Source organism: Cornus florida, unplaced genomic scaffold, assembly GCF_030987335.1.
Source record: "Cornus florida cultivar Cherokee Brave unplaced genomic scaffold, ASM3098733v1 CherokeeBrave_3.0.0_Hap2_Chr08, whole genome shotgun sequence".
Lineage (NCBI taxonomy): Eukaryota > Viridiplantae > Streptophyta > Magnoliopsida > Cornales > Cornaceae > Cornus > Cornus florida.
The window spans coordinates 90,248,080-90,392,258 of record NW_026775578.1 but is presented as its reverse complement, the minus strand read 5'-3'; positions in this window follow the sequence as shown (position 1 = coordinate 90,392,258).

The following is a 144,179-nucleotide window of genomic DNA, read 5'->3' as shown; positions in this document are numbered from 1 at the left end:
GAAACTCGAATAAGTTTAACTCAAAAACCTCATTTTCTTTCAAAGATTCAATCTTTATACATTGAAAAGGTCTAGTGACATAAAAGGTACCTTTATTAAGGTACTTTAATTTAAAGATTCAATATATACTCATTAAAACACTCTTCGCGACTACTAGGTAACCCGAATAATTCTAAATTAAAACTCTAGTTTTGTTTCAAAGATTCAATCTATATGCATTAAAAAGGTTTAATGTCATAAAAGGTACTTTTATTGAGATATTTTCAATCTATAATTCGATCTTTACTCATTAAAACACTCTTCGCCACTTCATAAGTAACTCGAATAAGTTTAAATCAATACTCTTATTTTCCTTCAAAGATTCAACGTTTATACATTAAAAAGGTCTAGTAACATAATAGGTACCTTTATTGAGGTATTTTCATTCAAAGATTCTATTTTTACTCATTAAAACACTCTTCGGGACGTCAAAATGAACTTGAATAGGGTTCATTAAAAACTCTCATTTTTTTTCAAAGATTCAATCTGTATACATTAAAAAGGTTTAGTCATATAATAGGTTCCTTTATTGAGGTATTTTCATTCAAAGATTTAGTCTTTAGTCATTAAAACATGCTTCGCGACTTCATAGGTAACTCGAATAAGTTAACCTCAAAACTCTCATTTTTTTTCAAAGATTCAATCTTTTTACATTACAAAGGTCAAGTGACATACTAGGTACCTTTACTGAGGTATTTTCATTCAATGATTCAATCTATACTCTGTAAAACACTCTTCGGGACGTCAAAGGGAACTCGAATAAGTTTCACTCAAAACTCTCATTTTCTTTCAAAGATTCAATCTTTATACATTAAAAAGGTCTACTCACATAATAGGTTCCTTTGTTGAGATATTTTCATTCAAAGATTTAATATTTAGTCATTACAACACGATTCGCGACTTCATAGGTAACTCGATAAAGTTAATCTCTAAACAGTCATTTTTTTTTTCAGAGATTCAATCTTTTTACATTAAAAAGGTCTAGTGACATACTTGGTACCTTTATTATGGAATTTTCGTTTAAAGATTTAATCTTTACTCTGTAAAACACACTACGGGACGTCAAAGGGAACTTAAATAAGTTTAACTGAAAAACCTCATTTTCTTTCAAAGATTCAATCTTTATACATTGAAAAGTTCTAGTGACATAAAGGTACCTTTATTGAGGTACTTTAATTTAAAGATTCAACATATACTCATTAAAACACTCTTCGCGACTACTAGGTAAAACGAATAATTTTAAATTAAAATTCTTGTTTTGTTTCAAAGATTCAATCTATATGCATTAAAAAGGTTTAATGACATAAAAGGTACTTTTATTGTGATAATTTCAATCAAAGATTCGATCTTTACCAATTAAAACACTCTTCGCCACTTCATAAGTAACTCGAATAAGTTTAAATCAATACTCTTATTTTCTTTCAGAGATTCAACGTTTATACATTGAAAAGGTCTAGTAACATAATAGGTACCTTTATTGAGGTATTTTCATTCAAAGATTCTATTTTTACTCATTAAAACACTCTTCGGGACGTCAAAAGGAACTCGAATAAGTTTAATTCAAAACACTCATTTTCTTTCAAAAATTCAATCTGTATACATTTAAAAGGTTCAGTCATATAATAGGTTACTTTATTGAGGTATTTTTATTCAAAGATTTAATCTTTAGTCGTTAAAACAAGCTTCCCGACTTTATAGGTAACTGGAATAAGTTAATTTCAAAACTTTCATTTTCTTTCAAAGATTCAATCTTTTTACATTAAAAAGGTCTAGTGACATACTAGATACCTTTACTGAGGTATTTTCATTCAAAGATTCAATCTATACTCTGTAAAACACTTTTCGGGACGTCAAAGGGAACTCGAATAAGTTTCACTCAAAACTCTCATTTTCTTTAAAAGATTCAATCTTTTTACATTAAAAAGGTCTGGTCACATAATAGGTTCCTTTGTTGAGATATTTTCATTCAAAAATTTAATATTTAGTCGTTACAACACGATTCGCGACTTTATATATAACTCGAATAATTTAGTCTCTAAACTATCATTTTTTTTTCAGCGATTCAATCTTTTTACATTAAAAAGTCTAGTGACATACTAGGTACCTTTATTAAGGTATTTTCGTTCTAAGATTCAATCTTTACTCTGTAAAACACTCTACGGGACGTCAAAGGGAACTCGAATAAGTTTAACTCAAAACCTCATTTTCTTTCAAAAATTCAATCTTTATACATTGAAAAGGTCTTGTGGCATAAAAGGTACCTTTGTTGAGGTACTTTACTTTAATGATTCAACAAATACTCATTAAAACACTCTTCGCGACTACTAGGTAACACGAATAATTTTAAATTAAAACTATTGTTTTGTTTCAAAGATTCAATCTATATGCATTAAAAAGGTTCAATGACATAAAATGTACTTTTATTGAGATATTTTCAATCAAAGATTCGATTTTTACTCATTAAAACACTGTTCGCCACTTCATAAGTAACTCGAATAAGTTTAAATCAATACTCTTATTTTCTTTCAAAGATTCAACGCTTATACATTAAAAAGGTCTAGTAACATAATGGGTACCTTTATTGAGGAATTTTCACTCAATGATTCTATTTTTACTCATTAAAACACTCTTCGGGACGTCAAAATGAACTCGAATAAGTTTCATTTAAAACTCTCATTTTCTTTCAAAGATTCAATCTGTATACATTAAAAAGGTTTAGTCATATAATAGGTTCCTTTATTGATGTATTTTCATTCAAAGATTTAGTCTTTAGTCATTAAAATACGCTTCGCGACTTCATAGGTAACTCGAATAAGTTAATCTCAAAACTCTCATTTTCTTTCAAAGATTCAATCTTTTTACATTAAAAAGTTTTTGTGACATACTAGGTATCTTTACTGAGATATTTTCATTCTAAAGATTCAATCTTTACTCTGTAAAACCCTCTTCGGGACGTCAAAGGGAACTCGAACAAATTTCACTCAAAACTCTCATTTTCTTTAAAAGATTCAATCTTTTTAGGTTAAAAAGGTCTAGTCACATAATAGGTTCCTTTGTTGAGATATTTTCATTCAAAGATTTAATATTTAGTCATTACAACACGATTCGCGACTTCATAGGTAACTCGAATAAGTTAATCACTAAACCATCATTTTTTTTCAGAGATTCAATCTTTTTACATTAAAAAGGTCTAGTGACATACTAGGTACCTTTATTAAGGTATTTTCGTTCAAATATTCAATCTTTACTCGGTAAAACACTCTACGGGACATCAAAGGGAACTCGAATAAGCTTAATTCAAAAACCTCATTTTCTTTCAAAGATTCAATCTTTGTACATTAAAAAGGTCTAGTGACATAAAAGGTACCTTTATTGAGGTACTTTAATTTAAAGATTCAACATATACTCATTAAAACACTCTTCGCGACTACTAGGTAACACGAATAATTTTAAATTAAAACTCTTGTTTTGTTTCAAAGATTCAATCTATATGCATTAAAAAGGTTTAATGACATAAAAGGTACTTTTATTGAGATAATTTCAATCAAAGATTCAATCTTTACTCATTAAAACACTCTTCGCCACTTCATAAGTAACTCGAATAAGTTTAAATCAGTACTCTTTTTTTCTTTCAAAGATTCAACGTTTATACATTAAAAAGGTCTAGTAACATAATAGGTACCGTTATTGAGGTATTTTTATTCAAAGATTCTATTTTTACTCATTAAAACACTGTTCGGAACGTCAAAAAGAACTCGAATAAGTTTCATTCTGAACCCTCATTTTCTATCAAAGATTCAATCTGTATACATTTAAAAGGTTTAGTCATATAATAGGTTCCTTTATTGAGGTATTTTCATTCAGATATTTAATCTTTAGTCTTTAAAACACGTTTCGCGACTTCATAGGTAACTCGAATAAGTTAATCTCAAAACTCTCATTTTCTTTCAAAGATTCAATCTTTTTGCTTTAAAAAGGTCCAGTGACATACTAGGTACCTTTACTGAGGTATTTTTATTCAAAGATTCAATCTATACTCTGCAAAACACTTTTCGGGACGTCAAAGGGAACTCGAATAAGTTTCACTGAAAACTCTAATTTTCTTTAAAAGATTCAATCTTTATACATTAAAAAGGTCTAATCACATAATAGGTTCCTTTGTTGAGATATTTTCATAAAAAAATTTAATATTTAGTCATTACAACACGATTCGCGACTTCATAGGTAACTCGAATAAGTAAATCTCTAAACTATCATTTTATTTCAGAGATTCAATCTTTTTACATTAAAAAGGTCTAGTGACATAGTAAGTACCTTTATTAAGGTATTTTCGTTCACAGATTCAATCTTTACTCTGTAAAACACTCTACGGGACGTCAAAAGGAACTTGAATAAGTTTAACTCAAAAACCACATTTTCTTTCAAAGATTCAATCGTTATACATTGAAAAGGTTTAGTGACATAAAAGGTATCTTTATTAAGGTACTTTAAGTTAAAGATTAAACATATGCTCATTAAAACACTCTTCGCGACTACTAGGTAACACGAATAAATTTAAATTAAAACTCTTATTTTGTTTCAAAGATTCAATCTATATGCATTAAAAATGTTTAATGACATAAAAGTTACTTTTATTGAGATATTTTCAATCTAAGATTCGATCTTTACTTATTAAAACACTATTCTCCACATCATAAGTAACTCGAATAAGTTTAAATCAATACTCTTATTTTCTTTTAAAGATTCAACGTTTATACATTAAAAAGATCTAGTAACATAATAGGTACCTTTATTGAGGTATTTTCATTAAAAGATTCTATTTTTACTCATTAAAACACTCTTCGGGACGTCAAAAGGAACTCGAATAGGTTTCATTCAAAACTCTCATTTTCTTTCAATGATTCAATCTGTATACATTAAAAATGTTTAGTCATATAATAGGTTCCTTTATTGAGGTATTTTCATTCAAAGATTTAGTCTTTAGTCATTAAAATACGCTTCGCGACTTCGTAGGTAACTCGAATAAGTTAATCTCAAAACTCTCATTTTCTTTCAAAGATTCAATCTTTTTACATTAAAAAGTTCCAGTGACATACTAGGTATCTTTACTGAGATATTTTCATTCAAAGATTCAATCTATACTCTGTAAAACAATCTTCGGGACGTCAAAGGGAACTCGAATAAGTTTCATTCAAAACTCTCATTTTCTTTAAAAATTCAATCTTTATACATTATAAAGGTCTAGTCACATAATAGGTTCCTTTGATCAGATATTTTCACTCAAATATTTAATATTTAGTCATTACAACACGATTCGCGACTTCATAGGTAACTCGAATAAGTTAATCTCTAAACTATCATTTTTTTTTCAGAGATTCAATCTTTTTACATTAAAAAGGTCTAGTGACATACTAGGTACCTTTATTAAGGTATTTTCGTTCAAAGATTCAATATTTGCTCCGTAAAACACTCTACGAGACGTCAAAGGGAACTCGAATAAGCTTAATTCAAAAACCTCATTTTCTTTCAAAGATTCAATCTTTATATATTGAAAAGGTCTAGTGACATAAAAGGTACCTTTATTGAGGTACTTTAATTTAAAGATTCAACATATACTCATTAAAACACTCTTCGCGACTACTAGGTAACACGAATAATTTTAAATTAAAACTCTTGTTTTGTTTCAATAATTCAATCTATATGCATTAAAAAGGTTTAATAACATTAAAGGTACTTTTATTGAGATAATTTCAATCAAAGATTCGATCTTTATTCATTAAAACACTCTTCGCCACTTCATAAGTAACTCGAATAAGTTTGAATCAATACTCTTATTTTCTTTCAAAGATTCAACGTTTATACATTAAAAAGGTCTAGTAACATAATAGGTACCTTTATTGAGGTATTTTCATTCAAAGATTCTATTTTTACTCATTAAAACACTCTTCGGAACGTCAAAAGGAACTCGAATAAGTTTCATTCAAAACCCTCACTTTCTTTCAAAGATTCAATCTGTATACATTTAAAAGGTTCAGTCATATAATAGGTTCCTTTATTGAGGTATTTTCATTTAAAGATTTAATCTTTAATCATTAAAACACGCTTCGCGACTTCATAGGTAACTCGAATAAGTTAAGCTCAAAACTCTCATTTTCTTTCAAAGATTCAATCTTTTTACATAAAAAAGGTCTAGTGACAGACTAGGTACCTTTATTGAGGTATTTTCACTCAAAGATTCAATTTATACTCTGTAAATACTTTTCGGGACGTCAAAGGGAACTCGAATAAGTTTCTCTCAAAACTCTCATTTTCTTTAAAAGATTCAATTTTTATACATTAAAAAGGTCTAGTTACATAATTGGTTCCTTTGTCGAGATATTTTCATTCAAAGATTTAATATTTAGTCATTATAACACGATTCGCGACTCCATAGGTAACTCGAATAAGTTCATCTCTTAACTATCATTTTTCTTCTGCGATTCAATCTTTTTACATTAAAAAGGTCTAGTGACATACTAGGTACCGTTATTAAGGTCTTCTCGTTCAAAGATTCAATCTTTACTCTGTAAAACACTCTATAGGACATCAAAGGGAACTCGAATAAGTTTAACTCAAAAACATCATTTTCTTTCAAAGATTTAATCTTTATACATCGAAAAGGTTTAGTGACGTAAAAGGTACCTTTGTTGAGGTACCTTAATTTAATGATTCAACATATACTCCTTAAAACACTCTTTGCGACTACAAGGTAACACGAATAATTTTAAATCAAAACTCTTGTTTTGTTTCAAAGATTCAATCTATATGCATTAAAAAGGTTTAATGACATAAAATGTACTTTTATTGAGACATTTTTAATCAAAGATTCGATCTTTACTAGTTAAAACACTGTTCGCAACTTCATAAGTAACTCGAAGAAGTTTAAATCAATACTCTTATTTTCTTTCAAAGATTCAACGTTTATACAATAAAAAGGTCTAGTAACATAATGAGTACCTTTATTGGGGTATTTTCATTCAAATATTCTATTTTTACTCATTAAAACACTCTTCGGGACGTCAAAAGGAACTCGAATAGTTTTCATTCAAAACTCTCATTTTCTTTCAAAGATTCAATCTGTATACATTAAAATGGTTTAGTCATATAATAGGTTCCTTTATTGATGTATTTTCATTCAAAGATTTAGTCTTTAGTCATTAAAATACGCTTCGCGACTTCGTAGGTAACTCGAATAAGTTAATCTCAAAACTCTCATTTTCTTTCAAAGATTCAATCTTTTTACATTAAAAAGTTCCAGTGACATACTAGGTATCTTTACTGAGATATTTTCTTTCAAAGATTCAATCTATACTCTGTAAAACAATCTTCGGGACGTCAAAGGGAACTCGAATAAGTTTCACTCAAAACTCTCATTTTCTTTAAAAGATTCAATCTTTATACATTAAAAAGGTCTAGTCACATAATAGGTTCTTTTGTTGATATATTTTCATTCAAAGATTTAATATTTAGTCATTAAAACACGCTTCGCGACTTCATAGGTAACTCAAATAAGTTAATCACAAAACTCTCATTTTCTTTCAAAGATTCAATCTTTTTACATTAAAAAGGTCTAGTGACATACTAGGTACCTTTACTGAGGTATTTTCACTCAAAGATTCAATCTATACTCTGTAAAAAACTTTTCGAGACGTCAAAGGGAACTCGAATAAGTTTCACTCAAAACTCTCATTTTCTTTAAAAGATTCAATCCTTATACATTAAAAAGGTCTAGTCACACAATTGGTTCCTTTGTTGAGATATTTTCATTCAAAGATTTACTATTTAGTCATTATAACATGATTCGCGACTTCATAGGTAACTCGAATAAGTTCATCTCTTAACTATCATTTTTTTTTCTGCGATTCAATCTTTTTACATTAAAAAGGTCTAGTGACATACTAGGTACCGTTATTAAAGTATTTTCGTTCAAAGATTCAATCTTTACTCTGTAAAACACTCTACCGGACGTCAAAGGGAACTCGAATAAGTTTAACTCAAAAACCTCATTTTCTTTCAAAGATTCAATCTTTAGACATTGAAAAGGTCTAGTGACATAAAAGGTACCTTTGTTGAGGTACTTTCATTTAAAGATTGATCATACACTCATTGAAACACTATTCGCGACTACTTGGTAACACGAATAATTTTAAATTCAAACTCTTGTTTTGTTTCAAAGATTCAATCTATATGCATTAAAAATGTTTAACGACATAAAAGGTACTTTTATTGAGATATTTTCAATCAAAGATTCGATCTTTACTCATTAAAACACTCTTCGCCACTTCATAGGTAACTCGAATAAGTTTAAATCAATACTCTTATTTTCTTTCAAAGATTCAACGTTTATACATTAAAAAGGTCTAGTAACATAATAGATACCTTTATTGAGATATTTTCATTCAAAGATTCTATTTTACTCATTAAAACACTCTTCGAAACGTCAAATGGAACTCGAATAAGTTTCATTCAAAACTCTAATTTTCTTTTAAAGATTCAATCTATATACATTAAAAAGGTTTTGTCATATAACAGGTTCCTTTATTGGCGTATTTTCATTCAAAGATTTAATCTTTAGTCATTATAACACGATTCGCGACTTCATAGGTAACTCGAATAAGTTAATCTTAAAAGTCTCATTTTCTTTCAAAAATTCAATCTTTTTACATTAAAAACGTCTAGTGACATACTAGGTACCTTTACTGAGGTATTTTAATTTAAAGATTCAATCTATACTCTGTAAAACACTCTTCGGGACGTCAAAGTGAACTCGAATATGTTTCACCAAAAACTCTCATTTTCTTTAAATGATTCAATCTTTATACATTAAAAAGGTCAAGTCACGTAATAAGTTTCTTTGTTGAGATATTTTCATTCATAGATTTAATATTTAGTCATTACAACACGATTCTCGACTTCATAGGCAACTCGAATAAGTTAATCTCTAAACTATCATTTTTTTTCAGAGATTCAATCTTTTTACATTTAAAATGTCTAGTGACATACTAGGTACCTTTATTAAGGTATTTTCGTTCAAAGATTCAATCTTTACTCTGTAAAACACTCTACGGGACGTCAAAGGGAACTCGAATAAGTTTAACTCAAAAACCTCATTTTCTTTCAAAGATTCAATCTTTATACATTGAAAAGGTCTAGTGACATAAAAGGTACCTTTATTGAAGTACTTTCATTTAAAGATTGATCATATACTCATTAAAACACTATTCGCGACAACTAAGTAACACGAATAATTTTAAATTGAAACTCTTGTTTTGTTTAAAAGATTCAATCTATATGCATTAAAAAGGTTTAATGACATAAAAGGTACTTTTGTTAAGATATTTTCAATGAAAGATTCGATCTTTACTCATTAAAACACTCTTCGCCAATTCATAGGTAACTCGAATAAGTTTAAATCAATACTCTTATTTTCTTTCAAAGATTCAACGTTTATACACTAAAAAGGTCTAGTAATACAATAGGTACCTTTATTGAGGTATTTTCATTCGAAGATTTTTTTTTTTTACTCATTAAAACACTCTTCGGGACGTCAAAAGGAACTCGAATAAGTTTCCTTCAAAACTCTTATTTTCTTTCAAAGATTCAATCTGTATACATTCAAAAGGTTGAGTCATATAATAGGTTCCATTACTGAGGTATTTTCATTCAAAGATTTAATCTTTAGTCATTAAAATACGCCTCGCGACTTCATTGGTAACTCGAATAAGTCAGTCTCAAAACTCTCATTTTCTTTCAAAGATTCAATCATTTTACATTAAAATGGTCTAATAACATATTAGGTACCTTTACTGAGGTATTTTCATTCAAAGATTTAATATATACTCTGTAAAACACTATTCGGGACGTAAAAAGGATTCAAAACTCTCATTTTCTTTAAAAGATTCAATCTTTATACATTAAAAAGTTCGAGTTTCATAATAGGTTCCTTTGTTGAGATATTTTCATTCGAAGATTTAATATTTAGTCATTACAACACGATTCGCAACTTCATAGGTAACTCGAATAAGTTAATCTCTAAACTATCATTTTTTTTAGAGATTCAATCTTTTTACATTAAAAAGGTCTAGCGACATACTGGGTACCTTTATTAGGGTATTTTCATTAAAAGATTCAATCTTTACTCTCTAAAACATTCGACAGAACGTCAAAGGAAACTCGAATAAGTTTAACTCAAAAACCTCATGTTCTTTCGAAGATTCAATATTTATACATTGAAAAAGTCTAGTGACATAAAAGGAACCTTTATTGAGGTACTTTCATTTAAAGATTCAACATATCCTCATTAAAACACTCTTCGCGACTTCTAGGTAACACAAATAATTTTACATTAAAACTCTTGTTTTGTTTCAAAGATTCAATCTATATGCATTAAAAAGGTTTAGAGACATAAAAGGAACTTTTGTTGAGATATTTTCAATTAAAGATTCGATCTTTACTTATTAAAACATCTTCGCCACTTCAGAAGTAACTCGAATAAGTTTAAATCAATACTCTTATTTTCTTTCAAAGATTCATCGTTTATACATTAAAAAGGTCTAGTAACATAATAGGTACCTTTATTGCGATATTTTCATTCAAAGATTCAATTTTTACTCATTAAAACACTCTTTGGGACGTCAAAAGGAACTCGAATAAGTTACATTCAAAACTCTTATTTTCTTTCAAAGATTCAATCTGTATACATTAAAAATGTTTAGTCATATAATAGGTTCCTTTATTGAGGTATTTTCATTCAAAGATTTAATCTTTAGTCATTAAAACACGCTTCGCGACATCATAGGTAACTCGAATAAGTTAATCACAAAACTCTCATTTTCTTTCGAAGATTCAATCTTTTTGCATTAAAAAGGTCTAGTGACATACTAGGTAACTTTACTGAGGTATTATCATTCAAAGATTCAATCTGTACTCTGTAAAACACTCTTCGGGACGTCAAAGGTAACTCGAACAAGTTTCACTCAAAACACTCATTTTCTTTAAAAGATTCAATCTTTATACATTAAAAAGGTCTAGTCACATAATAGGTTCCTTTATTGAGGTATTTTCATTCAAAGATTCAATCTTTACTCTGTAAAACACGCTACGGGACGTCAAAGGGAACTCGCATAAGTTTAACTCAAAAACCCCAATTTCTTTCAAAGATTCAATCTTCATACATTCAAAAGATCTAGTGACATAATAGGTACCTTTATTGAGGTACTTTCTTTTAAAGATTTAACATATACTCCTTAAAACACTCTTCGCGACTACATGGTAACACAAATAATTTTAAATTAAAACTCTTGTTTTGTTTCAAAGATTCAATCTATATGCATTAAAAAGGTTTAGAGACATAAAAGGTACTTTTGTTGAGATATTTTCAATTAAAGATTCGATCTTTACTCATTAAAACACTCTTCACCACTTCATAGGTAACTCGAATAAGTTTAAATCAATACTCTTATTTTCTTTCAAAGATTCAATGTTTATACATTAAAAAGGTCTAGTAACATAATAGGTACCTTTATTGAGGTATTTTCATTCAAAATTCAATTTTTACTCATCAAAACACTCTGCGGGACGTCAAAAGGAACTCGAATAAGTTTCATTCAAAACTCTCATTTTCTTTCAAAAATTCAATCTGTATACATTAAAAATGTTTATAAATATAATAGGTTCATTTATTGAGGTATTTTCATTCAAAGATTTAATCTTTAGTCATTAAAACACGCCTCGCGACTTCATAGGTAACTCGAATAAGTTAATCTCAAAACTCTCATTTTCTTTCAAAGATTCAATCTTTTTACATTAAAAAGGTCTAGTGACATTCTAGGTAACTTTACTGAGGTATTTTCATTCAAAGATTCAATCTATACTCTGTAAAACACTCTTCGGGACGTCAAAGGGAACTCGAATAAGTTTCACTCAAAACTCGCATTTTCTTTAAAAGATTCAATCTTTATACATTAAAAAGGTCTAGTCACAGAATAGGTTCCTTTGTTGAGATATTTTCATTCAAAGATTTAACATTTAGTTATTACAACACGATTCGCGACTTCATAGATAACTCGAATAAGTTAATCTCTAACCTATCATTTTTTTTCAGAGATTCAATCTTTTTACATTAAAAAGGTCTAGTGACAAACTAGGTACCTTTATTAAGGTATTTTCGTTCAAATATTCAATCTTTACTCTGTAAAACTCTCTACGGGACGTCAAAGGGAAATCGAATAAGCTTAACTCGAAAACCTAATTTTCTCTACGGGACATAAAAGGTACCTCAGATTGAATCTTTGAAACAAAATGAAGGTTTTGAATGAAACTTATTCGAGTTCCTTTTGAATCTTTGAAAGAAAATAAGAGTTTTGATTTAAACTTATTCGAGTTACTTTTGAAGTGGCGAAGAGTGTTTTAATGAGTAAAGATCGAATCTTTGATTGAAATTATCTCAATAAAAGTACCTTTTATGCCATTAAATGCATATAGATTGAATCTTTGAAACAGAACAAGAGTTTTAATTTAAATTTATTCGTGTTACCTAGCAATCGCGAAGAGTGTTTTAATGAGTATATGTTGAATCTTTAAATTAAAGTACCTCAATAAAGGTACATTTTATGTCACTTGACCTTTTCAATATATAAAGATTGAATCTTGGAAAAAAAATGAGGTTTTTGAGTTAAGCTTATTCGAGTTCCCTTTGACGTCCCGTAAAGTGTTTTACAGAGTAAAGATTGAATCTTTGAATGAAAATACCTTAATAAAGGTACCTAGTATGTCACTAGACCTTTTTAATGTAAAAAGATTGAATCTCTGAAAAAAAAATGATAGTTTAGAGATTAACTTATTCGAGTTACCTATGAAGTCGCGAATCGTGTTGTAATGACTAAATATTAAATCTTTGAACTGAAAATATCTCGACAAAGGAACCTATTATGTGACTAGACCTTTTTAATGCATAAAGATTGAATCTTTTAAAGAAAATGAGAGTTTTGAGAGAAACTTATTCGAGTTCCCTTTGACGTCCCGAAGAGTGTTTTACAGAGTATAGATTGAATCTTCGAATGAAAATACCTCAGTAAAGGTACCTAGTATGTCACTAGACCTTTTTAATGTAAAAAGATTGAATCTCTGAAAAAAATGAGAGTTTTGAGATTAACTTATTCGAGTTACCTATGAAGTCGCGAATCGTGTTGTAATGACTAAATATTAAATCTTTGAATGAAAAATATCTCGACAAAGGAACCTATTATGTGACTAAACCTTTTAATGTATAAAGATTAAATCTTTTAAAGAAAATGAGAGTTTTGAGTGAAACTTATTCGAGTTCCTTTTCACGTACCGAAGAGTGTTTTAATGAGTAAAAATAGAATCTTTGAATGAAAATTCCTTAATAAAAGTACCTATTATGTTACTAGACCTTTTTCATGTATAAACGTTGAATCTTTGAAAGAAAATAAGAGTATTGATTTAAACTTATTCAACTTACTTACGAAGTGGCGAAGAGTGTTTTAATGAGTAAAGATCGAATCTTTGATTGAAATTATCTCAATAAAAGTACCTTTTATGCCATTAAACCTTTTTAATGCATATAGATTGAATCTTTGAAACAAAACAAGAGTTTTAATTTAAATTTATTCGTGTTACCTAGTAGTCGCGAAGAGTGTTTTAATGAATATATGTTGAATCTTTAAATTAAAGTACCTCAATAAAGGTACCTTTTATGTCACTAGACCTTTTCAATGCATAAAGATTGAATCTTGGAAAGAAAATGAGATTTTTGAGTTAAGCTTATTCGAGTTCCCTTTGACATCCCGAAGAGTGTTTTACAAAGTAAAGATTGAATCTTTGAACGAAAATACCTTAATAAAGGTACCTAGTATGTCACTAGACCTTTTTAATGTAAAAAGATTGAATCTCTGAAAAAAAATGATAGTTTAGAGATTAACTTATTCGAGTTACCTATGAAGTCGCGAATCGTGTTGTAATGAATAAATATGAATCTTTAAATGAAAAATATCTCGACAAAGGAACCTATTATGTGACTAGACCTTTTTAATGTATAAAGATTGAATCTTTTAAAGAAAATGAGAGTTTTGAGTGAAACTTATTCGAGTTCCCTTTGACGTCCCGAAGCGTGTTTTACAGAGTATAGATTGAATCTTCAAATGAAAATTCCTCAGTAAAGGTACCTAGTACGTCACTAGACCTTTTTAATGTAAAAAGATTGAATCTTTGAAAGAAAATGAGAGTTTTGAGATTAACTTATTCGAGTTACCTATGAAGTCGCGAAGCGTGTTTTAATGACTAAAGATTAAATCTTTGATTGAAAATACCTCAATAAAGGAACCTATTATATGACTAAACCTTTTTAATGTATACAAATTGAATCTTTGAAAGAAAATGAGAGTTTTGAATGAAACCTATTCGAGTTCCTTTTGACGCCCCGAAGAGTGTTTTAATGAGTAAAAATAAAATCTTTGAATGAAAATTCCTCAATAAAAGTACCTATTATGTTACTAGACCTTTTTCATATATAAACGTTGAATGTTTGAAAGAAAATAAGAGTATTTATTTAAACTTATTCGAGTTACTTACGAAGTGGCGAAGAGTGTTTTAATGAGTAAAGATCGAATCTTTGATTGAAAATATCTCAATAAAAGTACCCTTTATGTCATTAAACCTTTTTAATGCATATAGATTGAAACTTTGCAATAAAACAAGAGTTTTAATTTAAAATTATTCATGTTACCTAGTAGTCGCGAAGAGTGTTTTAATGAGTATATGTTGAATCTTTAAATTAAAGTACCTCAATAAAGGTACCTTTTATGTCATTAGATCTTTTCAATGTATAAAGATTGAATCTTTGTAAGAAAATGAGGTTTTTGAGTTAAACTTATTCGAGTTCCCTTTGACGTTCCGTACAGTGTTTTACGGAGTAAAGATTGAATCTTTGAACGAAAATACCTTAATAAAGGTACCTAATACGTCACTAGACCTTTTCAATGAAAAAAGATTGAATCTCTAAAAAAAAATGATAGTTTAGAGATTAACTTATTCGAGTTTCCTATGAAATCGTGAATCGTGTTGTAATGACTAAATATTAAATCTTTGAATGAAAATATCTCGACAAATGAGCCTATTATGTGACTAGACCTTTTTAATGTATAAATATTGAATCGTTTAAAGAAAATGCGAGTTTTGGGTGAAACTTATTCGAGTTCCCTTTGACGTTACAAAAAGTGTTTTACATAGTACAGATTGAATCTTTGAATGAAAATACCTCAGTAAAGGTACCTAGTATGTCACTAAACCTTTTTAATGTAAAAAGATTAAATCTTTGAAAGAAAATGTGAGTTTTGAGATTAACTTATTCGAGTTATCTATGAAGTCGCGAAGCGTGTTTTAATGACTAAAGATTAAATTTTTGAAAGAATATACCTCAATAAAGGAACCTATTATATGACTAAACCTTTTAAATGTATACAGATTGAATCTTTGAAAGAAAATGAGTGTTTTGAATGAAACTTATTCGAGTTCCTTTTGACGCCCCGAAGAGTGTTTTAATGAGTAAAATAGAATCTTGAATGAAAATAACTCAATAAAGGTGCCCATTATGTTACTAGACCTTTTTAATGTATAAACGTTGAATCTTTGAAAGAAAATAAGAATATTGATTTAAACGTATTCGAGTTACTTAGGAAGTGGCGACGAGTTTTTTAATGAGTAAAGATTGAATCTTTGATTGAAATTATCTCAATAAAAGTACCTTTAATGTCATTAAACCTTTTTAATGCATATAGATTGAATCTTTGAAACAAAACACGAGTTTTAATTTAAAATTATTCGTGTAACGTAGTAGTCGCGAAGAGTGTTTTAATGAGTATATGTTGAATCTTTAAATTAAAGTACCTCAATAAAGGTACCTTTTATGTCGCTAGACCTTTTCAATGTATAAAAATTGAATCTTTGAAAGAAAATGAGGTTTTTGAGTTAATCTTATTCGAGTTCACTTTGACGTCCCGTAGAGTTTTTTATAGAGTAAAGATTGAATCTTTGAATAAAAATACCTTAATAAAGGTACCTAGTATGTCACTAGACCTTTTTAATGTAAAAAGATTGAATCTCTGAAAGAAAAAATGACAGTTTAGAGATTAACGTATTAGAGTTGCCTATGAAGTCGCGAATCGTGTTGTAATGACTAAATATTAAATCTTTGAATGAAAATATCTCGACAAAGGAACCTATTATGTGACTAGACATTTTTAATGTATGAATATTGAATCGTTTGAAGAAAATGAGAGTTTTGGGTGAAACTTATTCGAGTTCCCTTTGACGTTTCAAAAAGAGTTTTACAGAGTATAGATTGAATCTTTGAAAGAAAATACCTCAGTAAAGGTACCCAGTATGTCACTAGACCTTTTTAATGTAAAAAGATTGAATCTTTGAAAGAAAATGAGAGTTTTGAGATTAACTTATTCGAGTTACCTATGAAGTCGCGAAGCGTGTTTTAATGACTAAAGATTAAATCTTTGAATGAAAATACCTCAATAAAGGAACCTATTATATGACTAAACCTTTTAAATGTATACAGATTGAATCTTTGAAAGAAAATGAGGGTTTTGAATGAAACTTATTCGAGTTCCTTTTGACGTCCCGAAGAGTGTTTTAATGAGTAAAAATAGAATCTTTGAGTGAAAATACTACAATAAAGGTACCTATTATGTTACTAGACCTTTTTAATGTATAAACCTTGAATCTTTGAAAAAAATAAGAGTATTGATTTAAACTTATTCGAGTTACTTATGAAGTAGCGAAGAGTGTTTTAATGAGTAAAGATCGAATCTTTGATTGAAATTATCTCAATAAAAGTACCTTTTTCTGTCATTAAACCATTTTAATGCATATAGATTGAATCTTTGAAACAAAACAAGAGTTTTAATTGAAAATTATTCGTGTTACCTAGTAGTCGCGAAGAGTGTTTTAATAAGTATATGTTGAATCTTTAAATCAAATTACCTCAATAAAGGTACCTTTTATGACACTAGACCTTTTCAATGTGTAAAGATTGAATCTTTGAAAGAAAATGAGGTTTTTGAGTTAAGCTTATTCGAGTTCCCTTTGACGTCCCGTAGAGTGCTTTACAGAGTAAAGATTGAATCTTTGAACGATAAGGTGCCTAGTATGTCACTAGACCTTTTTAATGTAAAAAGATTCAATCTCTCAAACAAAATGATAGTTTGGTGATTAACTTATTCGAGTTACCTATGAAGTCGCGAATCGTGTTGTAATGACTAAATATTAAATCTTTGAATGAAAATATCTTGACAAAGGAACCTATTATGTGACTAGACCTTTTTCATGTATAAAGATTGAATCTTTTAAAGAAAATGAGAGTTTTGAGATTAACTTATTCGAGTTACCTATAAAGTCGCGAAGCGTGTTTTAATGACTAAAGATTAAATCTTTGAATGAAAATACCTCAATAAAGGAACCAATTATATGACTAAACCTTTTTAATGTATACAGATTCAATCTTTGAAAGAAAAAGAGAGTTTTGAATGAAACCTATTCGAGTTCCTTTTGACGTCCCGAAGAGTGTTTTAATGAGTAAAAATAGAATCTTTGAATGAAAATACCTCAATAAAGGTACCTGTTATGTTACTAGACCTTTTTAATGTATAAACGTTGAATCTTTGAAAGAAAATAAGAGTATTGATTTAAAATTATTCGAGTTACTTATGAAGTGGCGAAAAGTGTTTTAATGAGTAAAGATCGAATCTTTGAATGAAAATATCTCAATAAAAGTACCTTTTATGTCATTAAACCTTTTTAATGCATATAGATTGAATCTTTGAAACAAAACAAGAGTTTTAATGTAAAATTATTCGTGTTACCTAGTAGTCGCGAAGAGTGTTTTAATGACTATATGTTGAATCATCAAATTAAAGTACCTCAATAAAGGTACCTTTTATGTCACTAGACCTTTTCAATGTATAAAGATTGAATCTTTGAAAGAAAATGAGGTTTTTGAGTTAAACTTATTCGAGTTCCCTTTGACGTCTCGTAGAGTGTTTTACAGAGTAAAGATTATATCTTTGAACGAAAATACCTTAATAAAGGTACCTAATATGTCACTAGACCTTCTGAATGTAAAAAGATTGAATCTCTGAAAAAAAAATGATAGTTTAGAGATTAACTTATTCGAGTTACCTATGAAGTCACGAATCGTGTTATAATGACAAAATATTAAATCTTTGACTGAAAATATCTCACCAAAGGAACCTATTATGTAACTAGACTTTTTTAATGTATAAAGATTGAATCTTTTAAAGAAAATGAGAGTTTTAAGTGAAAATTATTCGAGTTCCCTTTGACGTCCCGAAAAGTATTTTACAGAGTAGAGATTGAATCTTTGAATGAAAGTACCTCAGTAAAGGTACTTAGTATGTCACTAGACCTTTTTAATGTAAAAAGATTGAATCTTTGAAAGAAAATGAGAGTTTTGAGATTAACTTATTCGAGTTACCTATGAAGTCGCGAAGTGTGTTTTAATGACTAAAGATTAAATCTTTGAATGAAAATACCTCAATAAAGAAACCTATTATATGACTAAACCTTTTAAATGTATACAGATTGAATCTTTGAAAGAAAACAAGGGTTTTGAATGAAACTTATTCGAGTTTCTTTTGACGTCCCGAAGAGTGTTTTAATGAGTAAAAATAGAATCTTTGAATAAAAATTCCTCAATAAAGGTACCTATTATGTTATTAGACCTTTTTAATGTATAAACGTTAAATCTTTGAAATAAAATAAAAATATTGATTTAAACGTATTTGAGTTACTTAGGAAGTGGCGAAGAGTTTTTTAATGAGTAAAGATCGAATCTTTGATTGAAATTATCTCAACAAAAGTACCTTTTATGTCATTAAACCTTTTTAATGCATATAGATTGAATCGTTGAAACAAAACAAGAGTTTTAATTTAAAATTATTCGGGTAACGTAGTAGTCGCGAAGAGTGTTTTAATGAGTATATGTTGAATCTTTAAATTAAAGTACCTTAATAAAGGTACCTTTTATGTCATTAGATCTTTTCAATGTATAAAGATTGAATCTTTGTAAGAAAATGAGGTTTTTGAGTTAAACTTATTCGAGTTCCCTTTGACGTTCCGTACAGTGTTTTACGGAGTAAAGATTGAATCTTTGAACGAAAATACCTTAATAAAGGTACCTAATACGTCACTAGACCTTTTCAATGAAAAAAGATTGAATCTCTAAAAAAAAATGATAGTTTAGAGATTAACTTATTCGAGTTTCCTATGAAATCGTGAATCGTGTTGTAATGACTAAATATTAAATCTTTGAATGAAAATATCTCGACAAATGAGCCTATTATGTGACTAGACCTTTTTAATGTATAAATATTGAATCGTTTAAAGAAAATGCGAGTTTTGGGTGAAACTTATTCGAGTTCCCTTTGACGTTACAAAAAGTGTTTTACATAGTACAGATTGAATCTTTGAATGAAAATACCTCAGTAAAGGTACCTAGTATGTCACTAAACCTTTTTAATGTAAAAAGATTAAATCTTTGAAAGAAAATGTGAGTTTTGAGATTAACTTATTCGAGTTATCTATGAAGTCGCGAAGCGTGTTTTAATGACTAAAGATTAAATTTTTGAAAGAATATACCTCAATAAAGGAACCTATTATATGACTAAACCTTTTAAATGTATACAGATTGAATCTTTGAAAGAAAATGAGTGTTTTGAATGAAACTTATTCGAGTTCCTTTTGACGCCCCGAAGAGTGTTTTAATGAGTAAAATAGAATCTTGAATGAAAATAACTCAATAAAGGTGCCCATTATGTTACTAGACCTTTTTAATGTATAAACGTTGAATCTTTGAAAGAAAATAAGAATATTGATTTAAACGTATTCGAGTTACTTAGGAAGTGGCGACGAGTTTTTTAATGAGTAAAGATTGAATCTTTGATTGAAATTATCTCAATAAAAGTACCTTTAATGTCATTAAACCTTTTTAATGCATATAGATTGAATCTTTGAAACAAAACACGAGTTTTAATTTAAAATTATTCGTGTAACGTAGTAGTCGCGAAGAGTGTTTTAATGAGTATATGTTGAATCTTTAAATTAAAGTACCTCAATAAAGGTACCTTTTATGTCGCTAGACCTTTTCAATGTATAAAAATTGAATCTTTGAAAGAAAATGAGGTTTTTGAGTTAATCTTATTCGAGTTCACTTTGACGTCCCGTAGAGTTTTTTATAGAGTAAAGATTGAATCTTTGAATAAAAATACCTTAATAAAGGTACCTAGTATGTCACTAGACCTTTTTAATGTAAAAAGATTGAATCTCTGAAAGAAAAAATGACAGTTTAGAGATTAACGTATTAGAGTTGCCTATGAAGTCGCGAATCGTGTTGTAATGACTAAATATTAAATCTTTGAATGAAAATATCTCGACAAAGGAACCTATTATGTGACTAGACATTTTTAATGTATGAATATTGAATCGTTTGAAGAAAATGAGAGTTTTGGGTGAAACTTATTCGAGTTCCCTTTGACGTTTCAAAAAGAGTTTTACAGAGTATAGATTGAATCTTTGAAAGAAAATACCTCAGTAAAGGTACCCAGTATGTCACTAGACCTTTTTAATGTAAAAAGATTGAATCTTTGAAAGAAAATGAGAGTTTTGAGATTAACTTATTCGAGTTACCTATGAAGTCGCGAAGCGTGTTTTAATGACTAAAGATTAAATCTTTGAATGAAAATACCTCAATAAAGGAACCTATTATATGACTAAACCTTTTAAATGTATACAGATTGAATCTTTGAAAGAAAATGAGGGTTTTGAATGAAACTTATTCGAGTTCCTTTTGACGTCCCGAAGAGTGTTTTAATGAGTAAAAATAGAATCTTTGAGTGAAAATACTACAATAAAGGTACCTATTATGTTACTAGACCTTTTTAATGTATAAACCTTGAATCTTTGAAAAAAATAAGAGTATTGATTTAAACTTATTCGAGTTACTTATGAAGTAGCGAAGAGTGTTTTAATGAGTAAAGATCGAATCTTTGATTGAAATTATCTCAATAAAAGTACCTTTTTCTGTCATTAAACCATTTTAATGCATATAGATTGAATCTTTGAAACAAAACAAGAGTTTTAATTGAAAATTATTCGTGTTACCTAGTAGTCGCGAAGAGTGTTTTAATAAGTATATGTTGAATCTTTAAATCAAATTACCTCAATAAAGGTACCTTTTATGACACTAGACCTTTTCAATGTGTAAAGATTGAATCTTTGAAAGAAAATGAGGTTTTTGAGTTAAGCTTATTCGAGTTCCCTTTGACGTCCCGTAGAGTGCTTTACAGAGTAAAGATTGAATCTTTGAACGATAAGGTGCCTAGTATGTCACTAGACCTTTTTAATGTAAAAAGATTCAATCTCTCAAACAAAATGATAGTTTGGTGATTAACTTATTCGAGTTACCTATGAAGTCGCGAATCGTGTTGTAATGACTAAATATTAAATCTTTGAATGAAAATATCTTGACAAAGGAACCTATTATGTGACTAGACCTTTTTCATGTATAAAGATTGAATCTTTTAAAGAAAATGAGAGTTTTGAGATTAACTTATTCGAGTTACCTATAAAGTCGCGAAGCGTGTTTTAATGACTAAAGATTAAATCTTTGAATGAAAATACCTCAATAAAGGAACCAATTATATGACTAAACCTTTTTAATGTATACAGATTCAATCTTTGAAAGAAAAAGAGAGTTTTGAATGAAACCTATTCGAGTTCCTTTTGACGTCCCGAAGAGTGTTTTAATGAGTAAAAATAGAATCTTTGAATGAAAATACCTCAATAAAGGTACCTGTTATGTTACTAGACCTTTTTAATGTATAAACGTTGAATCTTTGAAAGAAAATAAGAGTATTGATTTAAAATTATTCGAGTTACTTATGAAGTGGCGAAAAGTGTTTTAATGAGTAAAGATCGAATCTTTGAATGAAAATATCTCAATAAAAGTACCTTTTATGTCATTAAACCTTTTTAATGCATATAGATTGAATCTTTGAAACAAAACAAGAGTTTTAATGTAAAATTATTCGTGTTACCTAGTAGTCGCGAAGAGTGTTTTAATGACTATATGTTGAATCATCAAATTAAAGTACCTCAATAAAGGTACCTTTTATGTCACTAGACCTTTTCAATGTATAAAGATTGAATCTTTGAAAGAAAATGAGGTTTTTGAGTTAAACTTATTCGAGTTCCCTTTGACGTCTCGTAGAGTGTTTTACAGAGTAAAGATTATATCTTTGAACGAAAATACCTTAATAAAGGTACCTAATATGTCACTAGACCTTCTGAATGTAAAAAGATTGAATCTCTGAAAAAAAAATGATAGTTTAGAGATTAACTTATTCGAGTTACCTATGAAGTCACGAATCGTGTTATAATGACAAAATATTAAATCTTTGACTGAAAATATCTCACCAAAGGAACCTATTATGTAACTAGACTTTTTTAATGTATAAAGATTGAATCTTTTAAAGAAAATGAGAGTTTTAAGTGAAAATTATTCGAGTTCCCTTTGACGTCCCGAAAAGTATTTTACAGAGTAGAGATTGAATCTTTGAATGAAAGTACCTCAGTAAAGGTACTTAGTATGTCACTAGACCTTTTTAATGTAAAAAGATTGAATCTTTGAAAGAAAATGAGAGTTTTGAGATTAACTTATTCGAGTTACCTATGAAGTCGCGAAGCGTGTTTTAATGACTAAAGATTAAATCTTTGAATGAAAATACCTCAATAAAGAAACCTATTATATGACTAAACCTTTTAAATGTATACAGATTGAATCTTTGAAAGAAAACAAGGGTTTTGAATGAAACTTATTCGAGTTTCTTTTGACGTCCCGAAGAGTGTTTTAATGAGTAAAAATAGAATCTTTGAATAAAAATTCCTCAATAAAGGTACCTATTATGTTATTAGACCTTTTTAATGTATAAACGTTAAATCTTTGAAATAAAATAAAAATATTGATTTAAACGTATTTGAGTTACTTAGGAAGTGGCGAAGAGTTTTTTAATGAGTAAAGATCGAATCTTTGATTGAAATTATCTCAACAAAAGTACCTTTTATGTCATTAAACCTTTTTAATGCATATAGATTGAATCGTTGAAACAAAACAAGAGTTTTAATTTAAAATTATTCGGGTAACGTAGTAGTCGCGAAGAGTGTTTTAATGAGTATATGTTGAATCTTTAAATTAAAGTACCTCAATAAAGGTACCTTTTATGTCATTAGATCTTTTCAATGTATAAAGATTGAATCTTTGTAAGAAAATGAGGTTTTTGAGTTAAACTTATTCGAGTTCCCTTTGACGTTCCGTACAGTGTTTTACGGAGTAAAGATTGAATCTTTGAACGAAAATACCTTAATAAAGGTACCTAATACGTCACTAGACCTTTTCAATGAAAAAAGATTGAATCTCTAAAAAAAAATGATAGTTTAGAGATTAACTTATTCGAGTTTCCTATGAAATCGTGAATCGTGTTGTAATGACTAAATATTAAATCTTTGAATGAAAATATCTCGACAAATGAGCCTATTATGTGACTAGACCTTTTTAATGTATAAATATTGAATCGTTTAAAGAAAATGCGAGTTTTGGGTGAAACTTATTCGAGTTCCCTTTGACGTTACAAAAAGTGTTTTACATAGTACAGATTGAATCTTTGAATGAAAATACCTCAGTAAAGGTACCTAGTATGTCACTAAACCTTTTTAATGTAAAAAGATTAAATCTTTGAAAGAAAATGTGAGTTTTGAGATTAACTTATTCGAGTTATCTATGAAGTCGCGAAGCGTGTTTTAATGACTAAAGATTAAATTTTTGAAAGAATATACCTCAATAAAGGAACCTATTATATGACTAAACCTTTTAAATGTATACAGATTGAATCTTTGAAAGAAAATGAGTGTTTTGAATGAAACTTATTCGAGTTCCTTTTGACGCCCCGAAGAGTGTTTTAATGAGTAAAATAGAATCTTGAATGAAAATAACTCAATAAAGGTGCCCATTATGTTACTAGACCTTTTTAATGTATAAACGTTGAATCTTTGAAAGAAAATAAGAATATTGATTTAAACGTATTCGAGTTACTTAGGAAGTGGCGACGAGTTTTTTAATGAGTAAAGATTGAATCTTTGATTGAAATTATCTCAATAAAAGTACCTTTAATGTCATTAAACCTTTTTAATGCATATAGATTGAATCTTTGAAACAAAACACGAGTTTTAATTTAAAATTATTCGTGTAACGTAGTAGTCGCGAAGAGTGTTTTAATGAGTATATGTTGAATCTTTAAATTAAAGTACCTCAATAAAGGTACCTTTTATGTCGCTAGACCTTTTCAATGTATAAAAATTGAATCTTTGAAAGAAAATGAGGTTTTTGAGTTAATCTTATTCGAGTTCACTTTGACGTCCCGTAGAGTTTTTTATAGAGTAAAGATTGAATCTTTGAATAAAAATACCTTAATAAAGGTACCTAGTATGTCACTAGACCTTTTTAATGTAAAAAGATTGAATCTCTGAAATAAAAAATGACAGTTTAGAGATTAACGTATTAGAGTTGCCTATGAAGTCGCGAATCGTGTTGTAATGACTAAATATTAAATCTTTGAATGAAAATATCTCGACAAAGGAACCTATTATGTGACTAGACATTTTTAATGTATGAATATTGAATCGTTTGAAGAAAATGAGAGTTTTGGGTGAAACTTATTCGAGTTCCCTTTGACGTTTCAAAAAGAGTTTTACAGAGTATAGATTGAATCTTTGAAAGAAAATACCTCAGTAAAGGTACCCAGTATGTCACTAGACCTTTTTAATGTAAAAAGATTGAATCTTTGAAAGAAAATGAGAGTTTTGAGATTAACTTATTCGAGTTACCTATGAAGTCGCGAAGCGTGTTTTAATGACTAAAGATTAAATCTTTGAATGAAAATACCTCAATAAAGGAACCTATTATATGACTAAACCTTTTAAATGTATACAGATTGAATCTTTGAAAGAAAATGAGGGTTTTGAATGAAACTTATTCGAGTTCCTTTTGACGTCCCGAAGAGTGTTTTAATGAGTAAAAATAGAATCTTTGAGTGAAAATACTACAATAAAGGTACCTATTATGTTACTAGACCTTTTTAATGTATAAACCTTGAATCTTTGAAAAAAATAAGAGTATTGATTTAAACTTATTCGAGTTACTTATGAAGTAGCGAAGAGTGTTTTAATGAGTAAAGATCGAATCTTTGATTGAAATTATCTCAATAAAAGTACCTTTTTCTGTCATTAAACCATTTTAATGCATATAGATTGAATCTTTGAAACAAAACAAGAGTTTTAATTGAAAATTATTCGTGTTACCTAGTAGTCGCGAAGAGTGTTTTAATAAGTATATGTTGAATCTTTAAATCAAATTACCTCAATAAAGGTACCTTTTATGACACTAGACCTTTTCAATGTGTAAAGATTGAATCTTTGAAAGAAAATGAGGTTTTTGAGTTAAGCTTATTCGAGTTCCCTTTGACGTCCCGTAGAGTGCTTTACAGAGTAAAGATTGAATCTTTGAACGATAAGGTGCCTAGTATGTCACTAGACCTTTTTAATGTAAAAAGATTCAATCTCTCAAACAAAATGATAGTTTGGTGATTAACTTATTCGAGTTACCTATGAAGTCGCGAATCGTGTTGTAATGACTAAATATTAAATCTTTGAATGAAAATATCTTGACAAAGGAACCTATTATGTGACTAGACCTTTTTCATGTATAAAGATTGAATCTTTTAAAGAAAATGAGAGTTTTGAGATTAACTTATTCGAGTTACCTATAAAGTCGCGAAGCGTGTTTTAATGACTAAAGATTAAATCTTTGAATGAAAATACCTCAATAAAGGAACCAATTATATGACTAAACCTTTTTAATGTATACAGATTCAATCTTTGAAAGAAAAAGAGAGTTTTGAATGAAACCTATTCGAGTTCCTTTTGACGTCCCGAAGAGTGTTTTAATGAGTAAAAATAGAATCTTTGAATGAAAATACCTCAATAAAGGTACCTGTTATGTTACTAGACCTTTTTAATGTATAAACGTTGAATCTTTGAAAGAAAATAAGAGTATTGATTTAAAATTATTCGAGTTACTTATGAAGTGGCGAAAAGTGTTTTAATGAGTAAAGATCGAATCTTTGAATGAAAATATCTCAATAAAAGTACCTTTTATGTCATTAAACCTTTTTAATGCATATAGATTGAATCTTTGAAACAAAACAAGAGTTTTAATGTAAAATTATTCGTGTTACCTAGTAGTCGCGAAGAGTGTTTTAATGACTATATGTTGAATCATCAAATTAAAGTACCTCAATAAAGGTACCTTTTATGTCACTAGACCTTTTCAATGTATAAAGATTGAATCTTTGAAAGAAAATGAGGTTTTTGAGTTAAACTTATTCGAGTTCCCTTTGACGTCTCGTAGAGTGTTTTACAGAGTAAAGATTATATCTTTGAACGAAAATACCTTAATAAAGGTACCTAATATGTCACTAGACCTTCTGAATGTAAAAAGATTGAATCTCTGAAAAAAAAATGATAGTTTAGAGATTAACTTATTCGAGTTACCTATGAAGTCACGAATCGTGTTATAATGACAAAATATTAAATCTTTGACTGAAAATATCTCACCAAAGGAACCTATTATGTAACTAGACTTTTTTAATGTATAAAGATTGAATCTTTTAAAGAAAATGAGAGTTTTAAGTGAAAATTATTCGAGTTCCCTTTGACGTCCCGAAAAGTATTTTACAGAGTAGAGATTGAATCTTTGAATGAAAGTACCTCAGTAAAGGTACTTAGTATGTCACTAGACCTTTTTAATGTAAAAAGATTGAATCTTTGAAAGAAAATGAGAGTTTTGAGATTAACTTATTCGAGTTACCTATGAAGTCGCGAAGCGTGTTTTAATGACTAAAGATTAAATCTTTGAATGAAAATACCTCAATAAAGAAACCTATTATATGACTAAACCTTTTAAATGTATACAGATTGAATCTTTGAAAGAAAACAAGGGTTTTGAATGAAACTTATTCGAGTTTCTTTTGACGTCCCGAAGAGTGTTTTAATGAGTAAAAATAGAATCTTTGAATAAAAATTCCTCAATAAAGGTACCTATTATGTTATTAGACCTTTTTAATGTATAAACGTTAAATCTTTGAAATAAAATAAAAATATTGATTTAAACGTATTTGAGTTACTTAGGAAGTGGCGAAGAGTTTTTTAATGAGTAAAGATCGAATCTTTGATTGAAATTATCTCAACAAAAGTACCTTTTATGTCATTAAACCTTTTTAATGCATATAGATTGAATCGTTGAAACAAAACAAGAGTTTTAATTTAAAATTATTCGGGTAACGTAGTAGTCGCGAAGAGTGTTTTAATGAGTATATGTTGAATCTTTAAATTAAAGTACCTCAATAAAGGTACCTTTTATGTCACTAGATCTTTTCAATGTATAAAGACTTAATCTTTGAATGAAAATGAGGTTTTTGAGTTAAGCTTATTCGAGTTCCCTTTGACGTCCCGTAGAGTGTTTTACAGAGTAAAGATTGAATCTTTGAACGAAAATACCTTAATAAAGGTACTTCGTATGTCACTAGACCTTTTTAATGTAAAAAGATTGAATCTCTGAAAAAAAATGATATTTTAGAGATTAACTTATTCGAGTTATCTATGAAGTCGCGAATCGTGTTGTAATGACTAAATATTAAATCTTTGAATGAAAATATCTCAACAAAGGAACCTACTAAGTGACTAGACCTTTTTAATGTATAAAGATTTAATCTTTTAAAGAAAATGAGAGTTTTGAGTGAAACTTATTCGCGTTCCCTTTGACGTCCCGAAAAGTGTTTTACAGAATATAGATTGAATCTTTGAATAAAAATACCTTAGTAAAGGTACCTAGTATGTCACCAGACCTTTTTAATGTAAAAAGATTGAATCTTTGAAAGAAAATGAGAGTTTTGAGATTAACTTAATCGAGTTACCTATGAAGTCGCGAGGCGTGTTTTAATGACTAAAGATTAAATCTTTGAATGAAAATACCTCAATAAATGAACCTACTATATTTATAAACATTTTTAATGTATACAGATTGAATTTTTGAAAGAAAATGAGAGTTTTGAATGAAACTTATTCGAGTTCCTTTTGACGTCCCGCAGAGTGTTTTGATGAGTAAAAATTGAATTTTGAATGAAAATACCTCAATAAAGGTACCTATTATGTTACTAGACCTTTTTAATGTATAAACATTGAATCTTTGAAAGAAAATAAGAGTAGTGATTTAAACTTATTCGAGTTACTTATGAAGTGGCGAAGAGTGTTTTAATGAGTAAAGATCGAATCTTTGATTGAAATTTTCTCTATAAAAGTACCTTTTATGTCATTAAACCTTTTTAATGCATATAGATTGAATCTTTGAAACAAAATAAGAGTTTTAATTTAAATTTATTCGTGTTACCTAGTAGTCGCGAAGAGTGTTTTAATGAGTATATGTTGAATCTTTAAATTAAAGTACCTCAATACAGGTACCTTTTATGTCACTAGACCTTAAAAGAAAATGAGATTTTTTAGTTAAGCTTATTCGAGTTCCCTTTGACGTCCCGTAGAGTGTTTTACTGAGTAAAGATTGAATCTTTGAATGTAAATACCTCAGTAAACGTACCTAGTATGTCACTAGACCTTTTTAATGTAAAAAGATTGAATCTTTGAAAGAAAATGAGAGTTTTGAGATTAACTTATTCGAGTTACCTATGAAGTCGCGAAGCGTGTTTTAATGACTAAAGATTAAATCTTTGAATGAAAATACCTCAATATAGGAACCTGTTATATGACTAAACCTTTTTAATGTATACGGATTGAATCTTTGAAAGAAAAAGAGAGTATTGAATGAAACCTATTCGAGTTTCTTTTGACGTCCCGAAGAGTGTTTTAATGAGTAAAAATAGAATCTTTGAATGAAAATACCTCAATAAAGGTACCTGTTATGTTACCAGACCTTTATAATGTATAAACGTTTAATCTTTGAAGGAAAATAAGAGTATTGATTTAAACTTATTCGAGTTACTTATGAAGTGGTGAAAAGTGTTTTAATGAGTAAAATTGAATCTTTGAATGAAAATATCTCAATAAAAGTACCTTTTATGTCATTAAACCTTCTTAATGCATATAGATTGAATCTTTGAAAAAAACAAGAGTTTTAATGTAAAATTATTCGTGTTGCCTAGTAGTTGCGAAGAGTGTTTTAATGACTATATGTTGAATCATTAAATTAAAGTACCTCAATAAAGGTACCTTTTATGTCACTAGACCTTTTCAATGTATAAAGATTGAATCTTTGAAAGAAAAAGAGGTTTTTGAGTTAAACTTATTCGAGTTCCCTTTGACGTCCCGTAGAGTGTTTTACAAAGTAAAGATTGAATCTTTGAACGAAAATACCTTAATAAAGGTACCTAGTATGTCACTAGAGCTTTTTAATGTAAAAAGACTGAATCTCTGAAAATAAATGATAGTTTAGAGATTAACTTATTCGAGAAACCTATGAAGTCGCGAATCGTGTTGTAATGACTAAATATTAAATCTTTGAATGAAAATATCTTAATAAAGGAACCTATTATGTGACTAGACCTTTTTAATGTATAAAGATTGAATCTTTTAAAGAAAATGAGAGTTTTGAGTGAAACTTATTCGAGTTTCCTTTGACGTCCCGAAAGGTGTTTTACAGAGTCTAGATTGAATCTTTGAATTAAAATACCTCAGTAAAGGTACCTAATATGTCACTAGACCTTTTTAATGTAAAAAGATTGAATCTTTGAAAGAATATGAGAGATTTGAGATTAACTTATTCGAGTAAACTATGAAGTCGCGAAGCGGGTTTTAATGACTAAAGATTAAATTTTTGAATGAAAATACCTCAATAAAGGAACCAATTATATGACTAAACCTTTTAAATGTATACAGATTGAATCTTTGAAAGAAAACGAGGGTTTGAATGACACATATTCGAGTTCCTTTTGACGTCCCGAAGAGAGTTTTAATGAGTAAAAATAGAATCTTTGAATGAAAATACCTCAATAAAGATACCTATTATGTTACTAGACCTTTTTAATGTATAAACGTTGAATCTTTGAAAGAAAATAAGAGTTTTAATTTAAAATTATTCGTGTTACCTAGTAGTCGCGAAGAGTGTTTTAATGAGTATAGGTTGAATCTTTAAATTAAAGTACCTCAATAAAGGTACCTTTAATGTCACTAGACCTTTTCAATGTATAAAGATTGAATCTTTGAAAGAAAATGAGGTTTTTGAGTTAAGCTTATTCGAGCTCCCTTTGTCGTCCCGTAGAGTGTTTTACAGAATAAAGATTGAATATTTGAATGAAAATAACTTAATAAAGGTACCTAGCATGTCACTAGACCTTTTAATGTAAAAAGATTGAATCTCTGAAAAAAAAATGATAGTTTAGAGATTAACTTATTCGAGTTACCTATGAAGTCGCGAATCGTGTTGTAATGACTAAATATTAAATCTTTGAATGAAAATATCTCAACAAAGGAACCTATTTTGTGACTAGACCTTTTTAATGTTTAAAGATTGAATCTTTTAAAGAAAATGAGAGTTTTAAGTGAAACTTATTCGAGTTATCTTTGACGTCCCGAAGAGTGTTTTACAGAGTATAGATTGAATCTTTGAATGAAAATACCTCAGTAAAGCTACCTAGTATGTCACTAGACCTTTTTAATGTAACTTATTCGAGTTACCTATAAAGTCGCGAAGCGTGTTTTAATGACTAAAGATTAAATCTTTGAATGAAAATACCTCAATAAAGGAACCAATTATATGACTAAACCTTTTTAATGTATACAGATTCAATCTTTGAAAGAAAAAGAGAGTTTTGAATGAAACCTATTCGAGTTCCTTTTGACGTCCCGAAGAGTGTTTTAATGAGTAAAAATAGAATCTTTGAATGAAAATACCTCAATAAAGGTACCTGTTATGTTACTAGACCTTTTTAATGTATAAACGTTGAATCTTTGAAAGAAAATAAGAGTATTGATTTAAACTTATTCGAGTTACTTATGAAGTGGCGAAAAGTGTTTTAATGAGTAAAGATCGAATCTTTGAATGAAAATATCTCAATAAAAGTACCTTTTATGTCATTAAACCTTTTTAATGCATATAGATTGAATCTTTGAAACAAAACAAGAGTTTTAATGTAAAATTATTCGTGTTACCTAGTAGTCGCGAAGAGTGTTTTAATGACTATATGTTGAATCATTAAATTAAAGTACCTCAATAAAGGTACCTTTTATGTCACTAGACCTTTTCAATGTATAAAGATTGAATCTTTGAAAGAAAAAGAGGTTTTTGAGTTAAACTTATTCGAGTTCCCTTTGACGTCTCGTAGAGTGTTTTACAAAGTAAAGATTGAATCTTTGAACGAAAATACCTTAATAAATGTACCTAGTATGTCACTAAAGCTTTTTAATGTAAACAGATTGAATCTCTGAAAAAAAAATGATAGTTTAGAGATTAACTTATTCAAGTAACCTATGAAGTCGCGAATCGTGTTGTAATGACTAAATATTAAATCTTTGAATGAAAATATCTTAATAAAGGAACCTATTATGTGACTAGACCTTTTCAATGTATAAAGATTGAATCTTTTAAAGAAAATGAGAGTTTTGAGTGAAACTTATTCGAGTTCCCTTTGACGTCCCGAACGGTGTTTTACAGAGTCTAGATCGAATCTTTGAATGAAAATACCTCAGTAAAGGTACCTAATATGTCACTAGACCTTTTTAATGTAAAAAGATTGAATCTTTGAAAGAATATGAGTGATTTGAGATTAACTTATTCGAGTAAACTATGAAGTGGCGAAGCGGGTTCTAATGACTAAAGATTAAATTTTTGAATGAAAATACCTCAATAAAGGAACCTATTATTTGACTAAACCTTTTAAATGTATACAGATTGAATCTTTGAAAGAAAACGAGGATTTTGAATGAAACATATTCGAGTTCCTTTTGACGTCCCGAAGAGTGTTTTAATGAGTAAAAATAGAATCTTTGAATGAAAATACCTCAATAAAGATACCTATTATGTTACTAGACTTTTTTAATGTATAAACGTTGAATCTTTGGAAGAAAATAAGAGTTTTAATTTAAAATTATTCGTGTTACCTTGTAGTCGCGAAAAGTGTTTTAATGAGTATATGTTGAATCTTTAAATAAAAGTACCTCAATAAAGGCACCTTTTACATCACTAGACCTTTTCAATGTATAAAGATTGAATCTTTGAAAGAAAATGAGATTTTTGAGTTAAGCTTATTCGAGCTCCCTTTGTCGTCCCGTAGAGTGTTTTACCGAATAAAGATTGAATATATGAACGAAAATAACTTAATGAAGGTACCTAGCATGTCACTAGACCTTTTTAATGTAAAAAGATTGAATCTCTGAAAAAAAATGATAGTTTAGAGATTAACTTATTCGAGTTACCTATGAAGTCGCGAATCGTATTGTAATGACTAAATATTAAATCTTTGAATGAAAATATCTCGACAAAGGAACCTATTATGTGACTAAACCTTTTTAATGTATAAAGATTGAATCTTTTAAAGAAAATGAGAGTTTTGAGTGAAACTTATTCGAGTTCCCTTTGACGTCCCGAAGAGTGTTTTACAGAGTATAGATTGAATCTTTGAATTAAAATACCTCAGAAAAGGTACCTAGTATGTCGTTAGACCTTTTTAATGTAAAAAGATTGAATCTTTGAAAAAAAATGAGAGTTTTGAGATTTAACTTATTCGAGTTACCTATGAAGTCGCGAAGCGTGTTTTAATGACTAAAGATTAAATCTTTGAATGAAAATACCTCAATAAAGGAACCTATTGTATGACAAAACCTTTTTAATGTATATAGATTGAATCTTTGAAAGAAAATGAGAGTTTTGAATGAAACCTATTCCAGTTCCTTTTGACATCCAGAAGAGTGTTTTAATGAGTAAAAATATATAATCTTTAAATGAAAATACCTCAATAAAGGTACCTATTATGTTACTAAAATGTATAAACGTTGAATCTTTGAAAGAAAATAGGAGTATTGATTTAAATTTATTCGAGTTACTTATGAAGTGGCGAAGAGTGTTTTAATGAGTAAAGATCGAATCTTTGATTGAAATTATCTCAATAAAAGTACCTTTTGTGTCATTAAACCTTTTTAATGCATATAGATTGAATCTTTGAAACAAAACAAGAGTTTTAATTTAAAATTATTCGTGTTACCTAGTAGTCGCGAAGAGTGTTTTAATGAGTATATGTTGAATCTTTAAATTAAAGTACCTCAATAAAGGTACCTTTTATGTCACTAGACCTTTTCAATGTATAAAGATTGAATCTTTGAAAGAAACTGAGATTTTTGAGTTAAACTTATTCGAGTTCCCTTTGACGTCCCGTAGAGTGTTTTACAGAGTAAAGATTGAATCTTTGAACGAAAATACCTTAATAAAGGTACCTAGTATGTCATTAGACCTTTTAAATGTAAAAAGATTGAATCTCTGAAAAAAAAAATGATAGTTTAGAGATTAACTTATTCGAGTTACCTATGAAATCGCGAATCATGTTGTAATGACTAAATATTAAATCTTTCAATGAAAATATCTCAACAAAGGAACCTATTTTGTGACTAGACCTTTTTAATGTATAAAGATTGAATCCTTTAAAGAAAATGAGAGTTTTAAGTGAAACTTATTCGAGTTCCCTTTGACGTCTTGAAAAGTGTTTTACAGAATATAGATTGAATCTTTGAATGAAAATACCTCAGTAAAGGTACCTAGTATGTCACTAGACCTTTTTAATGTAAAAAGATTGAATCTTTGAAAGAAAATGAGAGTTTTGAGATTAACTTATTCGAGTTACCTACTGTAATACCCCGTAATTTTAAAGAATGTATTTAAATTAATTTTGTGTTAGGTTAATTAATTTTATTTATTTGTGCATACTACATTATTATATTATGTTCATTTAATTGTGCATGTAAAGTGATTGTGTATGTTAAAATAGTAAATTTATTTATGCATGTATTATTAATAATAATTTTATTTGTTGGTTATGCTTATATTAATCATTATTAGTTAATTAAAGTATTATATTTGTGTTATATAGTATTATGATGATATAATGTATTATTTTGTAATAATAATAATTATATTAGTTTAATAATAATAATAATAATAATAATATAATAATAATAATAATTATTATAAAAGTTTATTAATAATAATATTAGTAATAATAATAATAATATTTATAATAATAATAATAGTATTAAACCAAAGTCATGATGAAATTAGAGATTAGGATAGGATTGCATCAATGGTTATGGTTGGAATTAAAGCCATATAGGTAGGAATATGAGAAATGGGTGAGAAGTTATTATAAATTAGATATTTGTAATATTTATATTATATATTTTGTCTATAAATTAACTAGCTTGCCTTAGAAAAAAAAAATAAAGGGAGTTAGAAGCAAAGTATAAATTCTAGAGAGCTATTTTATAAGAGTGAAAGGAAAAGAGAAAGAGAAAGAAGCTTGGACCGGTGTAGGCAATTTTACCCGACTACGCGCAGACCGGCGGATTTATTTTAAATCCAAAAAGGCAAGTTATTATCTACTTTTCCCCTTTGAATTAATAAATTAATTGTTTAGCTTATTTTTATGCATAGAGCCAAGGTTTGGGGGTTAATAAATTATTAATTTTATTTTATTAAATTAATGGAATTTTAATTATATAGGATGGTATATATTTATTTAATGTCCTATGAAATTAATAATGGCTAAAAATAATTAAATAAGACTTTAGGGATTTTTCTAGAATTTTCTAGATTTTTCCGGGCATTTTCTGCAATTTCCGGCGACCTTCCGGCGAGTTTTCCGGTCGCCGGCAGTGGGGGAGACGACCGGAGTGATCCGGTGCGACGCGGCACACCATAGGAGGGTGTACGCGCGCATTCTGGCCATTAGTGGAGTCTGATTGATCCGGTGCATCGCGGTCCATGATACCGCGGTACACCCGGATCTGTGGGCGTTGGATGGAGGGAAGATAGGGTGAGATGATCCGGTGTGACGCGAGTACGGAATCCGGATGCAGCCAACCAACCAGGAAGTGACACGTCAGCAAGGCACCCTTAGTGCGCGCGTGGCAGCGCGTGCGCGCGCGTGGGAGCGCGTGGCTGATGCCAGACGCGCGTGGAGGCGCGTAGGAGAGTGGGGAAGGTTGGGCTGCGCGTGGGGAGGCTCTGGGAGGCGCGTGAGGGCGCGTGTGGGGTCCCTACAGCTGCTGGAAATTACCAGAATACCCCTAGGGCCTGTTTTGTAAATTCCAGAACCTTAAACTTGGATTTTTAGGTACTGTGTTGGTAATTACGGGTTTAACGGGCCACGAAATTATTATTTTAACACCCGTTACTCATTTTTATGGCCGATTAATCTTTTCTAAGCATTTATTGGCTCGTTCGCAGTACGGATACTAATGTGATTTATTTAACGACATTGTTAAATATAAATAGTGTTATTATCGTATTTAATGGTATCAAACATTACTGTTAAATTAAATAAGGCCATGGTTTTAGTCAGATAAATTATCCATGATATCTTATAGGATGTTTATACTGTTAATTGATATATAAACCATGATTATTATGCTGTGTGCATTTCAGGGAATAAATGGACTGTTTATTATGTCGCATTTATATTATATGGATGTGTTGCCATATAGAACCATGTGAGCTGACTAATAAGTTTAGACTCATTTATACCTTATGCATTCGTTGCGATAGACAGATGTGTGGCTGTCGGGGTATGTGGTTTAATATTATTGGCATGTGTTGCCTAATTGACATACTCGGTATATTTATTAATATTATTGGCATGTGTTGCCTAAATTGACATTCTCGGTACATTTATTAATATTGTTGGCATGTGTTGCCTAATTTATATGCTCAGTATATTCATCAGTACTTTGCGAGGTGTTATCACTGTGTAGTTCGTTATAGTCTGTGTTGTCAGTACCGTGCACCATGTATAATAGCTGATTTCCCGGGTAGGGAAAGGCGACACTTGACCACCTAGTGTGAGTCTAAGTGATCTCCGTCTATTCTGGTTGAGGTCATGTTATACATCGGATAGTTCCCGTAGGATGTATACAGATATAGTACTCATCCGATTCATAATGATTAATTTATTTGATTCTCTGATTTGGGTCATAGTAGAGAGGACTTGCTCGTGGGGTTGACCCACCATTGTTGTTATTTCAGGATACGGTCAGTATCCGTTTCAAGGCTGAGGTTAGCAGTGTGGGACCATCATCCGAACTCATCTACTCCTACGATCCAGTGCAGGGTAGAAGTTTTATGTAGTATTTCAGTTTCAGTTTTTATCTACTTTTGACGTTGAACTCTCAGGGTTATATTTAGGGATCCCTGACGTAGGATTTCCAAGTTGTAATGAAGTACTGTATCAAATAAAGGATGGATGGATGTTGTATTATTTAATGTTTCTTTCCTGTCTAAATTCTTTTATTTCCATCATTTTGTATTCCATGCTTGTATATTGCCAATTGTTTTTGATATCCCTCGTTTTTCGTGTATAAGCCTGATCAACTTATGCGTGGGAAATGTGGGGGTGTTACAGTTGGTATCAGAGCATTCCAGGTTCGAGTGTCTTAGGGATCTGTGATTACTATACTTCCGCGTTGTGTATTCTGATAATTAGAGCCTAAGTATTAGGGTTCTTTGTATTCTTTTAGTCGGTCCATGATAATGTACTGACGTTAGATTCTTTCTGAATGTAATAGAAGGATGTCTCGGCGTGGGACAAGGAATGCGAACCGTCATCGCAGTATTTCCCCAACTCAAAATGAGAATCAGGAATTTTCTCCTCAAGTTGCTGATATCATTGCACGAGCGGTGGCAGCAGGAGTAGCATCTGCTCTACGAAACCAGCAACCTCCTCCGATAGTACCTGTTCCTGAACCAGTGGCACAGCCAATGTCATGGGACAAAGTTCGTCACTCATTCATCCGGGGAAATCCACCGACATTTGCGGGGTCCACAGATGTCTTGTTAGCATATCAGTGGAAACAGGAGAGCGAGCGTCATCTTCGGATGGTAATCTGTACCGAAGTGCAGAAACAGATGCTGGCTACGTTTATGCTGATAGGCAATGCATTGCAGTGGTGGGAGTCTATTACTACTGTCGATGAGAGGACCAGATTGACATATGCTGAATTTCAGACTCGCTTTGACGGCAAGTATTTTCCTATGTCAGTAAGATCAGCGATGAAGACCGAATTTCTGGATCTGCAACAGGAAGATCTGACTGTGGCTGAGTATGAACAGAAGTTCATAAATTTGTCATTATTTGCACCAGAGGAGGTCAATACGGAAGAAAAGAAGAGAGACCGCTTTGTGAAGGGGTTGATATGGCCGATTAAAGTGGTGATCTTAGGTAGTCCGGCATATACTACTTATATCCAGGTGGTTAATGCCGCCTTACAGCACTGCCAGATGAGGAGTGATTACCGGAAGTCCAAGGGAGATAAGCGGACTAACCGAGACTACCAGACAGTGGAGAAAGGAAGCGGCAGTGGTGCCAAGTCCAATGATCGGGGCAGATTTCAAGGACATCAACCTTGGAAGAAAAACAAAGGAAACCTAGATGTGCAGAGGGATGGAGTCCCTAATCAGGGTAGACAAGGTGGGATACCTCAGACCGGACAGGAACAGTGGTCGGGAAATCAACAGAGAAGGCAGGCAGGTCCTTTTACGGGACGTTGTTATCACTGTAGAGAGATTGGGCATCCGGCCAAGATGTGTCCCAAAGCTAAGCAGGGACAGTATGGGCAGCCGAGACCTAATCAGCCGTTACCTCTACCGGCCCCACCGATGCCACGTGGGCAAGTTCAGAATTTTCCGGCACTTCCAGCACCACCATTTCCTCCGGGACAACCTCCACAGCAGTTGCACCATGGCAGAGTTTATAACTTCATGCCACATAATACGCAGGCTCCTCAGGCTATTGAGGGTATGTTTTCTATACATGGTAGAACTGCTCGTATACTGTTTGACACTGGTGCATCACATTCTTTTGTGTCTAGATCTTTTGTTATCTTATCTGGTATGACGACTCAGTTATGTGACCAACCTCTTAATATTTATACACCATTGGGAGTTGGCGCAATTTTACGAGAGTATAGCGGTGATATCCTTATAGATATGGGCCGACTTCGATTTCTTGCAAATTTGTTAGTGTTAGATATGCATTCGTATGATGTTATACTTGGGATGGACTGGTTATCTCAGTACCATGCTCAGGTTAACTGTTACGAAAAGTCTATTGGATTTTCTATACCAGGACAGGAGATGTATCTTCTTGTTGTACCACAACCTGATAGAGGGCCTAGCACTTATTTATTCGTTCTTGAGGAGGACTCACAGGAAGCGACTGCGGTATCTCTTGACAGCATCCCGGTAGTACAGGAATTCCAGGATGTATTCCAGGAAATTCCAGGCTTGCCACCGAGTCGAGAGATAGATTTCGTTATTGATTTAGCTCCAGGCACTACGCCTATTGCTAAGGCGCCGTACCGAATGGCACCAGTAGAGATGCGAGAGTTGAAGGATCAAATTCAGCAGCTGCTCAGCCAGGGATTTATTCGTAGGAGTACTTCACCATGGGGAGCACCAGTACTGTTTGTCAAGAAGAAGGATGGATCTCTTCGTCTTTGTATTGATTACAGAGAACTGAACAAGGTCACTATTCGCAACAAGTACCCGTTGCCCAGAATTGATGACCTGTTTGATCAGTTGAAGGGAGCTACTTACTTCTCAAAGATCGATTTGAGGTCTGGTTATCATCAGCTACGAGTCAGAGAACAAGATGTTCCAAAGACAGCATTTCTCACGAGGTACGGATCTTATGAGTTTCGTGTTATGCCTTTCGGTTTAACGAACGCTCCAGCTGTCTTTATGGACTTGATGAATAGAGTATTCAGAGAATACTTAGATCAGTTTGTCATTGTTTTCATTGATGATATTCTGGTTTACTCTAAGTCGGAGAAGGACCATGCCAGACATTTACGCACAGTATTGCAGACACTTCGAGAACATCAGTTGTTTGCGAAGTTTGAGAAGTGTGAATTTTGGCAGAAAGAGGTCAAATTTCTGGGACATGTAGTGTCAGAAGAAGGGTTAGCAGTAGATCCAGCCAAGGTTGCGGCCGTTATGGAGTGGGGACGGCCTACCTCACCGACAGACATTCGCAGTTTTCTGGGATTGGCGGGGTATTATCGCCGGTTCATCCAGGGATTTTCCAAAATTGCGGGTCCACTTACTCATCTGACTAAGAAGAATGTACCATTTGTATGGGATGATTCTTGTCAGGCTGCTTTTGCTGAATTGAAGAGTAAGTTAACTTCTGCACCTGTCTTAGCCACACCTCAGAGTGGAATCGAGTATTTAGTATTTACCGACGCTTCTCTGAAGGGTTTGGGTTGTGTGTTGATGCAAGACGAGCGACCAGTTTCTTATGGGTCTAGGAAGCTTAAGCCTCATGAGCTTAATTACCCGACTCACGACCTAGAGCTCGCCGCAGTGGTTTTTGCCTTGCGTATTTGGAGACATTATCTTTTGGGGGAGACTTTTCGATTGTTTAGCGATCATAAGAGTCTACAGTATTTGTTCACACAGAGGGAACTGAATATGAGACAGCGCAGATGGTTGGAGTTCGTGAAAGACTATCATTTCTCTATTCAGTATCATCCAGGGAAGGCGAATGTTGTAGCAGACGCACTCAGCCGCCGACCCTATGTCAGCCTTTCAGCTTTGTTTACAACAGAGTGGGATGCTTTGAAGACTGTTGATGAGTTAGTAGACGCTTTTATGGCATGTGTGGTAGTAACTCCTTCTATCATTCATCAGGTCATTCAAGCGCAACTCTCAGATCAACAGTGTATTGATCGGGTTTCGGAGTTAGCCTCCGGAGATGTTCCTTTTTATTCTATAGGGACTGATGGAGGATTGAGGTACAAGGGACGTTTAATTGTGCCTTCAGCTGATAATTTGAGAAATGTTGTGATGAGAGAGACACACACTTCTCAGTTCTCTGTACATCCAGGGGGAGACAAGATGTATCAGGACATGAAACGCCAGTTTTGGTGGGCCGGCATGAAAAGAGATATAGCTATCTTTGTCTCTAAATGTAGCACCTGTCAGATGATTAAGATTGATCATCAGAGACCGCCAGGGTCGTTACAGCCACTTCCCATACCAGAGTGGAAATGGGAAAGTATTTCCATGGACTTTATAGAGGGATTACCTACTTCACAGCACAATCACAACTCTATTTGGGTCATTGTTGATAGATTGACCAAGTCCGCTCACTTTCTGCCTGTTCGTTCAAACTTTACGTCAGAACAGTATGATAAGCTGTATATTGCAGAAATGGTGAAACTTCATGGTGTACCATTGTCCATCGTATCAGATAGAGATCCGAAGTTTGTATCAGGATTTTGGAGGAGCTTTCAGCAGGCTTTGGGTACAGAACTATATCTTAGCACTGCTTATCATCCTCAAACAGATGGACAGACTGAGCGAGTTAATCAGATTTTAGAAGACATGTTGCGGGCATGTGTTCTTGATTTTAAGGGCAATTGGGAGGAATATTTGCCGCTTTCAGAGTTTGCTTATAACAATAGTTATCAGAAAACTATTGGTATGGCACCATTTGAGGCTTTGTACGGCAGACCGTGTAGGTCTCCTGTCTGTTGGCTTGGAGTTGGTGAGAACAACTTTCTGGGTCCTGAATTTATTAAGGACACGTCAGAAAAGATCGCTATTATTAGCGATCGGATGCGTACAGCTCAAAGCAGACAGAAAAGTTATGCTAACCGTCGAACTCGTGCTTTGGAGTTTAAGGTTGGTGATCAGGTTTTGCTTAAGGTTTCTCCTATGAAGGGAGTAATGCGGTTTGGGTCAAAGGGTAAGTTATCGCCTCGTTTTGTGGGTCCTTTTATGATTACAGATCGGATTGGGGCAGTAGCTTATCGTCTGGCTCTACCAGATAATCTTCATAGGGTACATAATGTTTTTCATGTATCTATGCTGCGAAAATTTCTACGGGATGAAGATCGATACCAACACATTGATGTGGGTGAGATTGAGTTGCAACCCGATGCAACCTATTTGGAACAACCTTACTGTATTCTCGATCGTAGGAATCAGATACTGCGCACGAAGACTATTCCATTAGTACGTGTACAGTGGAGCCATCATAGTGCTACAGAGTCTACTTGGGAACGGGAAGATATTATCCGGGCCAAGTATCCAGAACTTTTTAAGACAGGTATGTAGTGAATTTCGGGGACGAAATTCCTTTATTAGGGGGGGAGAATGTAATACCCCGTAATTTTAAAGAATGTATTTAAATTAATTTTGTGTTAGGTTAATTAATTTTATTTATTTGTGCATACTACATTATTATATTATGTTCATTTAATTGTGCATGTAAAGTGATTGTGTATGTTAAAATAGTAAATTTATTTATGCATGTATTATTAATAATAATTTTATTTGTTGGTTATGCTTATATTAATCATTATTAGTTAATTAAAGTATTATATTTGTGTTATATAGTATTATGATGATATAATGTATTATTTTGTAATAATAATAATTATATTAGTTTAATAATAATTATATTAGTTTAATAATAATAATAATAATAATAATATAATAATAATAATAATTATTATAAAAGTTTATTAATAATAATATTAGTAATAATAATAATAATATTTATAATAATAATAATAGTATTAAACCAAAGTCATGATGAAATTAGAGATTAGGATAGGATTGCATCAATGGTTATGGTTGGAATTAAAGCCATATAGGTAGGAATATGAGAAATGGGTGAGAAGTTATTATAAATTAGATATTTGTAATATTTATATTATATATTTTGTCTATAAATTAACTAGCTTGCCTTAGAAAAAAAAAATAAAGGGAGTTAGAAGCAAAGTATAAATTCTAGAGAGCTATTTTACAAGAGTGAAAGGAAAAGAGAAAGAGAAAGAAGCTTGGACCAGTGTAGGCAATTTTACCCGACTACGCGCAGACCGGCGGATTTATTTTAAATCCAAAAAGGCAAGTTATTATCTACTTTTCCCCTTTGAATTAATAAATTAATTGTTTAGCTTATTTTTATGCATAGAGCCAAGGTTTGGGGGTTAATAAATTATTAATTTTATTTTATTAAATTAATGGAATTTTAATTATATAGGATGGTATATATTTATTTAATGTCCTATGAAATTAATAATGGCTAAAAATAATTAAATAAGACTTTAGGGATTTTTCTAGAATTTTCTAGATTTTTCCGGGCATTTTCTGCAATTTCCGGCGACCTTCCGGCGAGTTTTCCGGTCGCCGGCAGTGGGGGAGACGACCGGAGTGATCCGGTGCGACGCGGCACACCATAGGAGGGTGTACGCGCGCATTCTGGCCATTAGTGGAGTCTGATTGATCCGGTGCATCGCGGTCCATGATACCGCGGTACACCCGGATCTGTGGGCGTTGGATGGAGGGAAGATAGGGTGAGATGATCCGGTGTGACGCGAGTACGGAATCCGGATGCAGCCAACCAACCAGGAAGTGACACGTCAGCAAGGCACCCTTAGTGCGCGCGTGGCAGCGCGTGCGCGCGCGTGGGAGCGCGTGGCTGATGCCAGACGCGCGTGGAGGCGCGTGGGAGAGTGGGGAAGGTTGGGCTGCGCGTGGGGAGGCTCTGGGAGGCGCGTGAGGGCGCGTGTGGGGTCCCTACAGCTGCTGGAAATTACCAGAATACCCCTAGGGCCTGTTTTGTAAATTCCAGAACCTTAAACTTGGATTTTTAGGTACTGTGTTGGTAATTACGGGTTTAACGGGCCACGAAATTATTATTTTAACACCCGTTACTCATTTTTATGGCCGATTAATCTTTTCTAAGCATTTATTGGCTCGTTCGCAGTACGGATACTAATGTGATTTATTTAACGACATTGTTAAATATAAATAGTGTTATTATCGTATTTAATGGTATCAAACATTACTGTTAAATTAAATAAGGCCATGGTTTTAGTCAGATAAATTATCCATGATATCTTATAGGATGTTTATACTGTTAATTGATATATAAACCATGATTATTATGCTGTGTGCATTTCAGGGAATAAATGGACTGTTTATTATGTCGCATTTATATTATATGGATGTGTTGCCATATAGAACCATGTGAGCTGACTAATAAGTTTAGACTCATTTATACCTTATGCATTCGTTGCGATAGACAGATGTGTGGCTGTCGGGGTATGTGGTTTAATATTATTGGCATGTGTTGCCTAATTGACATACTCGGTATATTTATTAATATTATTGGCATGTGTTGCCTAAATTGACATTCTCGGTACATTTATTAATATTGTTGGCATGTGTTGCCTAATTTATATGCTCAGTATATTCATCAGTACTTTGCGAGGTGTTATCACTGTGTAGTTCGTTATAGTCTGTGTTGTCAGTACCGTGCACCATGTATAATAGCTGATTTCCCGGGTAGGGAAAGGCGACACTTGACCACCTAGTGTGAGTCTAAGTGATCTCCGTCTATTCTGGTTGAGGTCATGTTATACATCGGATAGTTCCCGTAGGATGTATACAGATATAGTACTCATCCGATTCATAATGATTAATTTATTTGATTCTCTGATTTGGGTCATAGTAGAGAGGACTTGCTCGTGGGGTTGACCCACCATTGTTGTTATTTCAGGATACGGTCAGTATCCGTTTCAAGGCTGAGGTTAGCAGTGTGGGACCATCATCCGAACTCATCTACTCCTACGATCCAGTGCAGGGTAGAAGTTTTATGTAGTATTTCAGTTTCAGTTTTTATCTACTTTTGACGTTGAACTCTCAGGGTTATATTTAGGGATCCCTGACGTAGGATTTCCAAGTTGTAATGAAGTACTGTATCAAATAAAGGATGGATGGATGTTGTATTATTTAATGTTTCTTTCCTGTCTAAATTCTTTTATTTCCATCATTTTGTATTCCATGCTTGTATATTGCCAATTGTTTTTGATATCCCTCGTTTTTCGTGTATAAGCCTGATCAACTTATGCGTGGGAAATGTGGGGGTGTTACACCTACGAAGTTGCGAAGTGTGTTTTAATGACTAAAGATTAAATCTTTGAATGAAGATACCTCAATAAAGGAACCAATTATATGACTAAACCTTTTTAATGTATACAGATTGAATCTTTGAAAGAAAAAGAGACTTTTGAATGAAACCTATTCGAGTTCCTTTCGACGTCCCGAAGAGTGTTTTAATGAGTAAAAATAGAATCTTTGAATGAAAATACCTCAATAAAGGTACCTGTTATGTTACTAGACATTTTTAATGTATAAACGTTGAATCTTTGAAAGAAAATAAGAGTATTTATTTAAACTTATTCGAGTTACTTATGAAGTGGCGAAAAGTGTTTTAATGAGTAAAGATCGAATCTTTGAATGAAAATATCTCAATAAAAGTACCTTTTACGTCATTAAACCTTTTTAATGCATATATATTGAATCTTGGAAACAAAACAATTGTTTTAATGTAAAATTATTCGTGTTACCTAGTAGTCGCGAAGAGTGTTTTAATGACTATATGTTGAATCATTAAATTAAAGTACCTCAATAAAGGTTCCTTTTATGTCACTAGACCTTTTCAATGTATAAAGATTGAATCTTTGAATGAAGAAGAGGTTTTTGAGTTAAACTTATTCGAGTTCCCTTTGACGTCCCGTAGAGTGTTTTACAAAGTAAAGATTGAATCTTTGAACGAAAATACCTTAATAAAGGTACCTAGTATGTCACTAGAGCTTTTTAATGTAAAAAGTTTGAAGCTCTGAAAAAAAAATGATAGTTTAGAGATTAACTTATTCGAGTAAGCTATGAAGTCGCGAATCGTGTTGTAATGACTAAATATTAAATCTTTGAATGTAAATATCTTAATAAAGGAACCTATTATGTGACTAGACCTTTTTAATGTATAAAGATTGAATCTTTTAAGGAAAATGAGAGTTTTGAGTGAAACTTATTCGAGTTCCCTTTGACGTCCCGAAAGGTGTTTTACAAAGTCTAGATTGAATCTTTGAATGAAAATACCTTAGTAAAGGTACCTAATATGTCACTAGACCTTTTTAATGTAAAAAGATTGAATCTTTGAAAGAATATGAGAGATTTGAGATTAACTTATTCGAGTAAACTATGAAGTCGCGAAGCGGGTTTTAATGAATAAAGATTAAATTTTTGAATGAAAATACCTCAATAAAGGAACCTATTATATGACTAAACCTTTTAAATGTATACAGATTGAATCTTTGAAAGAAAACGAGAGTTTTGTATGAAACATATTCGAGTTCCTTTTGACGTCCCGAAGAGTGTTTTAATGAGTAAAAATAGAATCTTTGAATGAAAATACCTTAAAAAAGATACCTATTATGTTACTAGACCTTTTTAATGTATAAACGTTGAATCTTTGAAAGAAAATAAGAGTTTTAATTTAAAATTATTCGTGTTGCCTAGTAGTCGCGAAGAGTGTTTTAATGAGTATATGTTGAATCTTTAAATTAAAGTACCTCAATAAAGGTACCTTTTATGTCACTAGACCTTTTCAATGTATAAAGATTGAATCTTTGAAAGAAAATGAGGTTTTTGAGTTAAGCTTATTCGAGCTCCCTTTGTCGTCCCGTAGAGTGTTTTACAGAATAAAGATTGAATATTCAAATGAAAATAACTTAATAAAGGTACCTAGCATGTCACTAGACCATTTTAATGTAAAAAGATTGAATCTCTGAAAAAAAAAATGATAGTTTAGATATTAACTTATTCGAGTTACCTATGAAGTCGCGAATCGTGTTGTAATGACTAAATATTAAATCTTTGAATGAAAATATCTCGACAAAGGAACCTATTATGTGACTAAACTTTTTTAATGCATAAAGATTGAATCTTTTAAAGAAAATGAGAGTTTTGAGTGAAACTTATTCGAGTTCCCTTTGACATCCCGAAGAATGTTTTACAGAGTATAGATTGAATCTTTGATTGAAAATACCTCAGTAAAGGTACCTAGTATGTCACTAGACCTTTTTAATGTAAAAAGATTGAATCTTTGAAAAAAAATGAGAGTTTTTAGATTTAACTTATTCGAGTCACCTATGAAGTCGCGAAACGTGTTTTAATGATTAAAGATTAAATCTTTGAATGAAAATACCTCAATAAAGGAACCTATTATATGACAAAACCTTTTTAATGTATACAGATTGAATCTTTGAAAGAAAATGAGAGTTTTGAATGAAACTATTTCAGTTCCTTTTGACGTCCCGAAGAGTGTTTTAATGAGTAAAAATAGAATCTTTGAATGAAAATACCTCAATAAAGGTACCTATTATGTTACTAGACCTTTTTAATGTATAAACGTTGAATCTTTGAAAGAAAATAAGAATATTGATTTAAATTTATTCGAGTTACTTATGAAGTGGCGAAGAGTGTTTTAATGAGTAAAGATCGAATCTTTGATTGAAATTATCTCAATAAAGGTACCTTTTGTGTCATTAAACCTTTTTAATGCATATAGATTGAATCTTTGAAACAAAACAAGAGTTTTAATTTAAAATTATTCGTATTACCTAGTAGTGGCGAAGAGTGTTTTAATGAGTATATGTTGAATCTTTAAATTAAAGTACCTCAATAAAGATACCTTTTATGTCACTAGACCTTTTCAATGTATAAAGATTGAATCTTTGAAAGAAACTGAGATTTTTGAGTTAAACTTATTCGAGTTCCCTTTGACGTCCCGTAGAGTGTTTTACAGAGTAAAGATTGAATCTTTGAACGAAAATACTTTAATAAAGGTACCTAGTATGTCACTAGACCTTTTAAATGTAAAAAGATTGAATCTCTGGAAAAAAAAAAATGATAGTTTAGAGATTAACTTATTCGAGTTACCTATAAAGTCGCGAATCAAGTTGTAATGACTAAATATTAAATCTTTGAATGAAAATATCTCAACAAAGGAACCTATTTTGTGACTAGACCTTTTTAATGTATAAAGATTGAATCCTTTAAAGAAAATTAGAGTTTTAAGTGAAACTTATTCGAGTTCCCTTTGACGTCCCGAAGAGTGTTTTACAGAGTATAGATTGAATCTTTGAATGAAAATACCTCAGTAAAGGTACCTAGTATGTCACTAGACCTTTTTAATGTAAAAAGATTGAATCTTTGAAAGAAAATGAGAGTTTTGAGATTAACTTATTCGAGTTACCTATGATGTCGCGAAGCGTTTTTTAATGACTAAAGATTAAATCTTTGAATGAAAATACCTCAATAAAGGAACCAATTATATGACTAAACCTTTTTAATGTATACAGATTGAATATTTGAAAGAAAAAAGAGAGTGTTGAATGAAATCTATTCGAGTTCCTTTTGACGTCCCGAAGAGTGTTTTAATTAGTAAAAATAGAATCTTTGAATGAAAATACCTCAATAAAGGTACCTGTTATGTTACTAGACCTTTTTAATGTATAAACGTTGAATCTTTGAAAGAAAATAAGAGTATTGATTTAAACTTAATCGAGTTACTTATGAAGTGGCGAAAAGTGTTTTAATGAGTAAAGATCGAATCTTTGAATGAAAATATCTCAATAAAAGTACCTTTTATGTCATTAAACCTTTTTAATGCATATAGATTGAATCTTTGAAACTAAACAAGAGTTTTAATGTAAAATTATTCGTGTTACCTAGTAGTCGTGAAGAGTGTTTTAATGACTATATGTTGAATCATTAAATTAAAGTACCTCAATAAAGGTACCTTTTATGTCACTAGACCTTTCCAATGTATAAAGATTGAATCTTTGAGTTAAACTTATTCGAGTTCCCTTTGACGTCCCGTAGAGTGTTTTACAAAGTAAAGATTGAATCTTTGAACGAAAATACCTTAATAAAGGTACCTAGTATGTCACTAGAGCTTTTTAATGTAAAAAGATTGAATCTCTGAAAACAAAATGATAGTTTAGAGATTAACTTATACGGGTAACCTATGAAGTTGCGAATCGTGTTGTAATGACTAAATATTAAATCTTTGAATTAAAATATCTTAATAAAGGAACCTATTATGTGACTAGACCTTTTTAATGTATAAAGATTGAATCTTTTAAAGAAAATGAGAGTTTTGAGTGAAACTTATTCGAGTTCCCTTTGATGTGCCGAAAAGTGTTTTACAGAGTCTAGATTGAATCTTTGAATGAAAATACCTCAATAAAGGTACCTAATATGTCACTAGACCTTTTTAATGTAAAAAGATTGAATCTTTGGAAGAATATGGGAGATTTGAGATTAACTTATTCGAGTAAACTATGTAGTCGCGAAGCGGGTTTTAATAACTAAAGATTAAATTTTTGAATGAAAATACCTCAATAAAGGAACCTATTATATGACGAAACCTTTTAAATGTATACAGATTGAATCTTTGAAAGAAAACGAGGGTTTTGAATGAAACATATTCGAGTTCCTTTTGACGTCCTGAAGAGTGTTTTAATGAGTAAAAATAGAATCTTTGAATGAAAATACCTCAATAAAGATACCTATTATGTTACTAGACCTTTTTAATGTATAAACGTTGAATCTTTGAAAGAAAATAAGAGTTTTAATTTAAAATTATTCGTGTTACCTAGTAGTCGCGAAGAGTGTTTTAATGAGTATATGTTGAATCTTTAAATTAAAGTACCTCAATAAAGGTACCTTTTATGTCACTAGACCTTTTCAATGTATAAAGATCGAATCTTTGAAAGAAAATGAGGTTTCTGAGTTAAGCTTATTCGAGCTCCCTTTGTCGTCCCGTAGAGTGTTTTACAGAATAAAGAATGAATATTTGAACGAAAATAACTTAATAAAGGTACCTAGCATGTCACTAGACCTTTTTAATGTAAAAAGATTGAATCTCTAAAAAAAAATGATAGTTTAGAGATTAACTTATTCGAGTTACCTATGAAGTCGCAAATCGTGTTGTAATGACTAAATATTAAATCTTTGAATGAAAATATCTCGACAAAGGAACCTATTATGTGACTAAACCTTTTTAATGTATAAAGATTGAATCTTTTAAAGAAAATGAGAGTTTTGTGTGAAACTTATTCGAGTTCCCTTTGACATCCCGAAGAGTGTTTTACGGAGTATAGATTGAATCTTTGAATTAAAATACCTCAGTAAAGGTACCTAGTATGTCGCTAGACCTTTTTAATGTAAAAAGATTGAATCTTTGAAAAAAAATGAGAGTTTTGAGATTTAACTTATTCGAGTTACCTATGAAGTCGCGAAGCGTGTTTTAATGACTAAAGATTAATTCTTTGAATGAAAATACCTCAATAAAGGAACCTATTATATGACAAAACCTTTTTAGTGTATACAGAATGAATCTTTGAAAGAAAATGAGAGTTTTGAATGAAACTTATTCCAGTTCCTTTTGACGTCCCGAAGAGTGTTTTAACGAGTAAAAATAGAATATTTGAATGAAAATACCTCAACAAAGGTACCTATTATGTTACTAGACCTTTTTAATGTATAAACATTGAATCTTTGAAAGAAAATAAGAGTATTGATTTAAATTTATTTGAGTTACTTATGAAGTGGCGAAGAGTGTTTTAATGAGTAAAGATCGAATCTTTGATTGAAATTATCTCAATAAAAGTACCTTTTGTGTCATTAAACCTTTTTAATGCATATAGATTGAATCTTTGAAACTAAACAAGAGTTTTAATTTAAAATTATTCGTGTTACCTAGTAGTCGCGAAGAGTGTTTTAATGAGTATATGTTGAATATTTAAATTAAAGTACCTCAATAAATGTACCTTTTATGTCACTAGACCTTTTCAATGTATAAAGATTGAATCTTTGAAAGAAACTAAGATTTTTGAGTTAAACTTATTCGAGTTCCCTTTGACGTCCCATAGAGTGTTTTACAGAGTAAAGATTGAATTTTTGAACGAAAATACCTTAATAAAGGTACCTAGTATGTCACTAGACCTTTTAAATGTAGAAAGATTGAATCTCTAAAAAAAAAAATGATAGTTTAGAGATTAACTTATTCGAGTTACCTATGAAGTCGCGAATCATGTTGTAATGACTAAATATTAAATCTTTGAATGAAAATATCTCAACAAAGGAACCTATTTTGTGACTAGACCTTTTTAATGTATAAAGATTGAATCCTTTAAAGAAAATGAGAGTTTTAAGTGAAACTTATTCGAGTTCCCTTTGACGTCCCGAAGAGTGTTTTACAGAGTATAGATTGAATCTTTGAATAAAAATACCTCAGTAAAGGTACCTAGTATGTCACTAGACCTTTTTAATGCAAAAAGATTGAATCTTTGAAAGAATATGAGAGTTTTGAGATTCACTTATTCGAGTTACCTATGAAGTCGCGAAGCGTGTTTTAACGACTAAAGATTAAATCATTGAATGAAAATACCTCAATAAAGGAACCAATTATATGACTAAACCTTTTTAATGTATACAGATTGAATCTTTGAAAGAAAAAGAGAGTTTTGAATGAAACCTATTCGAGTTTCTTTTGACGTCCCGAAGAGTGTTTTAATGAGTAAAAATAAAATCTTTGAATGAAAATACCTCAATAAAGGTACCTGTTATGTTACTAGACCTTTTTAACGTATAAACGTTGAATCATTGAAAGAAAATAAGAGTATTGATTTATACTTATTCGAGTTACTTATGAAGTGGCGAAAAGTGTTTTAATGAGTAAAGATCGAATCTTTGAATGAAAATATCTCAATAAAAGTACCTTTTATGTCATTAAACCTTTTTAATGCATATAGATTGAATCTTTGAAACAAAACAAGAGTTTTAATGTAAAATTATTCGTGCTACCTAGTAGTCGCAAAGAGTGTTTTAATGACTATATGTTGAATCATTAAATTAAAGTACCTCAATAAAGGTACCTTTTATGTCACTAGACCTTTTCAATGTATAAAGATTGAATCTTTGAAAGAAAAAGAGGTTTTTGAGTTAAACTTATTCGAGTTCCCTTTGACGTCCCGTAGAGTGTTTTACAAAGTAAAGATTGAATCTTTGAACGAAAATACCTTAATAAAGGTACCTAGTATGTCAATAGAGCTTTTTAATGTAACAAGATTGAATCTCTGAAAAAAAAATGATAGTTTAGAGATTAACTTATTCGAGTAAGCTATGAAGTCGCGAATCGTGTTGTAATGACTAAATATTAAATCTTTGAATGAAAATATCTTAATAAAGGAACCTATTATGTGACTAGACCTTTTTAATGTATAAAGATTGAATCTTTTAAAGAAAATGAGAGTTTTGAGTGAAACTTATTCGAGTTCCCTTTGACATCCCGAAAAGTGTTTTACAAAGTCTAGATTGAATCTTTGAATGAAAATACCTCAGTAAAGGTACCTAATATGTCACTAGACCTTTTTAATGTAAAAAGATTGAATCTTTGAAAGAATATGAAAGATTTGAGATTAACTTCTTTGAGTAAACTGTGAAGTCGCGAAGCGGGTTTTAATGACTAAAGATTAAATTTTTGAATGAAAATACCTCAATAAAGGAACCTATTATATGACTAAACCTTTTAAATGTATACAGATTGAATCTTTGAAAGAAAACGAGGGTTTTGAATGAAACATATTCGAGTTCCTTTTGATGCCCCGAATAGTGTTTTAATGAGTAAAAATAGAATCTTTGAATAAAAATACCTCAATAAAGATACCTATTATGTTACTAGACCTTTTTAATGCATAAACGTTGAATCTTTGAAAGAAAATAAGAGTTTTAATTTAAAATTATTCGGGTTACCTAGTAGTCGTGAAGAGTGTTTTAATGAGTATATGTTGAATCTTTAAATTAAAGTACCTCAATAAAGGTATCTATTATGTCACTAGACCTTTTCAATGTATAAAGATTGAATCTTTGAAAGAAAATGAGGTTTTTGAGTTAAGCTTATTCGAGTTCCCTTTGACATCCCGTAGAGTGTTTTACAGAATAAAGATTGAATATTTGAACGAAAATAACTTAATAAAGGTACCTAGCATGTCACTAGACCTTTTTAATGTAAAAAGATTGAATCTCTGAAAAAAAATGATAGTTTAGAGATTAACTTATTCGAGTTACCTATGAAGTCGCGAATCGTGTTGTAATGACTAAATATTAAATCTTCGAATGAAAATATCTCGACAAAGGAACCTATTATGTGACTAAACCTTTTTAATGTATAAAGATTGAATCTTTTAAAGAAAATGAGAGTTTTGAGTGAAACTTATTCGAGTTCCCTTTGACGTCCCGAAGAGTGTTTTACGGAGTATAGATTGAATCTATGAATGAAAATACCTCAGTAAAGGTACCTAGTATGTCAATAAACCTTTTTAACATAAAAAGATTGAATCTTTGAAAGAGAATGTGAGTTTTGAGATTCACTTATTCGAGTTACCTATGAAGTCGCGAAGCGTGTTTTAATGACTAAAGATTAAATCTTTAAATGCAAATACCTCAATAAAGGAACCTATTGTATAACTAAACCTTTTAAATGTATACAGATTGAATCCTTGAAAGAAAATGAGGGTTTTGAATGAAACTTATTCGAGTTCCTTTTGACGTCCCGAAGAGTGTTTTAATGAGTATAAATAGAATCTTTGAATGAAAATACCTCAATAAAGGTACCTATTATGTTACTAGACCTTTTTAATGTATAAACGTTGAATCTTTGAAAGAAAATAAGAGTTTTAATTTAAAATTATTCATGATACCTAGTAGTCGCGAAGATTGTTTTAATGAGTATATGTTGAATCTTTAAATTAAAGTACCTCAATAAAGGTACCTTTTATGTCACTAGACCTTTTCAAGGTATAAAGATTGAATCTTTGAAAGAAAATGACGTGTTTGAGTTAGGCTTATTCGAGTTCCCTTTGACGTCCTGTAGTGTGTTTTTCAGAATAAAGATTGAATATTTGAATTAAAATACCTTAATAAAGGTACCTAGCATGTCACTAGACCTTTTCAATATAAAAAGATTGAATCTCTGAAAAAAAATGATAGTTTAGAGATTAACTTATTCGAGTTACCTATGAAGTCGCGAATCATGTTGTAATGACTAAATATTAAATCTTTGAATGAAAATATCTCGACAAAGGAACTTATTATGTGACTAGACCTTTTTAATGTATAAATATTATATCTTTTAAAGAAAATGAGAGTTTTGGGTGAAACTTAGTCGAGTTCTATTTGACGTCCCGAAGAGTGTTTTACAGAGTATAGATTGAATCTCTAAATGAAAATACCTCAGTAAACGTACCTAGTATGTCACTAGACCTTTTTAATGTAAAAAATTGAATCTTTGAAAGAAAATGAGAGTTTTGAGATTAACTTATTCGAGTTATCTATGAAGTCGCAAAGCGTGATTTAATGACTAAAGATTAAATCTTTGAATGAAAATACCTCAATAAAGGAACCTATTATATGACTAAACCTTTTTAATGTATACAGATTGAATCTTTGAAAGACAATGAGAGTTTTGAATAAAACCTATTCGAGTTCCTTTTGAGGTCCCGAAGAGTGTCTTATTGAGTAAAAATAGAATCTTTGAATGAAAATACCTCAATAAAGGTACCTATTATGTTACTAGACCTTTTTAATGTATAAACGTTGAATCTTTGAAAGAAAATAAGAGTATTGAATTAAACTTATTCGAGTTACTTATGAAGTGGCGAAGAGTGTTTTAATGAGTAAAGATCGAATCTTTGATTGAAATTATCTAAATCAAAGTACCTTTTGTGTCATTAAACCTTTTTAATGCATATAGATTGAATCTTTCAAACAAAACAAGAGTTTTAATTGAAAATTATTCGTGTTATATAGTAGTCGCGAAGAGTGTTTTAATGAGTATATGTTGAATCTTTAAATCAAATTACCTCAATAAAGGTACCTTTTATGTCACTACACCTTTTCAATGTATAAAGATTGAATCTTTGAAAGAAAATGAGGTTTATGAATTAAGCTTATTCGAGTTCCCTTTGACGTCCCGTCAAGTGTTTTACAGAGTAAAGATTGAATCTTTGAACGTAAATACCTTAATAAAGGTGCCTAGAATGTCACTAGAGCTTTTTAATGTAAAAAGATTGAATCTCTGAAAAAAAATGATAGTTTAGAGATTAACTGATTCGAGTTACCTATGAAGTCGCGAATCGTATTGTAATGACTAAATATTAAATCTTTGAATAAAAATATCTCGACAAAGGAACCTATTATTTGACTAGACCTTTTTAATATATAAAGATTGAATCTTTTAAAGAAAATGAGAGTTTGGAGTGAAACTTATTCGAGTTCCCTTTGACGTCCCGAAGAGTGTTTTACGGAGTATAGATTGAATCTTTGAATGAAAATACCTCAGTAAAGGTACCTAGTATGTCACTAGACCTTTTTAATTTAAAAAGACTAAATCTTTGAAAGAAAATGAGAGTTTTGAGATTAACTTATTCGAGTTACCTATGAAGTCGCGAAGCGTGTTTTAATGACTAAAGATTAAATCCTTGAAAGAAAATACATCAATAAAGGAACCAATTATATAACTAAACCTTTTAAATGTATATAGAATTAATCTTTGAAAGAAAATGTGTGTTTTGAATGACACTTATTCGAGTTCCTTTTGACGTCCCGAAGAGTGTTTTAATGAGTAAAAATAGAATCTTTGAATGAAAATACCTCAATAAAGGTACCTATTATGTTACTAGACCTTTTTAATGTATAAACGTTGAATGTTTGAAAGAAAATAAGAGTATTGATTTAAACTAATTCGAGTAACTTATGAAGTGGCTAAAAGTGTTTTAAGGAGTAAAGATCGAATCTTTGAATGAAATTATCCCAATAAAAGTACCTTTTATGTCATTAAACCTTTTTAATGCGTATAGATTAAATCTTTGAAACAAAATAAGAGTTTTAATTTAAAATAATTCGTGTTGCCTAGTAGTCGCGAAGAGTGTTTTAATGAGTATATGTTGAATCTTTAAATTAAAGTACCTCAATAAAGGTACCTTTTATGTCACTAGACCTTTTCAATGTATAAAGATTGAATCTTTGCAAGAAAATGAGGTTTTTGAGTAAAGCTTATTCGAGTTCCCTTTAACGTCCTGTAGAGTGTTTTACAGAGTAAAGATTGAATCTTTGAACGAAAATACCTTAATAAAGGTATCTAGTATGTCACTAGACCTTTTTTTAAGTAAAAAGATTGAATCTCTGAAAAAAAATGATAGTTTAGAGATTAACTTATTTGAGTTACCTATGAAGTAGCGAATCGTGTTGTAATGATTAAATATTAAATCGTTGAATGAAAATATCTCAACAAAGGAACCTATTATGTGACTAGACTTTTTTAATGTATAAATATTGAATCTTTTAAAGAAAATGAGAGTTTTGAGTGAAACTTATTCGATTTCCGTTTGACGTTCGAAAAAGTTTTTTACAGAGTATAGATTGAATCTTTGAATGAAAATACCTCAGTAAAGGTACCTACTATGTCACTAGACCTTTTTAATGTAAAAAGATTGAATCTTTCAAAGAAAATGAGAGTTTTGAGATTAACTTATTCGAGTTACCTATGAAGTCGCAAAGCGTGTTTTAATAACTAAAGATTAAATCTTTAAATGAAAATACCTCAATAAAGGAACCTATTATATGACTAAACCTTTTGATGTATACAGATTGAATCTTTGAAAGAAAATGAGAGTTTTGAATGAAACCTATTCGAGTTCCTTTTGACGTCCCGAAGAGTGTTTTAATAAGTAAAAATAGAATCTTTGAATGAAAATACCTCAATAAAGGTACCTATTATGTTACTAGACCTTTTTAATGTATAAACGTTGAATCTTTGAAAGAAAATAAGAGTATTGATTTAAACTTATTCGAGTTACTTATGAAGTGGCGAAGAGTGTTTTAATGCGTAAAGATCGAATCTTTGATTGAAATTATCTCAATAAAAATACCTTTTATGTCATTGAACCTTTTTAATGCATATAGATTGAATCTTTGAAACAAAACAAGAGTTTAAAATTTAAATTATTCGTGTTACCTAGTAGTCGCGAAGAGTCTTTTAGTGACTATATGTTGAATTTTTAATTTAAAGAACCTCAATAAATGAACCTTTTATGTCACTAGACCTTTTCAATGTATAAAGATTGAATCTTGGAAAGAAAAAGTGGTTTTTGAGTTAAGCTTATTCGAGTCCCTTTTGACGTCCCGTAGAGTGTTTTTCAGAGTAAAGATGGAATCTTTGAACGAAAATACCTTAATAAAGGTACCTAGTATGTCACTAGACCTTTTTAATGTAAAAAGATTGAATCTCTGAAAAAAAAAATGATAGTTTAGAGATTAACTTATTTGAGTTACCTATGAAGTCTCGAATCGTGTTGTAATGACTAAATATTAAATCTTTGAATTAAAATATCTCGATAAAGGAACCTATTATGTGACTAGACCTTTTTAACGTTTAAAGATTGAATCTTTTAAAGAAACTGAGAGTTTTGAGTAAAACTTATTCGAGTTCCTTTTGACGTCCCGAAGTGTGTTTTAATGAGTAAAAATAGAATCTTTGAATGAAAATACCTCAATAAAGGTACCTCTTATGTTACTAGACTTTTTTAATGTATAAACGTTGAATCTTTGAAAGAAAATAAGAGTATTGATTTAAACTTATTCGAGTTACTTATGAAGTGGCGAAGAGTGTTTTAATGAGTAAAGATCGAATCTTTGAATGAAAATATCTCAATAAAAGTACCTTTTATGTCATTAAATCTTTTTAATGCATATAGATTGAATCTTTGAAACAAAACATTAGTTTTAATGTAAAATTATTCGTGTTACCTAGTAGTCGCGAAGAGTGTTTTAATGACTATATGTTGAATCACTAAATTAAAGTACCTCAATAAAGGTACCTTTTATGTCACTAGACCTTTTCAATGTATAAAGATTGAATCTTTGAAAGAAAAAGAGGTTTTTGAGTTAAACTTATTCGAGTTCCCTTTGACGTCCCGTAGAGTGTTTTACAAAGTAAAGATTGAATCTTTGAACGAAAATACCTTAATAAAGGTTCCTAGTATGTCACTAGAGCTTTTTAATGTAAAAAGATTGAATCTCTGAAAAAAAAATGATAGTTTAGAGATTAACTTATTCGAGTAAGCTATGAAGTCGCGAATCGTGTTGTAATGACTAAATATTAAATCTTTGAATGAAAATATCTTAATAAAGGAACCTATTATGTGACTAGACCTTTTTAATGTATAAAGATTGAATCTTTTAAAGAAAATGAGAATTTTAAGTGAAACTTATTCGAGTTCCCTTTAACGTCCCGAAAAGTGTTTTACAGAGTATAGATTCAATCTTTGATTGAAAATACCTCAGTAAAGGTACCTAATATGTCACTAGACCTTTTTCATGTAAAAAGATTGAATCTTTGAAAGAATATGAGAGATTTGAGACTAACTTATTCGAGTAAACTACGAAGTCGCGAAGCGAGTTTTAATGACTAAAGATTAAATTTTTGAATGAAAATACCTCAATAAAGGAACCTATTATATGACTAAACCTTTTAAATGTATACAGATTGAATCTTTGAAAGAAAAAGAGGGTTTTGAATGAAACATATTTGAGTTCCTTTTGACGTCCCGAAGAGTGTTTTAATGAGTAAAAATAGAATCCTTGAATGAAAATACCTCAATAAAGATACCTATTATGTTACTAGACCTTTTTAATGTATAAACGTTGAATCTTTGAAAGAAAATAAGAGTTTTAATTCAAAATTATTCGTGTTACCTAGTAGTCGCGAAGAGTGTTTTAATGAGTATATGTTGAATCTTTAAATTAAAGTACCTCAATAAAGGTACCTTTTATGTCACTAGACCTTTTCAATGTATAAAGATTGAATCTTTGAAAGAAAATGAGGTTTTTGAGTTAAGCTTATTCGAGTTCCCTTTGACGTCCCGTAGAGTGTTTTACAGAATAAAGATTGAATATTTGAACGAAAATACCTTAATAAAGTTACCTAGCACGTCACTAGACCTCATTTAACGTAAAAAGATTGAATCTCTGAAAAAAAATGATAGTCTAGAGATTAACTTATTCGAGTTACCTATGAAGTGCGAATCGTATTGTAATGACTAAATATTAAATCTTTAAATGAAAATATCTCGACAAAGGAACCTATTATGTGACTAAACCTTTTTAATGTATAAAGATTGAATCTTTTAAAGAAAATGAGAGTTTTGAGTGAAACTTATTCGAGTTTCCTTTGACGTCCCGAAGAATGTTTACAGAGTATAGATTGAATCTTTGAATGAAAATACCTCAGTAAAGGTACCTCGTATGTCACTAGACCTTTTTAATGAAAAGATTGAATCTTTGAAAGAAAATGAGAGTTTTGACATTTAACTTATTCTAGTTACCTAAAAAGTCGCGAAGCGTGTTTTAATGACTAAAGATTAAATCTTTAAATGAAAATACTTCATTAAAGGAACCTATTATATGACTAAACCTTTTTAACGTATACAGATTGAATCTTTGAAGGAAAATGAGAGTTTTTAATGAAACCTATTCCAGTCCCTTTTGATGTCCCGAAGAGTGTTTTAATGGGTAAGAATATAATCTTTGAATGAAAATACCTCAATAAAGGTACCTGTTATGTTACTAGACCTTTTTAATGTATAAACGTTGAATCTTTGAAAGAAAATAAGAGTATTGATTTAAACTTATTCAAGTTACTTATGAAGTGGCGAAGAGTGTTTTAATGAGTAAATATCGAATCTTTGATTGAAATTATCTCAATAAAAGTACCTTTTGGGTCATTAAACCTTTTAATGCATATAGATTGAATCTTTGAAACAAAACAAGAGTTTTAATTTAAAATTATTCGTGTTACGTAGTAGTCGCGAAGAGTGTTTTAATAAGTATATATGTTGAATCTTTAAATTAAATTACCTCAATAAAGGTACCTTTTATGTCACTAGACCTTTTCAATGTATAAAGATTGAATCTTTGAAAGATAATGAGGTTTTTGAGTTAAGCCTATTCGAGTTCCCTTTGACGTCCCGTAGAGTGTTTTACAGAGTAAAGATTGAATCTCTGAACGAAAATACCTTAATAAAGGTGTCTAATATGTCACTAGAGCTTTTTAATGTAAAAAGATTGAATCTCTGAAAAAAAATGATAGTTTTGAAATTAACTTATTCGAGTTACCTATGAAGTCGCAAATCGTGTTGTAATGACTAAATATTAAATCTTTGAATGAAAATATCTCGACAAAGGAACCTATTATGTGACTAGACCTTTTTAATAGATAAGGATTGAATCTTTAAAAGAAAATTAGAGTTTTGAGTGAAACTTATTCGAGTTCCCTTTGACGTCCTGAAGAGTGTTTTACGGAGTATAGATTGAATCTATGAATGAAAATACCTCAATAAAGGTACCTATTAAGTTGCTAGACCTTTTTAATGTATAAACGTTGAATCTTTGAAAGAAAATATGAGTATTGATTTAAACTAATTCGAGTTACTTATGAAGTGGCGAAGAGTGTTTTAAGGAGTAAAGATCGAATCTTTGATTGAAATTATCTCAATAAAAGTACCTTTTGTGTCATTAAACTTTTTTAATGCATATAGATTGAATCTTTGAAACAAAATAAGAGTTTTAATTTAAAATTATTCGTGTTACCTAGTAGTCGCGAAGAGTGTTTTAATGAGTATATATTGAATCTTTAAATTAAAGTACCTCAATAAAGGTACCTTTTATGTCACTAGACCTTTTCAATGTATAAAGATTGAATCTTTGCAAGAAAATGAGGTTTTTGAGTTAAGCTTATTCGTGTTCTCTTTAACGTCCCGTAGAGTGTTTTACAGAGTAAAGATTGAATCTTTAAACGAAAATACCTTAATAAAGGTATCTACTATGTCATTAGACCTTTTTAATGTAAAAAGATTGAATCTCTGAAAAAAAATGATAGTTTAGAGATTAACTTATTCGAGTTACCTATGAAGTCGCGAATCGTGTTGTAATGATTAAATATTATATCTTTGAATGAAAATATCTCAACAAAGGAACCTATTATGTGACTACACCTTTTTAATGTTTAAATATTGAATCTTTTAAAGAAAATCAGTGTTTTGAGTGAAACTTATTCGATTTCCCTTTGACGTTCGAAAAAGTGTTTTACAGAGTATAGATTGAATCTTTGAAGGAAAATACCTCAGTAAAGGTACCTACTATGTCACTAGACCTTTTTAATGTAAAAAGATTAAATCTTTCAAAGAAAATGAGAGTTTTGAGATTAACTTATTCGAGTTACCTATGAAGTCGTGAAGCGTGATTTAATAACTAAAGATTAAATCTTTAAATGAAAATACCTCAATAAAGGAACCTATTATATGACTAAACCTTTTAATGTATACAGATTGAATCTTTGAAAGAAAATGAGGGTTTTGAATGAAACCTATTCGAGTTCATTTTGACGTCCCGAAGATTGTTTTAATGAGTAAAAATAGAATCTTTGAATGAAAATACCTCAATAAAGGTACCTATTATGTTACTAGACCTTTTTAATGTATAAACGTTGAATCTTTGAAAGAAAATAAGAGTATTGATTTAAACTTATTCAAGTTACTTATGAAGTGGCGAAGAGTGTTTTAATGAGTAAATATCGAATCTTTGATTGAAATTATCTCAATAAAAGTACCTTTTGGGTCATTAAACCTTTTTAATGCATATAGATTGAATCTTTGAAACAAAACAAGAGTTTTAATTTAAAATTATTCGTGTTACGTAGTAGTCGCGAAGAGTGTTTTAATAAGTATATGTTGAATCTTTAAATTAAATTACCTCAATAAAGGTACCTTTTTTGTCACTAGACCTTTTCAATGTATAAAGATTGAATCTTTGAAAGATAATGAGGTTTTTGAGTTAAGCCTATTCGAGTTCCCTTTGACGTCCCGTAGAGTGTTTTACAGAGTAAAGATTGAATCTCTGAACGAAAATACCTTAATAAAGGTGTCTAATATGTCACTAGAGCTTTTTAACGTAAAAAGATTGAATCTCTGAAAAAAAATGATAGTTTTGTAATTAACTTATTCGAGTTACCTATGAAGTCGCAAATCGTGTTGTAATGACTAAATATTAAATCTTTGAATGAAAATATCTCGACAAAGGAACCTATTATGTGACTAGACCTTTTTAATAGATAAGGATTGAATCTTTAAAAGAAAATTAGAGTTTTGAGTGAAACTTATTCGAGTTCCCTTTGACGTCCTGAAGAGTGTTTTACGGAGTATAGATTGAATCTATGAATGAAAATACCTCAGTAAAGGTACCTAGTATGTCACTAGACATTTTTAACGTAAAAAGATTGAATCTTTGAAAGAAAATGTGAGTTTTGAGATTAACTTATTCGAGTTACCTATGAAGTCGCGAAGCGTGTTTTAATGACTAAAGATTAAATCTTTGAATGAAAATACCTCAATAAAGGAACCTATTATATAACTAAACCTTTTAAATGTATACAGATTGAATCTTTGAAAGAAAACGAGGGTTTTGAATGAAACTTATTCGAGCTCCTTTTGACATCCCGAAGAATGTTTTGATGAGTAAAAATAGAATCTTTGAATGAAAATACCTCAATAAAGGAACCTATTATGTTACTAAACCTTTTTAATGTATAAACGTTGAATCTTTGAAAGAAAATAAGAGTTTTAATTTAAAATTATTCTAGTTACCTAGCAGTCACGAAGAGTGTTTTAATGAGTATATGTTGAATCTTTAAATTAAAGTACCTCAATAAAGGAACTTTTATGTCACTAGACCTTTTCAATGTATAAAGATTGAATCTTTGAAAGGAAATGAGGTTTTTGAGTTAAGCTTATTCAAGTTCCCTTTGACGTCCCGTAGAGTATTTTTCAGAGTAAAGATTGAATCTTTGAACGAAAATACCTTAATAAAGGTACCTAGCATGTCAATAGACCCTTTCAATGTAAAAAGATTGAATCTCTAAAAAAAAATGATAGTTTAGAGATTAACTTATTCGAGTTACCTATGAAGTCGCGAATCGTGTTGTAATGACTAAATATTAAATCTTTGAATGAAAATATCTCGACAAAGGAACCTATTATGTGACTAGACCTTTTTAATGTATAAATATTATATCTTTTAAAGAAAATGAGAGTTTTGGGTGAAACTTAGTCGAGTTCCATTTGACGTCCCGAAGAGTGTTTTACAGAGTATAGATTGAATCTCTAAATGAAAATACCTCAGTAAACGTACCTAGTATGTCACTAGACCTTTTTAATGTAAAAAATTGAATCTTTGAAAGAAAATGAGAGTTTTGAGATTAACTTATTCGAGTTATCTATGAAGTCGAAAAGCGTGATTTAATGACTAAAGATTAAATCTTTGAATGAAAATACCTCAATAAAGGAACCTATTATATGACTAAACCTTTTTAATGTATATAGATTGAATCTTTGAAAGAAAATGAGAGTTTTGAATGAAACCTATTCGAGTTCCTTTTGCCGTCCCGAAGAGTGTTTTAATGAGTCAAAATAGAATCTTTGAATGAAAATACCTCAATAAAGGTACCTATTATGTTACTAGACCTTTTTAATGTATAAACGTTGAATCTTGGAAAGAAAATAAGAGTTCTGAATTAAACTTATTCGAGTTACTTATGAAGTGGCGAAGAGTGTTTTAATGTGTAAAGATCGAATCTTTGATTGAAATTATCTCAATCAAAGTACCTTTTGTGTCATTAAACCTTTTTAATGCATATAGATTGAATCTTTCAAACAAAACAAGAGTTTTAATTGAAAATTATTCGTGTTACCTAGTAGTCGCGAAGAGTGTTTTAATGAGTATATGTTGAATCTTTAAATCAAATTACCTCAATAAAGGTACCTTTTATGTCACTAGACCTTTTCATTGTATAAAGATTGAATCTTTGAAAGAAAATGAGGTTTTTTAATTAAGCTTATTCGAGTTCCCTTTGACGTCCCGTAGAGTGTTTTAAAGTGTAAAGATTGAATCTTTGAACGAAAATACCTTAATAAAGGTGCCTAGTATGTCACTAGAGCTTTTTAATGTAAAAAGATTGAATCTCTGAAAAAAAATGATAGTTTATAGACTAACTGATTCGAGTTACCTATGAAGTCGCGAATCGTGTTGTAATGACTAAATATTAAATCTTTGAATGAAAATATCTCGACAAAGGAACCTATTATTTGACTAGACCTTTTTAATATATAAAGATTGAATCTTTTAAAGAAAATGAGAGTTTTGAGTGAAACTTATTCGAGTTCCCTTGGACATCCCGAAGAGTGTTTTACGGAGTATAGATTGAATCTTTGAATGAAAATACCTCAGTAAAGGTGCCTAGTATCTCACTAGACCTTTTTAATGTAAAAAGACTAAATCTTTGAAAGAAAATGAGAGTTTTGAGATTAACTTATGCGAGTTACCTATGAAGTCGCGAAGCTTGTTTTAATTACTAAAGATTAAATCTTTGAAAGAAAATACATCAATAAAGGAACCTATTATATGACTAAACCTTTTAAATATATACAGATTGAATCATTGAAAGAAAATGAGTGTTTTGAATGAAAATAATTCGAGTTCCTTTTGACGTCCCGAAGAGTGTTTTAATGAGTAAAAATAGAATCTTTGAATGAAAATACCTCAATAAAGGTACCTATTAAGTTGCTAGACCTTTTTAATGTATAAACGTTGAATCTTTGAAAGAAAATATGAGTATTGATTTAAACTAATTCGAGTTACTTATGAAGTGGCGAAGAGTGTTTTAAGGAGTAAAGATCGAATCTTTGATTGAAATTATCTCAATAAAAGTACCTTTTGTGTCATTAAACTTTTTTAATGCATATAGATTGAATCTTTGAAACAAAATAAGAGTTTTAATTTAAAATTATTCGTGTTACCTAGTAGTCGCGAAGAGTGTTTTAATGAGTATATATTGAATCTTTAAATTAAAGTACCTCAATAAAGGTACCTTTTATGTCACTAGACCTTTTCAATGTATAAAGATTGAATCTTTGCAAGAAAATGAGGTTTTTGAGTTAAGCTTATTCGTGTTCTCTTTAACGTCCCGTAGAGTGTTTTACAGAGTAAAGATTGAATCTTTAAACGAAAATACCTTAATAAAGGTATCTACTATGTCATTAGACCTTTTTAATGTAAAAAGATTGAATCTCTGAAAAAAAATGATAGTTTAGAGATTAACTTATTCGAGTTACCTATGAAGTCGCGAATCGTGTTGTAATGATTAAATATTATATCTTTGAATGAAAATATCTCAACAAAGGAACCTATTATGTGACTACACCTTTTTAATGTTTAAATATTGAATCTTTTAAAGAAAATGAGTGTTTTGAGTGAAACTTATTCGATTTCCCTTTGACGTTCGAAAAAGTGTTTTACAGAGTATAGATTGAATCTTTGAAGGAAAATACCTCAGTAAAGGTACCTACTATGTCACTAGACCTTTTTAATGTAAAAAGATTAAATCTTTCAAAGAAAATGAGAGTTTTGAGATTAACTTATTCGAGTTACCTATGAAGTCGTGAAGCGTGATTTAATAACTAAAGATTAAATCTTTAAATGAAAATACCTCAATAAAGGAACCTATTATATGACTAAACCTTTTAATGTATACAGATTGAATCTTTGAAAGAAAATGAGGGTTTTGAATGAAACCTATTCGAGTTCATTTTGACGTCCCGAAGATTGTTTTAATGAGTAAAAATAGAATCTTTGAATGAAAATACCTCAATAAAGGTACCTATTATGTTACTAGACCTTTTTAATGTATAAACGTTGAATCTTTGAAAGAAAATAAGAGTATTGATTTAAACTTATTCAAGTTACTTATGAAGTGGCGAAGAGTGTTTTAATGAGTAAATATCGAATCTTTGATTGAAATTATCTCAATAAAAGTACCTTTTGGGTCATTAAACCTTTTTAATGCATATAGATTGAATCTTTGAAACAAAACAAGAGTTTTAATTTAAAATTATTCGTGTTACGTAGTAGTCGCGAAGAGTGTTTTAATAAGTATATGTTGAATCTTTAAATTAAATTACCTCAATAAAGGTACCTTTTATGTCACTAGACCTTTTCAATGTATAAAGATTGAATCTTTGAAAGATAATGAGGTTTTTGAGTTAAGCCTATTCGAGTTCCCTTTGACGTCCCGTAGAGTGTTTTACAGAGTAAAGATTGAATCTCTGAACGAAAATACCTTAATAAAGGTGTCTAATATGTCACTAGAGCTTTTTAATGTAAAAAGATTGAATCTCTGAAAAAAAATGATAGTTTTGAAATTAACTTATTCGAGTTACCTATGAAGTCGCAAATCGTGTTGTAATGACTAAATATTAAATCTTTGAATGAAAATATCTCGACAAAGGAACCTATTATGTGACTAGACCTTTTTAATAGATAAGGATTGAATCTTTAAAAGAAAATTAGAGTTTTGAGTGAAACTTATTCGAGTTCCCTTTGACGTCCTGAAGAGTGTTTTACGGAGTATAGATTGAATCTATGAATGAAAATACCTCAGTAAAGGTACCTAGTATGTCACTAGACCTTTTTAACGTAAAAAGATTGAATCTTTGAAAGAAAATGTGAGTTTTGAGATTAACTTATTCGAGTTACCTATGAAGTCGCGAAGCGTGTTTTAATGACTAAAGATTAAATCTTTGAATGAAAATACCTCAATAAAGGAACCTATTATATAACTAAACCTTTTAAATGTATACAGATTGAATCTTTGAAAGAAAACGAGGGTTTTGAATGAAACTTATTCGAGCTCCTTTTGACATCCCGAAGAATGTTTTGATGAGTAAAAATAGAATCTTTGAATGAAAATACCTCAATAAAGGAACCTATTATGTTACTAAACCTTTTTAATGTATAAACGTTGAATCTTTGAAAGAAAATAAGAGTTTTAATTTAAAATTATTCGTGTTACCTAGTAGTCGCGAAGAGTGTTTTAATGAGTATATGTTGAATCTTTAAATTAAAGTACCTCAATAAAGGAACTTTTATGTCACTAGACCTTTTCAATGTATAAAGATTGAATCTTTGAAAGGAAATGAGGTTTTTGAGTTAAGCTTATTCAAGTTCCCTTTGACGTCCCGTAGAGTATTTTTCAGAGTAAAGATTGAATCTTTGAACGAAAATACCTTAATAAAGGTACCTAGCATGTCAATAGACCTTTTCAATGTAAAAAGATTGAATCTCTAAAAAAAAATGATAGTTTAGAGATTAACTTATTCGAGTTACCTATGAAGTCGCGAATCGTGTTGTAATGACTAAATATTAAATCTTTGAATGAAAATATCTCGACAAAGGAACCTATTATGTGACTAGACCTTTTTAATGTATAAATATTATATCTTTTAAAGAAAATGAGAGTTTTGGGTGAAACTTAGTCGAGTTCCATTTGACGTCCCGAAGAGTGTTTTACAGAGTATAGATTGAATCTCTAAATGAAAATACCTCAGTAAACGTACCTAGTATGTCACTAGACCTTTTTAATGTAAAAAATTGAATCTTTGAAAGAAAATGAGAGTTTTGAGATTAACTTGTTCGAGTTATCTATGAAGTCGCAAAGCGTGATTTAATGACTAAAGATTAAATCTTTGAATGAAAATACCTCAATAAAGGAACCTATTATATGACTAAACCTTGTTAATGTATATAGATTGAATCTTTGAAAGAAAATGAGAGTTTTGAATGAAACCTATTCGAGTTCCTTTTGCCGTCCCGAAGAGTGTTTTAATGAGTCAAAATAGAATCTTTGAATGAAAATACCTCAATAAAGGTACCTATTATGTTACTAGACCTTTTTAATGTATAAACGTTGAATCTTGGAAAGAAAATAAGAGTTCTGAATTAAACTTATTCGAGTTACTTATGAAGTGGCGAAGAGTGTTTTAATGTGTAAAGATCGAATCTTTGATTGAAATTATCTCAATCAAAGTACCTTTTGTGTCATTAAACCTTTTTAATGCATATAGATTGAATCTTTCAAACAAAACAAGAGTTTTAATTGAAAATTATTCGTGTTACCTAGTAGTCGCGAAGAGTGTTTTAATGAGTATATGTTGAATCTTTAAATCAAATTACCTCAATAAAGGTACCTTTTATGTCACTAGACCTTTTCATTGTATAAAGATTGAATCTTTGAAAGAAAATGAGGTTTTTTAATTAAGCTTATTCGAGTTCCCTTTGACGTCCCGTAGAGTGTTTTAAAGTGTAAAGATTGAATCTTTGAACGAAAATACCTTAATAAAGGTGCCTAGTATGTCACTAGAGCTTTTTAATGTAAAAAGATTGAATCTCTGAAAAAAAATGATAGTTTATAGACTAACTGATTCGAGTTACCTATGAAGTCGCGAATCGTGTTGTAATGACTAAATATTAAATCTTTGAATGAAAATATCTCGACAAAGGAACCTATTATTTGACTAGACCTTTTTAATATATAAAGATTGAATCTTTTAAAGAAAATGAGAGTTTTGAGTGAAACTTATTCGAGTTCCCTTGGACATCCCGAAGAGTGTTTTACGGAGTATAGATTGAATCTTTGAATGAAAATACCTCAGTAAAGGTACCTAGTATCTCACTAGACCTTTTTAATGTAAAAAGACTAAATCTTTGAAAGAAAATGAGAGTTTTGAGATTAACTTATGCGAGTTACCTATGAAGTCGCGAAGCTTGTTTTAATTACTAAAGATTAAATCTTTGAAAGAAAATACATCAATAAAGGAACCTATTATATGACTAAACCTTTTAAATATATACAGATTGAATCTTTGAAAGAAAATGAGTGTTTTGAATGAAAATAATTCGAGTTCCTTTTGACGTCCCGAAGAGTGTTTTAATGAGTAAAAATAGAATCTTTGAATGAAAATACCTCAATAAAGGTACCTATTAAGTTGCTAGACCTTTTTAATGTATAAACGTTGAATCTTTGAAAGAAAATATGAGTATTGATTTAAACTAATTCGAGTTACTTATGAAGTGGCGAAGAGTGTTTTAAGGAGTAAAGATCGAATCTTTGATTGAAATTATCTCAATAAAAGTACCTTTTGTGTCATTAAACTTTTTTAATGCATATAGATTGAATCTTTGAAACAAAATAAGAGTTTTAATTTAAAATTTTTCGTGTTACCTAGTAGTCGCGAAGAGTGTTTTAATGAGTATATATTGAATCTTTAAATTAAAGTACCTCAATAAAGGTACCTTTTATGTCACTAGACCTTTTCAATGTATAAAGATTGAATCTTTGCAAGAAAATGAGGTTTTTGAGTTAAGCTTATTCGTGTTCTCTTTAACGTCCCGTAGAGTGTTTTACAGAGTAAAGATTGAATCTTTAAACGAAAATACCTTAATAAAGGTATCTACTATGTCATTAGACCTTTTTAATGTAAAAAGATTGAATCTCTGAAAAAAAATGATAGTTTAGAGATTAACTTATTCGAGTTACCTATGAAGTCGCGAATCGTGTTGTAATGATTAAATATTATATATTTGAATGAAAATATCTCAACAAAGGAACCTATTATGTGACTACACCTTTTTAATGTTTAAATATTGAATCTTTTAAAGAAAATGAGTGTTTTGAGTGAAACTTATTCGATTTCCCTTTGACGTTCGAAAAAGTGTTTTACAGAGTATAGATTGAATCTTTGAAGGAAAATACCTCAGTAAAGGTACCTACTATGTCACTAGACCTTTTTAATGTAAAAAGATTAAATCTTTCAAAGAAAATGAGAGTTTTGAGATTAACTTATTCGAGTTACCTATGAAGTCGTGAAGCGTGATTTAATAACTAAAGATTAAATCTTTAAATGAAAATACCTCAATAAAGGAACCTATTATATGACTAAACCTTTTAATGTATACAGATTGAATCTTTGAAAGAAAATGAGGGTTTTGAATGAAACCTATTCGAGTTCATTTTGACGTCCCGAAGATTGTTTTAATGAGTAAAAATAGAATCTTTGAATGAAAATACCTCAATAAAGGTACCTATTATGTTACTAGACCTTTTTAATGTATAAACGTTGAATCTTGGAAAGAAAATAAGATTATTGATTTATACTTATTCGAGTTACTTATGAAGTGGCGAAGAGTGTTTTAATGAGTAAAGATCGAATCTTTGATTGAAATTATCTCAATAAAAGTACCTTTTATGTCATTAAACCTTTTTAATGCATATAGATTGAATCTTTGAAACAAAACAAGAGTTTTAATTTAAAATTATTCGTGTTACCTAGTAGTCGCGAAGAGTGTTTTACTGAGTATATGTTGAATCTTTAAATTAAAGTACCTCAGTAAAGGTAACTTTTATGTCACTAGACCTTTTCAATGTATAAAGATTGAATCTTTGAAAGAAAAAGAGGTTTTTGAGTTAAGCTTATTCGAGTCCCCTTTGACGTCCCGTAGAGTGTTTTACAGAGTAAAAATGGAATCTTTGAACGAAAATACCTTAATAAAGGTACCTTGTATGTCACTAGACCTTTTTAATTTAAAAGATTGAATCTCTGAAAAAAAATGATAGTTTAGAGATTAACTTATTTGAGTTAACTATGAAGTCGCGAATCGTGTTGTAATGACTAAATATTAAATATTTGAATTAAAATATCTCGACAAAGGAACTTATTATGTGACTAGACCTTTTTAACGTATAAAGATTGAATCTTTTAAAGAAAATGAGAGTTTTGAGTGAAACTTATTCGAGTTCCCTTTGACGTCCCGAAGAGTGTTTTACAGAGTATAGATTGAATCATTGAATGAAAATACCTCAGTAAAGGTACCTAGTATGTCACTAGACCTTTTTAATGTAAAAAGATTGAATCTTTGAAAGAAAATGTGAGTTTTGAGATTAACTTATTCGAGTTACCTATGAAGTCGCGAAGCGTGTTTTAATGACTAAAGATTAAATCTTTAAATGAAAAGACCTCAATAAAGGAACCTATTCTATTGCTAAACCTTTTTAATGTATACAAGTTGAATCTTTGGAAGAAAATTAGGGTTTGGAACGAAACTTATTCGAGTTACTTATTCGAGTTCCTTTTGACGTCCCGAACAGTATTTTATTGAGTAAAAATAGAATATTTGAATGAAAATACCTCAATAAAGGTACCTATTATGTTACTAGACCTTTTTAATGTATAAACGTTGAATCTTTGAAAGAAAATAAGAGTATTGATTTAAACCAATTCGAGTTACTTATGAAGTGGCGAAGAGTGTTTTCATGAGTAAAGATCGAATCTTTGATTGAAAATATATCAATAAAAGTACCTTTTATGTAATTAAAACTTTTAAATGTGTATAGATTGAATCTTTGAAACAAACTGAGATTTTTAATTTAAAATTATTCGTGTTACCTAGTAGTCGCGAACAGTGTTTTAATGAGTATATGTTGAATCTTTAAATTAAAGTACCTCAATAAATGTACCTTTTATGTCACTAAACCTTTTCATTGTAATAAGATTGAATCTTTGAAAGAAAATGAGGTTTTTGAGTTAAGCTTATTTGAGTTTCCTTTGACGTCTCGTAGAGTGTTTTACAAAGTAAAGATTGAATCTTTGGACGAAAATACCTTAATAAAGGTACTTAGTATGTCACTGGACCTTTTTAATGTAAAAAGATTGAATCTCTGAAAAAAAATGATAGTTTAGATGTTAACTTATTCGAGTTACCTATGAAGTCGCGAATCGTGTTGTAATGACTAAATATTAAATCTTTGAATTAAAATATCTCGACAAAGGAGCCTATTATGTGACTCGACCTTTTTAATGTATAAATATTGAATCGTTTAAAGAAAATGAGGGTTTGAGGTGAAACTTATTTGAGTTCCCTTTGACGTTCCAAAAAGTGTTTTACAGAGTATAGATTGAATCTTTGAATGAAAATACCTCAGTAAAGGTACCTAGTATATCACTAGACCTTTTTAATGTAAAAAGATTGAATCAGTGAAAGAAAATGAGAGTTTTGAGATTAACTTATTCGAGTTACCTATGAAGTCCCGAAGCGTGTTTAAATGACTAAAGATTAAATCTTTGAATTAAAATACCTCAATAAAGGAACCTATTATATGACTAAACCTTTTAATTGTATACAGATTGAATCTTTGAAAGAAAATGAGGGTTTTGAATGAAACTTATTCGAGTTCCTTTTGACGTCTGAAAGAGTGTTTTTATGAGTAAAAATAAAATCTTTGAATGAAAATACCTCAATAAAGGTACCTATTATGTTATTAGACCTTTTTAATATATAAACGTTGAATCTTTGAAAGAAAATAAGAGTATTGATTTAAACTTATTCGTGTTACTTATGAAGTGGCGAAGAGTGTTTTAATGAGTAAAGATCGAATCTTTGATTGAAATTATCTCAATAAAAGTACCTTTTGCGTCATTAAACCTTTTTAATGCATATAGATTGAATCTTTGAAACAAAAGAAGAGTTTTAATTGAAAATTATTCGTGTTACCGAGTAGTCGCGAAGAGTGTTTTAATGAGTATATGTTGAATCTTTAAATCAAATTACCTCAATAAAGGTACCTTTTATGTCACTAGACCTTTTCAATATATAAAGATTGAATCTTTGAAAGAAAATGAGGTTTTTGAGTTAAGCTTATTCGAGTTCCCTTTCACATCCTGTAGAGTGTTTTACAGAATAAAGATTGAATATTTGAACGAAAATAGCTTAATTAAGATACATAGCGTGTCACTAAACCTTTTTAATGTAAAAAGATTGAATCTCTGAAAAAAAATGATAGTTTAGAGATTAACTTATTCGAGTTACCTATGAAGTCGCGAATCGTGTTGTAATGACAAAATATTAAATCTTTGAATGAAAATATCTCGACAAAGAAACTTATTATGTGACCAGACCTTTTTAATGTATAAAGATTGAATATTTGAAAGAAAATGAGGTTTTTGAGTTAAACTTATTCGAGTTCCCTTTGACGTCCCGTAGAATGTTTTACACAGTAAAAATTGAATCTTTGAACGAAAATACCTTAATAAAGGGACCTAGTATGTCACTAGACCTTTTTAATGTAAAAAGATTGAATCTCTAAAAAAAAAATGATAGTTTAGAGATTAACTTATTCGAGTTACCTATGAAGTCGCGAAGCGTGTTTTAATGACTAAAGATTAAATCTTTGAATGAAAATACCTCAATAAAGAAACCTATTATATGACTAAACCTTTTAAATGTATACAGATTGAATCTTTGGAAGAAAATGAGGGTTTTGAATGAAACTTATTCGAGTTCCTTTTGACGTCCCGAAGAGTGTTTTAATGAGTAAAAATATAATCTTTAAATGAAAATACCTCAATAAATGTACCTATTATGTTACTAAACCATTTTAAAGTATAAACGTTGAGTCTTTGAAAGAAAATAAAAGTATTGATTTAACTTTATTCGAGTTACTTATGAAGTGGCGAAGAGTGTTTTAATGTGTAAAGATCGAATCTTTGATTGAAATTATCTCAATAAAAGTACATTTTATGTGATTAAACCTTTTTAATGTTTTACAGAGTATATGTTGAATCTTTAAATTAAAGTACCTCAATAAAGGTACCTTTTATGTCGCTACACCTTTTCAACGTATAAAGATTGAATCTTTGAAAGAAAATGAGGTTCTAGAGTTAAACTTATTCGAGTTCCCTTTGACGTCCCGTAGAGTGTTTTACAGAGTAAAGATTGAATATTTGAACGAAAATACCTTAATAAAGGTACCTAGTATGTCACTAAACCTTTTTAATGTAAAAAGATTGAATCTCTGAAAAAAAATCATAGTTTAGAGATTAACTTATTCGAGTTACCTATGAAGTCGCGAATCGTGTTGTAATGACTAAATATTAAATCTTTGAATAAAAATATCTCGACAAAGGAACCTATTATGTGACTAGACCTTTTTAATGTGTAAAGATTGAATCTTTTAAAGAAAATGAGAGTTTTGAGTGAAACTTATTCGAGTTCCCTTTGACGTCCCGAAGAGTGTTTTACAGAGTATAGATTGAATCTTTGAATGAAAATACCTCAGTAAAGGTACCTAGTATGTCACTAGACCTTTTTAATGTAAAAAGATTGAATCTTTGAAAGAAAATGAGAGTTTTGAGATTTACTTATTCGAGTTACCTATGAAGTCGCGAAGCGTGTTTTAATGGCTAAAAATTAAATCTTTGAATGAAAATACCTCAATAAAAGAACCTATTATATGACTAAACCTTTTAAATGTATAGAGATTGAATCTTTGAAAGAAAATGAGGGTTTTGAATAAAACTTATTCGAGTTCCTTTTGACGTCCCGAAGAGTGTTTTAATAAGTAAAATAGAATCATTGAATGAAAATACCTCAATAAAGGTATCTATTATGTTAGTAGACCTTTTTAATGTATAAACGTTGACTCTTTGAAAGAAAATAAGAGTACTGATTTAAACTTATTCGAGTTACTTATGAAGTGGCGAAGAGTGTTTTAATGAGTAAAAATCGAATCTTTGATTGAAAATATCTCAATAAAAGTACCTTTTATGTCATTAAACCTTTTTAATGCATATAGATTGAATCTTTGAAACAAAACAAGAGTTTTATTTAAAATTATTCGTGTTACCTTCTAATCGCGAAGAGTGTTTTAATGAGTATATGTTGAATCTTTAAATTAAAGTACCTCAATAAAGGTACCTTTTATAACACTAGACCTTTTCAATGTATAAAGATTAAATCTTTGAAAGAAAATGAGGTTTTTAGTTAAACTTATTCGAGTTCCCTTTGACGTCCCGTAGAGTGTTTTACAGAGTAAAGATTGAATCTTTGAACGAAAATACCTTAATAAAGGTACCTAGTATGTCACTAGACCTTTTTAATGTAAAAAGATTGAATCTCTGAAAAAAAATGATAGTTTAGAGATTAACTTATTCGAGTTACCTATGAAGTCGTGAATCGTGTTGTAATTACTAAATATTAAATCTTTGAATGAAAATATCTCAACAGAGGAACCTATTATGTGACTAGACCTTTTTAATGTATAAAGATTGAATCTTTTAAAGAAAATGAGAGTTTTGACTGAAACTTATTCGAGTAAACTGTGAAGTCGCGAAGCGGGTTTTAATGACTAAAGATTAAATTTTTGAATGAAAATACCTCAATAAAGGAACCTATTATATGACTAAACCTTTTAAATGTATAGAGATTGAATCTTTGAAAGAAAATGAGGGTTTTGAATGAAACTTATTCGAGTTCCTTTTGACGTCCCGAAGAGTGTTTTAATGAGTAAAATAGAATCATTCAATGAAAATACCTCAATAAAGGTATCTATTATGTTACTAGACCTTTTTAATGTATAAACGTTGACTCTTTGAAAGAAAACAAGAGTATTGATTTAAACTTATTCGAGTTACTTATGAAGTGGCGAAGAGTGTTTTAATGAGTAAAAATCGAATCTTTGATTGAAAATATCTAAATAAAAGTACCTTTTAAGTCATTAAACCTTTTTAATGCATATAGATTGAATCTTTCAAACAAAACAGGAGTTTTAATTTAAAATTATTCGTGTTACCTAGTAGTCGCGAATAGTGTTTTAATGAGTATATGTTGAATCTTTAAATTAAAGTACCTCAATAAAGGTACCTTTTATGACACTAGACCTTTTCAATGTATAAAGATTAAATCTTTGAAAGAAAATGAGGTTTTTAGTTAAACTTATTCGAGTTCTCTTTGACGTCCCGTAGAGTGTTTTACAGAGTAAAGATTGAATCTTTGAACGAAAATACCTTAATAAAGGTACCTAGTTTGTCACTAGACCTTTTTAATGTAAAAAGATTGAATCTCTGAAAAAAAATGATAGTTTAGAGATTAACTTATTCGAGTTACCTATGAAGTCGCGAATCGTGTTGTAATGACTAAATATTAAATCTTTGAATGAAAATATCTCAACAGAGGAACATATTATGTGACTAGACCTTTTTAATGTATAAAGATTGAATCTTTTAAAGAAAATGAGAGTTTTGAGTGAAACTTATTCGAGTTCCCTTTGACGTCCCGAAAAGTGTTTTACAGAGTATAGATTGAATCTTTGAATGAAAATACCTCAGTAAAGGTACCTAGTATGTTACAAGACCTTTTTAATGTAAAAATATTGAATCTTTGAAAGAAAATGAGAGTTTTGAGATTAACTTATTCGAGTTACCTATCAAGTCGCGAAGCATGTTTTAATGACAAAAGATTAAATCTTTGAATGAAAATACCTCAATAAAGGAACCTATTATATGACTAAACCTTTTAAATGTATAGAGATTGAATCTTTGAAAGAAAATGAGGGTTTTGAATGAAACTTATTCGAGTTCCTTTTGACATCCCGAATAGTATTTGAATTAGTAAAATAGAATCATTGAATGAAAATACCTCAATAAAGGTACCTATTATGTTACTAGACCTTTTCAATGTATAAACATTGACTCTTTGAAAGAAAATAAGAGTATTGATTTAAACTTATTCGAGTTACTTATGAAGTGGCGAAGAGTGTTTTAATGAGTAAAAATCGAATCTTTGACTGAAAATATCTCAATAAAAGTACCTTTTATGTTATTAAACCTTTTAAATGCATATAGATTGAATCTTTGAAACAAACAAGAGTTTTAATTTAAAATTATTCGTGTTACCTAGTAGTCGCGAAGAGTGTTTTAATGAGTATAAGTTGAATCTTTAAATTAAAGTACCTCAATAAAGGTTCCTTTTATGTCACTAGTCCTTTTTATTGTATAAAGATTGAATCTTTGAAAAAAAATGAGGTTTTTGAGTTAAGCTTATTCGAGTTCCCTTTGACGTCCCGCAGAGTGTTTTACAGAGTAAAGATTGAATCTTTGAACGAAAATACCTCAGTAAAAAGATTGAATCTCTGAAAAAAAATGATAGTATAGAGATTAACATATTTGAGTTACTTATGAAATCGCGAATCGTGTTTTAATGACTAAATATTAAATCTTTGAATGAAAATATCTCGACAAAGGAACCTATTATCTGACTGGACCTTTTTAATGTATAAAGATTGAATATTTTAAAGAAAATGAGAGTTTTGAGTGAAACTTATTCGAGTTCCCTTTGACGTCCCGAAGAGTGTTTTACAGAGTATAGATTGAATCTTTGAATGAAAATACCTCAGTAAAGGTACCTAGTATGTCAATAGACCTTTTTAATGTAAAAAGATTGAATCTTTGAAAGAAAATGAGAGTTTTGAGATTAACTTATTTGAGTTACCTATGAAGTCGCGAAGCGTGTTTTAATGACTAAAGATTAAATCTTTGAATGAAAATACCCCAATAAAGGAACCTATTATATGACTAAACCTTTTAAATGTATAGAGATTGAATCTTTGAAAGAAAATGGGGGTTTTGAACGAAACTTATTCGAGTTCCTTTTGACATCCCGAAGAATATTTTAATGAGTAAAAATAGAATCTTTGAATGAAAGTACCTCAATAAAGGTACCTGTTATGTTACTAGACCTTTTTAATGTATAAACGTTGAATCATTGAAAGAAAATAAGAGTATTGATTTAAACTAATTCGAGTTACTTATGAAGTGGCGAAGAGTGTTTTAATGAGTAAAGATCGAATCTTTGATTGAAAATATCTCAATAAAAGTACCTTTTATGTAATTAAAACTTTTTAATGCGTATAGATTGAATCTTTGAAACAAAACAAGAGTTTTAATTTAAAATTATTCGTGTTACCTAGTAGTCGCGAACAGTGTTTTAATGAGTACATGTTGAATCTTTAAATTAAAGTACCCCAATAAAGGTACCTTTTATGTCACTAGACCTTTCCAATGTATAAAGATTGAATCTTTGAAAGAAAATGAGATTTTTGAGTTAAGCTTATTCGAGTTCCCTTTGACGTCTCGTAGAGTGTTTTACAGAGTAAAGATTGAATCTTTGAACGAAAATACCTTAATAAAGGTACCTAGCATGCCACTAGACCTTTTCAATGTAAAAAGATTGAATCTCTGAAAAAATATGATAGTTTAGAGATTAACTTATTCGAGTTACCTATGAAGTCGCGAATCGTGTTGTAATGACTAAATATTAAATCTTTGAATGAAAATATCTCGACAAAGGAACCTATTATGAGACTAGACCTTTTTAATGTATAAAGATTCAATCTTTTAAAGGAATTGAGAGTTTTGAGATTAACTTATTCGAGTTACCTACGAAGTCGCAAAGCGTGTTTAAATGACTAAAGATTAAATCTTTGAATCAAAATACCTTAATAAAGGAACCTATGATATGACTAAACCTTTTAAATGTATACAGATTAAATCTTTGAAGTGCGTTTCGAATGAAACTTATTCGAGTTCCTTTTGACGTCCCGAAGAGTGTTTTAATGAGTAAAAATAGAATCTTTGAATGAAAATACCTCAATAAAGGTACCAATTATGTTATTAGACCTTTTTAATATTTAAACGTTGAATCTTTGAAAGAAAATAAGAGTATTGATTTAAACTTATTCGAGTTACTTATGAAGTGGCGAAGAGTGTTTTAATGAATAAAGATCGAATCTTTGATTGAAATTATCTCAATAAAAGTACCTTTTATGTCATTAAACCTTTTTAATGCATGTAGATTGAATCTTTGAAACGAAACAAGAGTTTTAATTTAAAATTATTCGTGTTACCTAGTATTCGCGAAGAGTGTTTTACTGAGTATATGTTGAATCTTTAGATTAAAGTACCTCAATAAAGGTACCTTTTATGTCACTAGACCTTTTCAATGTATAAAGATTGAATCTTTGAAAGAAAATGAGGTTTTTGAGTTAAGCTTATTCGAGTTCCCTTTGACGTCCCGTAGAGTGTTTTATAGAGTAAGGATTGAATCTTTGAACGAAAATACCTTAATAAAGGTACCTAGTATGTCACTAGACCTTTTTAGTGTAAAAAGATTGAATCTCTGAAAAAAAAAATTATAGTTTAGAGATTAACTTATTCGAGTTACATATGAAGTCGCGAATCGTGTTCTAATGACTAAATATTAAATCTTTGAATGAAAATATCTCGACAAAGGAACCTATTATGTGACTAGACCTTTTTAATGCATAAAGATTGAATCTTTTAAAGAAAATGAGAGTTTTGAGTGAAACTTAATCGAGTTCCCTTTGACGTCCCGAAGAGTGTTTTACAGAGTATAGATTGAATCTCTGAATGAAAATACGTCAGTAAAGGTACCTAGTATGTCACTAGACCTTTTTAATGTAAAAAGATTGACTCTTTGAAAGAAAATGTGAGTTTTGAGATTAACTCATTCGAGTTACCTATGAAGTCCCGAAGCGTGTTTTAATGACTAAAGATTAAATCTTTGAATGAAAATACCTCAATAAAGGAACCTATTCTATGACTAAACCTTTTAAATGTTTACAGATTGAATCTTTGAAAGAAAATGAGGGTTTTGAATGAAACTTATTCGAGTTCCTTTTGACGTCCCGAAGAGTATTTTAATGAGTTAACATAGAATCTTTGAATGAAAATACCTCAATAAAGGTACCTGTTATGTTACTAGACCTTTTTAATGTATAAACGTTGAATCTTTGAAAGAAAATAAGAGTATTGATTTAAACTAATTCGAGTTACTTATGAAGTGGCGAAGAGTGTTTTAATGAGTAAAGATCGAATCTTTGATTGAAATTATCTCAATAAAAGTACCTTTTATGTAATTAAATCTTTTTAATGCGTATAGATTGAATCTTTGAAACAAAACAAGAGTTTTAATTTAAAATTATTCGTGTTACCTAGTAGTCGGGAATAGTGTTTTAATGAGTATATGTTGAATCTTTAAATTAAAGTACCTCAATAAAGGTACCTTTTATGTCACTAGACCTTTTCAATGTATAAAGATTGAATCTTTGAAAGAAAAAGAGGTTTTTCAGTTAAGCTTATTCGAGTTCCATTTGACGTCCCGTAGAGTGTTTTACAGAGTAAAGATTGAATCTTTGAACGAAAATACCTTAATAAAGGTACCTAGTATGTCACTAGACCATTTTAATGTAAAAAGATTGAATCTCTGAAAAAAAATGAGAGTTTTGAGATTAACTTATTCGAGTTACCTCTGAAGTCGCAAAGCATGTTTTAGTGACTGAAGATTAAATCTTTAAATGAAAATACAGCAATAAAGGAACCTATTATATGACTAAACCTTTTTAATGTATACAGATTAAATCTTTGAAAAAAAATGAGAGTTTTGAATGAAACCTATTCGAGTTCCTTTTGACGTCCCGAAGGGTGTTTTAATGAGTAAAAATAGAATCTTTGAATGAAAATACCTCAATAAAGGTACCTATTATGTTACTAGACCTTTTTAATGTATAAACGTTGAATCTTTGAAAGAAAATAAGAGTATTGATTTAAACTTATTCGAGTTACTTATGAAGTGCCGAAGAGTGTTTTAATGAGTAAAGATCGAATCTTTGATTGAAAATATCTCCATAAATGTACCTTTTATGTCATTAAACCTTTTTAATGCATATAGATTGAATCTTTGAGACAAAACAAGAGTTTTAATTTAAAATTATTCGTGTTACCAAGTAGTCGCGAAGAGTGTTTTAATGATTATATGTTGAATCTTTAAATTAAAGTACCTCAATAAAGGTACCTTTTATGTTACTAGACCTTTTCAATGTATAAAGATTGAATCTTTAAAAGAAAATGAGGTTTTTGAGTTAAACTTATTCGAGTTCCCTTTGACGTCCCGTAGAGTGTTTTACAGAGTAAAGATTGAATCTTTGAACTAAAATACATTAATAAAGGTACCTAGTATTTCACTAGACCTTTTTAATGTAAAAAGATTGAATCTCTGAAAAAAAATGATAGTTTAGAGATTAACATATTTGAGTTACCTATGAAGTCGCGAATCGTGTTGAAATGACAAAATATTAAATCTTTGAATGAAAATATCTCGACAAAGGAACCTATTATGTGACTAGACCTTTTTAATGTATAAAGATTGAATCTTTGAAAGAAAATGAGGTTTTTGAGTTAAACTTATTCGAGTTCCCTTTAACGTCCCGTAGAGTGTTTTACAAAGTAAAGATTGAATCATTGAACGAAAATACCTTGATAAAGGTACCTAATATGTCACTAGACCTTTTTAATGTAAAAAGATTGAATCTCTGAAAAAAAATGATAGTTTAGAGATTAACTTATTCGAGTTACCTATGAAGTCGCGAAGCGTATTTTAACGACTAAAGATTAAATCTTTGAATGAAAATACCTCAATAAAGAAACCTATTATATGACTAAACCTTTTAAATGTATACAGATTGAATCTTCGAAAGAAAATGAGGGTTTTGAATGAAAATTATTCGAGTTCCTTTTGACGTCCCGAAGAGTGTTTTAATGAGTAAAAATAGAATCTTTGAATGAAAATACCTCAATAAAGGTACCTATTATGTCACTAGACCTTTTTAATGTATAAACGTTGAATCTTTGAAAGAAAATAAGAGTTTTAATTTAAAATTATTCGTGTTACCAAGTAGTCGCGAAGATTGTTTTAATGAGTATATGTTGAATCTTTAAATTAAAGTACCTCAATAAAGGTTCCTTTTATGTTACTAGACCTTTTCAATGTATAAAGATTGAATCTTTGTAAAAAAATGAGGTTTTTGAGTTAAGCTTATTCGTGTTCCCTTTGACGTCCCGTAGAGTGTTTTATAGAGTAAAGATTGAATCTTTGAACGAAAATACCTTAATAAAGGTACCTAGTATGTCACTAGGCCTTTTTAATGTAAAAAGATTGAATCTCTGAAAAAAAATGTTAGTTTAGAGATTAACTTATTCGAGTTACGTATGAAGTCGCAAATCGTGTTGTAATGACTAAATATTAAATCTTAGAATGAAAATATCTCGACAAAGGAACCAATTATGTGACTAGACCTTTTAATGTATAAAGATTGAATCTTTTAAAGAAAATGAGAGTTTTGAGTGAAACATATTCGAATTCCCTTTGACGTCCCAAAGAGTGTTTTGCAGAGTATAGATTGAATCTTCGAATGAAAATACCTCAGTAAAGGTACCTAGTATGTCAATAGACCTTTTTAATGTAAAAAGATTGAATTTTTGAAAGAAAATGAGAGTTTTGAGATTAACTTATTCGAGTTACCTATGAAGTCGCGAAGCGTATTTTAATGACTAAAGATTAAATCTTTGAATGAAAATACCTCAATAAAGGAACCTATTATATGACAAAACCTTTTTAATGTATGCAGATTGAATCTTTGAAAGAAAATGAGTGTTTTGAATGAAACCTATTCGAGTTCCTTTTGACGTCCCGAAGAGTGTTTTAATGAGTAAAAATAGAATCTTTGAATGAAAATACCTCAATAAAGGTACCTATTATGTTACTGGACATTTTTAATGTATAAACGTTGAATCTTTGAAAGAAAATAAGAGTATTGATTTAAACTTATTCGAGTTACTTATGAAGGGGCGAAGAGTGTTTTAATGAGTAAAGATCGAATCTTTGATTGAAAATATCTCAATAAAAGTACCTTTTATGTCATTAAACCTTTTTAATGCATATAGATTGAATCTTTGAAACAAAACAAGAGTTTTAATTTAAAATTATTCGTGTTACCTAGTAGTCGGGAAGAGTGTTTTAATGAGTATATGTTTAATCTTTAAATTAAAGTACCTCAATAAAGGTACCTTTTATGACACTAGACATTTTCAATGTAAAAAGATTAAATCTTTGAAAGAAAATGAGGTTTTTAGTTAAACTTATTCGAGTCCCGTAGAGTGTTTTACAGAGTAAAGATTGAATCTTTGAATGAAAATACCTTAATAAAGGTACCTAGTATGTCACTACACCTTTTTAATGTAAAAAGATTGAATCTCTGAAAAAAAATGATAGTTTAGAGATTAACTTATTCGAGTTACCTATGAAGTCAAGAATCGTGTTGTAATGACTAAATATTAAATCTTTGAATGAAAATATCTCAACAGTGGAACCTATTATGTGACTAGACCTTTTTAATGTATAAAGATTGAATCTTTTAAAGAAAATGAGAGTTTTGAGTGAAACTTATTCGAGTTCCCTTTGACGTCCCGAAAAGTGTTTTACAGAGTATAGATTGAATTTTTGAATGAAAATACCTCAGTAAAGGTACCTATTATGTCACTAGACCTTTTTAATGTAAAAAGATTGAATCTTTCAAAGAAAATGAGAGTTTTAAGATTAACTTATTCGAGTTACCTATGAAGTCGCGAAGCGTGTTTTAATGACTAAAGATTAAATCCTTGAATGAAAATATCTCAAAAAAGGAACCTATTATATGACTAAACCTTTTAAATGTATAGAGATTGAATCTTTGAAAGAAAATGAGGGTTTTGAATGAAACTTGTTCGAGTTCATTTTGACGTCCCGAAGAGTGTTTTAAGGAGTAAAATAGAATCATTGAATGAAAATACCTCAATAAAGGTATCTATTATGTTACTAGACCTTTTTAATGTATAAACGTTTACTCTTTGAATGAAAATAAGAGTATTCGAGTTACTTATGAAGTGGCGAAGAGTGTTTTAATGAGTAAATATCGAATCTTTGATTGAAAATATCTCAATAAAAGTACCTTTTATCTCATTAAACCTTTTTAATGCATATAGATTGAATCTTTGAAACAAACAAGAGTTTCAATTTAAAATTATTCGTGTTTCCAAGTAGTCGCGAAGAGTGTTTTAATGAGTATAAGTTGAATCTTTAAATTAAAGTACCTCAATAAAGATTATTAAATTAAAATTAAAATTACAATTAAAATTAAAGTATAAGTTGAATCTTTAAGTTGAATCTTTAAATTAAAATTACTAGACCTTTTCAATGTATAAAGATTGAATCTTTGAAAAAAAATGAGGTTTTTGAGTTAACTTATTCGAGTTCCCTTTGACGTCCCGTAGAGTGTTTTACAGAGTAAAGATTGAATCTTTGAACGAAAATACCTTAATAAAGGTACCTAGTATTTCACTAGGCCTTTTTAATGTAAAAAGATTGAATCTCTGAAAAAAAGATTTATGATAGTTTATGAGTACATGTTGAATCTTTAAATTAAATTACCCCAATAAAGGTACCTTTTATGTCACTAGACCTTTTCAATGTATAAAGATTGAATCTTTGAAAGAAAATGAGGTTTTTGAGTTAAGCTTATTCGAGTTCCCTTTGACGTCTCGTAGAGTGTTTTACAGAGTAAAGATTGAATTCTTGAACGAAAATACCTTAATAAAGGTACCTAGTATGTCAATAGACCTTTTTAATGTAAAAAGATTGAATCTCTGAAAAAAAATGATAGTTTAGAGATTAACTTATTCGAGTTACCTATGAAGTCACGAATCGTGTTGTAATGACTCAATATTAAATCTTTGAATGAAAATATCTCGACAAAGGAACCTATTATGTGACTACACCTTTTTAATTTATAAATATTGAATCGTTTAAAGAAAATGAGAGTTTTGGGTGAAACTTATTCGAGTTCCCTTCGACGTTCCAAAAAGTGTTTTACAGAGTATAGATTGAATTTTTGAATGAAAAGAACTCAGTAAAGGTACCTTGTATGTCACTAGTCCTTTTTAATGTAAAAAGATTAAATCTTTGAAAGAAAATGAGCGTTTTGAGATTAACTTATTCGAGTTATCTATGAAGTCGCGAAGCGTGTTTTAATGACTAAAGATTAAATCTTTGAAGGAAAATACCTCAATAAAGGAACCAATTCTATGACTAAACCTTTTAAATGTATATAGATTGAATCTTTGAAAGAAAATAAGGGTTTTGAATGAAACTTATTCGAGTTCCTTTTGACGTACCGGAGAGTTTTTTAATGAGTTAAAATAGAATCTTTGAATGAAAATACCCCAATAAAGGTACCTATTATGTTACAAGACCTTTTTAATATATAAACGTTGAATCTTTGAAAGAAAATAAGAGTATTGATTTAAACTAATTCGAGTTACTTATGAAGTGGTGAAGAGTGTTTTAATGAGTAAAGATAGAATCTTTGATTGAAATTATCTCAATAAAAGTACCTTTTATGTAATTAAAACTTTTTAATGCGTATAGATTGAATCTTTGAAACAAAACAAGAGTTTTAATTTAAAATTATTCGTGTTACCTAGTAGTCGCGAATAGTGTTGTAATAAGTATATGTTGAATCTTTAAATTAAACTACCTCAATAAAGGTACCTTTTATGTCACTAGACCTTTTTAATGTATAAAGATTGAATCTTTGAAAGTAAATGAGGTTTTTGAGTTAAGCTTATTCGAGTTCCCTTTGACGTCCCGTAGAGTGTTTTACAGAGTAAATATTGAATCTTTGAACGAAAATACCTTAATAAAGGTACCTAGTATGTCATTAGACCTTTTTAAGGTAAAAATATTGAATCTCTGAAAAAAAATGATAGTTTAGAGATTAACTTATTCGAGTTACCTATGAAGTCGCGAATCGTGTTGTAATGACTAAATATTAAATCTTTGAATGAAAATATCTCGACAAAGGAACCTATTATGTGACTAGACCTTTTTAATGTATAAATATTGAATCTTTTAAAGAAAATGAGAGTTTTGGGTGAAACTTATTCGATTTCCATTTGACGTCCCGAAGAGTGTTTTTCAGAGTATAGATTGAATATTTGAATGAAAATACCTCAGTAAAGGTACCTAGTATGTCACTAGACCTTTTTAATGTAAAAAGATTGAATCTTTAAAAGAAAATGAGAATTTTGAGATTAACTTATTCGAGTTACCTATGAAGTCGTGAAACATGTTTTAATGACTAAAGATTAAATCTTTAAATGAAAATACCTCAATAAAGGAACCTATTATATGACTAAACGTTTTTAATGTATAAAGATCGAATCTTTGAAAGGAAATGAGAGTTTTGAGTGAAACCTATTCGAGTTCCTTTTGACGTCCCGAAGAGTCTTTTAATGAGTAAAAAGAAAATCTTTGAATCAAAATACCTCAATAAAGGTGCCTATTATGTTACTAGACCTTTTTAATGTATAAACGTTGAATCTTTGAAGGAAAATAAGAGTGTTGATTTAAACTTATTCGAATTTCTTATGAAGTGGCGAAGAGTGTTTTAATGAGTAAAGATCGAATCTTTGATTGAAATTTTCTCAATAAAAGTACCTTTTATGTCACTAAACCTTTTTAATGTATATAGATTGAATCTTTGAAACAAAATAAGAGTTTTAATTTGAAATTATTCGTGTTACCTAGTAGTCGCGAAGAGTGTTTTAATGAGTATATGTGGAATCTTTAAATTAAAGTACCTCAATAAAGATACCTTTTATTGCAGTAGACCTTTTCAATGTATAAAGATTGAATCTTTGAAAGAAAAAGTGGTTTTTGAGCTAAGCTTATTCGAGTTCCATTTGACGTCCCGTAGAGTGTTTTACAGAGTAAAGATTGAATCTTTGAACGAAAATACCTTAATAAAGGTACCTATTATGTCACTAGACCTTTTTAATGTAAAAAGATTGAATCTCTGAAAAAAAATGATAGTTTAGAGATTAACTTATTTGAGTTACCTATGAAATCGCGAATCGTGTTGTAATGACTAAATATTAAATCTTTGAATGAAAATATCTCGACAAAGGAACCTATTATGTGACTAGACCTTTTTACTGTATAAAGATTGAATCTTTTAAAGAAATTGAAAGTTTTGAGTGAAATTTATTCGAGTTCCCTTTGACGTCCCGAAGAGTGTTTTACAGAGTATAGATTGAATCTTTGAATGAAAATACCTCAGTAAAGGTACCTTGTATGTCACTAGACCTTTTTAATGTAAAAAGATTGAATCTTTGAAAGAAAATGAGAGTTTTGAGATTAACTTATTCGAGTTACCTATGGAGACGCGAAGCGTGTTTTAATGACTAAAGATTAAATATTTGAATGAAAATACCTCAACAAAGGAACCTATTATATGACTAAACCTTTTTAATGTATACAGATTAAATCTTTGAAAGAAAATGAGAGTTTTGAATGAAACCTATTCGAGTTCCTTTTGACGTCCCGAAGAGTGTTTTAATGAGTAAAAATAGAATCTTTGAATGAAAATACCTCAATAATGGTACCTATTATGTTACTAGACCTTTTTAATGTATAAACGTTGAATCTTTGAAAGAAAATAAGAGTATTGATTTAAACTTATTCGAGTTACTTATGAAGTGGCGAAGTGTGTTTTAATGAGTAAAGATCGAATCTTTGATTGAAATTATCTCAATAAAAGTAACTTTTATGTCATTAAACCTTATTAATGCATATAGATTGAATCTTTGAGACAAAACAAGAGTTTTAATTTAAAATTATTCGTGTAACCAAGTAGTCGCGAAGAGTGTTTTAATGATTATATGTTGAATCTTTAAATTAAAGTACCTCAATAAAGGTACCTTTTATGTCACTAGACCTTTTCAATGTATAAAGATTGAATCTTTGAAAGAAAATGAGGTTTTTGAGTTAAACTTATTCGAGTTCCTTTGACGTCCCGTAGAGTGTTTTACAGAGTAAAGATTGAATCTTTGAACGAAAATACCTTAATAAAGGAACCTAGTATGTCACTAGACCTTTTTAATGTAAAAAGATTGAATCTCCGAAAAAAAAATGATAGTTTAGAGATTAACTTATTCGAGTTACCTATGAAGTCGCGAATTGTGCTGTAATGACTAAATATTAAATCTTTGAATGAAAATATCTCAACAAAGGAACCTATTATGTGACTAGACCTTTTTAATGTATAAAGATTGAATCTTTTAAAGAAAATGAGAGTTTTGAGTGAAACTTATTCGAGTTCCCTTTGACGTTCCAAAAAGTATTTTACAGAGTATAGATTGAATCTTTGAATGAAAATACCTCAGTAAAAGTACCTAGTATGTCACTAGACCTTTTTAATGTAAAAAGATTAAATCTTTGAAAGGAAATGAGAGTTTTGAGATTAACTTATTCGAGTTACCTATGAAGTCGCGAAGCGTGTTTTAATGATGAAAGATTAAATATTTGAATGAAAATACCTCAATAATGAAACCTATTCTATGACTAAACCTTTTAAATATATACAGATTGAATCTTTGAAAGAAAATGAGGGTTTTTAATGAAACTTATTCGAGTTCCTTTTGACGTCCTGAAGAGTATTTTAAAGAGTAAAAATAGTATATTTGAATGAAAATACCTCAATAAAGGTACCTATTATGTTACTAGACCTTTTTAATGTATAAACGTTGAATCTTTGAAAGAAAATAAGAGTATTGGTTTAAAGTTATTCGAGTTACTTATGAAGTGGCGAAGAGTGTTTTAATGAGTAAAGATCGAATCTTTGGTTGAAATTATGTCAATAAAAGTACCTTTTATGTCATTAAACCTTTTTAATGCATATAGATTGAATCTTTGAAACAAAACAAGAGTTTTAATTTAAAATTATTCGTGTTACCTAGTAGTCGGGAAGAGTGTTTTACTGAGTATATGTTGAATCTTTAAATTAAAGTACCTCAACAAAGGTACCTTTTATGTCACTAGACCATTTCAATGTATAAAGATTGAATCTTTGAAAGAAAATGAGGTTTTTGAGTTAAGCTTATTCGAGCTCCCTTTGACGTCCCGTAGAGTGTTTTACAGAGTAAAGATTGAATCTTTGAACGAAAATACCTTAATAAAGGTACCTAGTTTGTCACAAGATCTTTTTAATATAAAAAGATTGAATCTCTGAAAAAAAATGATAGTTTAGAGATTAACTTATTCGAGTTACCTATGAAGTCGCGAATCGTGTTGTAATGACTAAATATTAAATCTTTGAATGAAAATATCTCAACAAAGGAACCTATTCTGTGACTAGACCTTTTTAATGTATAAAGATTGAATCTTTTAAAAAAATGAGAGGTTTGAGGGAAACTTATTCGAGTTCCCTTTGACGTCCCAAAAAGTATTTTACAGAGTATAGATTGAATCTTGAATGAAAATACCTCTGTAAAGGTACCTAGTATGTCACTAGACCTTTTTAATGTAAAAAGATTAAATCTTTGAAAGAAAATGAGAGTTTTGAGATTAACTTATTTGAGTTACCTATGAATTCGCGAAGCGTGTTTTAATGACTAAAGATTAAATCTTTGAATGAAAATACCTCAATAAAGGAACCTATTATATGACTAAACCTTTTAAATGTATACAGATTGAATCTTTGAAAGAAAATGTGGGTTTTGAATGAAACTTATTCGAGTTCCTTTCGACGTCCCGAAGAGTATTTTAATGAATAAAAATAGAATCTTTGAATGAAAATACCTTAATAAAGGTACCTATTATGTTACTAGACCTTTTTAATGTATAAACGTTGAATCTTTGAAAGAAAATAAGAGTATTGATTTAAACTTATTTGAGTTACTTATGAAGTGGCGAAGAGTGTTTTAATGAGTAAAGATCGAATCTTTGATTTAAATTATCTCAATAAAAGTACCTTTTATGTCATTAAACCTTTTTAATGCATATAGATTGAATCTTTGAAACAAAACAAGAGTTTTAATTTAAAATTATTCGTGTTACCTTGTAGTCGCGAAGAGTGTTTTACTGAGTATATGTTGAATCTTTAAATTAATGTACCTCAGTAAAGGTACCTTTAATGTCACTAGACCTTTTCAATGTATAAAGATTGAATCTTGGACAAAAAATGAGATTTTTGAGTTAAGCTTATTCGAGTTCCCTTTGACGTTCCATAGAGTGTTTTACGGAGTAAAGATTGAATATTTGAACGAAAATACCATAATAAAGGTACCTAATATGTCACTAGACCTTTTTAATGTAAAAAGATTGAATTTCTGAAAAAAAATGATAATTTAGAGATTAACTTATTCGAGTTACCTATGAAGTCGCGAATCGTGTTGTAATGACTAAATAGAAAATCTTTGAATGAAAATATCTCGACAAAGGAGCCTATTATGTGACTAGACCTTTTTAATGTATAAAGATTGAATCTTTTCAAGAAAATGAGTGTTTTGAGTGAAACTTATTCGAGTCCCTTTGACGTCCTGAAGAGTGTTTTACAGAGTATAGATTGAATCTTTGAATTAAAATACCTCAGTAAAGGTACCTAATATGTCACTAGACCTTTTTAATGTCAAAAGATTGAATCTTTGAAAGAAAAGGAGAGTTTTGAGATTAACTTATTCGAGTTACCTATGAAGTCGCGAATCATGTTGTAATGACTAAATATTAAACCTTTGAATGAAAATATCTTGACAAAGGAACCTATTATGTGACTAGACCTTTTTAATGTATAAAGATTGAATCTTTTAAAGAAAATGAGAGTTTTGAGTGAAACTTATTCGAGTTCCCTTTGACGTCCCAAAAAGTATTTTACAGAGTATAGATTGAATCTTGAATGAAAATACCTCAGTAAAGGTACCGAGTATGTCACTAGACCTTTTTAATGTAAAAAGATTGAATCTTTGAAAGAAAATGAGAGTTTTGAGATTAACTTATTCGAGTTACCTATGAATTCGCGAAGCGTGTTTTAATGACTAAAGATTAAATCTTTGAATGAAAATACCTCAATAAAGGAACCTATTATATGACTAAACCTTTTAAATGTATGCAGATTGAATCTTTGAAAGAAAATGAGGGTTTTGAATGAAACTTATTCGAGTTCCTTTTGACGTCCCGAAGAGTATTTTAATAAGTAAAAATAGAATCTTTGAATGAAAATACCTCAATAAAGGTACCTATTATGTTACTAGACCTTTTTAATGTATAAACGTTGAATCTTTGAAAGAAAATAAGAATATTGATTTAAACTTATTCGAGTTACTTATGAAGCGGCGAAGAGTGCTTTAATGAGTAAAGATCGAATCTTTGATTTAAATTATCTCAATAAAAGTACATTTTATGTCATTAAACCTTTTGAATGCATATAGATTGATTCTTTGAAACAAAACAAGAGTTTTAATTTAAAATTATTCGTGTTACCAAGTAGTCGCGTAGAGTGTTTTAATGAGTATATGTTGAATCTTTAAAATAAAGTACCTCAGTAAAGGTACCTTTAATGTCACTAGACCTTTTCAACGTATAAAGATTGAATCTTGGACAAAAAATGAGATTTTTGAGTTAAGCTTATTCGAGTTCCCTTTGACGTTCCGTAGAGTGATTTACAGAGTAAGGATTGAATCTTTGAACGAAAATACCTTAATAAAGGTACCTAGTATGTCACTATACCTTTTTAATGTAAAAAGATTGAATCGCTGAAAAAAAATGATAGTTTTGAGATTAACTTATTCGAGTTACCTATGAAGTCGCGAATCGTGTTGTAATGACAAAATATTAAATCTTTGAATGAAAATATCTCGACAAAGGAGCCTATTATGTGACTAGACCTTTTTAATGTATAAAGATTGAATCTTTTAAAAAAAATGAGAGTTTTGAATGAAACCTATTCGAGTTCCTTTTGATGTCCCGAATGGTGTTTTAATGAGTAAAAATAGAATCTTTGAATGAAAATAGCTCAATAAAGGTACCTATTATGTTACTAGACCTTTTTAATGTATAAACGTTGAATCTTTGAAACAAAATAAGAGTGTTGATTTAAACTTATTCGAGTTACTTATGAAGTGGCGAAGAGTGTTTTAATGAGTAAAGATGGAATCTTTGATTGAAAATATCTCAATAAAAGTACCTTTTATGTCATTAAACCTTTTTAATGCATATAGATTGAATCTTTGAAACAAAATAAGAGTTTTAATTTAAAATTATTCGTGTTTCCAAGTAGTCGCGAAGAATGTTTTAATGATTATATGTTGAATCTTTAAATTAAAGTACCTCAATAAAGGTACCTTTATGTCACTAGACCTTTTCAATGTAAAAAGATTGAATCTTTGAAAGAAAATGAGAGTTTTGAGATTAACTTATTCGAGTTACCTATGAAGTCTCAAAGCGTGTTTTAAAGACTAAAGATTTAATCTTTGAAAGAAAATACCTCAATAAAGGAACCAATTATATGACTAAACCTTTTAAATGTATACAAATTGAATCTTTGAAAGAAAATGAGGGTTTTGAAAGAAACTTATTCGAGTTTCTTTTGACGTCCCGAAAAGTGTTTTAATGAGTAAAAATAGAATCTTTGAATGAAAATACCTCAATAAAGGTACCTATTTTGTTAGTAGACCTTTTTAATGTATAAACGTTGAATCTTTGAAAGAAAATAAGAGTATTGATTTAAACTTACTCGAGTTACTTATGAAGTGGAGAAGAGTGTTTTAATGAGCAAAGATCGAATCTTTGATTGAAATTATCTCAATAAAAGTACCTTTTATGTCATTAAACCTTTTTAATGCATATAGATTGAATCTTTCAAACAAAACAAGAGTTTTAACTTATTCGAGTTACCTACGAAGTCGCGAATCGTGTTGTAATGACTAAATATTAAATCTTTGAATGAAAATATTTCCACAAAGGAACCAATTATGTGACTAGACCTTTTTAATGTATAGAGATTGAATCTTTTAAAGAAAATGAGAGTTTTCAGTGAAACTTATTCGAGTTCCCTTTGACGTTCCAAAAAGTATTTTACAGAGTATAGATTGAATCTTTGAATGAAAATACCTCAGCAAAGGTACCTAGTATGTCACTAGACCTTTTTAATGTAAAAAGATTGAATCTTTGAAAGAAAATGAGAGTTTTGAGATTAACTTATTCGAGTTACCTGTGAAGTCGCGAAGCGTGTTTTAATGACTAAAGATTAAATCCTTGAATGAAAATACCTCAATAAAGGAACCTATTATATGACTAAACCTTTTAAATGTATACATATTGAATCTTTGAAAGGAAGTGAGGGTTTTGAATGAAACTTATTCGAGTTCCTTTTGACGTCCCGAATAGTGTTTTAATGAGTAAAAATAGAATCTTTTAATGAAAATACCTCAACAAACGTACATATTATGTTACTAGACCTTTTTAATGTATAAACGTTGAATCTTTGAAAGAAAATAAGAGTATTGGTTTAAACTTATTCGAGTTACTTATGAAGTAGCGAATAGTGTTTTAATGAGTAAAGATCAAATCTTTGATTGAAATTATCTCAATAAAAGTACATTTTTTGTCATTAAACCTTTTTAATGCATATAGATTGAATCTTTGAAACAAAACAAGAGTTTTAATTTAAAATTATTCGTGTTACCTAGTAGTCGCGAAGAGTGTTTTTCTGAGTATATGTTGAATCTTTAAATTAAAGTACCTCAATAAAGGTACCTTTTATGTCACTAGACCTTTTCAATGTATAAAGTTTGAATCTTTGAAAGAAAATAAGGTTTTTGAGTTAAGCTTATTCGAGTTCCCTTTGACATCCCGTAGAGTGTTTTATAGAGTAAAGATTGAATTTTGAACGAAAATACCTTAATAAAGGTACCTAGTATGTCACTAGAGATTTACTTATTCGAGTTGCCTATGAAGTCGCGAATCGTGTTGTAATGACTAAATATTAAATCTTTGAATGAAAATAACTCGACAAAGGAACCTATTATGTGACTAGACCTTTTTAATGTATAAAGATTGAATCTTTTAAGGAAAATGAGTGTTTTGAGTAAAACTTATTCGAGTTCCCTTTGACGTCCCGAAGAGTGTTTTACAGAGTATAGATTGAATCTTTGAATGGAAATACCTCAGTCAAGGTATGTAGTATGTCTCTAGACCTTTTTAATGTAAAAAGATTGAAGCATTGAAAGAAAATGAGAGTTTTGAGATTAACTTATTCGAACTACCTATGAAGTCGCGAAGCGTGTTTTAATGACTAAGGATTAAATCTTTGAATTAAAATACCTCAATAAAGGTACCTATTATATGACTAAACCTGTTAAATTTATACAGATTGAATCTTTGAAAGAAAATGAGTGTTTTGAATGAAACCTATTCGAGCTCCTTTTGACGTCCCGAAGAGTGTGTAATGAGTAAAAATAGAATCTTTTAATGAAAATACATCAATAAAGGTACCTATTATGTTACTAGACCTTTTTAATGTATAAACGTTGAATCTTTGAAAGAAAATAAGAGTATTGATTTAAACTTATTCGAGTTACTAATGAAGTAGCGTAGAGTGTTTTACAGAGTAAAGATCGAATATTGGATTGAAAATATCTCCATAAAAGTACCTTTTATGTTATCAAACCTTTTTAATGCATATATATTGAATCTTTGAAGCAAAACAAAAGTTTAAATTTAAAATTATTTGTGTTACCAAGTATTCGCGAAGAGTGTTTTTCTGAGTATATGTTGAATCTTTAAATTAAAGTACCTCAATAAAGGTACCTTTTATGTCACTAGACCTTTTCAATGTATAAAGATTGAATCTTTGAAAGAAAATGAGGTTTTTGAGTTAAGCTTATTCGAGTTCCCTTTGACGTCCCGTAGAGTGTTTTACGGAGTAAAGATTGAATATTTGAACGAAAATACCTTAATAAAGGTACCAAATATGTCACTAGAACTTTTTAATGTAAAAAGATTGAATATCTGAAAAAAAATGATAGTTTAGAGATTAACTTATTCGAGTTACCTATAAAGTCGCGAATCGTGTTGTAATGACTAAATAGTAAATCTTTGAATGAAAATATCTCGACAAAGGAACCTATTATGTGACTAGACCTTTTTAATGTATAAAGATTGAATCTTTAAAGAAATTGAGAGTTTTGAGCGAATCTTATTCGACTTCCCTTTGACGTCCCAAAAAGTATTTTACAGAGTATAGATTGAATCTTTGAATGAAAATACCTCAGTAAAGGTCTTTAGTATGTCACTAGACCTTTTTAATGTAAAAAGATTGAATCTTTGAAAGAAAATGAGAGTTTTGAGATTAACTTATTCGAATTAACTATAAAGTCGCGAAGCGTGTTTTAATGACTAAAGAATAAATCTTTGAATGAAAATACCTCAATAAAGGAACCTATTATATGACTAAACCTTTTAAATGCATACAGAATGAATCTTTGAAAGAAAATGAGGGTTTTGAAAGAAACTTATTCGAGTTCTTTTTAACGTCCTGAAGAGTGTTTTAATGGGTAAAAATAGAATCTTTGAATGAAAATACCTCAATAAAGGTACCTATTATGTTAGTAGACCTTCTTAATGTATAAACGTTGAATCTTTAAAAGAAAATAAGAGTATTGATTTAAACTTATTCGAGTTAGTTATGAAGTGGCGAATAGTGTTTTAATTAGTAAATATCGAATCTTTGATTGAAATTATCTCAATAAAAGTACGTTTTATGTAATTAAACCTTTTTAATGCATATAGATTGAATCTTTGAAAGAAAATAAGAGTTTTAATTTAAAATTAATCGTGTTACCTAGTAGTCGGGAAGAGTGTTTTACTGAGTTTATGTTGAATCTTAAAATTAAAGTACCTCAATAAAGGTACCTTTTATGTCAATAGACCTTTTCAATGTATAAAGATTGAATCATGAAAAGAAAATGAGGTTTTTGAGTTAAGCTTATTCGAGTTCCCTTTGACGTCACGTAGAGTGTTTTACAGTGTAAGGATTGAATCTTTGAATGAAAATATCTTAATAAAGGTACCTAGTATGTCACTAGACCTTTTTCATGTAAAAATATTGAATCTCTGAAAAAAATGATAGTTTAGAGATTAACTTATTCGAGTTACCTATGAAGTCGCGAATCGTGTTGTAATAACTAAATATTAAATCTTTGAATGAAAATATCTCGACAAAGGAACCTATTATGTGACTAGACCTTTTTAATGTATAAAGATTGAGTCTTTTAAAGAAAATGAGAGTTTTGAGTGAAACTTATTCGAGTTCCCTTTGACGTCCCGAAGAGTGTTTTACAGAGTATAGATTGAGTCTTTGAATGAAAATTCCTCAGTAAAGGTACCTAGTATGTCACTAGACCTTTTTAATGTAAAACGATTGAATCTTTGAAAGAAAATTAGAGTTTTGAGATTAACTTATTCGAGTTACCTATGAATTCGCGAAGCGTGTTTTAATGACTAAAGATTAAATCTTTGAATGAAAATACCTCAATAAAGGAACCTATTATATGACTAAACCTTTTAAATGTATACAGATTGAATCTTTGAAAGAAAATGAGAGTTTTGAATGAAACCTATTCGAGTTCCTTTTAACGTCCCGAAGAGTGTTTTAATGAGTAAAAATAAAATCTTTGAATTAAAATACCTCAATAAAGGTACCTATTATGTTACTAGACCTTTTTAGTGTATAAACGTTGAATCTTTGAAAAAAATAGGAGTATTGATTTAAACTTATTCGAGTTACTTATGAAGTGGCGAAGAGTGTTTTAATGAGTAAAGATCGAATCTTTGATTGAAAATATCTCAATAAAATTACTTTTTATGTCATTAAACCTTTTTAATGCATATAGATTGAATCTTTGAAACAAAACAAGAGTTTTAATTTAAAATTATTTGTGTTACCTAGTAGTCGCGAAGAGTGTTTTAATGAGTATATGTTGAATTTTTAAATTAAAGTACCTCAATAAAGGTACCTTTTATGACACTAGACCTTTTCAATGTCTAAAGATAAAATCTTTGAAAGAAAAATGAGGATTTTGAGTTAAACTTATTCGAGTTCCCTTTGACGTCCCGTAGAGTGTTTTACAGGGTAAAGATTGAATCTTTGAATGAAAATACCTTCATAAAGGTACCTAGTATGTCATTAGACCTTTTTAATGTAAAAAGATTGAATCTCTGAAAAAAAATGATAGTTTAGAGATTAATTTATTCGAGTTACCTATGAAGTCGCGAATCGTGTTGTAATGACTAAATATTAAATTTTTGAATGAAAATATCTCAACAGAGGAACCTATTATGTGACTAGACTTTTTTAATGTATAAAGATTGAATCTTTTAAAGAAAATGAGAGTTTTGAGTGAAACTTATTCGAGTTCCCTTTGACGCGCCGAAAAGTGTTTTACAGAGTATAGATTGAATCTTTGAATGAAAATACCTCAGTAAAGGTACCTAGTATGTCACTAGACCTTTTTAACGTAAAAAGATTGAATATTTGAAAGAAAATGAGAGTTTTGAGATTAACTTATTCGAGTTACCTATGAAGTCGCGAAGCGTGTTTTAATGACTAAAGAATAAATCTTTGAATGAAAATACCTCAATAAAGGAACCTATTATATGACTAAACCTTTTAAATGTTTACAGATTGAATCTTTGAAAGAAAATGAGGGTTTTGAATGAAACTTATTCGAGTTCCTTTTGACGTCCCGAAGAGTGTTTTAATGAGTAAAAATAGAATCTTTGAATGAAAATACCTCAATAAAGATACCTATTATGTTACTAGACCTTTTTAATGCATAAACGTTGAATCTCTGAAAGAAAATAAAAGTATTGATTTGAACTTATTCGAGTTACTTATGAAGTGGCGAAGAGTGTTTTAATGAGTAAAGATCGAATCTTTGATTGAAAATATCTCAATAAAAGTACCTTTTATGTCATTAAACCTTTTTAATGCATATAGATTGAATCTTTGAAACAAAACAAGAGTTTTAATTTAAATTTATTCGTGTTACCAAGTAGTCGCGAAGAGTGTTTTAATGATTATATGTTGAATCTTTAAATTAAAGTATCTCAATAAAGGTACCTTTTATGTCAGTAGACCTTTTCAATATATAAAGATTGAATCTTTGAAAGAAAATGAGGTTTTTGAGTTAAACTTATTCGAGTTCTTTTGACGTCCCATAGAGTGTTTTACAGAGTAAAGACTGAATCTTTGAACGAAAATGCCTTCATAAAGGTACCTAGTATGTCACTAGACCTTTTTAATGTAAAAAGATTGAATCTCTGCAAAAAAAATGATAGTTTAGAGATTAACTTATTCGAGTTACCTATGAAGTCGCGAATCGTGTTGTAATGCCTAAATATTATATCTTTGAATGAAAATATCTCAACAAAGGAACCTATTATGTGACTAGACCTTTTTAATGTATAAATATTGAATCTTTTAAAGAAATTGAGAGTTTTAAGTGAAACTTATTCGAGTTCCCTTTGACGTCCCAAAAAGTATTTTACAGAGTATAGATTGAATCTTTGAATGAAAATACCTCAGTAAAGGTACCTAGTATGTCACTAGACCTTTTTAATGTAAAAAGATTGAATCTTTGAAAGAAAATGAGAGTTTTGAGATTAACTTATTCGATTTACCTATAAAGTCGCGAAGCGTGTTTTAATGACTAAAGATTAAATCTTTGAATGAAAATACCTCAATAAAGGAATCTATTATATGACTAAACCTTTTAAATGCATACAGATTGAATCTTTGAAAGAAAATGAGGGTTTTGAATGAAACTTATTCGAGTTCTTTTTGACGTCCTAAAGAGTGTTTTAGTGAGTAAAAATAGAATCTTTGAATGAAAATACCTTAATAAAGGTACCCATTACGTTAGTAGACCTTTTTAATGTATAAACGTTGAATCTTTGAAAGAAAATAGGAGTATTGATTTAAACTTATTCGAGTTACTTATGAAGTGGCGAATAGTGTTTTAAATAGTAAAGATCGAATCTTTGATCGAAATTATCTAAATAGAAGTACATTTTATGTCATTAAACCATTTTAATGCATATAGATTGAATCTTTGAAAGAAAACAAGAGTTTTAATTTAAAATTATTCGTGTTACCTAGTAGTCGCGAAGAGTGTTTTACTGAGCTTATGTTGAATCTTTAAATTAAAGTACCTCAATAAAGGTACCTTTTATGTCACTAGACCTTTTCAATGTATAAAGATTGAATCTTGGAAAGAAAATGAGGTTTTTGAGTTAAACTTATTCCAGTTCCCTTTGACGTCACGTAGAGTGTTTTACTGAGTAAGGATTGAATCTTTCAACGAAAATACCCTAATAAAGGTACCTAGTATGTCACTAGACCTTTTTAATGTAAAAAGATTGAATCTCTGAAAAAAAATGATAGTTTAGAAATTAACTTATTCGAGTTACCTATGAAGTCGTGAATCGTGTTGTAATGACTAAATATTAAATCTTTGAATGAAAATATCTCGACAAAGGAACCTATTATGTGACTAGACCTTTTTAATGTATAAAGATTGAATCTTTTAAAGAAAATGAGAATTTTAAGTGAAACTTATTCGAGTTCCCTTTGACGTCCCGAAGAGTGTTTTACAGAGTATAGATTGAATCTTTGAATGAAAATACCTCAGTAACGGTACCTACTATGTCACTAGACCTTTTTAATGTAAAAAGATCGAATCTTTGAAAGAAAATGAGAGTTTTGAGAGTAACTTATTCGAGTTACCTATGAAGTCGCGAAGCGTGTTTTAATGACTAAACATTAAATCTTTGAATAAAAATACCTCAATAAAGGAACCTATTATATGACTAAACCTTTTTAATGTATACAGATTGAATCTTTGAAAGAAAATGAGAGTTTTGAATGAAACCTATTCGAGTCCCTCTTGACGTCCCGAAAAATGTTTTAATGAGTAAAAATAGAATCTTTGAATGAAAATACCTCAATAAAGGTACCTATTATGTTACTAGACCTTTTTAAGGTATAAATGTTGAATCTTTGAAAGAAAATAAGAGTATTGATTTAAACTTATTCGAGTTACTTATGAAGTGGCGAAGAGTGTTTTAATGAGTAAAGATCGAATCTTTGATTGAAAATATCTCAATAAAAGTACCTTTTATGTCATTAAACCTTTTTAATGCATATAGATTGAATCTTTGAAACAAAATAGGAGTTTTAATTTAAAATTATTCGTGTTACCAAGTAGTCGCGTAGAGTGTTTTAATGAGTATATGTTGAATCTTTAAATTAAAGTACCTCAGTAAAGGTACCTTTTATGTCACTAGACCATTTCAATGTATAAAGATTGAATCTTGGAAATAAAATGAGATTTTTGAGTTAAGCTTATTCGAGTTCCCTTTGACGTCCCGTAGAGTGTTTTAAAGAGTAAGGATTGAATCTTTGAACGAAAATACCTTAATAAAGGTACGTAGTATGTCACAAGACCTTTTTAATGTAAAAAGATTGAATCGCTGAAAAAAAATGATAGTTTAGAGATTAACTTATTCAAGTTAGCTATGAAGTCGCGAATCGTGTTGTAATGACAAAATATTAAATCTTTGAATGAAAATATCTCGACAAAGGAGCCTATTATGTGACTAGACCTATTTATTGTATAAAGATTGAATCTTTTAAAGAAAATGAGAGTTTTGAGTGAAACTTATTCGAGTTCTCTTTGACGTCCCGAAGAGTGTTTTACAGAGTATAGATTTAATCTTTGAATGAAAATACCTCAGTAAAGGTACCGAGTATGTCACTAGACCTTTTTAATGTAAAAAGATTGAATCTTTGAAAGAAAATGAGAATTTTGATATTAACTTATTTGAGTTACCTATGAAGTCGCGAATCATGTTGTAATGACTAAATATTAAATCTTTGAATGAAAATATCTCGACAAAGGAACCTATTATGTGACTAGACCTTTTTAATGTATAAAGATTGAATCTTTTAAAGAAAATGAGAGTTTTGAGTGAAACTTATTCGAGTTCCCTTTGACGTCCTAAAGAATGTTATATAGAGTATAGATTGAATCTTTGAATGAAAATATCTCAGTAAAGGTACCTAGTATGTCACTAGACCTTTTTAATGTAAAAAGATTGAATCTTTGAAAGAAAGTGAGAGTTTTGAGATTAACTTATTCGAGTTACCTATGAAGTCGCAAAGCTTGTTTTAATGACTAAAGATTAAATCTTTGATTGAAAATACCTCAGTAAAGGAACCTATTATATGACTAAACCTTTTTAATGTATACAGATTTAATCTTTGAAAGAAAATGAGAGTTTTGAAGAAACCTATTCGAGTTCCTTTTGATGTCCCGAAGAGTGTTATAATGAGTAAAAATAGAATCTTTGAATGAAAATACCTCAATAAAGGTACCTATTATGTTACTAGACCTTTTTAATGTACAAACGTTGAATCTTTGAAAGAAAATAAGAGTATTGATTTAAACTTATTCAAGTTGCTTATGAAGTGGCGAAGAGTGTTTTAATGGGTAAAGATCGAATCTTTGATTGTAAATATCTCAATAAAAGTACCTTTTATGTCAATAAACCTTTTTCATGCATATAGATTGAATCTTTGAAACAAAACAAGAGTTTTAATTTAAAATTATTCGTGTTACCAAGTAGTCGCGAAGAGTGTTTTAATGATTATATGTTGAATCTTTAAATTAAAGTACCTCAATAAAGGTACCTTTTATGTCACTAGACCTTTTCAATGTACAAAGATTGAATCTTTGAAAGAAAATGAGGTTTTTGAGTTAAACTTATTCGAGTTCCTTTGACGTCCCATAGAGTGTTTTACAGAGTAAAGATTGAATCTTTGAACGAAAATACTTTAATAAAGGTACCGGGTATGTCACTAGACCTTTTGAATGTAAAAAGATTGAATCTCTGAAAAAAAATGATAGTTTAGAGATTAACTTATTCGAGTTTCCTATGAAGTCGCGAATCGTGTTGCAATGTCTAAATATTAAATCTTTGAATGAAAATATCTCAACAAAGGAACCTATTATATGACTAGACCTTTTTAATGTATAAATATTGAATCTTTAAAGAAATTGAGAGTTTTGAGCGAAACTTATTCGAGTTCCCTTTGACGTCCCAAAAAGTATTTTACAGAGTATAGATTGAATCTTTGAATGAAAATACCTCAGTAAAGGTACCTAGTATGTCACTAGACCTTTTTAATGTAAAAAGATTGAATCTTTGAAAGAAAATGAGAGTTTTGAGATTAACTTATTCGAATTAACTATAAAGTCGCGAAGCGTGTTTTAATGACTAAAGATTAAATCTTTGAATGAAAATACCTCAATAAAGGAACCTATTATATGACTAAACCTTTTAAATGCATACAGATTGAATCTTTGAAAGAAAATGAGGGTTTTGAATGAAACTTATTCGAGTTCTTTTTAACGTCCTGAAGAGTGTTTTAATGGGTAAAAATAGAATCTTTGAATGAAAATACCTCAATAAAGGTACCTATTATGTTAGTAGACCATTTTATTGTATAAACGTTGAATCTTTAAAAGAAAATAAGAGTATTGATTTAAACTTATTCGAGTTAGTTATGAAGTGGCGAATAGTGTTTTAATTAGTAAAGATCGAATCTTTGATTGAAATTATCTCAATAAAAGTTCGTTTTATGTCATTAAACCTTTTTAATGCATATAGATTGAATCTTTGAAAGAAAACAAGAGTTTTAATTTAAAATTATTCGTGTTACCTAGTAGTCGCGAAGAGTGTTTTACTGAGTTTATGTTGAATCTTAAAATTAAAGTACCTCAATAAAGGTACCTTTTATGTCACTAGACCTTTTCAATGTATAAAGATTGAATCATGAAAAGAAAATGAGGTTTTTGAGTTAAGCTTATTCGTGTTCCCTTTGACGTCACGTAGAGTGTTTTACAGAGTAAGGATTGAATCTTTGAACGAAAATACCTTAATAAAGGTACCTAGTATGTCACTAGACCTTTTTCATGTAAAAATATTGAATCTCTGAAAAAAAATGATAGTTTAGAGATTAACTTATTTGAGTTACCTATGAAGTCGCGAATCATGTTGTAATGACTAAATATTAAATCTTTGAATGAAAATATCTCGACAAAGGAACCTATTATGTGACTAGATCTTTTTAATGTATAAAGATTGAGTCTTTTAAAGAAAATGAGAGTTTTGAGTGAAACTTATTCGAGTTCCCTTTGACGTCCCGAAGAGTGTTTTATAGAGTATAGATTAAGTCTTTGAATGAAAATTCCTCAGTAAAGGTACCTAGTATGTCACTAGACCTTTTTAATGTAAAACGATTGAATCTTTGAAAGAAAATTAGAGTTTTGAGATTAACTTATTCGAGTTACCAATGAATTCGTGAAGCGTGTTTTAATGACTAAAGATTAAATCTTTGAATGAAAATACCTCAATAAAGGAACCTATTATATGACTAAACCTTTTAAATGTATACAGATTGAATCTTTGAAAGAAAATGAGAGTTTTGAATGAAACCTATTCGAGTTCCTTTTAACGTCCCGAAGAGTGTTTTAATGAGTAAAAATAAAATCTTTGAATTAAAATACCTCAATAAAGGTACCTATTATGTTACTAGACCTTTTTAATGTATAAACGTTGAATCTTTGAAAGAAAATAAGAGTATTGATTTAAACTTATTCGAGTTACTTATGAAGTGGCGAAGAGTGTTTTAATGAGTTAAGATCGAATCTTTGATTGAAATTATCTCAATAAAAGTACCTTTTATGTCGTTAAACACTTTTAATGCATATAGATTTAATCTTTGAAACAAAACAAGAGTTTTAATTTAAAATTATTCGTGTTACCTAGTAGTCGCGAAGAGTGTTTTAATGAGTATATGTTAAATCTTTAAATTAAAGTACCTCAATAAAGATACCTTTTATGTCAGTAGAACTTTTCAATGTATAAAGATTGAATCTTTGGAAGAAAATGAGGTTTTCGAGTTAAACTTATTCAAGTTCCCTTTGACGTCCCGTAGAGTGTTTTACAAAGTAAAGATTGAATCTTTGAACGAAAATACCTTAATAAAGGTACCTAGCATGTCACTAGACCTTTTTAATGTAAAAAGATTGAATCTCTGAAAAAAAATGATAGTTAAGAGAATAACTTATTCGAGTTACCTATGAAGTCGCGAATCATGTTGTAATGACTAAATATTAAATCTTTGAATGAAAATATCTCAATAAAGGAACCTATTATGTGGCGAGACCTTTTTAATGTATAAAGATTGAATCTTTTAAAGAAAATGAGAGTTTTGAGTGAAACTTATTCGAGTTCCCTTCGACGCCCCGAAAAGTGTTTTACAGAGTATAGATTGAATCTTTGAATGAAAATACCTTAGTAAAGGTACCTAGTATGTCACTAGACCTTTTTAATGTAAAAAGATTGAATCTTTGAAAGAAAATGAGAGTTTTGAGATTAACTTATTCGAGTTATCTATGAAGTCGCGAAGCGTGTTTTAATGACTAAAGATTAAATCTTTGAATGAAAATACCTCAATAAGGGAACCTATTATATGACTAAACCTTTTAAATGTATACAGATTGGATCTTTGAAAGAAAATGAGGGTTTTGAATGAAACTTATTCGAATTCCTTTTGACGTTCCGAAGAGTGTTTTAATAAGTAAAAATATAATCTTTGAATGAAAATACCTCAGTAAAGGTACCTATTATGTTACTAGACCTTTTTAAAGTATAAACGTTGAATCTTTGATAGAAAATAAGAGTATTGATTTAACCTTATTCGAGTTACTTATGAAGTGGCGAAGAGTGTTTTAATGAGTAAAGATCGAATCTTCGATTGAAATTATCTCAATAAAAGTACATTTTATGTCATTAAACCTTTTTAATGCATATAGATTGAATCTTTGAAACAAAAAAAGAGTTTTAATTTAAAATTATTCGTGTTACCTAGTAGTCGCGAAGAGTGTTTTAATGAGTATATGTTGAATCTTTAAATTAAAGTACCTCAATAAAGGTACCTTTGATGTCACTAGACCTTTTCAATGTATAAAGATTGAATCTTTCAAAGTTCCCTTTGACGTCCCGTAGAGTGTTTTACAGAGTAAAGATTGAATATTTGAACGAAAATACCTTAATAAAGGTACCTAATTTGTCACTAGACTTTTTTATTGTAAAAAGATTGAATCTCTGAAAAAAAATGATAGTTTAGAGATTAACTTATTCGAGTTACCTATGAAGTCGCGAATCGTGTTGTAATGACTAAATATTAAATCTTTGAATGAAAATATCTCGACAACGGAACCAATGATTTGACCAGACCTTTTTAATGTATAAAGATTGAATCTTTTAAAGAAAATGAGAGTTTTGAGTGAAAGTTAGTCGAGTTCCATTTAACGTCCCGAAGAGTGTTTTACAGAGTATAGATTGAATCTTTGAATGAAAATACCTCAGTAAAGGTACCTAGTATGTCAATAGACCTTTTAAATGAAAAAAGATTGAATCTTTGAAAGAAAATGAGAGCTTGAGATTAACTTATTCGAGTTACCTATGAAGTCGCAAAGCGTGTTTTAATGACTAAAGATTAAATCTTTGAATCAAAATACCTCAATAAATGAACCTATTATATGACAAAACCTTTTTAATGTATGCAGATTGAATCTTTGAAAGAAAATGATTGTTTTGAATGAAACCTATTCGAGTTCCTTTTGACGTCCCGAAGAGTGTTTTAATGAGTAAAAATAGATTCTTTGAATGAAAATACCTCAATAAAAATACCTATTATGTTACTAGACCTTTTTAATGTATAAACGTTGAATCTTTGAAAGAAAATAAGAGTATTGATTTAAACTTATTCGAGTTACTTATGAAGTGGCGAAAATTGTTTTAATGAGTAAAGATCGAATCTTTAATTGAAAATATCTCAATAAAAGTACCATTTATGTCATTAAACCATTTTCATGCATATAGATTTAATCTTTGAAATAAAAGAAGAGTTTTAATTTAAAATTATTCGTGTTACCTAGTAGTCGCGAAGAGTGTTTTAATGAGTATATGTTGAATCTTTAAATTAAAGTACCTCAATAAAGATACCTTTTATATCAGTAGAACTTTTCAATGTATAAAGATTGAATATTTGAAAGAAATGAGGTTTTTGAGTTAAGTTTATTCGAGTTTCCTTTGACGTCCCGTAGAGTGTTTTACAGAGTAAAGATTGAATCTTTGAACGAAAATACCTTAATAAAGGTACCTAGTATGTCACTAGACCTTTTTAATGTAAAAAGATTGAATCTCTGAAGAAAAAAAATGATAGTTAAGAGATTAACTTATTCGAGTTACCTATGAAGTCGCGAAGCGTGTTTTAATGACTAAATATTAAATCTTTGAACGAAAATACCTCAATAAAGGAACCTATTATATGACTAAACCTTTTAAATGTATACAGATTGAATCTTTGAAAGAAAATGAGGGTTAGAATGAAACTTATTCGAGTTCCTTTTGACGTCCCGAATAGTCTTTTAATGAGTAAAAATAGAATCTTTGAATGAAATTACCTCAATAAAGGTACCTATTATGTTACTAGACCTTTTTAATGTATAAATATTGAATCTTTGAAAGAAAATAAGCGTATTGATTTAAACTTATTCGAGTTACTTATGAAGTGGTGAAGAGTGTTTTAATGAGTAAAGATCAAATCTTTGATTGAAAATATCTCAATAATAGTACCTTTTATGTCATTAAACATTTTTAATGCATATAGATTGAATCTTTGAAACAAAAAAAGTGTTTAAATTTAAAAATATTCGTGTTTCCTAGTAGTCGCGAAGAGTGTTTTAATGAGTATATGTTGAATCTTTAAATTAAAGTACCTCAATAAAGGTACCTTTTATGTCACTAGACCTTTTCAATGCATAAAGATCGAATCTTTAAAAGAAAATGAGGTTTTTGAGTTAAGCTTATTCGAATTCTCTTTGACGTCCCGTAGAGTGTTTTATAGAGTAAAGATTGAATCTTTTAACGAAAATACCTTAATAAAGGTATCTAGTATGTCACTAGACCTTTTTATTGTAAAAAGATTGAATCTCTGAAAAAAAATGATAGTTTAGAGATTAACTTATTCGAGTTACCTATGAAGTCGCGAATCGTGTTGTAATGACTAAATATTAAATCTTTGAATGAAAATATCTCAACAAAGGAACCTATTATGTGACTAGACCTTTTTAATGTATAAAGATTGAATCTTTTGAAGAAAATGAGAGTTTTGAGTGAAACTTATTCGAGTTCTCTTTGACGTCCCAAAAAGTGTTTTACAGAGTATAGATTGAATCTTTGAATGAAAATACCTCAATAAAGGTACCTATTATGTTACTAGACCTTTTTAATGTATAAACGTTGAATCTTTGAAAGAAAATAAGAGTATTGATTTAAACTTATTCAAGTCACTTATGAAGTGGCGAAGAGTGTTTTAATGAGTAAAGATCGAATATTTGATTGAAATTATCTCAATAAAAGTACCTTTTATGTCATTAAACCTTTTTAATGCATTATGATTGAATCTTTGAAACAAAACAAGAGTTTTAATTTAAAATTATTCGTGTTACCTAGTAGTCGCGAAGTGTGTTTTAATTAGCATATATTGAATCTTTAGATTAAAGTACCTCAATAATGGTACCTTTTATGTCACTAGACCTTTTCAATGTATAAAGATTGAATCTTTGAAAGAAAATGAGGTTTTTGAGTTAAGCTTATTCGAGTTCTCTTTGACATCCCGTAGAGTGTTTTATAGAGTAAAGATTAAATATTTGAACGAAAATACCTTAATAAAGGTACCTAGTATGTCACTAGACCATTTTAATGTAAAAATATTGAATCTCTGAATAAAAATGATAGTTTAGATTTTAACTTATTCGAGTTACCTATGAAGTCACGAATCGTGTTGTAATGACTAAATATTAAATCTTTTAATGAAAATATCTCGATAATGGAACCTATTTTGTGACTAGACCTTTTTAATGTATAAAGATTGAATCTTTTAAAGAAAATGAGAGTTTTGAGTGAAACTTATTCGAGTTCCCTTTGACGTCCCGAAGAGTGTTTTACAGAGTATAAATTGAATCTTTGAATTAAAATACCTCAGCAAAGGTACCTAGTATGTCACTAGACCTTTTTAATGTAAAAAGATTGAATCTTTGAAAGAAAATGAGAGTTTTGAGATTAACTTATTCGAGTTGCCTATGAAGTCGCAAAGCGTGTTTTAATGACTAAAGATTAAATCTTTGAATGAAAATACCTCAATAAAGGAACCTATTATATGACTAAACCTTTTTAATGTATACAGATGGAATCTTTGAAAGAAAATGTGAGTTTTGAAAGAAACCTATTCGAGTTCCTTTTGACGTCCCGAAGAGTGTTTTATTGAGTAAAAATAGAATCTTTGAATGAAAATACCTCAATAAAGATACATATTATGTTACTAGACGTTTTTAATGTATAAACGTTGAATCTTTGAAAGAAAATAAGAGTATTGATTTAAACTTATTCGAGTTACTTATGAAGTGACGAAGAGTGTTTTAATGAGTAAAGATCGAATCTTTGATTGAAAATATCTCAAATAAAGTACCTTTTATGTAATTAAACCTTTTTAATGCATACAGGTAGAATCTTTGAAACAAAACAAGAGTTTTAATTTAAAATTATTCGTGTTCCCTAGTAGTCGCGAAGAGTGTTTTAATGAGTTTATGTTGAATCTTTAAATTAAAGTACCTCAATAAAGGTACCTTTTATGTCTCTAGACCTTTTCAATATATAAAGATTGAATCTTTGAAAGAAAATGATGTTTTCGAGTTAAACTTATTCGAGTTCCCTTTGACATCCCGTAGAGTGTTTTACAGAGTAAAGATTGAATCTTTGAACGAAAATACCTTAATAAAGGTACCTAGTATGTCACAAGACCTTTTTAATGTAAAAAGATTGAATCTTTGAAAAAATATGATAGTTTAGAGATTAACTTATTCGAGTTACCTATGAAGTCGCGAAGCGTGTTTTAATGACTAAAGATTAAATCTTTGAATCAAAATACCTCAATAAATGAACCTATTATATGACAAAACCTTTTTAATGTATGCAGATTGAATCTTTGAAAGAAAATGATTGTTTTGAATGAAACCTATTCGAGTTCCTTTTGACGTCCCGAAGAGTGTTTTAATGAGTAAAAATAGATTCTTTGAATGAAAATACCTCAATAAAAATACCTATTATGTTACTAGACCTTTTTAATGTATAAACGTTTAATCTTTGAAAGAAAATAAGAGTATTGATTTAAACTTATTCGAGTTACTTATGAAGTGGCGAAAAGTGTTTTAATGAGTAAAGATCGAATCTTTGATTGAAAATATCTCAGTAAAAGTACCTTTTATGTTATTAAACCATTTTCATGCATATAGATTTAATCTTTGAAACAAAAGAAGAGTTTTAATTTAAAATTATTCGTGTTACCTAGTAGTCGCGAAGAGTGTTTTAATGAGTATATGTTGAATCTTTCAATTAAAGTACCTCAATAAAGATACCTTTTATATCAGTAGAACTTTTCATTGTATAACGATTGAATATTTGAAAGAAATGAGGTTTTTGAGTTAAGTTTATTCGAGTTTCCTTTGACGTCCCGTAGAGTGTTTTACAGAGTAAAGATTGAATCTTTGAACGAAAATACCTGAATAAAGGTACCTAGTATGTCACTAGACCTTTTTAATGTAAAAAGATTGAATCTCTGAAAAAAAAAATGATAGTTAGGAGATTAATTTATTCGAGTTACCTATGAAGTCGCGAAGCGTGTTTTAATGACTAAAGATTAAATCTTTGAATGAAAATACCTCAATAAAGGAACCTATTATATGACTAAACCTTTTAAATGTATACAGATTGAATCTTTGAAAGAAAATGAGAGTTTTGAATGAAACTTATTTGAGTTCCTTTTGACATCCCGAAGAGTGTTTTAATGAGTAAAAATAGAATCTTTGAATGAAAATACCTCAATAAAGGTACCTATTATGTTACTAGACCTTTTTAATGTATAAACGTTGAATCTTTGAAAGAAAATAAGAGTATTGATTTAAACTTATTCGAGTTACTTATGAAGTGGCGAAGAGTGTTTTAATGAGTAAAGATCGAATCTTTGATTGAAATTGTCACAATAAAAGTACCTTTTATGTTATTAAACCATTTTAATGCATATAGATTGAATCTTTAAAACAAAACAAGAGTTTTAATTTAAAATTATTCGTGTTACCTACTAGTCGCGAAGAGTGTTTTAATGAATATATGTGGAATCTTTAAATTTAAGTACCTCAATAATGGTACCTTGTATGTCATTAGACCTTTTCAATGTATAAAGATTGAATCTTTGAAAGAAAATGAGGTTTTTGAGTTAAGCTTATTTGAGTTTCCTTTGACGTCTCGTAGAGTGTTTTACAGAATAAAGATTGAATCTTTGAAAGAAAATACCTATTTTTAATGTATACAAATGAAAGAAAATGAATGTTTTGGACGAAACCTATTCGAGTTCTTTTTGACGTCCCGAAGTGTGTTTTAATGAGTAAAAATAGAATCTTTGAATGAAAATACCTCAATAAAGGTACCTATTATGTTACTAGACCTTTTTAATGTATAAACGTTGAATCTTTGAAAGAAAATAAGAGTATATATTTAAACTTATTCGAGTTACTTATGAAGTGGCGAAGAGTGTTTTAATGAGTAAAGATCGAATCTTTGATTGAAAATATCTCAATAAAAGTACCTTTTATGTCATTAAACATTTTTAATGCATATAGAATGAATCTTTGAAACAAAATAAGAGTTTAAATTAAAAGTTATTCGTGTTACCTAGTAGTCGCGAAGAGTGTTTTAATGAGTTTATGTTCAATCTTTAAATTAAAGTACCTCAATAAAGGTACCTTTTATGTCACTAGACCTTTTAAATGTATAAAGATTGAATCTTTGAAAGAAAATGAGGTTTTTGAGTTATACTTATTCGAGTTCTCCTTGACGTTCCGTAGAGTGTTTTACAGATTAAGATTGAATCTTTGAACGAAAATACCTTAATAAAGGTACCTAGTATGTCACTAGACCTTTTAAAGTAAAAAGAATGAATCTCTGAAAAAAAATGATAGCTTAGAGATTAACTTATTCGAGTTACATATGAAGTTGCGAATAGTGTTGTAATGACTAAATATTAAATCTTTGAATTAAAATATCTCAACAAAGGAACCTATTATGTGACTAGACCTTTTTAATGTATAAAGATTGAATCTTTTAAAGAAAACGAGAGTTTTGAGTGAAACTTATTCGAGTTCCCTTTGACGTCCCGAAAAGTGTTTGACAGAGTATAGATTGAATCTTTGAATGAAAATACCTCAGTAAAGGTACCTGGTATGTCACTAGACGTCCCGAACAGTGTTTTAATGAGTAAAAATAGAATCTTTGAATGAAAATACCTCAATAAAGGTACCTATTATGTTACTAGACATTTTTAATGTATAAACGTTGAATCATTGAAAGAAAATTAGAGTATTGATTTAAACTTATTCGAGTTACTTATGAAGTGGCGAAAAGTGTTTTAATGAGTAAAGATCGAATCTTTGGTGGAAATTATCTCAAGAAAAGTACCTTTTATGTCATTAAACCTTTTTAATGCACATAGATTGAATCTTTGAAACAAAACAAAAGTTTTAATTTAAAATTATTCATGTTACCTAGTAGTCGCGAAGAGTGTTTTGCTGAGTATATGTGGAATCTATAAATTAAAGTACCTCAATAAATGTACCTTTTATGTCACTAGACCTTTTCAGTGTATAAAGATCGAATCTTTGAAAGAAAATGAGGTTTTTGAGTTAAATTTATTCGAGTTCCCTTTGACGTCCCGTAGAGTGTTTTACAGAGTAAAGATTGAATCTTTGAACGAAAATACCTTAATAAAGGTACCTGTATGCCACTAGACCTTTTAAATGTAAAAAGATTGAATTTCTGAAAAAAAATGATAGTTTAGAGATTAACTTATTCGAGGTACCTATGAAGTCGCGAATCGTGTTGTAATGACTAAATATTAAATCTTTGAATGAAAAAATCTCGACAAAGGAACCTATTATGTGACTAGACCTTTTTAATGTATAAAGATTGAATCTTTTAAAGAAAATGAGAGTTTTGAGTGAAATTTATTCGAGTTCCCTTTGACGTCCCGAAAAGTGTTTTGCAGAGTATAGATTGAATCTTTGAATGAAAATACCTCAGTAAAGGTACCTAGTATGTCCCTAGACCTTTTTAATGTAAAAAGATTGAATCTTTGAAAGAAAATGGGAGTTTTAAGATTAACTTATTCGAGTTACCTATGAAGTCGCGAAGCGTGTTTTAATGACTAAAGATTAAATCTTTGAATGAAAATACCTCAATAAAGGAACCTATTATATGACTAAACCTTTTTAATGTATATAAATTGAATCTTTGAAAGAAAATGAGAGTTTTGGATGAAACCTATTCGAGTTCCTTTTGACGTCCCGAAGAGTGTTTTACTGAGTATATGTGGAATCTGTAAATTAAAGTACCTCAATAACGGTACCTTTTATGTCACTAGACCTTTTCAGTATATAAAGATCGAATCTTTGAAAGAAAAAGAGGTTTTTGAGTTAAACTTATTCGAGTTCCCTTTGACGTCCCGTAGAGTGTTTTACAGAGTACAGATTGAATCTTTTAACGAAAATACCTTAATAAAGGTACCTAGTATGCCACTAGACCTTTTTAATGTAAAAAGATTGAATTTCTGAAAAAAAAATGATAGTTTAGAGATTAACTTATTCGAGTTACCTATGAAGTCGCGAATCATGTTGTAATGACTAAATATTAAATCTTTGAATGAAAAAATCTCGACAAAGGAACCTATTATGTGACTAGACCTTTTTAATGTATAAAGATTGAATCTTTTAAAGAAAATGAGAGTTTTGAGTGAAATTTATTCAAGTTCTCTTTGACGTCCCGAAAAGTATTTTACAGAGTATAGATTGAATCTTCGAATGAAAATACCTCAGTAAAGGTACCTAGTATGTCCCTAGACCTTTTTAATGTAAAAAGATTGAATCTTAGAAAGAAAATGAGCGTTTTGAGATTAACTTATTCGAGTTACCTATGAAGTCGCGAAGCATGTTTTAATGACTAAAGATTAAATCTTTGAATGAAAATACCTCAATAAGGGAACCTATTATATGACTAAACCTTTTAATGTATACAGATTGAATCTTTGAAAGGAAATGAGAATTTTGGATGAAACCTATTCGAGTTCCTTTTGACGTCCCGAAGAGTGTTTTAATGAGTAAAAATAGAATCTTTGAATGAAAATACTTCAATAAAGGTACCTATTATGTTACTAGACCTTTTTAATGTATAAACGTTGAATCTTTGAAAGAAAATAAGAGTATTGATTTAAACATATTCGAGTTACTTATGAAGTGGCGAAGAGTGTTTTAATGAGTAAAGATCGAATCTTTGATTGAAAATATCTCAATAAAAGTACTTTTTATGTCATTAAACATTTTTAATGCATATAGATTGAATCTTTGAAACAAAACAAGAGTTTAAATTTAAAATTATTCGTATTACCTAGTAGTCGCGAAGAGTGTTTTATTGAGTATATGTTCAATCTTGAAATTAAAGTACCTCAATAAAGGTACCTTTTATGTCACTACACCTTTCCAATATATAAAGATTGAATCTTCGAAAGAAAATGAGGTTTTTGAGTTAAGCTTATTCGAGTTCTCCTTGACGTCCCGTAGAGTGTTTTACATAGTAAAGATTGAATCTTTGAACGAAAATACCATAATAAAGGTATCTAGTATATCACAAGACCTTTTTTAATGTAAAAAGATTGAATCTCTGAAAAAAAAAATGATAGTTTAGAGATTAACTTATTCGAGTTACCTATGAAGTTGCGAATCGTGTGGTAATGACTAAATATTAAATCTTTGAATGAAAATATCTCGACAAAGGAACCTATTATGTAACTAGACCATTTTAATGTATAAAGATTGATTCTTTTAAAGAAAACAAGAGTTTTGAGTAAAACTTATTCGTGTTCCCTTTGACGTCCCGAAAAGTATTTTGACAGAGTATAGATTGAATCTTTGAATGAAAATACCTCAGTAAAGGTACCTAGTATGTCGCTAGACCTTTTTAATGTAAAAATATTGAATCTTTGAAAGAAAATGAGAGTTTTATGATTATCTTATTCGAGTTACATATGAAATCGCGAAGCGTGTTTTAATGACTAAAGATTAAATCTTTGAATGAAAATACCTCAATAAAGGAACCAATTATTTGACTAAACCTTTTAAATGTATACAGATTGAATCTTTGAAAGAAAATAAGGGTTTTGAATGAAACTTATTCGAGTTCCTTTTGACGTCCCGAAGAGTGTTTTAATGAGTAAAAATAGAATCTTTGAATGAAAATACCTCAATAAAGGTACCTATTATGTTACTAGACCTTTTTAATGTATAAACGTTGAATCTTTGAAGGAAAATAAGAGTATTGATTTAAACTTATTCAAGTTACTTATGAAGTGGCGAAAAGTGTTTTAATGAGTAAATATCGAATCTTTGATTGAAATTATCTCAATACAAGTATCTTTTATGTCATTAAACCTTTTTAATGCATATAGATCGAACCTTTGAAACAAAACAAGAGTTTTAATTTAAAATTATTCGTGTTACCTAGTAGTCGCGAAGAGTGTTTTAATGAGTATATGTGGAATCTTTAAATTAAAGTACCTCAATAAAGGTACCTTTTATGTAACTCGACCTTTTCAATGTATAAAGATTGAATCTTTGAAAGAAAATGAGGTTTTTGAGTTAAACTTATTCGAGTTCCCTTTGACGTCCCGTAGGGTGTTTTACAGAATAAAGATTGAATCTTTGAAAGAAAATACCTTAATAAAGGTACCTAGTATGCCACTAGACCTTTTTAATGTAAAAAGATTGAATCTCTGAAAAAAAATGATAGTTTAGAGATTAACTTATTCGAGTTACCTATGAAGTGGCGAATCGTGTTGTAATGACTAAATATTAAATCTTTGAATGAAAATATCTCGACAAAGGAACCTATTATGTGACTAGACCTTTTTAATGTATAAAGATTGTATCTTTTAAAGAAAATGAAAGTTTTGAGTAAAACCTATTCGTGTTCCCTTTGACGTCCCGAAGAGTGTTTTACAGAGTACAGATTGAATCTTTTAATGAAAATACCTCAGTAAAGGTACCTAGTATGTCACTAGACCTTTTTAATGTAAAAAGATTGAATCTTTGAAAGAAAATGAGAGTTTTGAGATTAACTTATTCGAGTTACTTATAAAGTCGCGAAGCGTATTTTAATGACTAAAGATTAAATCTTCGAATGAAAATACCTCAATAAAGGAACCTATTATATGACTAAACCTTTTTAATGTATATTGATTGAATCTTTAAAAGAAAATGAGAGTTTTGAATGAAACCTATTCGAGTTCCTTTTGACGTCCCGAAGAGTGTTTTAATGAGTAAAAATAGAATTTTTGAATGAAAATACCTCAATAAAGGTACCTATTATGTTACTAGACCTTTTTAATGTATAAACGTTGAATCTTTGAAAGAAAATAAGAGTATTGATTTAAACTTATTCGAGTTACTTATGAAGTGGCGAAGAGTTTTTTAATGAGCAAAGATCGAATCTTTGATTGAAATTATCTCAATAAAAGTACCTTTTATATCATTAAACCTTTTGAATGCATATACATTGAATCTTTGAAACAAAATAAGAGTTTTAATTTAGAATTATTCATGTTACCCAGTAGTCGCGAAGAGTGCTTTAATGAGTATATGTTGAATCCTTAAATTAAAGTACCTCAATAAAGGTACCTTTTATGTCACTAGACCTTTTCAATGTAAAAAGATTGAATCTTTGAAAGAAAATGAGGTTTTTGAGTTAAACTTATTCGAGTTCTCTTTGACGTCCCGTAGAGTGTTTTACAGAGTAAAATTGAATTTTTGAACGAAAATACCTTAATAAAGGTACCTAGTAAGACACTAGACCTTTTTAATGTAAAAAGATTGAATCTCTTGAAAAAAATGATAGTTTAGAGATTAACTTATTCGAGTTACCTATGAAGTCGCGAATCGTGTTGTAATGACTAAATATTAAATCTTTAAATGAAAATATCTCAACAAAGGAACCTATTATGTGACTAAACCTTCTTAATGTATAAAGATTGAATCTTTTAAAGGAAATGAGAGTTTTGAGTGAAACTTATTCGAGTTCCCTTTGACGTCCCGAAGAGTGTTTTACAGAGTATATATTGAATCTTTGAATGAAAATATCTCAGTAAAGGTACCTAGTATGTCGCTAGACCTTTTTAATGTAAAAGGATTGAATCATTGAAAGAAAATGAGAGTTTTGAGATTAACTTATTCGAGTTACCTATGAAATCGCGAAGCGTGTTTTAATGACTAAAGATTAAATCTTTGAATGAAAATACCTCAATAAATGAACCAATTATATGACTAAACCTTTTAAATATATACAGATTGAATATTTGAAAGAAAATAAGGGTTTTGAATGAAACTTATTCGAGTTTTTTTTGACGTCCCTAAGAGTGTTTTAATGAGTAAAAATAGAATCTTTGAATAAAAATACCTCAATAAAGGTATCTATTATGTTAGTAGACCTTTTTAATGTATAAACGTTGAATCTTTGAAAGAAAATAAGAATATTGATTTAAACTTATTCGAGTTACTTATGAAGTGGCGAAAAGTGTTTTAATGAGTAAAGATCGAATATTTGATTGAAATTATCTCAATAAAAGTACCTTTTATGTCATTAAACCTTTTTAATACATATAGTTTGAATCTTTGGAACAAAACAAGAGTTTTAATTTAAAATTATTCGTGTTACTTATTAGTCGCGAAGAGTGTTTTAATGAGTATATGTTGAATCTTTAAATTAAAGTTCCTCAATAATAGTACATTTTATGTCACTAGACCTTTTCAATGTATAAGGATTGAATCTTTGAAAGAAAATGAGGTTTTTGAGTTAAGCTTATTCGAGTTCCTTTTGACATCCCTTAGAGTGTTTTACAGAGTAAAATTGAATATTTGAACGAAAATACCTTAATAAAGGTTCCAAGTATGTCACTAGACCTTTTAAATGTAAAAAGAATGAATCTCTGAAAAAAAATGATAGTTTAGAGATTAACTTATTCGAGTTACCTATGAAGTCGCGAATCGTGTTGTAATGACTAAATATTAAATCTTTGAATGAAAATATCTCGACAAAGGAACCTATTATGTGACTAGACCTTTTTAATGTATAAAGATTGAGTCTTTTAAACAAAATGAGTGTTTTGAGTGAAACTTATTCGAATTTCCTTTGACGTCCCGAAGAGTGTTTTACAGAGTATAGATTGAATCTTTGAATGAAAATACCTCAGTAAAAGTACCTAGTATGTCACTAGACCTTTTTAATGTAAAAAGATTGAATCTTTGAAAGAAAATGAGTTTTTTGAGATTAACTTATTCGAGTTACCTATAAAGTCGCGAAGCGTGTTTTAATGATTAAAGATTAAATTTTTGAATGACAATACCTCAATAAAGTATCCTATTATTTGATTAAACCTTTTTAATGTATATAGATTGAATCTTTGAAAGAAAATGAGAGTTTTGAATGGAACCTATTCGAATTCCTTTTGACGTCCTGAACAGTGTTTTAATTAGTAAAAATAAAATCTATGAATGAAAATACCTCAATAAAGGTATCTGTTATGTTACTAGACCTTCTTAATGTATAAACGTTGAATCTTTGAAAGAAAATAAGAATATTGATTCAAACTTATTCGACTTACTTATGAAGTGGCGAAGAGTGTTTTAATGACTAAAGATCGAATATTTGATTGAAATTATCTCAATAAAAGTTCCTTTTATGTCATTAAACCTTTTTAATGCATATAGATTGAATCTTTGAAAGAAAACAAGAGTTTTAATTTCAAATTATTCGTGTTACCTATTAGTCGCGAAGAGTGTTTTAATGAGTATATGTTGAATCTTTAAATTAATGTATCTCAATAATGGTACCTTTTATGTCACTAGACCTTTTCAATGTATAAAGATTGAATCTTTGAAAGAAAATGAGGTTTTTGAGTTAAGCTTATTCGAGTTCCCTTGGACGTCCCGTAGAGTGTTTTACAGAGTAAAATTGAATATTTGAACGAAAATACCTTAATAAAGGTACCTAGTATGTCACTAGACCTTTTTAATGTAAAAAGATTGAATCTCTGAAAAAAAATGATAGCTTAGAGATTAACTTATTCGAGTTACCTATGAAATCGCGAATCGTGTTGTAATGACTAAATATTAAATCTTTGAATGAAAATATCTCGACAAAGGAACCTATTATGTGACTAGACCTTTTTAATGTATAATGATTGAGTCTTTTAAACAAAATGAGAATTTTGAGTGAAACTTATTCGAATTTCCTTTGACATCCCGAAGAGTGTTTTACAGAGTATAGATTGAATCTTTGAATGAAAATACCTCAGTAAAAGTACCTAGTATGTCACTAGACCTTTTTAATGTAAAAAGATTGAATCTTTGAAAGAAAATTAGTTTTTTGAGATTAACTTATTCGAGTTACCTATAAAGTCGCGAAGCGTGTTTTAATGATTAAAAATTAAATCTTTGAATGAAAATACCTCAATAAAGGAACCTATTATTTGATTAAACCTTTTTAATGTATATAGATTGAATCTTTGAATGAAAATGTGAGTTTTGAATGAAACCTATTCGAATTCCTTTTGACGTCCCGAACAGTGTTTTAATTAGTAAAAATAGAATCCATGAATGAAAATACCTCAATAAAGGTATCTATTATGTTACTAGACCTTTTTAATGTATAAACGTTGAATCTTTGAAAGAAAATAAGAATATTGATTCAAACTTATTCGACTTACTTATGAAGTGGCGAAGAGTTTTTTAATGAGTAAAGATCGAATCTTTGATTGAAATTATCTCAATAAAAGTACCTTTTATGTCATTAAACCTTTTTAATGAATATAGATTGAATATTTGAAAGAAAACAAGAGTTCTAATTTCAAATTATTCGTGTTACCTATTAGTCGCGAAGAGTGTTTTAATGAGTATATGTTGAATCTTTAAATTAAAGTATCTCAATAATGGTACCTTTTATGTCACTAGACCTTTTCAATGTATAAAGATTGAATCTTTGAAAGAAAATGAGGTTTTTGAGTTAAGCTTATTCGAGTTCCATTTGACGTCCCGTAGAGTGTTTTACAGAGTAAAATTGAATATTTGAACGAAAATACCTTAATAAAGGTACCTAGTATGTCACTAGACCTTTTTAATGTAAAAAGATTGAATCTCTGAAAAAAAATGATAGTTTAGAGATTAACTTATTCGAGTTACCTATGAAATCGCGAATCGTGTTGTAATGACTAAATATGAAATCGCGAATCGTGTTGTAATGACTAAATATTAAATCTTTGAATGAAAATATCTCGACAAAGGAACCTATTATGTGACTAGACCTTTTTAATGTATAAAGATTGAGTCTTTTAAACAAAATGAGAGTTTTGAGTTAAACTTATTCGAATTCCCTTTGACGTCCCGAAGAGTGTTTTATAGAGTATAGATTGAATCTTTGAATGAAAATACCTTAGTAAAGGTACTTAGTATGTCACTAGACCTTTTTAATGTAAAAAGATTGAATATTTGAAAGAAAATGAGAGTTTTGAGATTAACTTATTCGAGTTACCTATAAAGTCGCGAAGCGTGTTTTAATGATTAAAGATTAAATCTTTAAATGAAAATACCTCAATAAAGGAACCTATTATATGACTAAACCTTTTTAATGTATATAGATTGAATCTTTGAAAGAAAATGAGAGTTTTGAATAAAACCTATTCGAGTTCCTTTCGACGTCCCGAACAGTGTTTTAATGAGTAAAAATAGAGTCTTTGAATGAAAATACCTCAATAAAGGTACCTATTATGTTAGTAGACCTTTTTAATGTGTAAACGTTGAATCTTTGAAAGAAAATAAGAATATTGATTTAAACTTATAAGAGTTACTTATGAAGCGGCGAAGAGTGTTTTAATGAGTAAAGATCGAATCTTTAATTGAAATTATCTCAATAAAAGTACCTTTTATGTCATTAAACCTTTTTAATGCATATAGATTAAATTTTTGAAACAAAACAAGAGTTTTAATTTAAAATTATTCGTGTTACCTATTAGTCGCGAAGAGTGCTTTAATGAGTATATGTTGAATCTTTAAATTAAAGTACCTGAATAAAGGTTCTTTTATGTCACTAGACCTTTTCAATGTATAAAGATTGAATCTTTGAAAGAAAATGAGGTTTTTGAGTTATGCTTATTCGAGTTCCCTTCGACGTCCTGTAGAGTGTTTTACAGAGTAAAGATTGAATATTTGAACGAAAATACCTTAATAAAGGTACCTAGTATGTCACTAGACCTTTTTAATCTAAAAAGATTGAATCTCTGAAAAAAAATGATAGTTTAGAGATTAAATTATTCGAGTTACCTATGAAGTCGCGAATCGTGTTGTAATGACTAAATATTAAATCTTTGAATGAAAATATCTCGAAAAAGGAACCTATTATGTGACTAGACCTTTTTAATGTATAAAGATTGAGTCTTTTAAACAAAATGAGAGTTTTGAGTGAAACTTATTCGAATTCCCTTTGACGTCCCGAAGAGTGTTTTACAGAGTATAGATTGAATCTTTGAATGAAAATACCTCAGTAAAGGTACCTAGTATGTCAGTAGACCTTTTTAATGTAAAAATATTGAATATTTGAAAGAAAATGAGAGTTTTGAGATTAACTTATTCGAGTTACCTATGAAGTCGCGAAGCGTGTTTTAATGATTAAAGATTAAATTTTTGATTTAAAATTCCTCAATAAAGGAACCTATTATATGACTAAACCTTTTTAATGTATATAGATTGAATATTTGAAAGAAAATGAGAGTTTTGAATGAAACCTATTCGAGTTCCTTTTGACGTCCCGAACAGTGTTTTAATTAGTAAAAATAGAATCTTTGAATGAAAATACCTCAATAAAGGTATCTATTTTGTTACTAGACCTTTTTAATGTATAAACGTTGAATCTTTGAAAGAAAATAAGAATATTGATTTAAACTTATTCGAGTTACTTATGAAGTGGCGAAGAGTATTTTAATGAGTAAAGATCGAATCTTTAATTGAAATTATCTCAATAAAAGTACCTTTTATGTCATTAAACCTTTTTAATGCATATAGATTGAATCTTTGAATCAAAACAAGAGTTTTAATTTAAAATTATTCGTGTTACCTATTAGTCGCGAAGAGTGTTTTAATGAGTATATGTTGAATCTTTAAATTAAAGTACCTCAATAAAGGTACATTTTATGTCACTAGACCTTTTCAATGTATAAAGATTGAATATTTGAAAGAAAATGAGGTTTTTGAGTTAAGCTTATTCGAGTTCCCTTTAACGTCCCGTAGAGTGTTTTACAGAGTAAAGATTGAATATTTGTACGAAAATACCTTAATAAAGGTACCTAGTATGTCAGTAGACCTTTTTAATGTAAAAAGATTGAATCTCTGAAAAAAAAATGATTGTTTAGAGATTAACTTATTCGAGTTACCTATGAAGTCGCGAATCGTGTTGTAATGACTAAATATTAAATCTTTGAATGAAAATATCTCGCCAAAGGAACCTATTATGTGACTAGACCTTTTTAGTGTATAAAGATTGAATCTTTTAAACAAAATGAGAGTATTGAGTGAAACTTATTCGAATTCCCTTTGACGTCCCGAAGAGTGTTTTACAGAGTATAGATTGAATCTTTGAATGAAAATACCTCAGTAAAGGTACCTAGAATGTCACTAGACCTTTTTAATGTAAAAAGATTGAATATTTGAAAGAAAATGAGAGTTTTGAGATTAACTTATTCGAGTTACCTATAAAGTCGCGAAGCGTGTTTTAATGATTAAAGATTAAATCATTGAATGAAAATACATCAATAAAGGAACCTATTATATGACTAAACCTTTTTAATGTATATAGATTGAATCTTAGAAAGAAAATGAGAGTTTTGAATGAAACCTATTCGTGTTCCTTTCGACGTCCCGAGCAGTGTTTTGATGAGTAAAAATAGAATCTTTGAATGAAAATTCCTCAATAAAGGTACCTATTATGTTACTAGACCTTTTTAACGTATAAACGTTGAATCTTTGAAAGAAAATAAGAATATTGATTTAAACTTATTCGAGTTACTTGTGAAGTGGCGAAGAGTGTTTTAATTAGTAAAGATCGAATCTTTGATTGAAATTATCTCAATAAAAGTACCTTTTATGTCATTAAACCTTTTTAATGCATATACATTGAATCTTTGAAACAAAACAAGAGTTGTAATTTAAAATTATTCGTGTTACCTATTAGTCGCGAAGAGTGTTTTAATGAGTATATGTTGAATCTTTAAATTAAAGTACCTCAATAAAGGTACCTTTTTTGTCACTAGACCTTTTCAATGTATAAAGATTAAATTTTTGAAAGAAAATGAGGTTTTTGAGTTATGCTTATTCGAGTTCCCTTTGACGTCCTGTAGAGAGTTTACATAGTAAAGATTGAATATTTGAAAGAAAATACCTTAATAAAGGTACCAAGTATGTCCCTAGACCTTTTTAATGTAAAAAGATTGAATCTTTGAAAAAAAATGATAGTTTAGAGATTAACTTATTCGAGTTATCTATGAAGTCGCGAATCGTGTTGTAATGACTAAATATTAAATCTTTGAATGAAAATATCTCGACAAAGGAACCTGTTATGTGACTAGACCTTTTTAATGTATAAAGATTGAGTCTTTTAAACAAAATGAGAGTTTTGAGTGAAACTTATTCGAATTCCCTTTGACGTCCCGAAGAGTGTTTTACAGAGTATAGATTGAATCTTTGAATGAAAATACTTCAGTAAAGGTACCTTGTACGTCACTAGACCTTTTTATTGTAAAACGATTGAATCTTTGAAAGAAAATGAGAGTTTTGAGATTAACTTATTCGAGTTACGTATAAAGTCGCGAAGCGCCTTTTAATGAGTAAAGATTAAATCTTTGGATGAAAATACCTCAATAAAGGAACATATTATATGAGTAAACCTTTTTAATGTATACAGATTGAATCTTTGAAAGAAAATGAGAATTTTGAATGAAACATTTTCGAGTTCCTTTTGACGTCCCGAAAAGTGTTTTAATTAGTACAAATAGAATCTTTGAATGAAAATAACTCAATAAAGGTACCTATTATATTACTAGACCTTTTTAATGTATAAACGTTGAATCTTTTAAAGAAAAGAAGAGTATTGATTTAAACCTATTCGAGTGACTTATGAAGTGGCGAAAAGTGTTTTAATGAGTAAAGATCGAATCTTTGATTGAAATTATCTCAATAAAAGTTCCTTTTGTGTCATTAAACCTTTTTAATTCATATAGATTGGATCTTGGAAACAAAACAAGGGTTTTAATTGAAAATTATTCGTGTTACAGAGTAGTCGCGAAGAGTGTTTTAATGAGTATATGTGGAATCTTTAAATTAAAGTACCTCAATAGAGGTACCTTTTATGTCACTAGACCTTTTCAATGCATAAAGATTGAATCTTTGAAAGAAAATGAGGTTTTTGAGTTAAACTAATTCGAGTTCTCTTCGACGTCCCGTAGAGTGTTTTACAGAGTAAAGATTGAATCTTTGAACGAAAATACCTTAATAAAGGTACCTAGTATGTCACTAGACCTTTTTAATGTATAAAGATTGAATCTCTGAAAAAAAATGATAGTATAGAGATTAACTTATTCAAGTAACCAATGAAGTAGCGAATCGTGTTGTAATGACTAAATATTAAATCTTTGAATGAAAATATCTCAACAAAGGAACCTATTATGTGACTAGACCTTTTTAATGTATAAAGATTGAATCTTTTAAAGAAAATGAGAGTTTTGAGTGAAACTTATTCGAGTTCCCTTTGACGTCCCAAAAAGTGTTTTATAGATTATAGATTGAATCTTTGAATGAAAATACCTCAGTAAAGGTACCTAGTATGTCACTAGACATTTTTAATGTAAAAGATTGAATCTTTGAAAGAAAATGAGAGTTTTGAGATTAACTTATTCGAGTTACCTATAAAGTCGCGAAGCGTGTTTTAATGATTAAAGATTAATTCTTTAAAAGAAAATACCTCAATAAAGGAACCTATTATATGACTAAACCTTTTTAATGTATATTGATTGAATCTTTGAAAGAAAATAAGGGTTTTGAATGAAACCTATTCGAGTTCCTTTCGACGTCCTGAAGAGTGTTTTAATGAGTAAAAATAGAGTCTTTGAATGAAAATACATCAATAAAGGTACCTATTATGTTACTAGACCTTTTTAATGTATAAACGTTGAATCTTTGAAAGAAAATAAGAATATTGATTTAAACTTATTCGAGTTACTTATGAAGTGGCGAAGAGTGTTTTAATTAGCAAAAATCGAATCTTTGATTGAAATTATCTCAATACAAGTACCTTTTATGTGATTAAACCTTTTTAATGCATATAGATTGAATCTTTGAAACAAAACAAGATTTTTAATTTAAAATTATTCGTGTTACCTATTAGTCGCGAAAAGTGTTTTAATGAGTATATGTTGAATCTTTAAATTAAAGTACCTCAATAAAGGTACCTTTTATGTCACTAGACCTTTTCAATGTATAAAGATTGAATCTTTGAAACAAAATGAGGTTTTTGAGTTAAGCTTATTCGAGTTCCCTTTGACGTCCCGTAGAGTGTTTTACAGAGTAAAAATTTAATATTTGAACGAAAGTACCTTAATAAAGGTACCTAGTATGTCACTAGACCTTCTTAAAGTAAAAAGATTGAATCTCTGAAAAAAAATGATAGGTTAGAGATTAACTTATTTGAGTTACCTATGAAGTCGCGAATCGTGTTGTAATGACTAAATATTAAATCTTTGAATGAAAATATCTCGACAAAGGAACCTATTATGTGACTAGACCTTTTTAATGTATAAAGATTGAGTCTTTTAAACAAAATGAGAGTTTTGAGTGAAACTTATTCGAATTACCTTTGACATCCCGAAGAGTGTTTTACAGAGTATAGATTGAATCTTTGAATGAAAATACGTCAATAAAGGTACCTAGTATGTCACTAGACCTTTTTAATGTAAAAAGATTGAATATTTGAAAGAAAATGAGAGTTTTGAGATTAACTTATTCGAGTTACCAATAAAGTCGCGAAGCGTGTTTTAATGATTAAAGATGAAATCTTTGAATGAAAATACCTCAATAAAAGAATCTATTATATGACTAAACCTTTTTAATGTATATAGATTGAATCTTTGAGAGAGAATGAGAGTTTTGAATGAAACCTATTCGAGTTCCTTTCGACGTCCCGAACAGTGTTTTAATGAGTAAAAATAGAATCTTTAAATGAAAATACCTCAATAAAGGTACCTATTATGTTAGTAGACCTTTTTAATGTATAAACGTTGAATCTTTGAAAGAAGATAAGAATATTGATTTAAACTTATTCGAGTTACTTATGAAGTGGCGAAGAGTGTTTTAATTAGTAAAGATCGAATCTTTGATTGAAATTATCTCAATACAAGTACCTTTTTATGTCAATAAACCTTTTTAATGCATATAGATTGAATCTTTGAAACAAAACAAGAGTTTTAATTTAAAATTATTCGTATTTCCAATTAGTCGCGAAGAGTGTTTTAATGAGTATATGTTGAATCTTTAAATTAAAGTACCTCAATAAAGGTACCTTTTTTGTCACTAGACCTTTTCAATGTATAAAGATTGAATATTTGAAAGAAAATGAGGTTTTTGAGTTATGCTTATTCGAGTTCCCTTTGACGTCCTGTAGAGTGTTTTACATAGTAAAGACTGAATATTTGAACGAAAATACCTTAATAAAGGTACCTAGTATGTCACTAGACCTTTTTAATGTAAAAAGGTTGAATCTTTGAAAAAAAATGATAGTTTACAGATTAACTTATTCGAGTTATCTATGAAGTCGCGAATCGTGTTGTAATGACAAAATATTAAATCTTTGAATGAAAATATCTCGACAAAGGAACCTGTTATGTGACTAGACCTTTTTAATATATAAAGATTGAGTCTTTTAAACAAAATGAGAGTTTTGAGTGAAACTTAATCGAATTCCCTTTGACGTCCCGAAGAGTGTTTTACAGAGTATAGATTGAATCTTTGAATGAAAATACCTCAGTAAAGGTACCTAGTATGTCACTAGACCTTTTTAATCTAAAAAGATTGAATCTTTGAAAGAAAATGAGAGTTTTGAGATTAACTTATTCGAGTTACCTATAAAGTCGCGAAGCGTGTTTTAATGAGTAAAGATTAAATCTTCGAATGAAAATACCTCAATAAATGAACATATTATATGAGTAAACCTTTTTAATGTATACAGATTGAATCTTTCAAAGAAAATGAGAGTTTTGAATGAAACCTTTTCAAGTTCCTTTTGACGTCCCGAAAAGTGTTTTAATGAGTAAAAATAGAATCTTTGAATGAAAATACCTCAATTAGGGTACCTATTATGTTACTAGACCTTTTTAATGTATAAACGTTGAATCTTTGAAAGAAAATAAGAGTATTGATTTAAACTTATTCGAGTTACTTATGAAGTGGCGAAAAGTGTTTTAATGAGTAAAGATCGAATCTTTGGTTGAAATTATCTCAATAAAAGTACCTTTTGTGTCATTAAAACTTTTTAATGCATATAGATTGAATCTTTGAAACAAAACAAGAGTTTTAATTTAAAATTATTCGTGTTACCTAGTAGTCGCGAAGAGTGTTTTAATGAGTATATGTGGAATCTTTAAATTAAAGTACCTCAATAAATGTACCTTTTATGTCAATAGACCTTTTCAATGTATAAAGATTGAATCTTTGAAAGAAAATGAGGTTTTTGAGTTAAACTTATTCGAGTTCTCTTCGACGTCCCGTAGAGTGTTTTACGGAGTAAAGATTGAATCTTTGAACGAAAATACCTTCATAAAGGTACCTTGTATGTCGCTAGACCTTTTTAATGTAAAAAGATTAAATCTCTGAAAAAAAAATGATAGTTTAGAGATTAACTTATTCATGTAACCAATGAAGTCGCAAATCGTGTTGTAATGACTAAATATAAAATCTTTGAATGAAAATATCTCAACAAAGGAACCTATTTTGTGACTAAACCTTTTTAATATATAAAGATTCAATCTTTCAAAGAAAATGAGAGTTTTGAGTGAAACTTATTCGAGTTCGCTTTGACGTCCCAAAAAGTGTTTTACAGAGTATAGATTGAATCTTTGAATGAAAATACCTCAGTAAAGGTACCTAGTATGTCACTAGACCTTTTTAATGTAAAAAGATTGAATCGTTGAAAGAAAATGAGAGTTTTGAGATTAACTTATTCGAGTTACCTATGAAGTCGCGAAGCGTGTTTTGATGACTAAAGATTAAATCTTTGAATGAAAATACCTCAATAAAGGAACCTATTATATGACTAAACCTTTTTAATGTATACAGATTGAATCTTTGAAAGAAAATGAGGGTTTTGAATGAAACTTGTTCGAGTTCCTTTTGACTTCCCGAAGAGTGTTTTAATGAGTAAAAATAGAATCTTTGAATGAAAATACCTCAATAAAGGTACCTATTATGTTACTAGACCTTTCTAATGTATAAACGTTGAATCTTTGAAAGAAAATAAGAATATTGATTTAAACTTATTCGAGTTACTTATGAAGTGGCGAAAAGTGTTTTAATGAGTAAAGATCAAATCTTTGATTGAAATTATCTCAATAAAAGTACCTTTTATGTCATTAAACCTTTTTAATGCATATAGATTGAATCTTTAAAACAAAACAAGAGTTTTAATTTATAATAATTCGTGTTACCTATTAGTCGCGAAGAGTGTTTTAATGAGTATATGTTGAATCTTTAAATTAAAGTACCTCAATAAAGGTAACTTTTATGTCACTAGACCTTTTCAATGTATAAAGTTTGAATCTTTGAAAGAAAATGAGGTTTTTGAGTTAAGCTTATTCGAGTTCCCTTTGACGTCTCGTAGAGTGTTTTACTGGGTAAAGATTGAATATTTGAACGAAAATACCTTAATAAAGGTACCTAGTATGTCACTAGACATTTTTAATGTAAAAAGATTCAATCTCTGAAAAAAAAAAATGGTAGTTTAGAGATTAAGTCTCAACAAAGGAACCTATTATGTGACTAGACCTTTTTAATGTATAAAGATTGAGTCTTTAAAGAAAATGAGAGTTTTGAGTGAAACTTATTTGAATTCCCTTTGACGTCCCGAAGAGTGTTTTACAGAGTATAGATTGAATCTTTGAATGAAAATACCTTAGTAAAGGTACCTAGTTTGTCACTAGACCTTTTTATTGTAAAAAGATTGAATCTTTGAAAGAAAATGAGAGTTTTGAGAATAACTTATTCGAGTTACCTATAAAGTCGCGAAGCGTGTTTTAATGATTAAAGATTAAATCTTTGAATGAAAATACCTCAATAAAGGAACCTATTATATGACTAAACCTTTTTAATGTATATGGATTGAATCTTTGAAAGAAAATGAGTGTTTTGAATGAAACCTATTCGAGTTCCTTTTGACGTCCCGAACAGTGTTTTAATGAGTAAAAATAGAATCTTTGAATGAAAATACCTCAATAAAGGTACCTATTATGTTACTGGACCTTTTTAACGTATAAATGTTGAATCTTTGAAAGAAAATAAGAGTATTGATTTAAACTTATTCGAGTTACTTATGAAGTGGCGAAAAGTGTTTTAATGAGTAAAGATCGAATCTTTGGTTGAAATTATCTCAAAAGAAGTCCCTTTTATGTCATTAAACCTTTTTAATGCATGTAGATTGAATCTTTGAAACAAAATAAGAGTTTTAATTGAAAATTATTCGTGTTACCTAGTAGTCGCGAAGAGTGTTTTAATGAGTATATGTGGAATCTTTAAATTAAAGTACCTCAATAAAGGTACCTTTTAGGTCACTAGACCTTTTCAATGTATAAAGATTGAATCTTTGAAAGAAAAAGAGGTTTTTGAGTTAAACTTATTCAAGTTCTCTTTGACGTCCCGTAGAGTGTTTTACAGAGTAAAGATTAAATCTTTGAACTAAAATACCTTAATAAAGGTACCTAGCATGTCCCTAGACCTTTTTAATGTAAAAAGATTGAATCTCTGAAAAAAAATAATTGTTTAGAGATTAACTTATTCGAGTTACCTATGAAGTCGCGAATCGTGTTGTAATGACTAAATATTAAATCTTTGAATGAAAATATCTGAACAAAGGAACCTATTATGTGACTAGACCTTTTTAATGTATAAAGATTGAATCTTTTAAAGAAAATGAGAGTTTTGAGTGAAACTTATTCGAGTTCGCTTTGACGTCCCAAAAAGTGTTTTACAGAGTATAGATTGAATCTTTGAATGAAAATACCTCAGTAAAGGTACCTAGTATGTCACTTGACCTTTCTAATGTAAAAAGATTGAATTTTTGAAAGAAAATGAGAGTTTTGAGATTAACTTATTCGAGTTACCTATGGAGTCGCGAAGCGTGTTTTAATGACTAAAGATTAAATCTTTGAAGGAAAATACCTCAATAAACGAACCTATTATATGACTAAACCTTTTAAATGTATTCAGATTGAATCTTTGAAAGAAAATGAGAGTTTTGAATGAAACCTATTCGAGTTCCTTTTGACGTCCTGAACAGTGTTTTAATGAGTAAAAATAGAATCTTTGATTGAAAATACCTCAATAAAGGTACCTATTATGTTACTAGACCTTTTTAATGTATAAACGTTGAATCTTTGAAAGAAAATAAGAATATTGATTTAAACTTATTCGAGTTACTTATGAAGTGGCGAAGAGTGTTTTAATGAGTAAAGATCGAATCTTTGATTGAAATTATCTCAATTAAAGTACCTTTTATGTCATTAAACCTTTTTAATGCATATAGATTGAATCTTTGAAACAAAATAATAGTTTTAAATTAAAATTATTCGTGTTACCTATTAGTCGCGAAGAGTGTTTTAATGAGTATATGTTAAATCTTTAAATTAAAGTACCTCAATAAAGGTACCTTTTATGTCACTAGACCTTTTCAATGTATAAAGATTGAATCTTTGAAAGAAAATGACGTTTTTGAGTTAAGCTTATTCGAGTTCCCTTTGAAGTCCTGTAGAGTGTTTTATGGAGTAAAGATTGAATATTTGAACGAAAATACCTTAATAAAGGTACCTAGTATGTCACTAGACCTTTTTAATGTAAAAAGATTGAATCTCTGAAAAAAAAATGATAGTTTAGAGATTAACTTATTCGAGTTACCTAAGAAGTCGCGAATCGTGTTGTAATGACTAAATATTAAATCTTTGAGTGAAAATATCTCGACAAAGGAACCTATTATGTGATTAGACCTTTTTAATGTATAAAGATTCAGTCTTTTAAAGAAAATGAGAGTTTTGAGTGAAACTTATTCGAATTCCCTTTGACGTCCCAAAGAGTGTTTTACAGAGTATAGATTGAATCTTTGAATGAAAATACCTCAGTAAAAGTACCTAGTATGTCACTAGACCTTTTTAATGTAAAAAGATTCAATCTTTGAAAAAAAATGAGAGTTTTGAGATTAACATATTCGAGTTACATATAAAGCCGCGAAGCGTGTTTTAATGATTAAAGATAAAATCTTTGATTGAAAATACCTCAATAAAGGAACCTATTATATGAGTAAACCTTTTTAATGTATACAGATTGAATCTTTGAAAGAAAATGAGAGTTTTGAATGAAACCTATTCGAGTTCCTTTTGACGTCCCGAACAGTGTTTTAATGAGTAAAAATAGAATCTTTGAATGAAAATACCTCAATAAAGGTACCTATTATGTTAGTAGACCTTTTTAATGTATAAACGTTGAATCTTTAAAAGAAAATAAGAGTATTGATTTAAACTTATTAACGTTACTTATGAAGTGGCGAAGAGTGTTTTATTAAGTAAAGATTGAATCTTTGATTGAAATTATCTCAATAAAAGTACCTTTTATGTCATTAAACCTTTTTAATGCATATAGATTGAATCTTTGAAACAAAACCAGAGTTTTAATTTAAAATTATTTGTGTTACCTAGTAGTCGCGAATAGTGTTTTAATGAGTATATGTGGAATCTTTAAATTAAAGTACCTCAATAAAGGTACCTTTTATGTCACTAGACCATTTCAATGTATAAAGATTGAATCTTTGAAAGAAAATGAGGTTTTTGAGTTAAACTTATTCGAGTTCTCTTTGACGTCCCGTAGAGTGTTTGACAGAGTAAAGATTGAATCTTTGAACAAAAATACCTTAATAAAGGTACCTAGTATGTCACTAGACCTTTTTAATATAAAAAGATTGAATCTCTAAAAAAAAATGATAGTTTAGAAATTAACTTATTCGAGTTACCTATGAAGTCGCGAATCGTGTTGTAATGACTAAATATTAAATCTTTGAATTAAAATATCTCAACAAAGGAACCTGTTATGTGACTAGACCTTTTTAATGTATAAAGATTGAATCTTTTAAAAAAAATGAGAGTTTTGTGTGAAACTTATTCGAGTTCCCTTTGACGTCCCGAAAAGTGTTTTACAGAGTATAGATTGAATCTTTGAATGAAAATACCTCAGTAAAGGTACCTAGTATGTCACTAGACCTTTTTAATGTAAAAAGATTGAATCTTTGAAAGAAAACGAGAGTTTTGAGATTAACTTATTCGAGTTACCTATGAAGTCGCGAAACGTGTTTTAATGACTAAAGATTAACTTATTCGAGTTACCTAGTAGTCGCGAAGAGTGTTTTAATGAGTATATGTTGAATCTTTAAATTACAGTACCTCAATAAAGATACCTTTTATGTCACTAGACCTTTTCAATGTATAAAGATTGAATCTTTGAAAGAAATTGAGGCTTTTGAGTTAAGCTTTTTCGAGTTTCCTTCGACATCCCGTTGAGTGTTTTACAGAGTAAAGATTGAATCTTCGAACAAAAATACCTTAATAAAGGTACCTAGTATGTCACTAGACCTTTTTAATGTAAAAAGATTGAATCCCTGAAAAAATATGATAGTTTAGAGATTAACTAATTCGAGTTACCTATGATGTCGCGAATCGTGTTTTAATGACTAAATATTAAATCTCTGAATGAAAATATCTCAACAAAGGAACCTATTATGTGACTAGACCTTTTTAATGTATAAAGATTGAATCTTTTGAAGAAAATGAGAGTTTTGAGCGAAACTTATTCGAGTTCTCTTTGACGTCCCAAAAAGTGTTTTACAGAGTATAGATTGAATCTTTGAATGAAAATACCTCAGTAAAGGTACCAAGTATGTCACTAGACCTTTTTAATGTAAAAAGATTGAATATTTGAAAGAAAATGAGAGTTTTGAAATTAACTTATTCGAGTTACCTACGAAGTCGCGAAGCGTGTTTTAATGACTAAAGATTAAATCATTGAATGAAAATACCTCAATAAAGAAACCTATTATATGACTAAACCATTTAAATGTATACAGATTGAATCTTTGAAAGAAAATGAGAGTTTTGAATGAAACCTATTCGAGTTCCTTTTGACGTCCCGAAGAGTGTTTTAGTGATTAAAAATAGAATCTTTGAATGAAAATACCTCAATAAAGGTACATATTAAGTTACTAAACATTTTTAATGTATAAACGTTGAATCTTTGAAAGAAAATAAGAGTATTGATTTAAACTTATTCGAGTTACTTATGAAGTGGCGAAGAGTGTTTTAATGAATAAAGATCGAATCTTTGATTGAAAATATCTCAATAAAAGTACCTTTTATGTCATTAAACCTTTTTAACGCATATAGATTCAATCTTTGAAACAAAACAAGAGTTTTAATTTAAAATTATTCGTGTTACCTAGTAGTCGCGAAGAGTGTTTTAATGAGTATATGTTGAATCTTTAAATTAAAGTACCTCAATAAAGTTACCTTTTATGTCACTAGACCTTTTCAATGTCTAAAGATTGAATCTTTGAAAGAAAATGAGTTTTTTGAGTCAAGCTTATTCGAGTTCGCTTTGACGTCCCGTAGAGTGTTTTACAGAGTGAAGATTGAATCTTTGAACAAAAATACTTTAATAAAGGTACCTAGTATGTCACTAGACCTTTTTAATGTAAAAAGATTGAATCTCTAGGAAAAAATGATTGTTTAGAGATTAACTTATTCGAGTTACCTATGAAGTCGCGAAACGTGCTTTAATGACTAAATATTAAATCTTTGAATGAAAATACCTCAATAAAGGAACCTATTATATGACTAAACATTTTAAATGTATACAGATTGAATCTTTGAAAGAAAATGAGGGTTTTGAATGAAACTTATTCGAGTTCCTTTTGACGTCCCGAAGAGTGTTTTAATGAGTAAAAATAGAATCTTTGAATGGAAATACCTCAATAAAGGTACCTATTATGTTACTAGACCTTTTTAAAGTATAAACGTTGAATCTTTGAAAGAAAATAAGAGTATTGATTTAAACTTATTCGAGTTACTTATGAAGTGGCGAAGAGTGTTTTAATGAGTAAGGATCGAATCTTTGATTGAAATTCTCTCAATAAAAGTAACTTTTATGTCATTAAACCTTTTTAATGCATATAGATTGAATCTTTGAAACAAAACAAGAGTTTTAATTTAAAATTATTCGTGTTACCTAGTAGTCGCGAAGAGTGTTTTAATGAGTATATGTTGAATCTGTAAATTAAAGTACCTCAATAAAGGTACATTTTATGTCACTTGACCTTTTCAATGTATAAAGATTGAATCTTTCAAAGAAAATGAGGTTTTTGAGTTAAACTTATTCAAGTTCTCTTTGACGTCCCGTAGAGTGTTTGACAGAGTAAAGATTGAATCTTTGAACGAAAATACCTTAATAAAGGTACCTAGTATGTCACTAGACCTTTTTAATATAAAAAGATTGAATCTCTGAAAAAAAATGATAGTTTAGAAATTAACTTATTCGAGTTACCTATGAAGTCGCGAATCGTGTTGTAATGACTAAATATTAAATCTTTGAATTAAAATATCTCAACAAAGGAACCTGTTATGTGACTAGACCTTTTTAATGTATAAAGATTGAATCTTTTAAAAAAAATGAGAGTTTTGAGTGAAAGTTATTCGAGTTCCCTTTGACGTCCCGAAATGTGTTTTACAGAGTGTAGATTGAATCTTTGAATGAAAATACCTCAGTAAAGGTACCTGGTATGTCACTAGACCTTTTTAATGTAAAAAGATTGAATCTTTGAAAGAAAATGAGAGTTTTGAGGTTAACTTATTCGAGTTACCTATGAAGTCGCGAAGTGTGTTTTAATGGCTAAAGATTAAATCTTTGAATGAAAATACCACAACAAAGGAACCTATTATATGACTAAACCTTTTAAATGTATACAGATTCAATCTTTGAAAGAAAATGAGGGTTTTGAATGAAACTTATCCGAGTTAGTTTTGACGTCCCGAAGAGTGTTTTAATGAGTAAAAATAGAATCTTTGAATGAAAATACCTCAATAAAGGTACCTATTATGTTACTAGACCTTTTTAATGTATAAACGTTGAATCTTTGAAAGAAAATAAGAGTATTGATTTAAACTTATTAACGTTACTTATGAAGTGGCGAAGAGTGTTTTAATGAGTAAAGATCGAATCTTTGATTGAAATTATCTCAATAAAAGTACCTTTTATGTCATTTAACCTTTTTAATGCATATAGATTGAATCTTTGAAACAAAATAAGAGTTTTAATTTAAAATTATTCGTTTTACCTAGTAGTCGCGAAGGGTGTTTTAATGAGTATATGTTGAATCTTTAAATTAAAGTACCTCAAAAAAGGAACCTTTTTTGTCACTAGACCTTTTCAATGTATAAAGATTGAATCTTTGGAAGAAAATGAGGTTTTTGAGTTATGCTTATTCGAGTTTCCTTTGGCGTCCTATAGAGTGTTTTACAGAGTAAAGATTGAATATTTGAACGAAAATACCTTAATAAAGGTACCTAGTATGTCACTAGACCTTTTTCATATAAAAAGATTTAATCTTTGAAAAAAAATGATAGTCTAGAGATTAACTTATTCGAGTTATCTATGAAGTCGCGAATCGTGTTGTAATGACTAAATATTAAATCTTTGAATGAAAATATCTCGACAAAGGAACCTGTTATGTGACTAGACCTTTTTAATGTATAAAGATTGAGTCTTTTAAACAAAATGAGAGTTTTGAGTGAAACTTATTCAAATTCCCTTTGACGTCCCGAAGAGTGTTTTACAGAGTATAGATTGAATCTTTGAATGAAAATACCCCAGTAAAGGTACCTAGTATGTCACTAGACCTTTTTAAAGTAAAAAGATTGAATCTTTGAAAGAAAATGAGAGTTTTGAGATTAACTTATTCGAGTTACCTATAAAGTCGCGAAGCGTGTTTTAATGAGTAAAGATTAAATCTTTGAATGAAAATACCTCAATAAAAGAACATATTATATGAGTAAACCTTTTTAATGTATACAGATTGAATCTTTTAAAGAAAATGAGAGTTTTGAATGAAACCTATTCGAGTTCCTTTTGGTGTCCCGAAAAGTGTTTTAATGAGTAAAAATAGAATCTTTGAATGAAAATACCTCAATAAAGGTACCTATTATGTTACTAGACCTTTTTAATGTATAAACGTTGAATCTTTGAAAGAAAATAAGAGTATTGATTTAAACTTATTCGAGTTACTTATGAAGTGGCGAAAAGTGTTTTAATGAGTAAAGATCGAATCTTTGGTTGAAATTATCTCAAAAAAAGTACCTTTTGTGTCATTAAACCTTTTTAATGCATATAGATTGAATCTTTGATACAAAACATGAGTTTTAATTTAAAATTATTTGTGTTACCTAGTAGTCGCAAAGAGTGTTTTAATGAGTTTATGTTGAATCTTTAAATTAAAGTACCTCAATAAAGATACCATTTATGTCACTAGACCTTTTCAACGTATAAAGATTGAATCGTTGAAAGAAACTGAGGTTTTTGAGTTAAGCTTATTCGAGTTCCCTTTGACGTCCCGTAGAGTGTTTTACAGAGAAAAAATTGAATATTTGAATGAAAATACCTTAATAAAGGTACCTAGTATGTCACTAGACCTTCTTAATGTAAAAAGATTGAATCCCAGGAAAAAAATGATAGTTTAGAGATTAACTTATTCGAGTTACCTATGAAGTCGCGAATCGTGTTTTAATGACTAAATATTAAATCTTTGAATGAAAATATCTCAACAAAGGAACCTATTATGTGACTAGACCTTTTTAATGTATAAAGATTGAATCTTTTGAAGAAAATGAGAGTTTTGAGTGAAACTTATTCGAGTTCTCTTTGACGTCCCGAAAAGTGTTTTACACAGTATAGATTGAATCTTTGAATGAAGATACCTCAGTAAAGGTACCTAATATGTCACTAGACCTTTTTAATGTAAAAAGATTGAATCTTTAAAAGAAAATGAGAGTTTTGAGATTAACTTATTCGAGTTACCTATGAAGTCGCGAAGCGTGTTTTAATGACTAAAGATTAAATCTTTGAATGAAAATACCTCAATAAAGGAACCTATTATATGACTAAACCTTTTCAATGTATACAGATTGAATCTTTGAAAGAAAATGAGGGTTTTGAATGAAACTTGTTCGAGTTCCTTTTGACTTCCCAAAGCGTGTCTTAATGAGTAAAAATAGAATCTTTGAATAAAAATACCTCAATAAAGGTACCTATTATGTTACTAGACCTTTCTAATGTATAAACGTTGAATCTTTGAAAGAAAATAAGAATATTGATTTAAACTTATTCGAGTTACTTATGAAGTGGCGAAGAGTGTTTTAATGAGTAAAGATCGAATCTTTGATTGAAATTATCTCTATAAAAGTACCTTTTATGTCATTAAACCTTTTTAATGCATATAGATTGAATCTTTGAAACAAAACAAGAGTTTTAATTTATAATTATTCGTGTTACCTATTAGTCGCGAAGAGTGTTTTAATGAGTATATGTTGAATCTTTAAATTAAAGTACCTCAATAAAGGTACCTTTTATGTCACTAGACCTTTTCAATGTATAAAGATTGAATCTTTGAAAGAAAATGAGATTTTTCAGTTAAGCTTATTCGAGTTCCCTTTGACGTCCCGACGTCCCGTAGAGTGTTTTACAGAGTAAAGATTGAATATTTGAACGAAAATACCTTAATAAAGGTACCTAGTATGTCACTAGACCTTTTTAATGTAAAAAGATTGAATCTCTGAAAAAAAAATGATAGTTTAGAGATAAACTTATTCGAGTTACCTATGACGTCGCGAATCGTGTTGTAATGACTAAATATTAATTATTTGAATGAAAATATCTCGACAAAGAAACCTATTATGTGACTAGACCTTTTTAGTGTATAAAGATTGAGTCTTTGAAAAAAAATGAGAGTTTTGAGTTAACCTTATTCGAATTCTCTTTGACGTCCCGAAGAGTGTTTTACAGAGTATAGATTGAATCTTTGAATGAAAATACCTCAGTAAAGGTACCTAATATGTCACTAGACCTTTTTAATGTAAAAAGATTGAATCTTTGATTGAAAATGAAAGTTTTGAGATTAACTTATTCAAGTTACCTATAAAGTCGCGAAGCGTGTTTTAATGACCAAAGATTAAATCTTTGAATGAAAATACCTCAATAAAGGAACCTATTATATGACTAAACCTTTTTAATGTATACAGATTGAATCTTTGAAAGAAATTGAGGGTTTTGAATGAAACTTATTCGAGTTCCTTTTGATGTCCCGAACAGTATTTTAATGAGTAAAAATAGAATCTTTGAATGAAAATACATCAATAAAGGTACCTATTATGTTACTAGACCTTTTTAATGTATAAACGTTGAATCTTTGAAAGAAAATAAGAGTATTGATTTAAACTTATTCGAGTTACTTATGAAGTGGCAAAGAGTGTTTTAATGAGTAAAGATCGAATCTCTGATTGAAATTATCTCAATAAAAGTACCTTTTATGTCATCAAACCTTTTTAATGCATATAGATTGAATCTTTGATACAAAACAAGAGTTTTAATTTAAAATTATTTGTGTTATCTAGTAGTCGCGAAGAGTGTTTTAACGAGTATATGTTGAATCTTTAAATTAAAGTACCTCAATAAAGATACCTTTTATGTCACTAGACCTTTCCAATGTATAAAGATTGAATCGTTGAAAGAAACTGAGGTTTTTGAGTTAAGCTTATTCGAGTTCCCTTTGACGTCCCGTAGAGTGTTTTACAGAGTAAAAATTGAATCTTTGAATGAAAATACCTTAATAAAGGTACCTAGTATGTCACTAGACCTTTCTAATGTAAAAATATTGAATCCCTGAAAAAAAATGATAGTTTAGAGATTAACTTATTCGAGTTACCTATGAAGTCGCGAATCGTGTTTTAATGACTAAATATTAAATCTTTGAATGAAAATATCTCAACAAAGGAACCTATTATGTGACTAGACCTTTTTAATGTATAAAGATTGAATCTTTTGAAGAAAATGAGAGTTTTGAGTGAAACTTATTCGAGTTCTCTTTGACGTCCCAAAAAGTGTTTTACAGAGTATAGATTGAATCTTTGAATGAAAATACCTCAGTAAAGTTACCTAGTATGTCACTAGACCTTTTTAATGTAAAAAGATTGAATCTTTGAAAAAAATGAGAGTTTTGAAATTAACTTATTTGAGTTACCTACGAAGTCGCGAAGCGTGTTTTAATGACTAAAGAATAAATGTTTGAATGAAAATACCTCAATAAAGGAACCTATTATATGACTAAACCTTTTAAATGTATATAGATTGAATCTTTGAAAGAAAATGAGGGTTTTGAATGAAACTTATTCGAGTTCCTTTTGACGTCCCGAAGAATGTTTTAATGAGTAAAAATAGAATCTTTGAATGAAAATACCTCAATAAAGGTACCTATTATGTTACTAAACCTTTTTAATGTATAAACGTTGAATCTTTGAAAGAAAATAAGAGTATTGATTTAAACTTATTCGAGTTACTTATGAACTGGCAAAAAGTATTTTAATGAGTAAAGATCGATTCTTTGATTGAAATTATCTCAATAAAAGTACCTTTTTATGTCATTAAACCTTTTTAATGCATATAGATTGAATCTTTGAAACAAAACAAGAGTTTTAATTTAAAATTATTTGTGTTACCTAGTAGTCGCGAAGAGTGTTTTAACGAGTATATGTTGAATCTTTAAATTAAAGTACCTCAATAAAGATACCTTTTATATCACTAGACCTTTTCAATGTATAAAGATTGAATCTTTGAAAGAGAATGAGGTTTTTGAGTTAAGCTTATTCAAGTTCCCTTTGACGTCCCGTAGAGTGTTTTATAGAATAAAGATTGAATCTTTGAAAGAAAATACCTTAATAAAGGTACCTAGTATGTTTCTAGACCTTTTTAATGTAAAAAGATTGAATCTCTAAAAAAAAAATGATACTTTAGAGATTAACTTTTTCGAGTTACTTGTGAAGTCGCGAATCGTGTTGTAATGACTAAATATTAAATCTTTGAATGAAAATATCTCGACAAAGGAATCTATTATGTGACAAGACCTTTTTAATGTATAAAGATTGAATCTTTTAAAGAAAATCAGAGTTTTGAGTGAAACTTATTCGAGTTCCCTTTGACGGCCCAAAAAGTATTTTACAGAGTATAGATTGAATCTTTGAATGAAAATACCTCAGTAAAGGTACCTAGTATGTCACTAGACCTATTTAATGTAAAAAGATTGAATCTTTGAAAGAAAATGAGAGTTTTGAGATTAACTTATTCGAGTTACCTACGAAGTCGCGAAGCGTATTTTAATGACTAAAGATTTAATCTTTGAATGAAAATACCTCAATAAAGGAACCTATTATATGACTAAACCTTTTAAATGTATACAGATTGAATCTTTGAAAGAAAATGAGGGTTTTGAATGAAACTTATTCGAGCGCCTTTTGACGTCCCGAAGAGTGTTTTAATGAGTAAAAATAGAATCTTTGAATGAAAATACCTCAATAAAGGTACCTACTATGTTACTAGACCTTTTTAATGTATAAACGTTGAATCTTTGAAAGAAAATAAGAGTATTGATGTCAACTTATTCGAGTTACCTATGAAGTCGCGAAGCGTGTTTTAATGACTAAAGATTAAATCATTGAATGAAAATACCTCAATAAAGGAACATATTATATGACAAAACCTTTTAAATGTATACAGATTGAATCTTTGAAAGAAAATGAGGGTTTTGAATGAAACTTATTCGAGTTCCTTTTGACGTCCCGAAGAGTGTTTTAATGAGTAAAAATAGAATCTTTGAATGAAAATACCTCAATAAAGGTACCTATTATGTTACTAGACCTTTCTAATGTATAAACATTGAATCTTTGAAAGAAAATAAGAATATTGATTTAAACTTATTCGAGTTACTTATGAAGTGGCGAAGAGTGTTTTAATGAATAAAGATCGAATCTTAGATTGAAATTATCTCAATAAAAATACCTTTTATGTCATTAAACCTTTTTAATGCATATAGATTGAATCTTTGAAACAAAACAAGAGTTTTAATTTAAAATTATTCGTGTTACCTATTAGTCGCGAAGAGTGTTTTAATGAGTATATGTTGAATATTTAAATTAAAGTACCTCAATAAAGGTACCTTTTATGTCACTAGACATTTTCAATATATAAAGATTGAATCTTTGAAAGAAAATGAGGTTTTTGAGTTAAGCTTATTCGAGTTCCCTTTGACGTCCCGTAGAGTGTTTTACAGAGTAAAGATTGAATATTTGAACGAAAATACCTTAATAAGGGTACCTAGTATGTCACTAGACCTTTTTAATAAAAGATTGAATCTCTAAAAAAAATGATAGTTTAGAGATTAACTTATTCGAGTTACCTATAAAGTCGCGAAGCGTGTTTTAATGATTAAAGATTAAATCTTTGAATGAAAATACCTCAATAAAGGAACCTATTATATGAGTAAACCTTTTTAATGTATACAAATTGAATCTTTGAAAGAAAATGAAAGTTTTGACTGAAACCTATTTGAGTTCCTTTTGACCTCCCGAAGAGTGTTTTAATGAGTTAAAATAGAATCTTTGAATGAAAATACCTCAATAAAGGTACCTATTATGTTACTAGACCTTTTTAATGTATAAACGTTGAATCTTTGAAAGAAAATAAGAGTATTGATTTAAACTTATTCGAGCTATTTATGAAGTGGCGAAGAGTTTTTTAATGAGCAAAGATCGAATCTTTGGTTGAAATTATCTCAATAAAATTACCTTTTATGTTATTAAACCTTTTTAATGCATATAGATTGAATCTTTGAAAGAAAACAAGAGTTTTAATTTAAAATTATTCATGTTACCTAGTAGTCGCGAAGAGTGTTTTAATGAGTATATGTTGAATCTTTAAATTAAATTACCTTAATAAAGGTACCTTTTATGTCACTAGACCTTTCAATGTATAAAGATTGAATCTTTGAAAGAAATTGAGGTTTTTGAGTTAAACTTATTCGAGTTCTCTTTGACGTCCTGTAGAGTGTTTTATAGAGTAAAGATTGAATCTTTCAATGAAAATACCTTAATAAAGGTACCTAGTATGTCACTATGCCTTTTTAATGTAAAAAGATTGAATCTCAGAAAAAAAAAATGATAGTTTAGAGATTAATTTATTCGAGTTACCTATGAAGTAGCGAATCGTGTTGTAATGACTAAATATTAAATCTTTGAATGAAAATATCTCAACAAAGGAACTTATTATGTGACTAAACCTTTTTAATGTATACAGATTGAATCTTTGAAAGAAAATGAGGGTTTTGAATGAAACTTATTCGAGTTCCTTTTGACGTCCCGAACAGTGTTTTAATGAGTAAAAATAGAATCTTTGAATGAAAATACCTCAATGAAGGTACCTATTATGTTACTAGACCTTTTTAATGTATAAACGTTGAATCTTTGAAAGAAAATAAGAGTATTAATTTAAACTTACTCGAGTTACTTATGAAGTGGCGAAGAGTGTTTTAACGAGTAAAGATTGAATCTTTAATTGAAATTATCTCAATAAAAGTACCTTTTATGTCATTAAACCTTTTTAATGTATATAGATTGAATCTTTGAAACAAAATAAGAGTTTTGATTTCAAATTATTCGTTTTACCTAGTAGTCGCGAAGAGTGTTTTAATGAGCATATGTTGAATCTTTAAATTAAAGTACCTCAATAAAGATACCTTTTATGTCACTAGACCTTTTTAATGTGTAAAGATTGAATCTTTGAAAGAAACTGAGGTTTTTGAGTTAAGCTTATTCGAGTTCTCTTTGACGTCCCGTAGAGTGTTTTACAGAGTAAAGATTGAATCTTTGAACGAAAATACCTTAATAAAGGTACCTAGTATGTCACTAGACCTTTCTAATGTAAAAAGATTGAATCCTTGAAAAAAAATTAAAGTTTAGAGATTAACATATTCGAGTTACCTATGAAGTCGCGAATCGTGATTTAATGACTAAATATTAAATCTTTTGAATGAAAATATCTCAACAAAGGAACCTATTATGTGACTAGACCTTTTTAATGTATAAAGATTGAACCTTTTGAAGAAAATGAGAGTTTTGAGTGAAACTTATTCGAGTTCTCTTTGACGTCCCAAAAAGTGTTTTACAGAGTATAGATTGAATCTTTGAATGAAAATACCTCAGTAAAGGTACCAAGTATGTCACTAGACCTTTTTAATGTAAAAAGATTGAATCTTTGAAAGAAAATGAGATTTTTGAAATTAACTTATTCGAGTTACCTGCGAAGTCGTGAAGCGTGTTTTAATGACTAAAGATTAAATCTTTGAATGAAAATACCTCAATAAAGGAACCTATTATATTACTAAACATTTTAAATGTATACAGATTGAATCTTTGAAAGAAAATGAGGGTTTTGAGTGAAACTTATTCGAGTTCCTTTTAACGTCCCGAACAGTGTTTTAGTGAGTAAAAATAGAATCTTTGAATGAAAAATACCTCAATAAAGGTACCAATAATGTTACTAGACCTTTATAATGCATAAATGTTGGATCTTTGAAAGAATATCAGAGTATTGATTTAAACTTATTCGAGTTACTTACGAAGTGGCGAAGAGTGTTTTAATGAGTAAAAATAGAATCTTTGAATGAAAATACTTCAATATAGGTACCTATTATGTTACTCGACCTTTTTAATGTATAAACGTTGAATCTTTGAAAGAAAATAAGAGTATTGATTTAAACTTACTCGAGTTACTTATGAAGTGGCGAAGAGTGTTTTAATGAGTAAAAATCAAATCTTTGATTGAAATTATCACAATAAAAGTACCTTTTATGTTATTAAAACTTTTTAATGCATATAGATTGAATCTTTGAAAATAAACAAGAGTTTTAATTTAAAATTATTCTTGTTACCTATTAGTCGCGAAGAGTGTTTTAATGAGCATATGTAGAATCTTTAAATTAAAGTACCTCAATAAAGGTACCTTTTATGTCACTAGACCTTTTCAATGTATAAAGATTGAATCTTTGAAAGAAAATGAGTTTTTGAGTTAAGCTTATTCGAGCTCCCTTTGACATCCCGTAGAGTGTTTTATAGAGTAAAGATTAAATATATGAACGAAAATACCTTAATAAAGGTACCTAGTATGTCACTAGACCTTTTTAATGTAAAAAGATTGATTCCTTGAGAAAAAATGATAGTTGAGAGATTAACTTATTCGAGTTACCTATGAAGTCGCGAATCGTGTTGTAATGACTAAATATTAAATCTTTGAATGAAAATATCTCGATAAAGGAACCTATTATGTGGCTAGACCTTTTTAATGTATAAAGATTGAATCTTTTAAAGAAAATGAGAGTTTTGAGTGAAACTTATTCGAGTTCCCTTTGACGTCCTGTAGAGTGTTTTACAGAGTATAGATTGAATCTTTAAATGAAAATACCTCAGTAAAGGTACGTAGTATGTCACTAGACCTTTTTAATGTAAAAAGATTGAATCTTTGAAAGAAAATGAGAGTTTTGAGATTAACTTATTCGAGTTACCTATGAAGTCGCGAAGCGTGTTTTATTGACTAAATATTAAATCTTTGAATGAAAATACCTCAATAAAGGAATCTATTATATGACTAAACCTTTTTAATGTATACAGATTGAATCTTTTAAACAAAATGAGAGTTTTGAATGAAACATATTCGAGTTCCTTTTGACGTCCCGAAGAGTGTTTTAATGAGTAAAAATTGAATCTTTGAATGAAAATACCTCAATAAAGGTACATTTTATGCTACTAGATCTTTTTAATGTATAAACATTGAATCTTTGAAAGAAAATAAGAGTATTGATTTAAACTTATTCGAGTTACTTATGAAGTGGCGAAGAGTGTTTTAATGAGTAAAGATCGAATCTTTGATTGAAAATTATCTCAATAAAAGTACCTTTTATGTCATTAAACCTTTTTAATGCATATAGATTGAATCTTTGAAACAAAACAACAGTTTTAATTTAAAATTATTCATGTTACCTAGTAGTCGCGAAGAGTGTTTTAATGAGTATATGTTGAATCGTTAAATTAAAGTACCTCAATAAAGGTACCTTTTATGTCACTAGACCTTTTCAATGTATGAAGATTGAATCTTTGAAAGAAAATGATGTTTTTGAGTTAAACTTATTCGAGTTCCCTTTGACGTCCCGTAGAGTGTTTTACAGAGTAAAGAATAAATCTTTGAACGAAAATACCTTAATAAAGGTACCTAGTATGTCACTAGACCTTTTTAATGTAAAAAGATTGAATCTCTGAAAAAATATGATAGTTTAGAGATTAACTTATTCGAGTTACCTATGAAGTCGCGAATCCTGTTGTAATGACTAAATATTAAATCTTTGAATGAAAATATCTCAACAGAGGAACCTATTATGTGACTAGACCTTTTTAATGTAAAAAGATTGAATCTTTTAAAGAAAATGA